At 47.9% G+C, this 130,789-nt stretch overlaps 2 protein-coding genes across 2 annotated transcripts; one reads left to right on the plus strand and one right to left on the minus strand.

Annotated features, from left to right (window-relative positions):
- The first annotated feature begins 9,767 nt into the window (after nt 1-9,767).
- LOC137471971 (serine/threonine-protein kinase PDIK1L-like) lies at nt 9,768-16,770 on the plus strand. Its single transcript, XM_068186682.1, has 3 exons — nt 9,768-10,311; nt 14,728-14,944; nt 16,535-16,770. Exons 1-3 carry the CDS (start codon nt 9,769-9,771, stop codon nt 16,768-16,770), a joined length of 996 nt encoding a protein of 331 aa, XP_068042783.1. The 5' UTR covers nt 9,768.
- Nucleotides 16,771-32,832: 16,062 nt separating this feature from the next.
- ELP3 (elongator acetyltransferase complex subunit 3) lies at nt 32,833-120,663 on the minus strand. Its single transcript, XM_068183135.1, has 15 exons — nt 120,546-120,663; nt 119,908-120,007; nt 117,655-117,793; nt 114,078-114,148; nt 112,213-112,276; nt 110,993-111,061; nt 110,138-110,292; nt 85,207-85,368; nt 79,197-79,323; nt 63,811-64,004; nt 57,172-57,262; nt 53,158-53,223; nt 48,704-48,931; nt 47,221-47,302; nt 32,833-33,000 (listed from the first exon to the last, which is right to left on the minus strand). Exons 1-15 carry the CDS (start codon nt 120,571-120,573, stop codon nt 32,924-32,926), a joined length of 1,653 nt encoding a protein of 550 aa, XP_068039236.1. The 5' UTR covers nt 120,574-120,663; the 3' UTR covers nt 32,833-32,923.
- Nucleotides 120,664-130,789: the final 10,126 nt, after the last annotated feature.

The following is a 130,789-nucleotide window of genomic DNA, read 5'->3' on the forward strand; positions in this document are numbered from 1 at the left end:
GCAGGAATTGAGGTTTAATCTCCGCCGAGTCATTAAAAGCGCTCGGGTGAGTCACAGCTCCCGGGAGAGGCCAAAACCCCCCCAAAAAACCGGGATCGGCACCGCCACCCCCCTGTCCCTGTCCCCGTGTCCCCAAGAGGCTCCGAGTCCGGGAGATCCGTGGGAAAATGGGATCGGGATCGGGGAGGGGAGGGGGGGGAAACAGGGAGCGGATCCCGCTTTGTGCAGCCCCCGCCCCAAAATTCAATCTGGAAGCTTTTAGCGGATTTTGGGGTTTTTTTTTTTGGGGTGGCAGCGGTGGGGGGGTGGTGACGCCTCCAAGCCCCTTCCTCAGTTTCCCAGCCACAAATCCATGAAAAAATAAAGGAATGCGTTTTTCCCCATTTCTCCCAATATTTGTTTTCCCTATTTTTTCCCTATTTCTCCACGTTTCTTTTTTATTCTTTCCCTTCCCCCCCCACACTTTTTTCTCTCACTCTTTCCCCTTTTCCCCACTTTTTTCCTCATTCCTTCCCTTTCCCCCCACATTTTGTCCTCATTCTTTCCCTTTTTTCCCACCCTTTTTTCTCATTCCTTCCCATTTCCCCCGCATTTTTCCTCATTCTTTCCCATTTCCTCACATTTTTTCTCTCATTCCTTCCCATTTTCTCCCACATTTCTTTTCTCTCATTCTTTCCCTTTCCCCCCACATTTTTCCTCATTCCTTCCCATTTTCCCCACATTTTTTCTCTCATTCTTTCCCTTTTCCCTCCCACATTTTTTCTCTCATTCTTTCCCTTTTCTCCCACATTTCCTTTCTCTCATTCTTTCCCTTTTCCCCCCACATTTTTTCTTTCATTCCTTCCCTTTCCCCCCACATTTTTTCTCTCATTCTTTCCCTTTTCCTCCACATTTTTTCCTTCCATTCTTTCCCATTTCCCCACATTCCCCCCCCCACCCCACCCCGCATTTAAAAAATATTTTTCCCTCTGGGAAAACCCGACCTGGGCCCTCTTTCCGAAGGATTCTCGGACCGGTCCCACTCCCCTGGAGCCTGGGGATGTCACAGCCACCCCCGCGGCTCCTCCCGGGCACAAAATCTTCCTTTTCCTCCCCAAAAACCCAACCCCGACCACCCCGCAGGGCTTCGCCAGGACGCGGCCGCCCCAGGGTAAAATCCGAGTTTTTTTCCATGCGGTTGGAATTACCCTCATTCATTTCGGAGGAGAATAATGAATAAAAAATAATAAAAAAAACAAACAAATGAGTTTGGGCTGGGGTTTTTTGTTGCTGTTGTTTTTTTAAATGGAAATCCAGCCTGCGGTCGAGCTTAGGGCGGGTTTATCCATCAGGACGAGCGGTTTTTTGTGGGATGAGGTGGGAAAATCCATTGTGGGAGCAGCGGGAATGGGAATAAACCCCGGGAGAGGAGCTGGAAGGGGCAGCAGGTGCTGCCTCGGATGGGATTTTATCCGCTCCATTTGAGGCCATTCGGCTCCCGGCCCCTCTTCCCATGGGATTATCCCGCCTTTGGGTTCGCCCCGAACACCCCAAAAGCAGCGGCGATGCCCCGGTTTGGGATCATCCCGCAGCAAAACCGTCCCAAATCCCCTTTTTCACCCTGCCCGGAGCCGAGGCCTGATCCAGAGGGTGATCCGGAGGCAGCCGGGAACGATCTCTGGGATCCGGGGAGGATGGAAAGCTTTTCCCATTAAAAAAAAAAAAATTAAAAATCAAATTATTGTCCTAGAGTGTCCCCCGGCAGCGCCGCTGAACCCCTGCCCTGCTCCCCCAAATCCTGCCTTTGTGCCGGCGGATTTCTGGGGGGGGATTTCAGGGAAATCAGAGGGATTTGGGAATGATGGAAGGGGGGTGGTGGTTACAGATCCTTGGCGGAAAAAAAAAAAATCAGCGCTGCCTTTTCGCGGTGCCCCTCAATCAGGTAATTGGCCATAATTGGCCAAAATGAGGCGCCGCGGTGTGACTGGAAAGGCAGATGGGAGCCGGGAAAAGGCTGCTTGGAGGTAAAAAAAAAAAAAATGGGGAATAACATTTTTTTCCCGCATCCCCATCTCCTCAGCCGCTCCTTCCCTGCTTTTTCGGGGGGGGTCTAAACCGAACAAAGCAGCACCAAAAAAAAAAAGAAAGAAAGAAAGAAAATCCCACGCTCGTCCTTTTTTTTTTGTGTGTGTGTGTGTGTGATTTTTAGGGTGGCTCAGCCGGGAAGATCCCGGGGAAGTCGCGACTGGAAGGGAAAGGAGTGGGAATACGGGATGGGGAAAATCGTGGCGTGGCTGCTCCCCACCAAAAAAAAAAAAAAAAAAAAAAATCCCCAAAAATGAAGACATTCCCGCTGATCCCGGAGGAAGCCGGCAGCACCCCCGGCTCCGGGCAGGCCACGCCGCCTCTTGTTGCATCCCCGCGGCTCCACTCGGCTGGATTTCGGGGCTGGAGAGCGAAACTTTTCCTCCGCCGCCGCCGGGAGAGCGGCGCCGGGAGAGCTCACCCTCCGCGGGGAGCGCGGGGCTCAGCCCCGCAGCGAGGCCGTGGATGGTGGGGGGAAAAAAGAAAAAAGCACGAAAAACAAGCGGGGAAGAGGAGAAGGAGGAGGAGAAGGAGGAGGAGAAGGAGGAGGAGAAGGAGGAATTCCTACCTGCGCTGAGCTGGCGGCTGCGAGGCTCCGAGACTTGCCCGGCTCTGGAGGAGCCGCTCGCGTTTTTATGGCCGGGATCGCACCCCCGCCCCGGCCACGTGCGCGGCTGAGCCCACCCCCGGGGCTGCCGGGGGAGCGAGCCCAGCCCGGGGCTACCGGGAGAGCGAGCCCAGCCCGGGGCTACCGGGGGAGCGAGCCCAGCCCGGGGCTACCGGGAGAGCGAGCCCACCCCCGGGACTACCGGGAGAGCGAGCCCAGCCCGGGGCTACCGGGGGAGCGAGCCCAGCCCGGGGCTGCCGGGAGAGCGAGCCCAGCCCGGGGCTACCGGGAGAGCGAGCCCAGCCCGGGGCTACCGGGAGAGCGAGCCCAGCCCGGGGCTGCCGGGAGAGCGAGCCCAGCCCGGGGCTGCCGGGGGAGCGAGCCCACCCCCGGGGCTACCGGGAGAGCGAGTCCAGCCCGGGGCTACCGGGAGAGCGAGCCCAGCCCGGGGCTACCGGGGGAGCGAGCCCAGCCCGGGGCTGCCGGGGGAGCGAGCCCACCCCCGGGGCTACCGGGAGAGCGAGCCCAGCCCCGGGGCTACCGGGGGAGCGAGCCCAGCCCGGGGCTACCGGGGGAGCGAGCCCAGCCCAGCCCCGGGGCTGCCCCGCGGCTGATCCTCGCAGCTTGCCCGCATCCCGCATCTGCCCGCATCCAGCATCTTTCCTCACATCGTGCATCTTCCCGCATCTTCCCCGCATCCCGCATCTTTTCCCACATCCCGCAGCTTCCCCCGCATCCCGCAGCTTTCCCCACATCCCGCATCTTTCCCCACATCCCGCATCTTTCCCCATACCCCTCATCCCTCATCCCGCATCCCGCATCCCGCATCCCTCATCCCTCATCCCGCACTCCTCATCCCGCATTCCTCATCCCACACCCTGCATTCCACATCTTCCCCAGGTCCCTCATCCCTCATCCCGCAGCCCGCATCTTCCTCGCACCCCGCAGCCCGCACCCTCATCACATCCCGGATCCCACGTCCCTCCTGCTTCATCCTGCATTCCGCACCTTCCCCACATCCCTCATCCCTCGTCCCCCATCCCACATCCCGAATCCAAAATCCTGGATCCTGCGCTCCACATCCTGCATCCTCCCTGCATCCCTCATCCCACACCCCGCATCCCACACCCCTCATCCCATACCCCGCATCCCTCATCCCACATCCCTCATCCTTCACCCCGCATCCCTCATCCCTCATCCCACACCCTGCATCCCACATCCCACACCCCGCATCCCTCATCCCGCATCCCTCATCCCACATCCCACACCCCTCATCCCACATCCCTCATCCCACATCCCTCATCCCACACCCCGCATCCCTCATCCCACATCCCTCATCCCATACCCCTCCTCACGCACCCCTCATCCCGCATCTTTCACCCCTCATCCCTCATCCCACACCCCTCATCCCACACCTCACATCCCTCATCCCACACCCCTCATCCCGCATCCTTCATCCCTCATCCCACACCCCTCATCCCTCATCCCACACCCCTCATCCCTCATCCCACACCCCTCATCCCGCATCCTTCATCCCTCATCCCACACCCCTCATCCCGCATCCTTCATCCCTCATCCCACACCCCTCATCCCGCATCCTTCACCCCTCATCCCACATCCCACATCCTTCTTGGCATCCCGCATCACTCATCCCACATCCCACACCTTCCCCACATTCCAAATCCGAAATCTTGCATCCTTCACCCCTCATCCCGCACCCCACATCCACCCCGCATCCTTCCCGCATCCTTCCCATACCTCACATCCCACATCCCGCACCCCTCATCCCACATCCCTCATCTTCCCCACATCCCGCATCCCAAATCCCGCATCCTGCACCCCTCATCCCACATCCCGCATCCTTCCCATTCCCCACATCCCACATCCCGCACCCCTCATCCCACATCCCTCATCTTCCCCACATCCCGCATCCCAAATCCCGCATCCCGCACCCCTCATCCCACATCCCGCATCTTCCCCACATCCCGCATCCCAAATCCCGCAACCTGCACCCCTCATCCCACATCCCGCATCTTCCCCACACCCCGCATCCCAAATCCCGCATCCTGCACCCCTCATCCCACATCCTCCCCGCATCCCACATCCCACATCCTCCCCACATCCCAAATCCCACATCCCACATCCTCCCCGCATCCCACATCCCACACCCACACCACATCCTCCCCACATCCCAAATCCCACATCCCGCATCCTCCCCGCGTCCTCCCCGCATCCCAAACCATGTGGAGCCGCTTCCCGCCGTGTCCCGGATCTGGAGCAGTTGGGATCAATCCCAAAATCTTCCCAAAGGGAATTTTCCCACCTCAGACCCCACAAACTCCTCGGCCATCCCGCTCCTGAGCGTCAGGGTGGGAATCATGGATTTGGGATTTGCTGGAGGAGCAGAAAATTCCAGCTCGGGAATTCCAGGGATGATGGAAATGCCCGACACGAGGCAGAAACCAGGATCTGCCCGCTCTGGCTCCAGGAATCAGGAACAGGGAATCAGGAATTGGGAACTGGGAATTGGGAATCGGGAATTGGGAAGTGGGAATTTGGAACAGGGAATTGGGAATCAGGAATAGGGAATCAGGAACTGGGAATTTGGGAACAGGGAATAGAGAATTGGGAACTGGGAATAGGAAATTGGGATTTGGGACTAGGGAATAAGGAACTGGGATTTGGGAATAGGGAATCAGGAAATGGGAATTGGGAATAGGGAAGAGTGAATCAGGAATTGGGAATCGGGAATTGGGAACTGGGAATGGGGAGTAAGGAATTGGGAATAGGGAATCAGGAATTGGGAATTGGGAATTGGGAACTGGGATTGGTGAGTAAGGAATTGGGAATAGGGAAGAGGGAATCGGGAATTGGGAACAGGGAATGGGGAATAGGGAATTGGGAATAAGAAAGAGGGAATAGGGAACTGGGAATAGGGAATTGGGATTTGGGAATAGGGAAGAGTGAATCGGGAATTGGGAATTGGGAACTGGGAATGGGGAGTAAGGAATTGGGAATAGGGAATCGGGAATTGGGAATTGGGAATTGGGAACTGGGATTGGTGAGTAAGGAATTGGGAATAGGGAAGAGGGAATCAGGAATTGGGAACAGGGAATGGGGAATAGGGAATTGGGAATTGGGAATAAGAAAGAGGGAATAGGGAACTGGGAATAGGGAATTGGGATTTGGGAATAGGGAATATGGAACTGGGGAATCAGGAATCGGGAATTGGGAATAGGGAACTGGGAACTGAGAATGGGGAATTGGGAATTGGGAATAGGGAATAGGGAACTGGGAATGGGGAATAAGGAATTGGGAAGAGGGAATCAGGAATTGGGAACAGGGAAGAGGGAATCGGGAATTGGGAATCAGGAATTGGGAATCGGGAATTGGGAACTGGGAATGGGGAGTAAGGAATTGGGACGAGGGAATCAGGAATCAGGAATTGGGAATAGGGAAGAGGGAATCGGGAATTGGGAATTGGGAAGTGGGAATGGGGAATTGGGAATTGGGAGTAGGAAAGAGGGAATAGGGAATTGGGATTTGGGAATAGGGAACTGGGGAATTGGGAATAGGAACTGAGAATTGGGAATTGGGAATTGGGAAGAGGGAATGGGAAATAGGGAACTGGGAATAGGGAACTGGGATTTGGAAATTGAGATTTGGGAATAGGGAATCGGAAAGAGGGAATGGGGAATAGGGAATCAGAAATAGGGAATGGGGAATAGGGAATTGGGAATTGGGATTTGGGATTTGGGAATAGGGAATGGGAAATAGGGAATAGGAAATTGGGAATAGGGAAGAGGGAATAGGGAATTGGGCTTTGGGAATAGGGAAGAGGGAATTGGGAATCGGGAATTGGGAATAGGGAAGAGGGAATAGGGAATTAATGATAGTTTCAACCCGAATTAATTATTGTTTTTTCCCAAACTGGTGATTATTTTATTCCCGGAGAGGAGGGGATCCAAGGGTGGTGTTGGATGGAGGCCCCAACAAAAAAATTCCAGGAGTGGTTGCAAATGGAATATCAGGAAATCGCTCCGACTTCTGGGACAATTGAGGCGTTAAAATTAAAACTCGGGGTTTTTATTGATTTTCGCCGGTGTGGCGGGGAGCCTCCCCCTCTCCCGGATATAAAGTTTTGGGAAATGGGGAACTGGGTGGGGGGGGCGGAAAAGAAAAATCACATTTCCACTGCCCCAAAATCCTGGGAATTAGGAGAAGAGCTGGAAATCCCCCGGGGCTGGAAATGCTGGGGGCGATCCCGAATTCTGGGGTCGTGGAAAGTGCTGGGCTTGGAATGAGATGAGCTTTCAGTCTCTCCCAACCCCAGACACGGCAGAATTCCGGGATCTGATGATTCTTTTCCAGGTGTTTGGTGTCCCCGTGCCTCAGGGGGCTGCGGGGTTATCCGCCAGAATTATATTCATTTAGAAATAGGATATTTATATTTATATTTATATTTATATTTATATTTATATTTATATTTATATTTATATTTATATTTATATTTATATTTATATTTATATTTATATTTATATTTATATTTACAGTTGTAGTTCTTTAGCGCTCCCCCCCACACCTCGCGTTTTGACGAGATTTGTCCTCAGCGCGCACCCGTCGCCGGCCGCAGAGGCTGCTGGGAGCTGTAGTTTTCACTCGGCACAACCATTGCGCACGCGCGGCACTGCCCCTCGCCGGAGCGCGGGGGAGGAGGCGTCCGCTGATTGGCTGAGAGGCGGGCGGGGGGGCGGAGCCAGAGGCCGTGGCGGGAATTGCGGCGGCCGGGGAGTTCGGCGCGCGCGGTACCGGTGAGAGGGGGCGGGGCAGCGGCTGAGGGGAACCGGGAACCGAACCGGCCCGAGGGAACCGGAGTGAGCGGAACCGAACCGGACCGGAGTGAGCGGAACCGAACCGAACCGGCCCGAGGGAACCGGAGTGAGCGGAACCGAACCGAACCGAACCGGCCCGAGGGAACCGGAGTGAGCGGAACCGAACCGAACCGGAGTGAGCGGAACCGAACCGAACCGGCCCGAGGGAACCGGAGTGAGCGGAACCGAACCGAACCGGAGTGAGCGGAACCGAACCGAACCGGCCCGAGGGAACCGGAGTGAGCGGAACCGAACCGAACCGGAGTGAGCGGAACCGAACCGAACCGGCCCGAGGGAACCGGAGTGAGCGGAACCGAACCGAACCGGCCCGAGGGAACCGGAGTGAGCGGAACCGAACCGAACCGGAGTGAGCGGAACCGAACCGAACCGGCCCGAGGGAACCGGAGTGAGCGGAACCGGCCCGGCCCGAGGGAACCGGAGTGAGCGGAACCGAACCGGCCCGAGGGAACCGGAGTGAGCGGAACCGGCCCGGCCCGAGCGGCCGCGAGTGGCGGGGCTGAGGGCATGGTGGGGCTGCGGAAGCGGCTGCGGCGGCCAAGCCGCTCCGCCTGAGGGTGTGGAGAAGGCTCTGAGGCGGGGAGCCTCAGGCAAGAAGCAGGGAAAAGCTGGGAATGGCGAAAAGGAGCCGGGGGTAGGGGTGGGAAAAGGGGCTGAGGTGGGGAAGGGGACGGGGGCTGGGCTGGGGAGGGGAAGGAGCTTTAGGCAAGGAGCAGGGAAAGGCTGGGAGTGAGGGAATGGTGAGGGTGGGAAGAGGGGCTGAGGCCGGGAAGGAGCTGGGAGTGAGGCAATGGTGAGGGTGGGAAGAGGGGCTGAGGCCGGGAAAGAGCTGGGAGTGAGGGAATGGTGAGGGTGGGAAGAGGGGCTGAGGCCGGGAAAGAGCTGGGAGTGAGGGAATGGTGAGGGTGGGAAGAGGGGCTGAGGCCGGGAAAGAGCTGGGAGTGAGGGAATGGTGAGGGTGGGAAGAGGGGCTGAGGAGGGGAAGGAGCTGGGAGTGAGGGAATGGTGAGGGTGGGAAGAGGGGCTGAGGCGGGGAAGGAGCTGGGAGTGAGGGAATGGTGAGGGTGGGAAGAGGGGCTGAGGCCGGGAAAGAGCTGGGAGTGAGGGAATGGTGAGGGTGGGAAGAGGGGCTGAGGCGGGGAAGGAGCTGGGGCTGGGGTGAGCAAGGGGCCTGAGGTGGCCAAGGGGTCTCGGGTGAGAACTGGGGAAGAGCTGGGCCTGAGGAAGGAAGGGGCCCGGAGCGGGGGAAAAGGGGCTGAGGTTGAGGTGGGTGAGGGGTCTTGAGGTGCTGGAGGAGCTGGGGCTGAGGGCAGCAGCGGGATGGGAGAGGGAAGGGGAAGGATTAAGGGGGGTGGTTTTTTATTGGCATTCAGGATTTGGAGCTGCTCTGCAAAGGAGTGAGGGGCTGAGAGCTGGGAATCAGCTGGGCTGAGTGGAAAGATGGGATTTGGGAAAGGGGCTTTGGGGAGGGAGGAGGGTTTGGGAATGGGGGCTTTGAAGGCAGCAGCAGGTGGGGTAGGAAGTTCGAAGAGGGGAGGATTGAGGGATTGGGGAAGGAATTAATGAGGTAAATAAATTTGGGATGGTGTCGAGGAGCACCGGGAGAAGGGGAATGAGAAGGAAGCAGGGAAAGAGGGACCGCAGTGGGAATTTGTACTGGATGATGGAGAGAGGAATAACCTGGAGTGGGGGCTCTGGGAGCGGGCCAGGGAGCTTGAGGTGAAGTTCGGGGTCAGCTTGTGAAGGAAGGGCTGGGGAGAGGGATGAGGAGCAGGAAATTGGTGCTGGAAGTGCAGGGACGTGATGCAGCCATTGCTGGCCAAGACAACCGAGAGCCGGGGAAGCTTCAGAGCCCGGCCAGCACCTGTGGCCAGCTTGGTTTATTGAAAAGTCAATCCCGGTGGCCCAGGAGGTCTGGCCTTCCCTCCGCCCCCCGCGCAGGGAACGTGCCCGCAGAGCCCTTCTCCTTCCTTACCCCGCTCCTCTCGCCGCGGACGGATCGATGGCGCTTCCCGGGAGGGCGGATCCCGCTGTGCCGCCGGGATTGTGCCGGAGAGCGGCCCCGAGTTACCATGGATATGGCTCCGGCTGCCTCTCCTCAGGAGGCCGTTTAGCAGGAGAGTTTGAGTTTAAAAGTTTATTTTTTTCTTGGGTCCTCTCCCAGGTTTTCCTGCCATGAACCCGAAGCAGCCCTGATTCCCGGGCGGAATGGCTGAGGAGGAAGCCAAGTACAGCGTCCTGCGGGAGGTGGGGCGGGGAAGCTACGGCGTGGTCTACGAGGCCATCGCCAACCGCACCAAGCGGCGCGTGGCCGTGAAGAGGATGCCGTGCCACGTCCCCGAGAACGTGGAGCTGGCCCTGCAGGAATTCTGGGCGCTGCAGAGCGTCCAGCGGCAGCACCGGAACGTGATCCAGCTGGAGGAGTGCATCCTGCAGCGCGGCCGCCTCTTCCAGCCCTTGGAGAAGGCGAGGTCCGGCGGCCACCTGCTGCTGGTGGAGACGTGCCTGAAGGGCCGGAGCTGCGTGGAGCCGCGCTCCGCCTGCTCGCTGTGGTTCGTGACGGAGTTCTGCGAGGGCGGCACCATGAACGAGTTCCTGCTGGCGCGCGGCCCCGACGCGCGCCTCAACGGCAGCTTCATGCGGCAGCTCAGCAGCGCCGTGGCCTTCCTGCACCGCAACCGCATCGTGCACCGCGACCTCAAGGCCGACAACATCCTGGTGGCCCACGGCCGCGCCGGCCCCGTGGTCAAGGTGGGCAGAGATGGGGGATGGGGGAGGGAGAGGGGGCGCGGAGGTTTGGTCTGAGGGGGTTGGGGGTGTCCAGTTTGGAGAAAGGAAGGATGCAGGGATTCCTCAGAGCCCTTTCCAGGAGCTGGGAATGTTCACCTGGAGAAGGGAAGGATCCAGGAACTCCTCAGAGCCCGTTCCAGGAGCTGGGGGTGTTCACCTGGAGAAGGGAAGGATCCAGGAACTCCTCAGAGCCCGTTCCAGGAGCTGGGGGTGTTCATCTGGAGAAGGGAAGGATCCAGGAACTCCTCAGAGCCCTTTCCAGGAGCTGGGGGTGTTCACCTGGAGAAGGGAAGGACCCTCAGAGCCCTTCAAAGAGCTGGGGGTGTTCATCTGGAGAAGGGAAGGATCCAGGAACTCCTCAGAGCCCTTTCCAGGAGCTGGGAGTGTTCACCTGGAGAAGGGAAGGATCCAGGAACTCCTCAGAGCCCGTTCCAGGAGCTGGGGCTGTTCACCTGGAGAAGGGAAGGATCCAGGAACTCCTCAGAGCCCTTTCCAGGAGCTGGGAATGTTCACCTGGAGAAGGGAAGGATCCAGGAACTCCTCAGAGCCCTTTCCAGGAGCTGGGAGTGTTCACCTGGAGAAGGGAAGGATCCAGGAACTCCTCAGAGCCCTTTCCAGGAGCTGGGAATGTTCACCTGGAGAAGGGAAGGATCCAGGAACTTCTCAGAGCCCATTCCAGGAGCTGGGGGTGTTCACCTGGAGAAGGGAAGGATCCAGGAACTCCTCAGAGCCCGTTCCAGGAGCTGGGGGTGTTCATCTGGAGAAGGGAAGGATCCAGGAACTCCTCAGAGCCCTTTCCAGGAGCTGGGAGTGTTCACCTGGAGAAGGGAAGGATCCAGGAACTCCTCAGAGCCCGTTCCAGGAGCTGGGGGTGTTCACCTGGAGAAGGGAAGGATCCAGGAACTCCTCAGAGCCCTTTCCAGGAGCTGGGAGTGTTCACCTGGAGAAGGGAAGGATCCAGGAACTCCTCAGAGCCCTTTCCAGGAGCTGGGGGTGTTCACCTGGAGAAGGGAAGGACCCTCAGAGCCCTTCAAAGAGCTGGGGATGTTCATCTGGAGAAGGGAAGGATCCAGGAACTCCTCAGAGCCCTTTCCAGGAGCTGGGAGTGTTCACCTGGAGAAGGGAAGGACCCTCAGAGCCCTTCGAAGAGCTGGGAAAGTTCATCTGGAAAAGGGAAGGATCCAGGAACTTCTCAGAGCCCGTTCCAGGAGCTGGGAGTGTTCACCTGGAGAAGGGAAGGACCCTCAGAGCCCTTCGAAGAGCTGGGAAAGTTCATCTGGAGAAGGGAAGGATCCAGGAACTTCTCAGAGCCCTTCCAGGAGATGGGGGTGTTCCCTGGAGAAGGGAAGGATCCAGGAACTCCTCAGAGCCCGTTCCAGGAGCTGGGGGTGTTCACCTGGAGAAGGGAAGGATCCAGGAACTTCTCAGAGCCCATTCCAGGAGCTGGGAATGTTCACCTGGAGAAGGGAAGGATCCAGGAACTCCTCAGAGCCCTTTCCAGGAGCTGGGGGTGTTCACCTGGAGAAGGGAAGGATCCAGGAACTCCTCAGAGCCCTTTCCAGGAGCTGGGGGTGTTCACCTGGAGAAGGGAAGGACCCTCAGAGCCCTTCAAAGAGCTGGGGATGTTCATCTGGAGAAGGGAAGGATCTAGGAACTCCTCAGAGCCCTTTCCAGGAGCTGGGGGTGTTCACCTGGAGAAGGGAAGGATCCTCAGAGCCCTTCCAAGAGCTGGGAAAGTTCATCTGGAGAAGGGAAGGATCCAGGAACTTCTCAGAGCCCGTTCCAGGAGCTGGGGGTGTTCACCTGGAGAAGGGAAGGATCCAGGAACTCCTCAGAGCCCTTTCCAGGAGCTGGGAGTGTTCACCTGGAGAAGGGAAGGATCTAGGAACTCCTCAGAGCCCGTTCCAGGAGCTGGGAGTGTTCACCTGGAGAAGGGAAGGATCCTCAGAGCCCTTCCAAGAGCTGGGAAAGTTCATCTGGAGAAGGGAAGGATCCAGGAGCTGGGGGTGTTCACCTGGAGAAGGGAAGGACCCTCAGAGCCCTTCCAGGGGCTAGGAATGTTCACCTGGAGAAGGGAAGGATCTAGGAACTCCTCAGAGCCCTTTCCAGGAGCTGGGGGTGTTCACCTGGAGAAGGGAAGGACCCTCAGAGCCCTTCCATGGGCTAGGAATGTTCACCTGGAGAAGGGAAGTATGCAGGGATTCTTCAGAGCCCATTCCAGGAGCTGGAGCGTTCACCTGGAGAAGAGAATGATCTAGAAACTCTTTAGAGCTCTTTCCAGGAGCTGGGAACGTTCACCTGGAGAAGGGAATGATCCAGGAACTCCCCAGAGCCCTTCCAAGAGCTGGGAGTGTTCATTTGGAGAAGAGAAGGATCCTCAGAGCCCTTTCCAGGGGCTTTGTAAGTGCAGCTTGGAGAAGAGAAGGCTCCAGAAACTCCTTGGAGCCCTTTCCAGGAGCTGGGAATGTCCAGCCTGGAGAAAAGAAGGCTCCAGAAACTCCTCAGAGCCCTTTCCAGGGTCTGGGAATTTTCTCCTGGAGAAGGGAAGGATCCAGGGACACCTTGGAGCCCCTTCCCACGCCTCGAGGGGCTCCAGGAGAGCTGGAATTTGGGAAAGGCCTGGAGGGCCAGGAGCCAAGGAATGGCTTCCCACTGGGAAAGGGGAGCTTGGGTTGGGATTTGGGAAGGAATTCCTGGCTGGGCTGGAATTCCCAGAGAATCCCTGGATCCCTGGGAGTGTCCAAGGAAAGGTTGGATCCACCTGGGACATGGCAGGGAATATTGGATGATTTTTAATATCCTTCCCAGCCCAAGCCATTCCATGATTCCGAGCTCCCACATCACAACTCTGGGAATCCAAAGAGTTCCAGCCAGCTCATTCCCAACTCAAAATCCCAAGAATTCCACCCAGATTATTCCCAACTCATGATCCCAATAATTACACCCAGATAATTCCTTAGCCAGAATCCCAAGAATTCCACCCAGGTAATTTCTAACTCGGAATCCCAGGAGCTCCACCCAGATCGTTCCCAACTCATGATCCCAAGAATTCCACCCAGCTCACTCCCAACTCATGATCCCAAGAGTTCCACCCAGCTCATTCCTTAGAATCCCGGGAATTCCGCCCATATCATTCCTCAGAATCCCAAGAATTCTACCCAGCTCATTTCCAACTCAAAATCCCAAGGGTTCCACCCAGCTCATTCCCAACTCATGATCCCAATAATTCCACCCAGCTCATTCCATAGAATCCCAAGAATTCCACCCAGCTCACTCCCAAGTCATGATCCCAATAACTCCACCCAGCTCATTCCTTAGAATTCCAAGGGTTCCACCCAGATCATTCCTCAGAATCCCAAAAATTCCACCCAGCTTATTACTTCCTAACTCATGATCCCAAGAATTCCACCCAGCTTATTCCTTCCTAACTCATGATCCCAAGAATTCCACCCAGATCATTCCTTAGAATCCAAAGAATTCCACACAGCTCATTCCTTAGCCAGAATCCAAATAATTCCACCCAGGTAACTCCTAACTCAGAATCCCAAGAATTCCACCCAACTCACGATCCCAAGAATTCTACCCAGCTCATTCCCAACTCAGAATTCCAAGAATTCCACCCAGCTCATTCCTCAGCATCCCAAGAATTCCACCCAGTTTATTCCTAACTCATGATCCCAATAATTCCACCCAGATCATTCCGTAGAATCCCAAGAATTCCACCCAACTCACAGTCCCAAGAGTTCCACCCAGATTGTTCCTTGGAATTCTACCCAGCTCATTCCCAGCTCACGATCCCAAGAGTTCCACCCAGATCATTCCCAACTCAAAATCACAAGAGTTCCACCCAGATCATTCCCAAGTCAGGATCCCAAGAACTCCACCCAGCTCATTCCGTAGGATCCCAAGAATCCCACCCAGATCATTCCTTGGAATTCCACCCAGCTCATTCCCAGCTCACGATCCCAAGAGTTCCACCCAGATTGTTCTTTGGAATTTCACCCAGCTCATTCCCAACTCATGATCCCAAGAATTCCACCAGCTCATTCTTTAGAATCCCAAGAATTCCACCCAGCTCACTCCTCAGCATCTCAAGAATTCCGCCCAGTTTATTCCTTAGAATCCCAAGAATTCCACCCAACTCACGATCCCAAGAGTTCCACCCAGATCGTTCCTTGGAATTCCATCCGGCTCATTCCCGACTCATGATCCCAAGAATCCCACCCAGCTCGTTCCCAACTCACGATCCCAAGAGTTCCCCCCTACCTCCTCCCCCGCTCTCCCCGGATTTCCGCGATGCCCGGGCGCGCGCCGCCCGTTCCGCGCGGGACCGCGCTGCCTCCAAAGCCCCCGGTTTGTTGTCCCGCCGAATTCCAGGTGGCGGATTTCGGGCTGAGCAAGGTGTGCCGAGGCGGGGGGAACGTCAACCAGCTCTGCCTCTCCTCCGCCTGCGGATCCAACTTCTACATGGCTCCCGAGGTTTGGGAAGGGCGCTACACGGCCAAGGCCGACGTCTTCGCCCTCGGCGTCATCTTCTGGGCCATGGTGGAGCGCATCACCTTCCGCGACGGCGACACCGAGAAGGAGCTGCTGGGTGAGGATTTTGGGATCCTCTCCCGGGGAGGGGGGGTTTCCAGGAGTTTCCACCCCGGGGGTTTTTCCCGGGATGTGTTGGATGGGGGGTTTTGGAGCAGCTTGGGATGGTGGAAGGTGCCCGTGGTTGAGGTTGGAAGGTCTTTAAGGTTGTTTCCGACCCACTCCGTAATTCCAATTAAAAAAGGTTTTTTAAAAACTGGGAATTCTGCTGGGTGGGGGGAGGGGTTGAGAGTTAAACACCAAATTTGCTCAGGTAAAGAATTCCCAAGGGAAGCCCGGCCCAATTTCTCCTCCGAGGCCAGGAGGAGAATTCCTTCTCAAATTTGGTCAGTCTCCTCCTGGTGGTGGCTGGAAATGATGAAGTGGCTCCCAGAGCAGCCAGGAAAATCCTGGATCCAGCGATCCAGGATCTCTGTCATTCCAGTATGCTGTGGGTGTGGCTTTTCCCAGGAACTCCCACCCAAAACAATCCCAAACTGGGGTTTTCTGGAGCTCGGATTTGGAAAAGGACTGGGAAAAATATATGCCAGTTATTCCCAGTTTGGTTTCTGCCATATCCAATTCCCAGTTCGGTTTCTGGAATATCCAATTCCCAGTTTCTGGAATATCCAGTTCCAAATTTGCTTTCTGGAATATCCAATTCCCAGTTTCTGGAATATCCAGTTCCCAGTTTGGTTTCTGGAATATCCAATTCCCAGTCTCTGGAATATCCACTTCCCAGTTTGGTTTCTGGAATATCCAATTCCCAGTCTCTGGAATATCTAATTCTCACTTTGGTTTCTGCCATATCCAGTTCCAAATTTGCTTTCTGGAATATCCAATTCCCAGTTTCTGGAATATCCACTTCCCAGTTTGGTTTCTGGAATATCCAATTCCCAGTCTCTGGAATATCCAATTCCCACTTTGGTTTCTGCCATATCCAATTCCCAGTCTCTGGAATATCTAATTCTCACTTTGGTTTCTGCCATATCCAGTTCCAAATTTGCTTTCTGGACTATCCAATTCCCAGTCTCTGGAATATCCAATTCCCAGTTTGGTTCCTGGCTCCTTGGAATTCTCCTGCAGAGCTCTGGATGATCCCCAGCCAAGCAGATCCATGAGCCCAATTCCAGGGAGGATTTGGGAACATCCAGAGCATTTCCAGTCATCTCTCCAACAGCTAAAAGATCTCTTTTTTCCCCCAATTTCTGATCAAACCCATTTTTTCTTTTCCAAATCCGAGCTCCAGAAAACCCCGGTTTGGGATTGTTTTGGGTGGGAGTTCCTGGGAAAAGCCACACCCACAGCATACTGGAATGACAGAGATCCTGGCAGGGCTGGATCCAGGATTTTCCTGGCTGCTCTGGGAGCCACTTCATCATTTCCAGCCACCACCAGGAGGGGACTGACCAAATTTGAGAAGGAATTCTCCTCCCGGCCTCGGAGGAGAAATTGGGCCGGGCTTCCCTTGGGAATTCTTTACCTGAGCAAATTTGGTGTTTAACTCTCAACCCCTCCCCCCACCCGGCAGAATTCCCAGGTTTTTTCCCCCCAAATTATTGATTTTTTTTGGGCGGATTGTCCCAGCCTGACCCCTCTCTCTGCGCAGGAACTTACATCTGCCAAGGCAAGGAGCTGATCCCGCTGGGAGAAGCTCTGCTGGAGAATCCCAACCTGAAGCTCCAGATCCCTCTGAAGAACAAGGAATCCATGCCCGAGGACCTCTGCCAGCTCCTGCACCACATGCTGGCCTCCAATCCCAGGGAAAGGCTGGACGCTTTCCAGCTGGAAGTGCGCATCCGGCGCATTTCCTACGGGAGGAAGCGGCAGCGCTCCGGCTCCTAGAGCGGGCGGGTGCGTTCCGAGCTCCCGGGGATTTTGGGAATCTCCTCCAGGGCAGAATCCCGGAGCAGCTTGGAAAATCCTGCCCTGGGAAGAACCCAAACCAGGAGAAAAGGTTTGGGCAAAAAATTCAGATGAGTTTTAAGGATTTTGGACAAAGGTTTGGTGAAGATTTAAGAGTTTTGGACAAAATTTTGGTTGAGCTTTAAGGATTTTTGACCAAAGTTTGGTCAAGATTTGAGGGTTTTGGACCAAATTTTGGTTGAGTTTTAAGGATTTTTGACCAAAGTTTGGTTGAGTTTTAAGAGTTTTGGCCAAAGTTTGTTTGAGTTTTAAGGATCTTTGGCAAAAGTTTGGTTGAGTTTTAAGAGTTTTGGACAAAATTTGGTCGAGATTTAAAGATTTTTAACCAAAGTTTGGTTGAGATTTGAAATTTTTGGACAAAATTTTGGTTGAGTTTTAAGAATTTTTGACCAGAGTTTGGTTGAGTTTTGAGGATTTTTTGACAGAAGTTTGGTTGAGTTTTAAGGATTTTTAACCAAAGTACTTTTAATGATTTTTGACAAATGTTTGGTTGAGTTTTGAGGATTTTGGACAAAACTTGGTTGAGTTTTGGGGATTTTTGACAGAATTTTGGTCAAGTTTTGAGGATTTTTGGACCAAAATATTGTTGAGTTTTGAGGATTTTTTTGCCTCCTTAATGGGTGAAGAGAAGCTGGAAGGGGAGGAAAGAATTCCTGATTATTTATGGCTGTTCACCCAAATTCTGCTGTGAGCACAACTCCGATTGATTGATTTCCTTTAACGAGCTCAATTTGATTATTTTCATTAAAACGCCCTCCGTGTTTGGAGCTTCCCTCTGGAATTCTCTACCACGGAAAGCTCTTGAAGGATGTCTTGGAAGAGGCTGGATGGGATATCCGAGTCATCCACTGAGGAAAAAACAAAGTGATCCCAATTTCTGGGGGTTTTTGCTGGGTTTTGGACCCTGCCTGGATGGGAGGTTGAAATCCCAAAATTCAGTGAAAACACAGCAGGGACTTCCCAGGGTTTTCCAGTCTTTTTGTCCTAGAATTTATTGAATTATTTAGAAATTAGGGAATTTGTCTGATCCTGCCCTTTTCCACCCCATTCCTGGTCCCTGATCTGGTGCCACCTTTGTCCTTCAGCTCCGAAATTTCTTCTCCTTCTCGGCTGTTGCCAGTTCTGAATTTTTTTCCGGAAGAAAAATCCTGATTTTCCCCAGGATTTTTTCCTCCTCTCCAGGGATTTTTGGTCGCTTCCTCCACCTCCAAAAATCCCTGTGTTTATTCCAGAGGTGTCTCTTCATCTTGGAAAGCACCAAATTCTCTGGAAAATCCCTCCTGCTTCACTCTGGGATAATTTCTGTCCCTCAATCCATCATTTCCATTCCAAAGCCTTTTTTGGAATCCAATTCATCCACGGGAATTCCGGGATGTGAAAATTCCTTCTGCTCCAGTGAGAAAAATGGGAATGATCCTGAACGTTCCCTCGTCCTTTCCCACGCCCTCCAGCTCTCATTAGCGCGCTGTTAATTGTGCTAATTAATTAAAGGAGGCGGTGCCAATCGGGACCAAACTCCTGCTTCCCAAATGATCCCCTTCTTTTTCCCCTTGGGGTGGGAATGGGATGGGATTGAGGATCCAAGGATCCAAACCATCCCGGGATTCTGGGATCCAGGACACTCAGGATCCACCCCGAGGGATTTTGATGGGATTTGGGATGGAAAAGGGAAGGGAAACCCTTCCCGGAGTCCCGAATTCCCAGGGAATTCCTGAAATTCCTTCCTGGATCCCAAAATTCTCCTCCCAGAGAGGAGTGAGGGTGGGAATGGGATGGGATTGAAGGTCCATGGATCCCATCCCAAACCATTCTGGGATTCTGGGATCAAGGATCCATCCCGAGGGATTTTGATGGGATTTGGGATGGAAAAGGGAAGGGAGACTCCTCCTGGAGTCCCAAATTCCCAGGGAGTTCCTGAAATTCCTTCCTGGATCCCAAAATTCTCCTCCCAGAGAGGAGTCAGGGTGGGAATGGGATGGGATTGAAGGTCCAGGGATCCCATCCCAAACCATTCTGGGATTCTGGGATCAAGGATCCATCCCGAGGGATTTTGATGGGATTTGGGATGGAAAAGGGAAGGGAGACTCCTCCTGGAGTCCCAAATTCCCAGGGAATTCCCCAAGTTCCTTCCCAGAGAGGAGCTGGGAGGGGGATGGATCCAATCCAGGCTGGGAGAGCTGGGAATGGAGGGAATTCCCTGGGAAAGGAATTCCTGGGGTATCCCAGTGATCCCAAAAAAAAAACCCCAATTCCCCCTCAAAAAAAAACCCAAAGACCCCTAAATCCCAAAAAAAGACCGAAACCCCCGGGAAAACCCCTCAGATGCGGGGAGGAATTCCCAGCTGGAATTCCCAGCGGATCAATCCCTGCGGCAGCCCGGCCCTGTGGGGCCGGGATGGGATTTACCATCTGCCTCCCCCAAACCATTCTGGGCCTCCGCCCGCCCTCGACGGGATTTTTCTCCGTGGATTCGAAGGCCGTCGATGTAACCCCATACGTTTTTCCCTTCAAGGCACCCCAGGGCTCGGCCGAAAAGCGGGGAGTTTCCCCGCGGAAGCTCCCCGAATTCCCCGCTGGAGAAGCGCGGGGTGAGCGCTGCCGGGATTCGGGCTTTGTGCTCGTTTTTCCTCGGCAGGGGCCCAAGCCCGGCGGGATCTGGACGTTTTGGAGGTGCCAAACGGGATTTTTCTCCGGGCGAAAATCGGGTTTTTCCAGCGGGAAATCCCGAATTCCTCTCCCGGCGCGGTCCCCGCGTTTCACGGACAAAACTCGATTTATTTGTACAGTGCCTTTGAGAGGGGAAATCCCCAAAAAATCTGATTTTATCCCAACTCTTGGCGGTTTCATGGTTCTGTTCGTTATCCCCGCAGGGAATCTGGGATTTTTCCGGGAGCAATTTCTCCATTCCTTCTTTTAAAGGATTTTTTGGTCGCCTTTCTTCCCATCCACGGCAAAAAAACCCCAGGAAAAACCCCCTGGAAATGGAATTTCCAGCCCCGGATCCTCCCTCGGAACCGCGTTTGGCTCGCCGGGGAGTTTGGGTGAAGAATCACAATTTCTGGGTCTGTAATCGGCATTTCTCCGTGTTCAGCTGGAGGATTTTGGTGTTGAATCAGCATTTTTTGGGTGATTAATTGGAGATTTTTCAGTGATTAATCGGAGATTTTTCAGTGATTAATCGGAGATTTTTCAGTGTTTAATCGGAGATTTTTCAGTGATTAATTGGAGATTTTTCAGTGATTAATCGGAGATTTTTCAGTGATTAATTGGAGATTTTTCAGTGATTAATCGGAGATTTTTCAGTGATTAATCAGAGATTTTTCAGTGATTAATTGGAGATTTTTCAGTGATTAATTGGAGATTTTTCAGTGATTAATCGGAGATTTTTCAGTGTTTAATTGGAGATTTTTCAGTGTTTAATTGGAGATTTTTCAGTGATTAATCGGAGATTTTTCAGTGATTAATTGGAGATTTTTCAGTGATTAATTGGAGATTTTTCAGTGTTTAATTGGAGATTTTTCAGTGATTAATTGGAGATTTTTCAGTGATTAATTGGAGATTTTTCAGTGTTTAATTGGAGATTTTTCAGTGATTAATCGGAGATTTTTCAGTGATTAATCAGAGATTTTTCAGTGATTAATTGGAGATTTTTCAGTGATTAATTGGAGATTTTTCAGTGATTAATCGGAGATTTTTCAGTGATTAATCGGAGATTTTTCAGTGATTAATCGGAGATTTTTCAGTGATTAATTGGAGATTTTTCAGTGTTTAATCGGAGATTTTTCAGTGATTAATTGGAGATTTTTCAGTGATTAATCGGAGATTTTTCAGTGATTAATTGGAGATTTTTCAGTGATTAATTGGATTTTTTTTGGGTGTTTAATTGGATTTTTTTTGGGTGTTTAATCAGATTTTTTTGGTGTTTTATTGGAATTTTTTTGGTGTTTAATTGGATTTTTTTTGGTGTTTTATTGGAATTTTTTTGGTGTTTTATTGGAATTTTTTTGGTTTTTAATTTGATTTTTTTGGTGTTTAATTGGAGATTTTTCAGTGTTTAATCGGATATTTTTTGGTGTTTAATCAGATTTTTTTTGGTGTTTAATCGGAGATTTTTCAGTGTTTAATTAGATTTTTTTCAGTGTTTAATTGGAGATTTTTCAGTGATTAATTGGAGATTTTTCAGTGATTAATTGGAGATTTTTCAGTGATTAATCGGAGATTTTTCACTGATTAATTGGAGATTTTTCAGTGATTAATTGGATTTTTTTGGTGTTTAATTGGATTTTTTTTTGGGTGTTTAATCAGATTTTTTTGGTGTTTTATTGGAATTTTTTTGGCGTTTAATTGGATTTTTTTGGTGTTTAATCAGATTTTTTTTGGTGTTTAATTGGATTTTTTTTGGTGTTTAATTGGAGTTTTTTTGGTGTTTAATTAGAGATTTTTCAGTGTTTAATTAGATTTTTTGGGGTGTTTAATTGGAGATTTTTCAGCGTTTAATCGGATTTTTTTTGTGTTTAATTGGATTTTTTTCAGTGTTTAATTAGAGATTTTTTGGTGTTTAATCGGATTTTATTTTTGGTGTTTAATTGGAGATTTTTGGTGTTTGATTGGAGATTTTTTGGTGTTTAATTGGAGTTTTTTGGTGTTTAATTGGATTTTTTAGTGTTTAATTGGAGTTTTGTTGGTGTTTAATTGGAGATTTTTTGATTTTTAATCGGATTTTTTTGGTGTTTAATTGGAGATTTTTCCGTGTTTAGCTGGAGATTTTAAATGGAATTTTTTGGTGTTGAATAGGAATTTTTTTTGTGTTTAATCAGATTTTTTTTTGTGTTTAATCAGAATTTTTTGGTGTTTCATTGGAATTTTTCAGTGTTTATTGGAGTTTTTTTGTGTTTAATTGGATTTTTTAGGTGTTTATTGGATTTTTTGGTGTTTAATTGGATTTTTTTTGTGTTTAATTGGATTTTTTTGTGTTTAATTGGATTTTTTTGGTGTTTTAATTGGAGTTTTTTTTGGTGTTTCATTGGATTTTTTTGTGTTTAATTGGATTTTTAGGTGTTTATTGGAGGTTTCTTAGTGTTTAATTGGATTTTTTTTTGGTGTTTAATTGGATTTTTTTGTGTTTAATTGGATTTTTTGTGTTTAATTGGATTTTTTGGTGTTTAATTGGATTTTTTAGGTGTTTATTTTTGGTTTTTTCAGTGTTTAATCGGATTTTTTTGGAGTTTAATTGGAGTTTTTTTAGTTTTTAATTGGATTTTTTGGTGTTTAATTGGATTTTTAGGTGTTTATTGGAGGTTTTTCAGTGTTTCATTGGAGTTTTTTTGGTGTTTAATTGGAGTTTTTTTTTGTGTTTAATTGGAGTTTTTTGTGTTTAATTGGATTTTTTTGTGTTGAATTGGATTTTTTAGGTGTTTATTTTTGGTTTTTCAGTGTTTAATTGGAGTTTTTTTGGTGTTTAATTGGAGTTTTTTTGGTGTTTATTGGAGTTTTTTTGGTGTTTAATCGGAGTTTTTTTGGTGTTTATTGGAGTTTTTCAGTGTTTCATTGGATTTTTTGGTGTTTAATTGGATTTTTTAGGTGTTTATTGGAGTTTTTTTGGTGTTTAATTGGAGTTTTTTTGGTGTTTAATTGGAGTTTTTTTGTGTTTAATTGGATTTTTTTGTGTTTAATTGGATTTTTTAGGTGTTTATTGGAGGTTTTTCAGTGTTTAATTGGAGTTTTTTGGTGTTTCATTGAAGATTTTTTGTGTTATTTGGAGTTTTTTTGGTGTTTCATTGAAGATTTTTGTTATTTAATTGGAATTTTCCAGTGTTTATTGCAGTTTTTGGTGTTTAATTGGATTTTTTTGGTGTTTAATTGGATTTTTTGGTGTTTAATTGGATTTTTAGGTGTTTATTGGAGTTTTTTTGGTGTTTAATTGGAGTTTTTTTTGGTGTTCAACAGCGGTTTTTTGCCGTTTATTTTTGGTTTTTATTTGGTGTTTTTTTGTGTTTAATCGGAGTATTTTTGGTGTTTAATTGGAGTTTTTTGGTGTTTTTTGGAGTTTTTTTTGGTGTTTCATTGGAGTTTTTTTTGTGTTTAATTGGATTTTCAGGTGTTTATTGGAGTTTTTTTTGGTGTTTAATTGGAGTTTTTTGTGTTTAATTGGAGTTGCAGGTGTTTATTGGAGGTTTTTCAGTGTTTAATTGGATTTTTCTGGTGTTTAATCAGAATTTTTTGGTGTTTAATTGGTTTTTTTTTTGGTGTTTCATTGAAGATTTTTTGTGTTATTTGGAGTTTTTTTGGTGTTTCATTGAAGATTTTTGTTATTTAATTGGAATTTTTCAGTGTTTATTGCAGTTTTTGGTGTTTAATTGGATTTTTAGGTGTTTATTGGAGGTTTCTCAGTGTGGAGTTTTTGGTGTTTAATTGGAGTTTTTAGGTGTTTATTTTTGGTTTTTCAGTGTTTAATCGGATTTTTTTGGAGTTGAATTGGAGTTTTTTTGTGTTTAATTGGATTTTTTTGGTGTTTAATTGGATTTTTAGGTGTTTATTTTTGGTTTTTCAGTGTTTCATTGGATTTTTTGGTGTTTAATTGGATTTTTAGGTGTTTATTGGAGTTTTTTTGGTGTTTGGAGTTTTTTTTGGTGTTCAACAGCGGTTTTTTGTTGTTTATTTTTGGTTTTTATTTGATTTTTTTGGTGTTTAATTGGAGTTTTTTTGGTATTTAATTGGATTTTTTGTGTTTAATTGGATTTTTTTGTATTTAATTGGATTTTTAGGTGTTTATTGGAGGTTTTTCAGTGTTTAATTGGAGGTTTTTGGTGTTTTATTGGAGTTTTTTTGGTGTTTACCTGGGGTTTTTTTGGTGTTTAACTGCAGATTTTTGGTGTTTAACTGGAGTTTTTTTGGTGTTAATTGGGAGATTTTTTATTTGAGTATTTTTGATGTTTAATTGGAGATTTTTTTGTTGTTTAATAGGAATTTTTGGTGTTAAATTAAATTTTTTTGTGTTTAATCGGATTTTTTTTAGTGTTTAATTGGAGTTTTGTTGGTGTTTAATTGGAGATTTTTTGGTTTTTAATCAGATTTTTTTGGTGTTTAATTGGAGATTTTTTGATTTTTAATCAGATTTTTTTTTGATTTTTAATCGGATTTTTTTGGTGTTTAATTGGAGATTTTTCAGTGTTTAACTGGAGATTTTAAATGGAATTTTTTGGTGTTGAATTGGAATTTTTTTGGGTGTTTAATCAGAATTTTTTTTGTGTTTAATCAGAATTTTTTGGTGTTTCATTGGATTTTTTGGTGTTTAATTGGATTTTTTTTGTGTTTAATTGGATTTTTTTGTGTTTAATTGGATTTTTTGTGTTTAATTGGATTTTTAGGTGTTTTATTGGATTTTTTTTGTGTTTAATTGGAGTTTTTTTTGGTGTTTATTGGATTTTTTTTGTGTTTAATTGGATTTTTTTGTGTTTAATTGGATTTTTTTTGTGTTTAATTGGATTTTTTGTGTTTAATTGGATTTTTTAGGTGTTTATTTTTGGTTTTTCAGTGTTTCATTGGATTTTTTGGTGTTTAATTGGATTTTTAGGTGTTTATTGGAGTTTTTTTGGTGTTTAATTGGAGTTTTTTTTGGTGTTCAACAGCGTTTTTTTTGCAGTTTATTTTTGGTTTTTATTTGGTGTTTTTTTTGGTGTTTTTTGGAGTTTTTTTGGTGTTTAATTGGAGTTTTTTGTGTTTAATTGGATTTTTTTGTGTTTAATTGGAGTTTCAGGTGTTTATTGGAGGTTTTTCAGTGTTTAATTGGATTTTTCTGGTGTTTAATCAGAATTTTCTGGTGTTTAATCGGTTTTTTTTGGTGTTTCATTTGAGTTTTTTTTGTGTTATTTGGAGTTTTTTTTGGTGTTTCATTGAAGATTTTTGTTATTTAATTGGAATTTTCCAGTGTTTATTGCAGTTTTTGGTGTTTAATTGGATTTTTAGGTGTTTATTTTTGGTTTCTCAGTGTTTAATTGGATTTTTTTGGTGTTTAATTGGAGTTTTTTTTGGTGTTCAACAGTGTTTTTTTCCTGTTTATTTTTGGTTTTTATTTGGTGTTTTTTTGGTGGTTTTTGGAGTTTTTTTGATGTTTAATTGGAGGATTTTTCAGTGTTTAATTGGAGTTTTTTTGGTGTTTAATTGGAGATTTTTGATGTTTAACAGCAGCTTTTTCCTGTTTATTTTCCCTCTTTTGCCGTTTATTTTTCCTGTTTATTTTCCCGCTTTTGCCATTTATTTTTCCTGTTTATTTTCCCTCTGTTACCATTTTTTCCTGTTTATTTTCTCTCTTTTGCCGTTTATTTTTCCTGTTTATTTTCACTCTTTTGCCGTTTATTTTTCCTGTTTATTTTCCCTCTTTTGCCATTTTTTTTCCTGTTTATTTGCCCTCTTTTTCCATTTTTTCCTGTTTATTTTCCCTCTTTTGCCATTTATTTTTCCTGTTTATTTTCCCTCTTTTGCCGTTTATTTTTCCTGTTTGTTTTCACTCTTTTGCTGTTTATTTTTCCTGTTTATTTTCCCTCTTTTACCATTTTTTTCTGTTTATTTTCACTTTTTTGCCGTTTATTTCCTTGTTATTTTTCACTCTTTTGCCGTTTTTTTCCTGTTTATTTTCACTCTTTTGCCGTTTTTTTCCTGTTTATTTTCACTCTTTTGCCGTTTATTTTTCCTGTTTATTTTCACTCTTTTTCCATTTTTTTCCTGTTTATTTTCACTCTTTTGCCGTTTATTTTCCCTGTTTATTTTCCCTTTTTTTGCCATTTATTTTCCCTGTTTATTTTCACTCTTTTGCCGTTCATTTTTCCTGTTTATTTTCCCTCTTTTGCCGTTTATTTCCTGTTTATTTTCACTCTTTTGCCGTTTATTTTCCCTGTTTATTTTCCCTTTTTTTGCCATTTATTTTCCCTGTTTATTTTCACTCTTTTGCCGTTCATTTTTCCTGTTTATTTTCCCTCTTTTGCCGTTTATTTCCTGTTTATTTTCACTCTTTTGCCGTTTATTTTCCCTGTTTGTTTTCCCTTTTTTTGCCATTTATTTTCTGTTTATTTTCTCTTTTTTGCCGTTCATTTTTCCTGTTTATTTTCCCTCTTTTGCCATTTATTTCCTGTTTATTTTCACTCTTTTGCCGTTTATTTTTCCTGTTTATTTTCCCTTTTTTTGCCGTTTATTTTCGCTCTTTTCCTGCAGTTTTTCTCCCATTTAATCCCACTTTTTCCCCTGTCCAGCTGCGCTTTTTCGCCCTTTAAAGCGCTTTTTTTGCCCTTTTCCAGAATTTCTCCTCCTCGCCGCGCCTCCAGCAGGACCAACCCCACATTTCCTCGGGAATCCTCTCAGCTCCACCCAAAACTTTGCCTGAAATCTGATATATCCGAGGCCGGGGCTGGAACCCTGCCAGGTAAATGGAGCCCAGTCTGGGGGGGGAAATGGATTTTTAATGGATTTTTAAAGGATTTTTATAGGATTTTTGATGGCTTTGGCTTCCCTGGAGGGAAGGATCCCACAGGGCCGAGCTCTTCTGGAGGGGAGGGAGGAGCTGCTCCCGAAAATTCCGTGTGGAGGGCAGGAATGGGGAGGATTTGGTTGGAAATTTGGGTTTTTCTCTGCTGCAGGCTCTGGTTGAAGCAGTGGGGCACAAATCCATGGAGAGGATTTTCCCCTTTCCCATTTTCCTTTCCCATTTTCCTTCTTCCCCTTTCCCTTCCTCTTTCCCCTTCCCTTCCCCTTTTTCCCCTGTTTTTCTCCTTTCCCATTTTCCTTTCCCATTTCCCTTTCCTTTCCTTTCCCATTTTCCTTTCCCATCCTTTCCCATCCTTTCCCATTTTCCTTTCCCATTTTCCTTTCCCATTTTCCTTTCCCATCCTTTCCGTTCCTTTCCCATTTTCCTTTCCCATTTTCCTTTCCCATTTTCCTTTCCCATTTTCCTTTCCTTTCCTTTCCTTTCCTTTCCTTTCCTTTCCTTTCCTTTCCTTTCCTTTCCTTTCCTTTCCTTTCCTTTCCTTTCCTTTCCTTTCCTTTCCTTTCCTTTCCTTTCCTTTCCTTTCCTTTCCTTTCCTTCTCCCTTTTTCCTTTCCCTTTTTTCTTTTCCTTTTTCCTTTCCCCTCTCCCTTTTCCCTTTTTCCCCTTTCCCTTTTCCTTTTCCCTTTTCCTTTCCCCTTTTCCTTTTCCCCTTTCCTTTCTCCTTTTTCCTTTCCCCTTTCCCTTTTCCATTTCCCTTTTCCTTTCTCCTTTCCCCTTTTCCTTTTCCATTTCCCTTTTCCTTTCTCCTTTCCCCTTTTCCTTTCTCCTTTTTCCTTTCCCCCTTTCCCTTTTCCCTTTCCCTTTTCCCTTTTTCCTTTCCCTTTCCCTTTTCCCTTTCCCTTTCCCTTTCCCCTTCCCCTTCCCCTTCCCCCTTTCCCTTTCCCCTTTCCCTTTTCCCTTTCCCTTTTCCCTTTTTCCTTTCCCTTTTCCCTTTCCCCTGTCCCTTTTCCCTTTTCCCTTTCCTTTTCCCCTTTCCCTTTTCCCCTTTCCCTTTATTTCTCCCCTGGCCCAGCCTCTGTGTCCCTGTAACTCCTGACAGGAATTGTCCCTGGCCTTTGGGAACAAAACCATCCTGGAATTCTGGGGGATCACAATAGGATCCATGGCCGGGTTCCCCCTTTGCTCTCCCACCCTGAATTAGGATTTTCCATCCTTTTCCCATCCTGAATTAAGATTTTCCCATCCTTTTTCCCTCCCTGAATTTTCTCCATCCTTTTCCCCACCCTAAATCAAGATTTTCCCCTCCTTTTCCACATCCTGTTCCCACCCCAGCCCATCCCGCTGCTATCCTGGACCTGATTCCAGCCCCATTTTTCTGGGATATTTTTAGGATTCCGCCCCTTTCCCCACAAGACAGAATTCCAGGATTCAGGAACGGCTTTTTCCTCCTTTTCCTCCTTTTTTTTTCCCTCACTGCTGCCAGATATTTTTGAACTCCCCCCATTTTTAATTCCTTGAAACTCCACAAATCCATAAAACACTGGAATTTTTTCCGGCTTTTACTGGGAAGGGCAGGAACACCGAGCATCTCCTTGGAATCGTTCCTGACGCCTTTTTTTTGTGTTTTTCCGAGTTTTTTTTTAATTTTTCCCCCCATATTTTTCACTCCGACACCTCGTGAACTGGGAAATGAAGGGATGCAATGACAGCCTGCAATTTCCAGGGAATAATTCCGAGGAAAAGAATCCCTGGAGCTCCCTGAAAACGACTCCAGGGTGGGAACTGATCCAAAGGCTGAGGAGAACGGGATGAAATGGGAGAGGAGGAGAAGAGTCCATGGAATTTTCCCTCATTCCAGAAGCTGATTGTGGCTCGTCAAGAATGATTTACTCCGAGGAAAAACAGGGAAAAATCTGACATTTTGGGAATGGGGGATGGGAAGCCTGGAAAATGAGGGGTTTTGGAGATGGTTTCGCTTCCAGCTGCTGGAAATCCCAAATCCCAAAAATCGCTGTCACAGCTGGGCCCTGGGGACTGGAGGGAGGCGTTTCCCAGCGGGAGCCGCTCCCAGAATTCCGCATTTTGGGATGAGAATGGTGCTGCAGGTGGGTGGAATTCTGTTTCTCCCGGATCCCTGCTGACTCGGGATGTGATTCCATCTTTTTATCCACAGCCTCACCTCTCCCCAAGGAAAAAGAGGGATGTGGCTCCGCGATTCCTTGAATTCTGAGGTGAAGGTGAAGCCTTTCCCTGCTTTCCTGTGAATTTTCCATTTTTCCACGGGTGTTTTCTTCCTCGGAGCGTCCCGAAACGCCGGAGCTGCCGCGGTGGTGGAACGGATTCCTTGGGATTAGGGATGCCTCATGGATGCTCACCCCGTCACTCACAGAGATCCAGGGGCTGAATTTATCCAGGGAAAGGTGAAATCCTGGCTGGAGCCGCTCCGCCGATTCCGTTTTCCTTGGGAATTCAGTGCTGCCCCCTGAGCAGATCCATGGATCAGAAATCCCAGCTCATCCCGGGCAGGAAAAGGGATTTTTCCATGTCAGCCACACCCAGCCAGCTCCTCCAGCTGCTGGAAGTGGGGGTTTTTTTTGGGAATTACATAAATTCTGGAAGGAGGAGGTTGCTGGCCCTGGTGCCACCTGTGCCAGCTGGGAATTCTTTCCCAAGATCACACCCCAAGCTCCCCTTTCCCACTGGAAAGCCATTCCCTGGGTCCTGTTCTTCTGTCCCTTTTCCCAAATCCCAGCTCTCCTGGAGCCCCTTGAGGCTTGGGAAGGCGCTCTGAAGATTCCCTGGATCCTTCTCCAGTTGGACATTCCCAGCCTGGCATTGGATCCATCCCCATCCCAACTCCTCTCCAGGAAGGAATTTTGGGATCCAGGGGCTTCACTGGGAATTGGGGACTCCAGGAAGGGTCTCCCTTCCCTTTTCCATCCCCAAATTCCATCAAAATCCCTCGGGATGGATCCTGAGCATCCTTGATCCCAGAATCCCCAACACCCCTCACTATTCCAGATTGCTCCAACTTTCCTTGGACACTGCCACGGGTCCAGGGATTCTCTGGGAATTCCAGCCAGGAATTCCTTCCCAAAACCCACCCCAAGCTCCCCTTTCCCAGTGGGAAACCATTCCCTGGTTCCTGTTTTCCCAAATTCCAGCTCTCCTGGAGCCCCTGTGGAAGATTCCCGACATTTTCCACGCCTGGAATTCCATCCGTGCCGGGATTTGTGGCTCTTCCACTCCCTGTTTTCCTTGGATAGCCTGGATTTATCCCTCCTATTCTCACTGCTCCATTAATCCCAGCCCAAATCCCTGATTCCTTAACCCTTCCCCCTCTGGAATTGTCTCCCTGTGCCAAAATTCCCGCTCCTGTGCCGACATTCCCGGTCCTCTGGGAGCTCTGGCTTCTCCCAGATCCGCGCGGAAACCTTGGGAATTCCTGGGATATCTCCTGATCCCTGTGGATCCCAAGCCCGGATCAGGGATCCAAATCCATCCTTGGGCACTCCCAGGGATCCAGGGGCAGCCACAATTTTCCCACAATTCCAAACAAACTGGGAAAAGGAGGGGAAAATTCCCAAAGCCAGGTGGCTGCTGCAGGAATTGGAAGGGACCAAATCCAAAGGAATCCCCTTTGGAAAAGGGCTGGAGGTGACTCCCAAGGGTTTCGTTGTCCCGAGCGGGAAGGAGAAATCCAGAATTCCCGCTGGGAGAAAGGGATGGATCCCTGGGAGAAGATCAAACTCCCATCACCCTGCACTTCCTTGGATACCTGACCTCACCTGAGACCCTGCTTGGAATTTCTGGGAAATTTTCCCTTACTTCTCTCTATCCCAACCTTTAGCCTGGAAATTTCGAGTCTTCCCAGCCCCAGGTTTCACTTCCAGAGGTTTGGGATTGGGCACATCCCGTGGTCCGTTGGGTTTTAGGGGCAAATTGGGGTTTTTTTTTTGTCTTTGTGGATTTTTTGCGGAGTTGCGGGAGGTCTTGTGTGAAAAAATCAACTTTTTCCATCACAAAGGGAGGAGGGGGGGCTGGAATTTGGCTGTCAGCAGCTCCAGGCTGGTATGTCTATGGATAAGGAATTCCTAAGAGTAGGAATTACTGTTCTCACGGAGCAAAAACCTTAAATGACTGCCCAAAATTCCAGAGTGCTGGGAAAAAAAAAAAAAAACAGCTGGAAAATCCCTTGGAGTCTCTCCTTGTGCAGGGTAGGAGGAAAAAGCCTCAAATGGTCCCCAGGGGAGCTTGAATTCGGAAATTTTTATTTTCCCCATTTTTTTTTTCACGGGAAAGGTTTTCCAGCTCTGCTCTCCCTGCCCTTATCCCAGTCCCGGCGCACAAAACACCGGGAACAAACATTCCTCGATATCCAGAGGAATCCACGGCACTTCCAAGCATCCCTGAGCCTGTGCAGACGAGCCCGGAGAGTTCCTGCCCAGCCGAGCCCGGAACGAGCTGGGAAGTGGGGAGCTAAAAATAAACCCAGAGGGAAAACTGCTTCATTTCTTGGAAAAGCTGCGGACAGATTGGGTTCAGACCAAATAAAAGAGGGAATGGATCCAATATTCCCCGTTTTTGCCGGAGGGCCGAGCTCCCAGACGCGGGGAAGGCGTGAGCCCGGGTGAAGCCGGGGCTGTCACGGCTCCGACATCAGCGCCATCCGTAATTGTGTCAGCCGTGACAGGACGACGAATGTTCCGGAAGATTTCACCCATTCCGAGCAGGAATTGCGTCTCCTCCCAACGCAGCCTTCGGCTTTTGCTTTTGTGGTGTCAACAGCTGAGCGTGGCCCCTTTTCCAGGGGATGGAAAAATCCCGCTCGGACAAAGCCAGGCTCGACAACGTCCGGATTGAAATCCGACACGGTTTAAACCCCCCCTGTGTGGGCTTCTCCCTCCCCACAGGGACACCAGTTTTCCTTGGATCATCACAACTTTATCCCTGGATATTTTGTTGTCTCTTGGTGCGTCAGCACGGGCACGGCCGCGACGCCGCGCTCCGGATCGCCGAGAGCCTTCCTCATGGGACTCCTCCTCCTCTTCCCGGTTTTTTCCGCGTGTCCGAGCCCTGGCTGCTGGCAAAGCTTCTGAAGGCTCCTGACAGAGTCATTTATTACAGAAATGTCACCGTCCCCGCTGGGTTTCCACCCCGCTTTTGACTGAAATCCCATAAAAAAGAGGTGGAAAAGGTCGGAGCTCCGGGCGCTCGCTCCTGGATTGAAGTCAAGCATGGGAACGTGGCTTCCGGAACTCTGGAATTGTGGAGGTCAAAGGATACCCGCACGCCCCGGGGTTCCTGGGCTGGGCAGAGGTGAGGGAGGTGCTGAGAAGTTTTAACTGGATAATTCCTGATGGGAAGGGCAATTCCACCCCAACTCCAAGGAGATCCATGAGGAGAACCTGAGGATCTCCAGGATCCGCCTTCTCCTGTGTGCTGGGAGAGACAGGGACCAAAGCCTCCGCAAAACCAGGGGTGGTTTGGGTGAACAACGGCCCTAAATCCCACCCCATCCCAATCCCACGATCCCAGCGTGCTCCAGCTTTTCCTTGGACACTTCCAGGGATTCGCTGGGAATTCTCGTCCAGGGCCTCCCCACCCTCCCGGCTGGGAATTCCTTCCCAAGACCCCACCCCAAGCTCCCTTTGCCAGGGAATTCCTCCCATTCCCAGCTCTCTCCCAGGAGAGCCCGGCATTGGATCCATCCCCATCCCGACTCCTCTCCGGGAAGGAATTTTGGGATCCAGGGCCTTCCCTGGGAATCTGGGACACCAGGAAGGGTCTCCCTTCCCTTTTCTATCCCCAGATTCCCTCAAAATCCCTTGGGATGGATCCTGAGTGTCCTGGATCCCAGAATCCTGGAATGGTTTGGGTGGGATTTATGGACCTCCAATCCCATCCCCTTGAACGGGATAATTTGGGAAGCAGGAGGCTGCAGCAGAATTTGATCCTGACTGGCACCGCCCTCCTGATCCCAGGAGGGATTGACCATGGGCAGGCGGTGCCGGAGCAGCCCCCATTCCCGCTGGGATGAGATGATGGTGGCGCCCCTGGAGATCCTCAAATCCTCCCGTCCTTCCAATCCTTGCAGCTTCCTCCTGGGAAAGGACCAAATTTGGGAATTGCCTGGGATGGACAGAGGCAGCTGAGCCCAGTGTAAATAAATAAGCCCGGAATTTATTCCCGTCCCGAGTAACAGGCCCAGTTTTAACGCAGAACCAATAGAAGCTGACAGCAGCAGGAAAACGGCATTTTTCCCACCAGGCCACCCCAAATCCTGAAATTTCATCCCTCAAATGCAACCACTGGAGCCCATCCCAAGGATGCAGCAGGATTAACCCGGGTGACGAGACACCTGGAATGTCCCCAGCCTCTCGGAGGGACGGGGATGATCCCAGGGCTGCTCTTCCCAGAGGAGATGATGCCCTACCTCCTAAAATCATGGAATTAGGAGGGATCATCAAGTCCAACTCTGGAGCTCTTTGCGGCCGTGGGCTCTGGCAGAAGCAAGTCCTGCGATGAGCGTTATTCCTGGGACGAGCGTTGTGTCCTTCCTGCTCCTCTTCCAGGATGAGGATCTCCGGGATCATCACTCCAGCCTTTTCACCATGTAGGGCCCTTCCAGCTCGTAGCCGATCTTCCTGTAGTAATTCCTGGTGCCGACACCTGCGAGGAGGAGAACAACAACGCGTCAATTCCGTGGGGACAAAGCTGGAAAAGCCCGGCCTGGGCAGGACAGGCCCTTCCATGGAGGAATGGCGCTGGAAGGAGCTCGGCCTCTCCAGGCTCGGCTGCTGTGCCGGAGCGGGGGCGTTTACTCGTTAGCAGCTGGACTAATTACGTTGCTGTTCAGGCAGGAGCTGCAGCTGCTCCCTCTGCCCTGGACCGTGCCCCACGTCCTTTGTCTCGGGAAAGGCCGTGAGCTCCAAGAGGGAGAGGAACCGGCACGGAAAAACGGGAAACGCGAACTCCGGGCACAGCAAAGCCGAAGGGCCCAGCTGCGGGATCGTCACCGGGAGCTGAAGGGCCCTACAGCCCCCGGAGCCATTCCGGGGCTCCGGGAATGAGCTCAGCTCCACTCCAGCTGCTCGAGTGGGTGCAATCCAATTTCCTCCTTGAGCAGGACGGCTCCCAACGTTCTCCGAGAGCCTCTTCCCTGCCCATCCTCTCCTTTTCCCGCAGGAAAGGCGGGACAGGCCCAGCTCCCCATCCTTCCCACCTCAGCTAATTACTCACAGGTGCACTAATTACTCGTCAGGGAGGGAGGAGGGATTCGGCATCATGGGCGGCACAGGATGGAGAGGAGTCGGCTCTCCAGCAGGAAGAGCAGCCCCTCTTTCCTGATCCCTCTCCAGCCTTCCTGGAAACACCAGGGGAACGGGCAGGGAATGACCCTGGTAACCCTTTCCTGCCCACAGTGATGCTCCATGGCTGCTTGGACAGGTTTGGTTAAAATGACCGTCAGACGTTTCCTGAACGCGCATTTCGGAGCTCCTGAGTGGTTTAAGATCCCAAAAAATTCCCACCCAGCATCCCCATGCCCCTGCCAATGGTGGGGCTTGGACCTCGAGGGTCTTTAAGGTCCCTTCCAACCCCAGCCACTCTCGGATTCATCCCACCCTTCCAAACAGGATCAATTTCAGGTGTGGAAAAGGCACCTGAACCCCAGACCTGAAATGTCCTCGTGCCCTCACTTCCAGCAGCTGGGAAGACCGTGGAAAACCACAAAGAATCCCAAACTGGGGAATAGCTGAGCAAATTCCCGTCCAAGCAGTGGCAAAGTCCCTGCGACATCACAGCAGAGCCAGGACCAAGAACGCCCCGGAGGGACCCAAATTCACCCCGCTTTTGGAGCCTGAAACAAAGGAAAAGCCCCAAAAAAGCAAACACATCCATTCCCCTCTTCCTGGAAGGGTTGGGGCCTCTGGCTTGGAGCAAACCATGACCTTAACCAACATCTTGCCCAAAAAACATCCCCTGGATTCATCAGCAGAGCAGCTGGGGTACGATACACAAATTTTGGCTCTGGAAGATCATCCACAACCCCAAACAACTTGGACAAAGGGTCAGCAGCATCTCAAGCTGAAGGACAACCCAATAATTCAACCGATGGTTAAAAACCACCTCCATCAGAGCTCTTTAACAATTCCCCTTCTTCCTTTATTCCTTGGAAAACGTGAGGGGTTTGAAGGCAGCATCTCAGGGTGCTTCCATGAATCCCAGAGCTCTTCAGAGGCAGGAGCTGGGTGCCAGGTCTTCCTCCCTGGGTCCTGGCCTTCGATGATGCCGACGTGCCCCTGTGTCCCAAGGTTCCAAGTGTCCCCATCGTCATCCCAGCCCCGCTCATGGCAGGAACTTCTTCTGCAAAATATCCCTCAGAGTCTTCCTGGAGATGCCTGAAGGAGGCCTGTGGGAAGCCCGGACTGGAGCAGGGTCCTGTGTCCCCATGGAGAGAGCAATTCCAGAGGCCAGAGCTGGAGAAGAACCTTGGAATGCCCAACACTCCCAGAAGGTCTCCAGGATCGCGCAGGATCTCTTCCCAAATCTTTGTCGTTCTGATTTACCCCAAACGCGCCCCAGAGCCGGTGGGACCTGTCCAGGCAGAACCCTTCCCACTGCTCCCAGCTGCACCTGTGTTTTCCAGGGAAAGGAAACCCTTCAAGAAATATCCCAAAAGAACTATCCGGCAGGATTGGAAGAATAAGACCAAAACCTTGGCTTTCCAAGGCAGAACTGGCTGAATTTCCCACCCTGCAGCTTTAGGAGAGGGATTTAACGTTAAATATTCCTCATCCAACAGCGGCAGAGCTCAGGCTGGGCAGGATTCATCCAGATCCAGATCCCGCAGAAGGACAGAGGCTCCGATCCCACCTGCCTGGATGGAAACCCATGGCCAGAAGCCAAGGGAGGCTTTTTGGAAGTGTCCCCTCCCCTCAGTCTTCGAGTGGCACATCCCCTGACATCAGTGAATTTAATCCCCTTTTGGGAACACCGGAATCGTGGCAGAAGCTGCTGATAAACGCCCAAAACCTGGAATTTCCATCCTGAAAATTAATGAAATACATTTTGGAAGCCTGCCTGGAGCAGGGGACAGAGGGAAGTGGCTCAAGCACCAGGAATAAACAGCCCGGAGGGACGGACATGGGCACGGGACCGTGGCAGAACCAGCCCGTAAATCCCTAAATCCATAAATCCCCGTCTCTGACTCAGCCCTGCCGCGCTGGAATGCCAACACGGCATCCGAGTATCCTCCAAGATCCCTTGGCCACGGCTCGCCGGGCTTGGAACTGAGTGGAAATGAGGCTGTTTTCGGCATCATTAACGACCTCCTAATAGTTCATAAAATTTCCGCGGCAGAGACTTGCCGAGGCACACGAGGGACTCCATCTCTGCGTCTTTGCTGGCAACCACCGGAATCTTCTCCCGGGATGCGGAGTCTGGGCACGTCCTGACTCACAGATTCCTCCCCCCTCAAAATATCGCAGGGATAACCTCAGCCTAAGCCCACGGAGGTGTCAGCTGCAGTTTTCCAGGTTTTTCTAGGAGTAACCGCCTGGATAAGGGCTTTGCCTGTGGAAAAGGGGGCCTGGACATCCTAGTGGACAACCTGGATAATCTGCAGGATTTCTGGTGAGTAAGGATGTCCTTCAAGGGTGCTGGGAAAAGGACTGGCCAACAGGACAGGAAAAGGTTTTTCCAGAGAATCTGTGGGATCCTCATTCCTGGAAATGTTCCAAGCCAGGTTGGAGCAAGCTGGGATGGTGGGAGGTGTCCCTGCCCATGGAACTGGATGGGATTTCAGGACCTTTCCCACCCAAAGCATCCTGGAATTCTATGGAAGAACAATGTGACGTTCACCAAAATGCTACGGATTTCACCCAGAATGAGCAGCGAGTCTCAAGCCGGACACAGGAATTTGGGATGGCCAAGGGGATTTGGGATGGCTACGGGAATTTGGGATGGCCAAAGCTGCTTCTCTTGGAACCAGCAAGGCCATTCCAGTGCCATACGAGGGGAATGCTCTGCTGCAGCTGAATTTCACTTTTTATGGAAAAGTCACGGAGAAGGAAGGGACCAAAGCTTCGGCTGCCACCTACGGCGTTCCAAGGACACACATGGCACCGAGCCAGGCAGGAAGCGCAGGAGCTGCTGCCGCCACAGGACAGAGCAGAAACTTCCCTTTTTTTAACCCAAAAGCTCCAGGAGAATCTCCAAGACCCAGGAGGACTCAAAGGCCATTGGTGAGAGGACACAAAAATGACATTTTCACAGAATTCACAGAATTCAGAGTCACATTTTAGTGCCACTCGAGCCCTGGCTGCGTGACTTGGAGTTTGACATCGCTGTGACTGAGGCAACACCACCCGAGGCTGTGAAAACAGAAGTTTTAGGTTTTTTTTTTTTTTTGTTTTTGCTCCTTGCTTTGATCTCCACCGAGTTCACGGTGACACTTCCCCTGCTGTTAATCCATGGACATGTAGGAAAATAGGAAGAGGGAGGAATTTTTTTCCTTGTCTGTTGTGTTCTGGATGCTGTTGGAAAATGCATGAGTTTGGGAATTGGAGCTGGGAATGTGCAGCAGCTCCATCCATGATTTTCTGTGAGTTTCCTTTAGCATTTCTACTTCCCACAAGGCTGGGATTTATCTCCAGGGAAAACACGAGGCTGTTTCATGTGAATCCAAACAAATCCCCCGCTGGGAACGGGAACAATGGGGAGCAAGCAAAGGATCAGAGATAAGCAAAAACTGCCTTTTTAGAATTGAGGAAACGGGGGAAAATCCCACTTTTTAGCAGAAAACCGGGGCACGTTGGAGCAATCCCGGAAAAGTTCTGAATTTAAGGAACCAAGGAACGATCCCTACAGCAAAGATTTTTATTTTAAATCAGAAAATTGCCAGTGCATTTTCTGGAAGTTCCTGAAGATACTGAGGAGATAAAAATCCTTGGAAAATTAGGGGATTTTGGAAATGTTCCCCAGTATCCTGGGATGGTTTGGGTTGGGAGGGACCCCAAAGCTCATCAGACACCTTCCACTATCCCAAGTTTCTCCAAGCATTGTCCAACCTGGCCTTGGACACTTCCAGGGATCCAGGGGCAGCCCCAAATTCTGGGGAACCTGTGCTAGGGCCTCATTCCCTCTGAGAAAACAGGAATCCAGTATGATTTATTTAAAAGACAATTAAAAACCCATTTAATGTCACTGAACCTGTTTTAAATCACAGCTCCGGAAGCGATTTTTGGTATTTTTTCCTAACCCATGAGCGCCAGGGTCTGAAGCTCTTCCCTGCAGAGCGATTCTCAGTGGGATCAATATTCCCAGAGGGATTGAACCCAGGGATGGGAGAGCCAAAGCAGCCACCACGAGCTAATTAGGGCTGTGATTGAGCCACGTCCTGGTGCGCTCACACTCTGCTCCCATCGGCGCCGCGGGATCACGGAATGATGAGCCCAAATTGAGAATCCTTCCTAAAACCAGCAGCAGAGTCAAACCCCAGCTGTGCCCGACCCCCGCGCGCTGCCGTCTGTTGGACCTGCGGGAGGAATCCGCCCCCAAATCCTCTGGTTTTTAATGGCAAATACAAGTTGGGATTTGTTGTTCGGTTTTTTTCCCCCCTTTTCCTGCTGGGAACGCTTCCCGGAGATTCTAAATTACTGTTTTCACAGCCCCTGTGTCTGGCAGCGAGGTTCTGTCACGGCACAGCCCCGAGCAGCCACGATCCCACAGCTGGGTAATTTGAAACCGCAGATCTGTGATGAAAAAGGAGTTTTGGAAGTCTGGGTGTCGTTCGTCAGCTCAGCAAATGCAAAACACCGGTGGCCTTGGAGATCCGAGATGGGATCGTTTGTGACCCCGATCTGTAGGCAGGAAACCTGGGATATATCCCTGGAATCGCCCTCCAGCCTCCCAGAAATCCCTGCTTCACTTAAATCCAGAGTGGATTTGATGGGAATGCAGAGAGATGCAGTACATTCCTGATGGGGCTGGATTTGATGGGAATGTGGAGATGCAGAACATTCCTGATGGGGCTGGATTTGATGGGAATGCAGAGAGATGCAGAACATTCCTGACGGGGCTGGATTTGATGGGAATGTGGAAATGCATAACATTCCTGATGGGGCTGGATTTGATGAGAATGCAGAGAGATGCAGAACATTCCTGATGGGGCTGGATTTGATGGGATTGTGGAGATGCAGAACATTCCTGATGGGGCTGGATTTGATGAGAATGCAGAGAGATGCAGAACATTCCTGATGGGGCTGGATTTGATGGGAATGCAGAGATGCAGAACATTCCTGATGGGGCTGGATTTGATGGGAATGTGGAAATGCAGAACATTCCTGATGGGGCTGGATTTGATGGGAATGCAGAGAGATGCAGAACATTCCTGATGGGGCTGATCTGACTTCTCAGCCGGAGAAATAAGAACCAGGGAAGAAACCACAGCACCCGAACGGCATTTTTGGGAAAAACCCAAGGAAATAATGGAAGGTGGAATTACAGAACCGACTTTTGGAGGCCGAGTCTGCAGGTGAGACCCATCCCAGAGATTCCAGATGGGGAGATTCCGTCTCCTTGATCCCTTTATGATGGAATCATCATTTCATTAGCAAACCCCAACTCCAGCGCCAGGAAAAGGCAGAGCTGGCGGATCTCCCGCCTCCAGTCCAAGCAAAAGGAAATATTTAGGAGATAATTCCGTAAGTTCTGCGAGGATTTAAGGAATTGCTGCTGTGGTGTGGCTATGGATCATCGGGAGAGACGGGGACATGGCAATGTGTCTGCTCCTCACCCCCAGATCTGTCCCAGTTCCAGCGAATGGGAAGTTTTGAGGCTTCTCCCGAGGTGGTGGTTGGAATCTCCAAGCTAGGAGATGGATTTGGGATGAGTCACCGAGCATGTGAGGCATCCATGATCCGTCTTTTTTCCCTGTGGGCTCCTTGATGATAAATTCAGCGATGCTGAGAGCCAGCCCATCTCCTCCAGCAGGGAATCACAGGATGGCTCGGCCTGGGAAGGACCTTGGAATGTCCTTATCCATGGGCAGGGACACCTTCACTGCCCCAGGCCCCTCCAACCTGGACTTGGACACTTCCAGGGATTGAGCAGCCCCAAATTCTCTGGGAATTCTGTGCCAGGGATGCACTTCAGGTGGCTCACAAAAATAACACTGGTGGTTAAAAAGGAGCAGAAGGACCAGGAGGGGAAAAACCCTCCACGATTTCTCTGGTTTGGCTTCGTCATCCCTATTGGCAGGGCTCCTCCCGGGACTTCCCATCCCTGGAAGTGTCCAAGGAAAGGCTGGAGCAGCCGGGGACAGTGGAACCTCATCCCGAGGGTGGGACAGGGGGCTTTCAAGTCCCTCCCAACCCAAACCGTTTGGGATCTGGTGAGCTCCGAGCCCGTGCGTTCACCCGGGGCAGCACCGAGGAGAGGGGCAGGGAGCAGCAGCTCCGCCTGGACCCCTGCAGATCCCTGGGAAGCTGCGGTGTGATGGAGCAGGAATTCAGAGAGTTAAAATAAACTAATCCCAGCTCTGGATGGGCTTTTCCCAGCTCCTGGGGTGATCCCAAGCTGGAGCTCCTGACATCACCAGGAATCCAGGGAGTTAAAACACATAAATCTCAGCTCTTCCAAATTTCTGTTCTGAGCAGAGCAGGTGGGGAGCACCCCACAGCCCTGGATGTTTTTTTTCCCAGGTCCTGGGGTAATCCCAAGATGGAGCTCCTGACACCACCAGGAATTCAGAGTTAATATAAACCAATCCCAGCTCTTCCAAATTTCTGTTCTGGCAGGGAGCACCCCAGCCCTGGGTATTTTTTTCCCAGCTCCTGGATGGTTTTTTCCCAGCTCCTGGGGTGATCCCAAGCTGGAGCTCCTGGCATGCCTGCTCCTCCCACCTCCCACTGAGGAATCCATCCCCTGCGCCTTCCCCTCTGCGCACTCGGCCGTGAAGCGTCCCTGGCCCGTGGCCACCTTAATTTTCTCCTTGACAGCCCCCGAATGGCGCCGGGGCCGGGAAAGGCCGCGATCGCCCCGAGCATGGAAATGAGCTCCAGCCTCCTCGGGAGGCAGGCCTGGCTCCAAGGGATACACCGTGCCATTCCGAGGGGAAGGCGAGGAAAGGGTGCTGCTGCCGCTGCCAGCTCTGTGGCTGAGGAGCCGCGGGAGGGGAATTCAATCTGGGCCCTTGTGCGGGAGATAAGGACACGGAGCTGTCGGAACACGCCACGGCCGGCTGCTCCCGCTGGCAGCGCAAACAGATAACGCTGACGGACGGACGTCAGCGCAGCGCCGCGGCCCCGGAGCTCTTCCCGGGATTTACAGAGCTGGGTTTTAGTGATGGAGAAGGAATTGGAAGTCTTGAGGCTGTCCCTGGCCCCTGTAGGAGCCCCAGCAGCTTCTCCTGCTGAATCCCAGTTTGGGTTTGCTGAATCCCAGTTTGGATTCGCTGAATCCCAGCTTGGATTAGCTGAACTCCAGTCTGGATTGGCTGAATCCCAGTTTGGATTAGCTGAATTCCAGTCTGGATTGGCTGAATCCCAGTTTGGATTAGCTGAATTCCAGTCTGGATTGGAATCCCAGCTTGGATTAGCTGAACTCCAGTCTGGATTTGCTGAATCCCAGTTTGGATTCGCTGAATCCCAGCTTGGATTAGCTGAACTCCAGTCTGGATTGGCTGAATCCCAGTTTGGATTAGCTGAATTCCAGTCTGGATTGGAATCCCAGTTTGGATTTGCTGAATCCCAGTCTGGATTTGCTGAATCCCAGTTTGGATTTGCTGAATCCCAGTCTGGATTTGCTGAATTCCAGTCTGGATTGGCCGAATGCCAGTTTGGATTAGCTGAATTCCAGTCTGGATTGGCTGAATCCCAGTTTGGATTAGCTGAATTCCAGTTTGGATTTCCTGAATCCCAGTTTGGGTTCACTGGATCAAGGTTGCAGAAGGGAGCCCTGGACAATGAGTGGGATAAAACCATGGAGATGGTTTGGGCTGGAAGGGACCTTTATGGCTCATCCCATTCCAACCCCGACACTTCCCACTGTCCCAGGCTGCTCCAAGCCCTGTCCAACCCAGCCTTGGACACTGCCAGGGATCCAGGGGCAGCCACAGCTTCTCTGGGCAACCTCAGGGCCTCCCCACCCTCACAGGGAACAATTCCTTCCTAATATCCCACCCAAATCCCCCCTTTTCCACTTCCACAGCCATTCCCTGTGTCCTGTCCCTCCATCCCTTGTCCCCAGTCCCTCTCCAGCTCTCCTGGAGCCCCTTTGGGCCCTGGAAGGGGCTCTGAGCTCTCCCTGGATCCATCCTGTCTCCATGTGAACATTCCCAGCTCTCCCAGCCTGGCTCCAGAGGGGCTCCAGCCCCAGGACCAGCAGGGTTTGGAGATGGGAAATCCCTGAGCGGAGCTGGCGGCGATTCCCGGGTCAGGAGGAGATCCGGAGCCTGGCACGTGGCGTCGCCCGTGGACACAGCAGAGCCCAGAGCCGGAGGTCGGCCTGGCACCATCCCGATGCTCCTGGGAGATTCCGGAGCTGGCGAAACTCGGGGCTGGGCTGGCACGCGGATGTCTGATGTTCCGTGTGTCATCCCGGTGACATCCTGGTGACATTCCCGGTGGAGGCACAGGAGCCACCAAGCCCTGGCAAGAAGGACGGACCGGCATCCCTCAAAAAAAAACCACCCCGAAGGCACCAGATTTGTCATTTCAGGGAATTCTCAAGGAATCCTGGATCTCTCCAGATCCCTGGAATTTGAGGATGACACCGGAACCGCCGGGTGCTGCTTGGGGGGAACATAAAGGATCCGGAATTTTCGGATTTGTGGGAGCGCATCCGGTCACTCAGGAGAGGCGGGAGCCAGCATTCCCAGAATTCTGAGTACATCGCTCCCGCATTTCCCACACCCACCACTGGTGCTGCTTTAAGGGAGCAGCTGGAAGCGTTTGCTCCAGGATTAGGGTCAGATGGGGGTAATTATGGGATGTCAAGCCTCAAAGTCAAAGCAAGGGCCAGAGGAGCCATCACGGAGATGACAGGAAAGGTTTTTGGGACAGAGGATTGTCCTTCGTCCACCTTCACCCAGATCCGGAGGTTATTCCACCATTCCTCCTCCCCAGCTCGCGGTACGGTGGAAAATCCGTGGGAATTTCACGGGAAGGGGTGAGGAGAACAAGATTTAAACTGTTAATTCAAGATTCCCTTGAAAGGGAAGAGCATTTCCTTCTAAATCCCTGGAAGATGTTCACAGCTCTGATCCAACTCCACTTCCAGCTGCTGGGAATTCCAGATCCCCGGGAGGAAAATCGCCTTCATTTCCTCATTAATCTGATTCCTGAATAATTCCCACCCAGTCTAGGTTCAGAAATTGTGGATTTGGGGGGAAGGGAGGGAGGCAGGAAGGGAGGCAGGAAGGAAGGAAGGAAGGAAGGAAGGAAGGAAGGAAGGAATTCTCCACATTCCTTAAGGATTCCCCACATTCCTTATATTTTCAACACCTTCTGGACACCGGAGGATCAAATTCCGAAATTGTTTCATTTAGGTTTGCTGGGGGTTTGAAATGGGCAAAAAGAGGCAAATTTGGAGCGGGTAAAACTGCAAGTCAAAAACCCCAAAAATCACCCCCCCCCCAAAAAAAACCTACAAAAGGCAGAGCAAACACCCGGCATTTCCAGCTGCTGGCAAATGGAAAAACAGGGATTTCAGAGCTCGGGATAATGGAGTGATGCCTCCAGGGTCTCCCGTTGTTCCCAGCTGGAATGCTGATCCCGAGCTCCCGCCCAGCGGCACAAAGGCACCGCTCGAGCAGAAAATTACCTGAAATGAGCAAAGAGACAAACAAAAAATCTCTGCTTCTGAGAGGGGCTTCAGCAGGGGAGGCGGCACCTCCTGCCTCCCGCTGGAACAGCTCGGAATCCTGGGAAAAGGGCCCCAGTCCCGGCTCCTTACTGGGAATGTTCATCCTCAGTGGGCCAGGGAAAGATCTGGGTGTGTTTCAGGGCAAGGAGGGACCTTGGAATCTAAAGGGGTTCAAAATATCCAGGGGAAGAAAACATCCAGGGAAAACAGGATCCAGGGATAACGGGATCCAGGGATATCAGCATCCAGGGAAATGGACAAATCCCACTGGACATTAATCCAGGAATTCTTGGATTGCAAACACAAAGGAAATTTGTGATACGGACACAATGAATGCCACACTCAGAGCTTGGAGAACAAGATTTAAAACCCTTCGTTCACGATTCCCATGGAAGGGAAGAACATTTCCTTTTAAATTCCTGAAAAGTGTTCACAGCTCTGACCCAACCCCACTTCCAGCTGCTGGGAATTCCAAATCCCTGGGAAGGAAATCACCTTCCCAGGTGATTCCTGGGATATAATTCCCACCCAATCTAAGTTCAGAAATTGTGGATTTGGAGGGAAGGGAAGGGAAGGGAAGGGAAGGGAAGGGAAGGGAAGGGAAGGGAAGGGAAGGGAAGGGAAGGGAAGGGAAGGGAAGGGAAGGAAGGAAGGAAGGAAGGAAGGAAGGAAGGAAGGAAGGAAGGAAGGAAGGAAGTAATCCCCACATTTTCAACTCCATTCCTACATTTCGTGTAGGATTTGCCTTCATAGAAATATTATTAGTATTGATATAAAAACTTCCTGCCAGGACACTTTGGAGAATCCCGACTTGTCCTTGCTTAAGGACAGCCAATATTCCCGTTCATTCCTGCCCCAAGTCCCAACTAATCCAACATCAAACCCATTTTCAGAGCTGTCAAATCACCAAAACTCCAAAATTTAAGCCCATCCTGAACCAGAGGCTCGCGCACAGCAGGAATTCCCTGCTCCAGGTTTATCCCTGTCCCTTCCCAAATCCCACCAATGAATTCCTTTTCCAAAGGCCATCAATCCAGAGCAGACAAACGTCAGAGAGCCAATTCATTACTTCCACTTATCCGGGGCCACTTCTCCCATTAACGGCCTTGAGATTGGCATTCCTAAAAACAACAATTCCGTTACGGAGCGAAAACTCCAGGGAGCCTTCCCGGAGCCCATCCATCAATCCTTGGAGTCTCCTCATCCAGGAATCCGTGTCGCGGTTTCTCCGGTGATTTGTTCCTTCCAGAGCTGTTTATGGAGGAAATGAGGCCGCTCTAGGCTGCCCTGGAGCTCTTCCTGTGATTTATGAGGAGCTTCTTCCAGCTTCTCTCCATGGAAATTCCTGGTTCTGGGTGGATTTAACACCCTGGGATGCAGCTGGAATTCCGAGCTTCCCTTCCCGCTTTCCTCCAGCACAGGAACCGGGGTGTCCCTGGAGTCAGCCACTGGAATGAGCCATTCCAGATCCCACAAAAAACACAGAATTAGTTAAAATTCTCCTCAGGATGGTGGATTCCTGCGGGAACGCCAAAGATTTGGGAGCCTGGAAAAGCCCTCCATTCCCAGCTTTTTTGGGATGGTGACATCTGTGGTTTGACATTCCCAGGAATAGCCAAGGACTTCAGAGCCTGGAAAAACCCTCCATGTCCTGGAGTTCTGGGATGTGGTGGCACCTCCTGTGGCTTCGCATTCCTGGCAACAGCCAAGGATTCAAACAGGGATTTGTGGGATTGGAAGAACCCTCCATGTCGTGGAATTTTTGGGATTGTGGCACCTCCTGTGGCTTCGCATTCCTGGCAACAGCCAAGGATTCAAACAGGGATTTGTGGGATTGGAAGAACTCTCCATGTCGTGGAATTTTTGGGATTGTGGCACGTCCCATCGCCACGGCCACCCCAGCGTGACCGCTCTGCTCCTGACCTTCACCAGGAGGCAACCAGGGATTTCTCCATTCCCTTCTCCAGGTTTGGATCCAGGGACTTCTTCATTCCCTTCTCCAGGTTTGGATCCAGGGATTTCTCCATTCCCATCTCCAGGTTTGGATCCGGGGGTTTCACGGTAGGAAGATAAAAATTCCAGAATCTCACCACCGAGGGGATGGAGAAGATTGTTCCCGAAATCCTCCGGAGCCAAAAGGAAAACCAGCGCTGGCGGCCAAGGGAGGGAGGAGATTCCAATGGGAACAGCTGGAGATGCCAGGAAATGTCAGGATTTCCTTTTCCTCCCTGTTCTTCACCCAAATTTCCCTCCCTCTGGATTGAGGAAAACGCACTTCCAAACCGGCGTCAATCCCGGGCCGTGCTGAACAATCAGCCGGAAAATCCCGGATTTCTCTGGGCTTTTCAAGCTTCCCAAATTCCTTCTCTCGAGGTGAGCAGGACCCAACCAGCTGCAGGACTTGGAGCTGGGAAAGGACTTCCAAGATCCTCTTTTCCAACCCCCTGGAATGATGATTTCACCCCCCTAAAATGATGATTTCTGCTCATTTGTAACAAAGGGATGAGCCTGAAACTTCGCTCAAACCCCTCCACGCCGTCCTGTCCCAAAATTCCGTATTTTTGGGAAAAATCATTTTCTGTTGGAAGTGCAACTTTGAACAGGCTCCCGTATTAAGAATTCCACTTCAGACCCCAAAATTCCGCCCTCTGACGGAGGAAAAGCTCCTGGCTGTGTTTTTATTCCAGGTAAAACCTCCGGCAGGACTGGAATTCAGCATCTCCAAGGAAACAGCTGGAAAACCTGCGGATCTTGGAGAAACTGCAGGATTTTGTGCTTGGCACTCTAGGGATACAAACGGAATCCAGGTGGAATTCCCAGTTCAGACTGGCACCAAGCAGCCCCAGAAAATGGGAAAATATTGGGAGATGGAATCATGGAATTCTGGAATCCAGATGGAATTCCCAGTTCAGACTGACACTAAGCAGGAATAGGGAAACCACTGGGAGACAGAATCATGGAATTCTGGAACCCAGCTGGAATTCCCAGTTCAGACCGACACCAAGCAGGAATAGGAAAACTATTGGGAGACGGAATCACAGAATTCTGGAATCCAGGTGGAATTCCCAGATCAGACTGACACCAACAGGAATAGGGAAACAACTGGGAGATGGAATCATGGAATTCCGGAATCCAGGTGGAATTTCCAGATCAGATTGACACCAAGCAGCAGCAGCAGAAACAGGGAAACGACTGGAAGATGGAATCATGGAATTCTGGAAGGGTTTGGGTGGGAAGGGACCTTAAGTCCCATCCCACTCCAACCCTGACACCTCCCACCATCCCAGGTTGTTCCAAATTTTCCCTGGACACTTCCAGGGATGGAGCATCCACAGCTGCTCTGGGAACAAGCAAACCTATCCAGAAAATCCAGAAAATTGCCTTGGAGCATCCGGCTCCTCCTGCACGTTGTTCCCACTCTCACTCCGACCCTCATCATTTCATGATCCATGAAAATCCCAGGATTTCAGATCCTGGATTTAGACAGGGAGCTGGTCAGCAGCTCGGATCCAAGCTGTGCATTTCTGATTTTTGGGTTTTTTTTGGTGGGGCAGCAGAAAACGAGGATTTTTTTTTCCAAAAAAGCCCTCTGGATCAGAGCTCCGCTGTGAAATCCCCTAAAACTCTTACGGCAACAAGAATTCCTCTGCCCGTCATTCCCCAAAATGACAATTAATATTAAATTATTGTATTCCAGAGGGTGGAACACCTCCCCAGGGAATGGCCACATTCCCAAGGCTCCAGCAGGGATTGCAGGATCCTGGATATTCCATGGTTCCATCCACCTGGAAAAGCTTCCCTGAGCTCCCAAAACCCCATCAATTCCAACCCAGAATTGCCCCTCTGCTGTCCCCAGTGTCAGGAAAAATGGGAATTTTCCCAGCTTTTTCTCCCAGCTCCTTTCTCCGGGATAATTCCGGATGCATCCTCCCTGACCCGAGGAGTGCTCCCAGCACTGGGGTTATTTTCAGATTAAGATAAAAGTATCCTAAAAAAAAATCCCCAAGGGATAAACAAAAATACCTGAAATTACGGCAATTTTCTGTGCCCCGTGCTCCTCCTTGGCGATCCTCTCCGCCTCCTCCATCAGCAACATTCCAAATCCCTGGAATGGCAGAAATAACGGGGGGGAAAAAAAAAGGGAAGTTCTGTCAAAACAGAAGCCACGAGCAAGGTCAGAATGTGAAGATGGGTTCCAAAAAAATCTGGATTTTTGGCGTGGGAATGGTCGGGAATATTGCAGGATTGAGGTCAACAATTAATCCCTCAGGGAATTTTTTTTCCTCATCGTGGAATTATTCACCGGAACTTCCAGGGTCTGATGGGTTCTCCCTGGCAGGAGCGGGATGGGGTCAAATCCCCTGATGGGACATAGTCCTGGAATTTTAAACAGGAAATTCCCAGGGCCAGAGGGCAGGGATAGGTGGGATATGGGGAAGGAATTCCTGGCTGGGCTGGAATTCTCAGAGAATCCCTGGCAGTGTCCAAGGAAAGGTTGGAAAATCCCAGAATTTTGGGGTGGAAATGGGATGGGATTGAAGATCCATGGATCCCATCCCAAACCATTCCGGGATTCTGGGATCAAGGACAATCAGGATCCATCCTGAGGAGTTTTTATGGAATTCAGGAATGGAAAAGGGAAGGGAGACCCTTCCTGGAGTCCCCAATTCCCAGGGAAGCCCCTGGATCCCAAAATTCCTTCCTGGAGAGGAGTTGGGGTGGGGATGGATCCAATGCCAGGCTGGGAGAGCTGGGAATGGAGGGAATTCCCTGGTAAAGGGGAGCTTGGAGTGGGATCTTGGGAAGAAATTCCTGGCTTAGAGGGTGGGGGAGGGGCTGGAATTCCCAGAGAATCCCTGGATGCCTGGGAGTGTCCAAGGAAAAGAATTTGGGTGTCGTAATTCCAGACTGGTTTGGGAAGGGAACTTAAACCCTGACACTTCCTACAATCCCAGGGTGCTCCAACCTTTCCTGGGACACTCCCAGGGATCCAGGGGCAGCCATGGATTCCTGGGAATTCTGATCCAGCAGGAAGAACCCATCACACAAAAGCCCCTTTGGAAGAAACCTGGGCAGCACCGAACCCGACCTCCCCTTCCCAGAGGGAATTGCTGCAGATTCCAGGAAATTCCAATGGAATTCCTCCACTGAGCAGGAATTAATTAACAAAGGAAATCCAAAGGCTCCTGAGGGCTGGGAATGAAGCAGCTCCGGGAGCATCTAGAAAGGAATTTTTTTAAATTTTAAGGAATTTTTTTATATCTCAGAACTCCTGCAATGGCTGGAACGTGATCCCATTGGGGAAAAAAGAAACCCAAAAAACTGGGAAGCAACAGAATTCCAGCAACAAGGAGCTCAAATCCCATCCTGGTTCTATCCCAACTCAGAGCAAATGAGTGATACTCATTAGAACTCCAGTTTTTTTGGGGGGGTGGGGAAAGAGATGGAACGAGGATGGAACGAGGAGGCGGGAGCAGAGGGAAATCCAGGAATGCTGGAGGAGTACCTGGTGCTGGAATTTGGAGGGATCCCGGCTGCTGACGGGCACCACGCTGCCGTAGACGTGCAATTCCCGGACGATGGAGACGCCGCCCTTGAGCTCGGGGCGGAAGGACTCCGGGGAGCATTTCCGCAGGCGCAGGAGTCCCACCAGGATGTCCTGCTCGGGATCCTCGTAGGACAGGAAGGTCTCCCAGCCCCCGTTGGCCACGTAATCCCGACGGATCAGCTCCACCTGGTCGGGGAGCGGGATGGACGAGGAGGGAAAGGAGGGAAAAAAGGAAAATGTGAGAGCGAAGCCGATTCCGTGGATCCATAAATATGAGCAAACAGGAAGGGATTCCCTAAAGCCAATTTGATTCCAGATGGGAATTTGGAATTGGCCACGTAATCCCTACGGATCAGCTCCACCTGATCCAGAAGGGGATGGATGAGGAGGAAAAGGAGGGAAAAAAGGAAAATGTGAGAGCGAAGCCGATTCCGTGGATCCATAAATATGAGCAAACAGGAAAGGATTCCCTAAAGCCAATTTGATTCCAGATGGGAATTTGGAATTGTTCACGTAATCCCTATGGATCAGCTCCATCTGGTCCAGGAGGGGATGGATGAGGAGGGAAAGGAGGGAAAAAAGGAAAATGTGAGAGCGAAGCCGATTCCGTGGATCCATAAATATGAGCAAACAGGAAGGGATTCCCTAAAGCCAATTTGATTCCAGATGGGAATTTGGAATTGGTCACGTAATCCCTATGGATCAGCTCCATCTGGTCCAGGAGGGGATGGATGAGGAGGGAAAGGAGGGAAAAAAGGAAGATGTGTGGGGAGACCGAAGCTGATCCTATGGATTCATTAACATTCTTCCCAGCAAACCGGAAGAGATTCCCTAAAGCCAATTTAATTCCAGATGGGAATCCCACAGCTGGCATCCCCCGTGGTGACCTCTGGCACAGAATCATGGAATGGTTTGAGTGGGAAGGGACCTTCAATCCCAACCCATTCCCAGAACACCTTCCGTCATTCCAGGGTGATCCAGGGATTCTCTGGGAATTCCAGCCCAGCCAGGAATTCCTTCCCAAATCCCACCCCAAGCTCCCTTTCCAGGGAATTCCCTCCATTCCCAGCTCTCCCAGCCTGGCACTGGATCCATCCCCATCCCAACTCCTTTCTGGGAAGGAATTTTGGGATCCAGGGGCTTCCCTGGGAATTGGGGACTCCAGGAAGGGTCTGAATGTCCTCGATCCCGGAATCTCATAATGGTTTGGGATGGGATCCATGGACCTTCAATCCCATCCCATTCCCACCCCGACACCTTCCCTGATCCCAGGTTGCTCCAAACCCTGTCCGGGCTGTCCCTGAACACTTCAGGGACAATTCCCTGTCCCCGATCCCTCCGTGTGCAGAGCTGTTCCCCTTCTCCCTGTGGAATCCCATTCAATGTCTGGAACTTTTCGGGACCCAACCAGCCCCAAAATGCGCTTGATTTATTCCTCATTATCCCCACGGAATCCCTCTGTTTTCCAGGAATCGGGATCCGACCCTTGTCGGATCCGTCCCTCCGACGTCTGCTCGCAGCGATAACTTAATTTTGGAGCCTTCCCAACCCCTCCCTCCGCTCCTGACGGAAAAGGCAGCTCCATAAAAACCCAGACATGGAAAATCCGCCCCAAATCGGCTCCCGAAATTCAGGATTTTGTCGCGGAACCCCGCCCCGGACAGAAAGGCGCGGTGCCGTTAATTAGAGGCGGCGATTAATTAAGCTGAGCCGTGCCAGGATCCCATCAGGGGGACGATGCTGTTTGTTTACAAAGCCCCCAAAAGCACCCATGGAAAAACGCTCCCGTTTGTTTTCCCGGGATTCCCGCTCCTGCCTGGCGCTCACTCACCCACGGGAGCCGAACAAAGGGAATTTTCCGCTTGGAAAAGCCCGGGATGAGCGGGATGAGGTTTGCTGCGGGCTCCCCCTCCCCAAATTTGCAATTTCAGTCAGATCAGGGGGAGATTCCCGATGGATTCCCGATTCCCGGGAGTCTGGGCAGCCCAGGTTCCCGGAGGAATCTGGGAAGAACGGGGCGATTTTTTGGGATTTTTGTGCATTTCTATACAAATTCACTCCTCATGGAGGAGGAAAGGAGAATAGAATTCCCTGGAATCTCTGCCTGGAGAAATCCTCCAGCTGCTGAACTCGGGGAAGATTCTCCAAACTCTGGCACCAAACTCCTTGAAGGCTGAGGAACTGGTGGAATTCCGAAGTGGGAATGAAGAGCAACTTCAGGAATTCGGGGCTCAGTTTGGGAGAGGGGTTTGGAAGTGGCTCCCTGATCCAGCTTTTTCCCAGCACCCCAACAATTCCTGCTGGAATGAAATTTATTGGAAGCAAAAGGGCAAAATCCAGAATTGCTTCAGTGCTCCCTGAACGTCAGCAAAGGAACAGGAAGAGGGAATTCCCGGGATAAGGAAATTCCCGGGATATGGAAATTCCCGGGATATGGAAACTCCCAGGACATGGATATTCCCAGGATATGGAAATTTCTGGGATATGGAAACTCCCAGGACATGGAAATTTATGGGATATAGAAATTTCCGGGATATGGAAACTCCCAGGACATGGATATTCCCAGGATATGGAAATTTCTGGGATATGGAAACTCCCAGGACATGGATATTCCCAGGATATGGCAATTTCTGGGACATGGAAATTCCAAGGACATGGATATTCCCAGGATATGGCAATTTCTGGGATATGGAAACTCCCAGGACATGGATATTCCCAGGATATGGCAATTTCTGGGATATGGCAATTCCCAGGACATGGATATTCCCAGGATATGGCAATTTCTGGGATATGGAAATTCCCAAGATATGGAAATTTCTGGGACATGGAAATTCCGGTTTGTCCCTTCCAGCCCAAAGCATTCCAGGATTCCGGAATTTCCGAAAGGCGACGCTTAAATCCCGCAGTGCGCCTCTTCCTTTCCCTCCCAGGAGCCAAACCATCTTTTTATGGATTATTTGAGGATTTTGGGGATGGGAACCACCCCAAAATGAAATATGCTAAATGAATTTAAAATACACATTTTTTTACATATATATACATATAAAATATATAATATATATATATAAATAAAAAAATATATATTATATATATTTATATATTATAAATAAATATATAAAAATACAAATATTATATATACACACACAGTATATGGATTTGTATAATATATATTTCTATAATATATATTCCATATATATTCTGTATAAATTCTGTATTTCTATAATATAAATCTCTATATAATATGTATATAATGCATAATACGTAATATATAATATGTAATATATATTATATATGTAAAATATATAATATACAATATATATTATATATATGCATTATATGTAATATATCATGTATAATATATATAGTATATAATATATAATATATAATATATGTTACATATAATATATTATATATTATATACAATATATAACATATATATTATATATCAATATTATAATATATAATTATATATTATCAATATGTAATATATAACATGAAATATATAATGTACAATATATAATATGAAATATATAATATACAATATATTATATGTAATATATTATATGTAATATATTATATGTATGATATTATACATTATATATATTCTATATTATATATTAATATTTCAATATATATTTATATATTATCAATATGTTATATATAATATGAAATATATAATATGTAATATATAATGTACAATATATTATATATTAATATTATAATATATAATTATATATTATCAATATGTTATATATAATATGAAATATATAATATACAATATATTATATGTAATATATTATACATTATATATATTATATGTAATATACATTATATATATAATATATTTATACTAATATTATGATATATTATTATATATTATCAATATGTAATATATAATATGAAATATATAATATACAATATATTATATGCAATACATTATATTATATATATAATATATATAATATACATAATGTACTGTATAAAATATAATAAATTATATTTATGTTGCAGATGATGTGTAATATATATCACGTATTATACATATAAAATAAGCACATAAAATGTGTATAACATATAAACATATACCACACATTTTATCTATATTTATGTATATTTATGTACGCATTTTAATGCACGTTTTTTCACACACAAATGCATATTCAAATATACCCCGTTCGCCTAAAAACCCCGGAAACTCACCCAAAAAAAGGCTCTGACTTCGCCGTTCTTACTCCCTGCGGACGCAGGGCGCTGCTGCTGGCTTTCCCAAATCCCGATTTTTAATGGGGACGAGAAGGGGAGCTTGGGAATTTTATGGAAGTGCAAACACCCCGCTCCCACGGCAGTGGCTGGTTTATCCAACTCTGATCCACCAATTTCCTCAGGAATTGGGAAAAAGGGGGAATTTTTACCTGGTAGGGCCTCACTTTGTGGTGGATTTCCTGAATTCCGACCTCCCTCGTCCTCACGTCGCGGCACTGGGGAAAAAGGGGACGGGAGGGGAAGGAAGGGAAGCTCTGAGCACGGAAAATTCCAGAAAATTCCGGGTTCCAAACCCCGCGGAGGAGCTGCAGGGATGAATTCCCAAGGGGGGAATCGCTCATGGGGCCGGCCCCGATCCGCCTGGGGAATGGTGAAGGGAAAACTGGGAAAAGTCAAGGCCTGGGGGAGAATTGCCAACCTGCAGGGCCTGGAGGGAAAGGAAACATCCCGGGAAAAATAACTCCGGGAAGGGGAAACGTCGGGAACACATGGATCCTTGAACAAAGAGCTTGGGATTTCACCAACCTGCGTCTTCACTGTCATGGAAAAGCAGAAATCCCAAATATCCCGTTCCAGAAATCCCAACTATCCTGTTCCAGAAATCCCAAATATCCCATTCCAGAAACCCCAAATATCCCATTCTACAAATCCGAAATATCCCGTTCCAGAAATCCCAAATATCCCATTCCAGAAACCCCAGATATCCCATTCTAGAAATCCCAAATATCCCATTCCAGAAATCCCAAATATCCTGTTCTAAAAATCCCAAATATCCCATTCTAGAAATCCCAAATATCCCGTTCCAGAAACCCCAAATATCCCCTTCTAGAAATCCCAAATATCCCGTTCCAGAAACCCCAAATATCCCCTTCTAGAAATCCCAAATATCCTATTCCAGAAATCCCAAATATCCCATTCTAGAAATCCCAAATATCCCGTTCCAGAAACCCCAAATATCCCATTCCAGAAACCCCAAATATCCCGTTCCAGAAACCCCAAATATCCCATTCTAGAAATCCCAAATATCCCATTCTAGAAATCCCAAATATTCCGTTCTAGAAATCCCAAATATCCCGTTCCAGAAACCCCAAATATCTCATTCCAGAAATCCCAACTATCCCGTTCCAGAAACACCTCCCACCATCCCAGGGTGCTCCAACCTTTCCTTGGGCACTCCCAGGGATTCTCTGGGAATTCCAGCTCAGCTGAGAATTCCTTCCCAAATTCCACCCAAATTTGAAGGGGGGTTTTGCGATTTTTGAGGAACTTTTCTGGGATTTGACGTTTTCTGCAGGATTTGGGATTTTTTTGGGGTTCGGGATTTGTATTTTTGTGGGGATTTGGGCTTTTTTTTTTTTTTCGTGGGATTTGGGGTTCTTTTTCTGGGATTTGGGGTTTTTTGGGGATAATTGCGATACCCCAGGAATTCCTTTCCAAGTCCCTCCCCTTTCCCAGGGAATTCCCTCCATTCCCAGCCTGGCATTGGATCCATCCCCATCCCAGCTCCTCTCCGGGAAGGAGTTTTGGGATCCAGGGGCTTCCCTGGGAATTTGGGACTCCAGGAAGGGTCTCCCTTCCCTTTTCCATCCACAGATCCCATAAAAATCCCTGGGGATGCATCCTGCGTGTCCTGGATCCCAGAATCCCGGAATTCCTTGGGATGGGATCCATGGACCTTCAGCCCCATCCCATTCCCACCCCGATCCCAGGAGGATCCAACTTTTCCTTGGGCACTCCCAGGGATTCTCTGGGAATTCCCAGCTGTGAATTCCTTCCCAAATTCCACCCAAATTTGAAGGGGGGTTTTGCGATTTTTGAGGAATTTTTCTGGGATTTGACGTTTTCTGCAGATTTGGGGATTTTTTTGGATGGGGATTTTGTGGGGGGGGGGGGGGAATTTGGGGGGTTTTTTTTGGGATAATTGCGATACCCCAGGAATTCCTTTCCAAGTCCTTCCCCTTTCCCAGGGAATTCCCTCCATTCCCAGCTCAGCATTGGATCCATCCCCATCCCAGCTCCTCTCTGGGAAGGAATTTTGGGAATTCCCTGGGAATTTGGGACTCCAGGAAGGGTCTCCCTTCCCTTTTCCACCCCCAAATCCCATAAAGATCCCCGGGGATGGATCCTGAGTGTCCTGGATCCCAGAATCCCGGAATTCCTTGGGATGGGATTCAGATGTGAGAGTTTCTCTCCAGCTCCTCCCTCAGGTAAGCGCGTGGCAAAGAGAAAGGCAGGAGAATTCAGAAAAATTTTAAAAGGAATTTTTTCCCCCTTTTCCCTTTGATTTCAGGGCTCCAATTCTGCTCCAAAGAATGGGAAAAATGGGGGGAAAAATGGGGGGAAATGAGGGAAAAATGGGGGGAAATGGGGGAAAAAATGGGGGGAAATGGGGGGAAAATGGGGGGAAATGAGGGAAAAATGGGGGAAAAATGGGGGGAAATGAGGGGAAAATGGGGGGAAATGAGGGGAAAATGGGGGGGGGAAATGGGGGGAAATGGGGGAAAAATGGGGGAAAATGGGGGGAAATGAGGGAAAAATGGGGGGAAAAATGGGGGGAAATGAGGGAAAAATGGGGGGAAATGGGGGAAAAATGGGGGGAAATGGGGGAAAAATGGGGAAAAATGGGGGAAAATGGGGGGAAATGAGGGAAAAATGGGGGGAAAAATGGGGGGAAATGAGGGAAAAATGGGGGGAAATGGGGAAAAAACGGCGGAAAAATGAAAAAAAATCGGAAAAAGTGGGGGAAAAGGGATTTCACCGCCCCCTTTCCAGGTGTATTCAGGAGAAGGGTGGAAGAGGGAAACTGAGATTCACCCACACAAAAGCAGCTTTTCAGCGAGGTGGTTTTCGCTCGTTAATTTGGGGTTTTGGGGTTTTTTAAAGGCTTTTGAGCCAAATCTGGTTCTTTTGGGATTTTTAAAAGCCAAGTCTGGTTCCGTTGCGGTTTTTTAAAGCCAAATCTGCTTCTTTTTGGTGTTTTGTTTTAAAGCGAAATCCGGTTCCTTTGTGTTTTTTTCAGGCCAAATCTGCTTCTTTTGGGGTTTTGTTTAAGCCAAACCTGGTTCCTTTGGGGTTTTTTTTTTAGCCAAATCTGCTTCATTTGTGTTTTTTTTAAGCCAAACCTGGTTCTTTTGGGGTTTTTTTAAGCCAAACCTGGTTCTTTTGGGGTTTTTTAAAGCCAAATCTGATTCTTTTGCGGGTTTTTTTTAGCCAAATCTGGTTCCTTTGGGGGTTTTTTTAGCCAAATCTGGTTATTTTGTGGTTTTTTAAGCCAAATCTGGTTCTTTTGGGGTTTTTCTAAAGTAAAATCTGGTTCTTTTGGTTTTATTTAAGCCAAATCTGCTTTTTTTTTTTTTTTTTTTATGCCAAATCGGGTAATTTTGGTTTTTTTTTAATCCAAATTTGCTTCTTTTGTGGTTTTTTTTTAGGCCAAATCTGTTCCTTTTGGTTTTTTTTTTTAAAGCCAAATCTGGTTCTTTTGGGCTTTTTTTAAAGCCAAATCTGCTTCATTTGGGATTTTCTTAAAGCCAAATCTGGTTCTTTTGATTTGGTTTTTATTAAACCAAATCTGATTCTTTTGGGGTTTTTTAAGCCAAATCTGGTTCTTTTGGGATTTCCTGAAAGCCAAATCTGGTTCTTTTGATTTGCTTTTTTTTTAGCCAAATCTGGTTCTTTTGGATTTTTTTTAAAGCCAAATCTGGTTCTTTTGGGTTTTTCTTAAAGCCAAATCTGGTTATTTTGGGTTTTTCTTAAAGCCAAATCTGGTTATTTTGGGTTTTTTTTAGCCAAATCTGGTTCTTTTGGGTTTTATTTTAAGCCAAATCTGGTTCTTTTGGGTTTTATTTTAAGCCAAATCTGGTTCTTTTGGATTTTTTTTAAAGCCAAATCTGGTTCTTTTGGGGTTTTTCAAGCCAAATCTGGTTCTTTTGGGTTTTTCTTAAAGCCAAATCTGGTTCTTTTGGGGTTTCATCTCCTGATTTGGGTGGAGCCATCAGCTCTCCCTCAACACAACCAGCGAGGACTTTTCTTCATTATTTATTATTTTTAAAAATAACTATTAATTATTTTACTATATTTTATTTAAATAAATAGAAATTCTAAATAAACTATTATATAACATATTTTAAATTATTTTTAGGGGTTTTTTTTTTGTTTTAATTTACCTGTGTCCCAAAGTCCTTCATCCTGGCCAGGGCGAGCTCCCTCAGGTTCCCGTGCTCCACCCCGGAGCTGACCAGAGGCATCGGGATATCCCTGCAAAAAAGAGGAAAATCCAAAATTTTAAACAGCTGAATTAGCAGGGAATTCACCAAAAAACATCCTTAGGCCAAAATCTCAAATTGCTGAATCCCAAATTCCCTGAGTTCCTTTGGTTTGAAGGCTTTGGTTGAATTGGAAATAAAATAAACAAATAAAAGCAGGAGGAAAATGAAGGGGGAAAAAAGTAAAAATGAGAAATGAAGAAAAATTAAAAAGAAGAAATCACTGATTTTATTAAGAGTAAAAAAAAACTGAATATAAATCTTCAGCAATCCTAAAAAATGGGGTTTTTCTCTCAGTTCTTCACTTGGGAATCGGGGGGAAAAAAATGGGATCATCCAGCTGTTCTTCATCATCTGCTGCTGGAGACCAGAAATTGGGAAATTCGGGGAAAATCCATCAGAATTACAACTTTTTCCTAGTGGGATTTTGGCATGTCCCTCAAAAAGCGGGAGAGTTGTGAGCAGCAAAGTCCTGCTGGGAATTCCAGGGGGCTCCCGTGGGAATGTGAATCCCGGCCTGAGGAGAGCAGGAACCCGAAGATCTCCAAGGGAATCGGGGAGCAACTCTGGCCTCTCAGGTGGCTTCCAAGGGACGAGGAAACTGGGATCCTTCTTTTTAGGGAAAGGAGGATTCCCAAGGTCCATCCCGATGCAGGAATCCTCCTCTCCCTAAAAAGAAGGGTCCCAGTGTTGGCTCATCCCACCCCACTGAGAAAATTCCACCTGTGCATCCAAAATCCCGCAGATTTCCAGGGCAATCAGGGACAGGGAATTCAGCTCTGCACCAGGCTGGTCCCAAACATTCCTGCCTGAGTTTTCCTTCCTTTTCCTCAGCTGAATATCCCAAAAGTCCCACCTGGAGCTGGGGGATGCTGAGGGAATTTGGGGCTGTATTTGATTAATTAATTGATTAATTGATCAATCCCTGCTGGTTTGCCATCCCCCTCCACCCAGCAGAGCTCTGTGGAATGAATTCCTGGTGGATTTTCCTCCCCACTCATGGAAAATTACTGGGTTTGGCAGGAACTGGGTAAATAAAAAAGGAATTAAAGGGTCCTAAACTGGGGAAAGGAAAAAAAAATTCTTTTACTTTACAGAATAAAATTAAAGGACTGGGAAGGACCTTAAATCCCATCCCGACCCCATTCCAGCATCCCAGGCTGCTCCAAGCCCCATCCAACCTCTGCTGGGACAGTTCCAGGGACGGGGAATCCCAGGCAGGAATTCCTTCCCAAAATCCCACCCATCCCATTCCCCGTGTCCTGCCCCTCCAAGCTTTCCCTGGGAAAAGGAAAAAAAAAGGATTTGGTTTTTTTCCCCTATAAATCCACAGGATCTGGGGAGGATTCCTCATGTCCTGCCCAGAACTCCAAGGAAAATTCCTTAACCAGAGAGAGCCTTTATCCAGGGATTTCTCTGAGTAAATAAAGACCCTGCAGAGGCTACAAAATTCCCTCCAAAAAGCTGCAATTTGGGGACAAAACGAGCGCTTCACGTGGTGACTGGAGGACACTCGGCTCCACAGGGATAATCCAAGGAATAACCACCATGGAACAGCTCCAAAAACGCCAGGCTGGCTGGATTTTCCCTCCAGGAACACATAAAATAATCCTGATGCGCTCCTGGCCCGGGTTTTTAGCTAAAATCCAGGGAATTGTAACCAAAATCCCACAAATAAAAGGTGGATTACAACCCAGAGCCGCTCATCCGCCTGCTGGGGGGCCAAGGAAATTAAAATATGGGGAGGAAAAAGCAGATTTTGAAGGAAGAAAAAAGCAAGGAATGGGTTTTCCATGCCCACTTGGGATCGCCAGGAGCATCCAGAGCAACTGCAGCCACCGGGACTCGTTAAAATCCAAATAAATCCACGATACAGGGGGATAAATGCTGATCTTATTAAAACTAAGGAGCAATTTGCCAGGAGATTAATTAATTCTCCTGTTTTCCCAGCATTGCATTTCCCTGGGTTTCTTGTGGAGCAGCTGATTGGAACTTCCAGGGAAATTCCGCATCTGGCTCTCAGCTCTGCCCCACTCCCAGGAAAAGATTTTATTTCCTCGTTTTTCCACCTCCCCATCATCAGAGTGAGAGGGAAATCCATAAAAACCACCGAAATCCGAGGAAAAATAAAACCCCTGGAGGTGGGCAATGCCCCTCCCGTCAGTTTCCACCTCCACAGCGCCGTGGGGATGATGAGGATCCCAAATATTCGGGATAAATGTGGGATTCAGGATCCACCTGAGAGATGCCTTCTCCTCCAAGCACTCGTTAGCAGCAGCTCATTATTAAAAAAAAAAAAAAACAAAAAAACAATTTCACGGAATTGTGGAATTTTTAAGGTTGGAAAAGACCTTTAAGATCATCAACACGGGCATCCACAGGATTTTAAACAACTCCAGGGACGGTGATGCCACCTTTCCCACGCCATTCCGCCGGATTTCCTGGAGCAGGGAGATTTTCAGGTGGTGGTGTTTTATCAGTGGGGCCTCCCCCACTCAATAAAAACCTGATTATTCCGGGCTTGGGATGGACACAAACACGGGGAGCTCCTGGATTTTCCTCAAAATCCGGCGCCAGGGAACAAGGATCACCAAGAGCGGCTCTCAGAGCATGGGATCATGGAATCCTGGAATGGTTTGGGTGGGAAGGGACCTTAAATCCCATCCCAGGGTGCTCCAAACACCATCCAAGCTTTCCCTGGATACTTCCAGTGACGGAGCAGCCTCAGTTTCCCCGGGAATTCCAGCCCAGCCCCTCCCCAACCCCCCAGGGAGGAATTCCTTCCCAATATTTAATGCCAGGTTTTGATCTAAACCTGCTCTCAATTCAAAGCCACTCCCAAATCCATGCTGGGAGCAGCCCATGGATGATTTAGGATGGAATATTGGGATAGCTGGGATTCCATGATTTGGGAATCATCTTGGTTTTGTCCTTTGTTCTGCTCCTAACTCCCACAACGCCACCAAAAGCGATTTAGAGCTGAGTAAGAATTCCAGGACTTTGCACTGGAGGGGTAAAAATCCGAGATTTCCATGAAAAAGTTCCAGGCAGCAGGAAAACGGGAATGTCACAACTGGATGGAGGCAAATCAGCACCAGCAAAGCCTTTTCCAGGCCTGAACTCCTTTGGGAAAGACCTGCTGGGCTGGGAATTCCTGCCACCCTGAAGAAAAAAATCTAAAATCCTGCTGGACTTAGATCCTGACGGTGCCGTGAAAAAAATGGGACATGGCGAGGACAGTGGGAAAGCTGCTCTGGAATCCCAGTCCTGACCAAAAATTCCCAAATTTCCTGCCCCATCCCATGCAAGGCTGCTCCTCGTTTTCTTGGTTTCTGATCAATTTTCTGATTTTCCAAGCAATGCTCCCGTTCCTTAAAAGGTTCAGGGGTGGAATTAAATGAGCTTTAAGGTCCTTTCCAGCCCGAAGCATTCCATGATCCCACGATCCTGGGATTTTCCTTCCCTCCCAGATCCACGCTTATGCCCACATTTGTCCCTCCAAGAAAGAGACTGATGCTGCCCCGCAGGTAATTCCAAGTTATTTTCCTGAAAACAGGGATTATTCCGGGATTTACCAGGCTGCATCACCAACGCTTCCAGCTCTAAAAGGAGTTATCCTGAATAAAATGCTTTTCCGGGATGCATTCATGTTCCAGACCAAGACACTTGGGACTTTTTCACATCTCCTGATTTACAGAAAAATCCCTGTGAAGTTGATGCCAAACGTCCCTGGATTCCCTCTCCTTCCAGATGTCAAAATTCCCTGAATTCCCTCTCATCCCATCTCTCATTCCAGATGCCAAACTTCCCTGGATTCCCTCTCCTTCCAGATGTCAAACTTCCCTGGATTCCCTCTCCTTCCAGATGTCAAAATTCCCTGGATTCTCTCTTATTCCAGATGTCCAAATTCCCTGGATTCCCTCTCATTCCAGATGCCAAACTTCCCTGAATTCCCTCTCATTCCAGATGTCAAATTCCCCTGGATTCCCTCTCCTTCCAGATGTCAAAATTCCCTGGATTCTCTCTCCTTCCAGATGTCAAATTTCCTGGAATTCCCCCTCATTCCGGATTTCAAACTTCCCGGAATTCCCTGTCATTCCAGATTTCAAACTTCCCTGAGCTCCCTCTCATCCCATCTCCCATTCCCGCTTCCTGCTGGTGCCTCCTCTTTCCCAGTGATGCTTCCCAGCCCTTTCACTTTAATTTTTAAAAAAATTAATTTGAGCAAAAATAATTTTTAAATAGCTCAGAAACTCCACTTTTATCCCCAAATCCTGATTTTCTTTCCCGAAGCTTCCCGGAGTTTCTCGCCTTCAGCCACTTCCTCCTCTGCGAATTCCCTCTGCTCATCCCCACCCTGCCACAATTCCAGGGAAAAATCAAGGAAAAGAGTCCAGGCAGGTAAGGAATCCTGCAGGAGGATTCCTGGGAGAGGATCATGGGATCCATGCATTATCCATCACAGAATCCACCCAATTAATAATTACCCATCACAGGATCCACCCAATTAATTATCCATCACGGGATCCATCCCATTAATTATCCATCACGGGATCCGTCCAATAATTATCCATCATGGGATCCGTCCAATTAATTATCCATCACAGGATCCACCCAATTAATTATCCATCACGGGATCCATCCCATTAATTATCCATCACGGGATCCGTCCAATAATTATCCATCATGGGATCAGTCCAATTAATTATCCATCACGGGATCCACCCAATGCATTATGCATCATGGGATCCATCCAATTAATTATCCATCATGGAATCCACCCAATTAATTATCCATCACGGGATCCACCCAATTAATTATCCATCACAGGATCCACCCAATTAATTATCCATCACGGGATCCATCCCATTAATTATCCATCACGGGATCCGTCCAATAATTATCCATCATGGGATCCGTCCAATTAATTATCCATCACGGGATCCACCCAATGCATTATCCATCATGGGATCCATCCAATTAATTATCCATCATGGGATCCACCCATTATCCATCACGGGATCCACTCAATTAATTATCCATCACAGGATACACCATGGAATCCACGCAATCCATTATCCATCAGAGGATCCACCCAATTAATTATCCATCATGGGATCCATTCCAACAATTATCCATCATGGGATCCATCCCATTATCCATAACTGAATCTATCCAATTAACTATCCACCACGGGATCCACCCAATTAATGATCCATCATGGGATCCACCCAATTATCCATCATGGGATCCACCCAATTATCCATCATGGGATCCATTCTATTAGTTATCCATCAGAGCATCCATCCAATTAATTATCCATCATGGGATCCGCCCACTATCTATCATGGGATCCATCCAATTATCCATCATGGGATCCATCCAATTAATTATCCATCCTGGGATCCATCCAATTATCCATCATGGATCCATCCAATTGATCATGCATCATGGGATCCACCCATTATCCATGACGGGACTAATCCAATTAATTATCCATCATCATGGGATCCACCCCACAACTATCACGACATCCATCCCATTATCCACCATGGGATCCACCCAATTATCCATCACAGGATCCACCATGGGATCCATCCAATTATACATCATGGGATCCATCCAACTAATTATCTATAATGGGATCCACCCATTATCCTCATGGGATCCACCCCATTATCCATCATGGGATCCACCCAATTAATTATCCATCATGGAATCCATCCCATTATCCATCATGGGATCCATCCCATTATCCAATACAGGATCCACCCAATTAATTATCCATCATGGGATCTATCCAATTAACTATCCATCACGGGATCCACCCAATTAATGATTCATCATGGGATCCACCCAATTATCCATCATGGGACCCATCCCATTATCCATCATAGGATCCACCCAACTATGCATCAAGGAATCCATCCCATTATCCACCGCAGGATCCACCTAATTAACTATCCATCATGGGATCCATCCCATTATACATCATGGGATCCATGCAATTAACTATCCATCATGGGATCCACCTAATTAACTATCCATCGTGGGATCCATCCCATTATCCATCATGGGATCCATCCCATTATCCATCATAGGACCCACCCAACTATGCATCAAGGAATCCATCCCATATCCACCACAGGATCCACCTAATTAACTATCCATCATGGGATCCATCCCATTATCCATCATGGGATCCACCCAATTAACTATCCATCACGGGATCCATCCCATTAATTACGCACCACGGGATCCACCCATTATCCCTAAGGATCCTCCCAGCCCTGGGAGCTGTCCTCGGCCGGGGGCGGAAGCGGTGCCTCCGGAATTTTCCGTGCGTTTCCCCATTTCCCACCTCCCCATCCCACTTGGCCTTTCCCGCCCACACAGAGAGGGAGCAGCTCTAAGAGCTTTCCTTAATTACTGATTAAGGCTGGGAGATAACGAAGGCCAAGTCAGGCCGAGCTGTAATTAAAGAATTGACGCCGGAATCGCCCCAAGAGCAGCGAGGAGATAATTCCAGGCGGGAATTACCTCTGGACGCGGTACACGCGCGTCCAGGGCGGCACCAGGGCCAGGATCCTGGCCACCAGGTCCACCAGGGTGCTGGGGGGGTAACTCCGGTATCTCCCGGTTTTCCAGAGCTCGTAGAGCCCGGTGCCGCGGATCACCAGCGTGGGGTAGAGCTTCATCCCGTCGGGGCGGAACGCGGGGTTCTCAAAAAACTCCTGGAAAAAACGAACAAACAAAAAAGATTCAAGTCAAAAAGAGCCAAAAAAAGGTCAAAAAAAAAAAGGGCAAAGCAAACGTTTGCTGGGATTGGGAGCTTTGGCTGAACTCGTTTCCAGAGGGGTTCTGCCGCTGTAAATATGGGAATTACGGAGAATTCCTGGCTTAGGGCGAGCTGCGAGTATTTATGGGTTTGCGGCAGTTTAGGAAATGAAAAGTCTGTTCTAGATTTGAAGAGGAGGCCACACAACACCAGAACGAGTCAAATCTGTGCTTTCCTTGTATTTTACAGCATGAATTCCATGGATATTGCACCATTTATTGTCCCAGACTCCGGAATTAGAACAATAGGGATGAGCGTGCTGATCTTCCATCTCGGCACGCCGCGTCCCAAGATTAATCAACGTGTCTGGGACACAGCATTGGAATAGCAATGGAGAAAACCAGATTTGTTCTGATTTCCTGTGTTTTTCTCCACTCTGAGCGAGCCCAGTGAACGGCAGGATGAAGCGCAGCTCGGATTTCCCTGCCTGAATCCCACATGGAGCAACCAGGTCGGGTTTTTCCAGATTAAATTTCGGGATTGACGATTCAAATTAAATCATTCCGACAAAGGAAAAGTGAAATCAGGAGCCAGACAGGGCACCCAGGGCCAAGCAAGGATTGAACGGATTTAAAGGAAAAATGAAATCAGGAGCCAGGCAGGGCACCCAGAACCAAGCAAGGATTGAACGGATTTAAAGGAAAAGTGAAATCAGGAGCCAGACAGGGCACCCAGGGCCAAGCAAGGATTGAACGGATTTAAAGGAAAAGTGAAACCAGGAGCCAGGCAGGGCACCCAGGGCCAAGCAAGGATTGAACGGATTTAAAGGAAAAGTGAAATCAGGGGCCAGGCAGGGCACCCAGGGCCAAGCAAGGATTGAACGGATTTAAAGGAAAAGTGAAATCAGGAGCCAGGCAGGGCACCCAGGGCCAAGCAAGGATTGAATGGATTTAAAGGAAAAGTGAAATCAGGAGCCAGGCAGGGCACCCAGGGCCAAGCAAGGATTGAATGGATTTAAAGGAAAAGTGAAATCAGGGGCCAGGCAGGGCACCCAGGATTGAATGGATTTAGGCGAAGACACGGCCTCGCTACACCAGATCTGATCCTTGGTTATAGCCCGGATTTATTCCTGGTTGCTCACTTGATCCCTCTCCAGCGGGGTATTCCCTCAGGAATAGGAATTCCCAGTTGGATTAGGTAGTCAATGGCTGCTGTGGCCCCAGCAGCTGCTGCCCCAAGGCTGTGCAGGGACAAATTGTCACACGTTGCCATGGAATCATGGAATTATGGAACGCTTTGGGTGGGAAGGGACCTCAAATCCCATCCCATTCCAGCCCCAACACCTCCCACTATCCCAGTGTGCTCCAACCTTTCCTTGGACACTCCCAGGGATTCTCTGGGAATTTCAGCCCAGCCGGGAATTCCTTCCCGAATTCCTCCCCTTTCCAGGGAATTTCCTCCATTCCCAGCTCTCTCAGCTCGGCATTGGATCCATCCCCATCCCAACTCTTCTCCGGGAAGGAATTTCGGGATCAAGAGGCTTCACTGGGAATTTGGAACTCCAGGAAGGGTCTCCCTTCCCTTTTCCATCCACAAATTCCATCAAAATCCCTCAGGATGGATTCTGAGTGTCCTAGATCCCAGAATTCCAGAATGGTTTGGGATGGGATCCATGGACTTTCAATCCCATCCCATTCCAACCCTGACATCTTCCCCGATCCCAGGCTGCTCCTGTCTTTCCTGGGACACTCCCAGGGATCCAAAGATTCTCTGGGAATTCCAGCCCAGCCCCTCCCAGCCAGGAATTCCTTGGCCAGATCCCACCCCAAGCTCCCCTTTCCTAGTGGGAAGCCATTCCCTGTGTCCTGTCCCTCCCTCCCTTGTCCCAAGTCCCTCTCCAGCTCTCCTGGAGCCCCTTTAGCCTCGGGAGGGGGCTCCAAGATCTCCCTGGATCCTTCCTTTCTCCAGCTGAACATTCCCATCTCTCCCAGCAGCTCTGTGGCTCCCCGTGCTTCCCAAACCCAAACCTCTCCAGGATAAAACCCCCAAAATGGATCAGCTCAGCTCCAAGGCACACTAGATCCAGTACCAGGATGGGAGGAAGGTTGGGGATTGCAATAATCCAGGTTTTTCCCGGCTGATTCCCTGCCCAAACCAGGGCTGGATCCAGCCTGGAGCATCCAGGCTCCTGCACAGCTCCAGGGAAACAGAGGTGGAAAATGGAACCGGTTTTCCAGGCAGCTCCGCCTCTGGAGTCACTCAGACACAGCCTGGGACATCTGGAGCAAGGACAATCAGTGGGATCGGAGTGGCTGGGGTGAGAAGGGATCTCAAAGCTCATCCCATTCCAACCCCAACACCTCCCACCATCCCAGGCTGCTCCGAGCCCCGTCCAGCCTGGCCTTGGACACTTCCAGGGATCCAGGGGCAGCTCCAAGGCTTCTGCTGGATTTATGGATCAATTCAATTCCTTCTGAGCAAGCTCTGGATGCCAAGAGAGGAAAACCCAACTCCCAGAGCGCCAGGAAAACGATGCTGGCTGTCCTCAGCCAGCCCCAAACAGGCAGAATTCCACCTTCTGTGGGCGGTCGATGGAAAATGCGGAGAAGGAACGAGGGGATGTGAGCGGGCTGAGCGTCCTGGCACCGAGGCAGGGGAGGATGGAGGAGTTCAGGTGAGGATGGGGTCAATGAGCCACTCCAGGCAGGGCCTGGGTTAATATTCCCTGTCATCCCAAAGCAGGAATGATTCACCAACATTCCCGTTTCTGCGAATTCTGTCCCTTCGCTCCTCTGCACCGCTGACGTCCGAGCACGAACCCAGCTGATAATTCTGCTCCCCAGTGGCCTTTAAAAACCCACAGATTTCCCTATTAATGCCTCAAAACCCTCCTGAGCTGATTCCCCAAGTAATTAATTTCAAACGAGATAAGGGAGCCGCGTCGCCGTTCTTCCCCAGCCCCTTTTCCCAACAGTCCCTGTAAATCCCAATATTTAAAGGCTTAACCCTTCCCCATTCACAAACAGCTTTTGATTAAGTTTCTCCGGAAACAAAGGAAGCAGAAAATGCCCAACACGTGCCAAGCTGTAGGAGGAATTGTAGCCTTTTCTTGTGTTTGTTTTTTATTTTAATTAGACACCTTAAAAGGTGTCTCGGGCTGATAAAAACCCTCCCGAGCCGTTTCCTGCCAAGACAAATTGAATTCCGAAAATATTTGTTCCAGAGGCCACCATCCATGGCAGCTCTGGAGGTTTTCCATCAGCTCCAGGCTGAGTCAGGGCTAATCCACATCTGCTCCAGAGGGAGAGGTTAAAGATGACCCGGGGAGGGCAGATCCCAAATTTCTGAATCCCAGAGGAGGGAGAATATTCCAAATGGAAGCACCACCGACTTCAAAGCTGCTAAATCAATCCTCCTTGAAGTTTTCTCGAGGCATTTAACAGGTTTTGGATAATTAAGATGGATGCTGAAGGAAAATGTAAATTTGGGGGTGTGGCCTTGCAGCAATTTCATTAAAGTAAAAATTTAAATTTAAATTTAGATTTAATTAAAGTAAAAAAAGGTCAGCTCAGATCAGCCGCAACTCAGCCCTGGGGGTTCATACGGACTCCCCCACACCTTAAAATATAATTTCCCTGTAACATTCCTCAATTTATGGGATATTAGAGAAAACCTGAGGATTTTTTTCACAGTAATAATAACCGTGGAATTATTTTTTTCCAACTGCCACCAGAAGCTTTCAGTGACATTGCAATTGTTGTCCAGGAAAACTGGGATTACAGGAAACCAAAAATCAAGCTCTGTTAGAGCAGAATACAACCGCACAATCGTGGAGCAGTTTGATTTGGGAAAGATCCTCTCATTCCAAGGAGGTAACAGCAGATGGAATCAGGAGGTGACGCCCTGAATTTCAGCATTTTCCCATTCCTGTGCTCCTGCAAAAACCATTTAAATCAGAAAACCCCTGAGTGACCCATGGGAAAGGTCTGAGGATTTGGGACCCCCACGGCCCCATCCCCAAATTCAGCATCAGCCCATATTCAAAGATTCCACCTGGAGGTTTTAATCGGATTTTCCTGACCATGCTCGGGCACGCAATGAATGAGAAACCTGCCTCAAAAAAAAAAAAAAAAAAAAAAAAAAACAACAAACAACCAAAAAGCTGCAGCTCTCCAAAAGGAGAAAACCAAGGTGGTTTCATGGGATTCCGCTTGAACATTTCACAGCCCCAAGATTCATTCGCCACCTTTAATCTCCTCGCTCTCCAGGTGCCCAACTGCTGGAGGAGATACCGGTTAGGGGATAAAAGCAGCAATTTTTGAAAGCAATTTACGAAAACGCCGGGATTTGTTCACAGTAAAGGTCACCAAAAACTTATTTTTGAATGACCAGCACGGCCATCGCCATCGGAGATGGACTGTGCCCCTCAACCTGATCCTTGAATCGGCTCCTCCGCTGCAGCCCCCGCCTGAAAAGAGATGATTAAATTCAAATTGTGAATAAGACGAGCATTATCTGAGCTCTCCATGCTCCATCCCTTATCTCCATCAGCGGGATTATTTATAGCACTTGAAAGCTCCTGCCTTGAGTGACACTTCCAGCTCCGCGGGGAAGGAACAATCACTTAGTGCTTTAATTACGTGCATTAACAGCAGCTCGTGCCTCCAAAACGCGGCTCCATTTTCCCTGCCCGATTTGCATTTCCCCGTCAATGCCGGGCTAATTAAAACCCCAACGATAGGATCTGCATTCAGCGGCGCAGACAATGGCCCAGTGACCGAGAAACGCGGATTCCAGGGTGCCTTTGCCGTGCCTTTGGAGCAGCCTGGGAACACCCACGGCCTGGGGCAGCGCTCGGCACCTGCCAGGCTGGAAATGGCCATTTTAAAGTCACCCGGCTCCAGGATCTCTCACGGATGCGACCTCGGACTCGGTGTTCTCAGAACAGAACGCAGGGGATTTATCTGGCGGGTTTATGTGAAGGTGGGAAGTTGGTTTTGTAACATTTTATCTCTATTTCCATCCTCAAACAGCAACGCTTCCTTGTCCATTCCAATGTTTCTGCTAAGATTCCCTCCAGGAGTGCGACACAAGAGGGGAAAAAGCCTCGAGCTTCACATGGGAAGGTTCAGGTTGGGATACTGGGAATAATTCCTGCTCCGAAAGGGTTTTCCAGCCCTGGGTAGTAGTGAGTCCCCTTCCCTGGAGGGATTTCAATCCATGTGGTTTTGGGGGGATGTGGATCTGTGGTGGAGTCCCCATCCCTGGAGGGATTTCAATCCATGTGGATTTGGGGGCCCATGGATCCAGGATTTAAATCCATGGGGATTCGGGGGGATGTGGATCTGTGGTGGAGTCCCCAACCCTGGAAGATTGAAAACTGACATGGATTTGAATGAATGTGTGTGGAGTCCCCATCCCTGGAGGGATTTCAATCCATGGAGATTTGGGGGGATGTGGATCCGTGGTGGAGTCCCCATCCCTGGAGGGATTCAAAATCCATGTGGATTTGGAGGGACATGGATCCGGGATTTCAATCCACGTGGATTTGGGGGGACATGGATCCAGGATTTCAATCCATGTGGATTTGGGGGGATGTGGATGCATGGTGGAGTCCCCATCCCTGGAGGGATTTCAGTCCATGGATCCGTGGTGGCCTTGGCAGTGCTGGGAATGGTTGGATTCGAGGATCTCCAGGGGTTTTTCCAACCTGAACAATCCCAAATCACTTCCTCTCAATGTCTGCACTCACGGCAAAACCTCCCACGGATGGGACCGAGGGGAGAAACTCCTAAAGATCCAAAAATTTCCATCTCCTCTGACCTATTCCGTGACCAAGGGAGGGAGGACAATATTCCAGGGAATTCCTGCAGCTTTCCTGGCCATCCACAGCCACACAACAAAACCCTTTCAGTCCCTGGCACGGTCAAGCTGCCAAATTTCCCGTTACGGACACCACCAAGCCAAGGCAAAAGTGACAGAAGAGGCTCAGTTCTCTGAGGGTCACCAACACCTGAAACACCTCAGATTGTTCTGGAATTTCGCGTATTTTGAAATATTTCAGGTAAGAAATGCGGATTCCCTGCTGCGTGAAGGACCTGGGAGCTGCAAGAAGCTTCTCCATCTCCTCCCTTCCCCAGCAGCCCCAAAACCCTCAAACCCACAGGTCAAAGGGAGCTTTTCCAAGCTCCAAGGTGAATCCTCACCAGCTCCAGCTCCAGCAGGAACATTTTCCACACTAAACCCAGGAATCTCCCCACAGACCAGGAAACTGCCAGGAGAGACGCTCCTGCCTCCCACCCCAGCCCTGCCATGGTTGGTTCCCCCCTGGAATATCGGGATCCAACACTGCTGGGGAGTTCTCCTCTCCAAAACCAGGAGATCCTGGCCCTGCTGAGACACAACCCAGGAGAGCTGGAGAGAAAATAATCAGGAGAGACACGGAGAACTTGGAAAAGTCCTGGAGCAGGAGCAGGCTGACCTTGGAGCCCCAGACAGACCTGTCCAGATTGCGCTCGGCGCCGCGAGCAGCCCCATCTGTCCGGCGGTGCAGGTGCTCCGAGCCAGCCTCCATCCATCCCGGAAAAACCCGGGAGAATTCCTCCATCAATCTGCTCTGAAGTTCCACCTTTGCTTTTCCTGAGCGCACGACTCCTGGTTTTTTCCCCTTTCCGGGAGGGTCAGCGCTCCCCTCGGGCTCAGCGTGGGAAATAAAAGCATTTCTCATTGTCTCAAGCATGCCATTTCTGCAGCCTGGATCCCTCAAAAGTCTCCTCTCACAAAAAAAAAACCACAAAAAAACCAAAACCACCACAACAACTCCATCCTGGTTTTGATAAAAACAACCCCCATCTCATTCAGTCCCCTCAAATGCTCACAGCAAAACCAGGCTGCTTCTTGAATTAAAAAATAAAAACACAAACCCACACAAAACCAACAATTAAGGCCGCAAAAACCTAATTTGGCCCTCGTGGTTTCTCCACACGGTAGCTGATGGCGATCTGCACTAAAATAGGTATTTTACTGAGTGATGCTGTCTTTGCCTAAATGCCTGGGAAATTTGCACTCTCCAGCCCTTTATTCCTTTATTTTTGGCTGCCTGTTCCCAGCCATATGTTCATTATTGACTTCAGCAGCAAGGGGCCTCAGTGGAAAAAAAAAAAACCAAAAAAAAACCAAAACAAAAAACCTCGGAAAACAATTTGTGAATGGTAAAAAAAAAAAAAAATCTGCCTTTTTCTGGTGTAAAAAGCTCCAGAACAGAGAGTGGCTGAATGAGCCTGAGCAACCCACGGGGCCTGGGGGCTGCAAAGTGCAGAAATCATCCCTGGTTCAGGTGGAAAAAGGGTCTGAACTGCTCCTTTTCACTGAGCAGGAGCTTTTTGTGAATGGGAGGCTGCTGGCAGGCAGTGATTGGCATTATCCTAACTCTGATGGTTCATGAGGGGGAAAAAAAATCCTGATTTTTAGGGACAAAGGCAGCAATCCGAGAGCAGAATAAAGGCAGATTTTCCCACGAAGCCATGGAGTTTTTCATACCGTGGAATGGTGGAATGGTTTGGGCGGGAAGGGATTTTCAAGATGATCCCACTCCAACCCCAACAGCTCGCCCAGGCAGCTCCAGCCTGGCCTTGGACACTCCCAGGGATCCAGGGGCAGCCACAGCTTCTCTGGGAGTTCCTACCCAATCCCTCCCAGGGAAGAATTCCTCCTCAATATCCCACCCAAATTTCCCCTTCGAAGGCACTCCCTGGCTCCTCCAGCCCTTTCTCAAATTCCAGCTCTCCTGGAGCCCCCTGAGGAGGCTCTGGAAGCAGCTCCAAGGATTCCCTGGATCCTCCCCTTCTCCAGGCGAACATTCCCAGCTCTCCCAGCCTGTTCTCCCCACAACATCCCAAATTCTTCTGCTTCTGTGCAACATAAAGAGATCTTTCTGCTACCAAACACCCAACCTTGGCCTTTCCTGATTTAAAATCGACCCCAGACGTTTCTGAGCCCACAATTCTGCAGAAGTGGGCACAGACTGGGGCGTTCTGTGGGTGATTTACCCACAGAAATATGAGAGCAATTAGATGTGAAAAGAGTTTCCAGAAATAGCTTGTTCCTTACTACCACCACCCTCATTAACATAAAAATTACCCCAGCTTTGGTCATAGCTCACAGAACCATAACTGTCTCTGAATTGAGGCAGCTTTTGAGCAGGAATATTTCCTGAGATTCCAGGAGAAACCTGAGGAACTGCAGGACCGAGCATTAAACAAGCTCTGATGGATGCGCCCACCAAAAAAAAAAAAAAAAAAAAGGAAAAAGCCACATTTTCAGACATAAAACCACCTGCAAATCACAGCTTTTCAGTGAGATGTTTAGAAGGAACTGAAAGGAAAATCGTTTACCCCACTAAACACTTCAGAGCTATATTTAAAAACACAGGGAACTGTCTTCCCAGAGGAGCAAAAATCAATGCAGATCAGCACTTTAACTGTCTTTTATTACAGTTATTAAAAGCTCCTGATAGAGGTGCAATATTTTAGTTTCATTATGGATTTCATCTCCTTGAGAAAAGCCAGAGCCCTCAGGAAAAGCGAGGCCTTATTTACAGCTGGGAATGTTTGAAGATCTGAGGTAACGTCACCCACTTTGTAAAAAGAAAGGACACTCAGATTATTTCACCTCCCTTTTCCTCCTCATATTACTGCATCCTCATTTTCCCCTCAGATCATTCCACTCTCATTTTCCCTATGATTATTTCCCCCTCAGATAATTTCACCCTCAGTTACCCCTCAGATCATTTCACCATAATTATTCCCTCAGATTATTTCACCTTCAGATTACTTCACCCTCAGTTTCCCATCGGATCATTTCACTCTCATTTCCCCTCAGATGATTTCATCCTCATTTTTCCCCCAGATCATTTCACCATAATAATTCCCTCAGATTATTTCACCTTCATTTTCCCCTCAGATAATTTCAGCCTCACTTTCCCCCTCAGATTATTTTACCCTCATTTTCCCCTCAGATTATTTCACCATTTTTTCTCCTCAGATTATTACATCCTCATTTCCCTGCAGATTATTTAACCCTCATTTTCCCCTCAGATTATTTCACCATTTTTTCTCCTCAGTTTATTACATCCTCATTTCCCTGCAGATTATTTAACCCTCATTTTCCCCTCAGATTATTTCCCCATTTTTTCTCCTCAGTTTATTACATCCTCATTTCCCTGCAGATTATTTCACCCTCATTTTCCCTCTCCCATTATTTTCCCCTCATTTTCCCCTCAGATTATTTCACCATTTTTTCTCCTCAGTTTATTACATCCTCATTTCCCTGCAGATTATTTCACCCTCATTTTCTCTCTCCCATTATTTTCCCCTCATTTTCCCCTCAGATTATTTACCCTCAGATCATTTCACCCTCAGTTTCCCTCATATAATTCCACTCCCATTGCTCCCCTCAGATCATCTCACCATAATTATTCCCTCAGATTATTTCACCCTCATTTTCCCCCTCAGATCCTTTCACCCTCAGATCATTTCCCTCTCATTTTCCCCTCAAATCATTTCACCATAATTATTCCCTCAGATCACTTCACCCTCATTTTCCTCTCAGATTACTTCACCCTCAGATAATTTCATTCTCATCTTCCCCCTCAGATTATTTCACCCTCATTTTCCCTTCGATTATTTAATCCTCATGTTTGCCCTCAGATCCTTTCACCATAATTATTCTCTCAGATTATTTCACCCTCATTTTCCTCTCAGATTATTCCAGCCTCATTTCCCCTTCAGATCATTTCACCCTCATTTTCCGCTCAGAATTTTCCCCCCCTCAGATTATTTAATCCTCTTTTTCCTCAGATTATTTCACCCTCATTTTCCCCTCAGATTATTCCACCATCATTTTTGTCAGCAAATAATTTCACTCTCATCTTCCCCCTCAGATTATTTCATCCTCATCTTCCCCCTCATTTTATTTCACCTTCATTTTTCTCCTCAATTTATTTCACCTTCATTTTCCCCTCAAATTTGTCCCCCGCAGATTCTTTAATCTTCATTTTCCCTCAAATAATTTCCCCCTTCATTTTCTCCTCAGACTATTCCGGCTTCATTTTCCCTCAGATTATTTATTCCTCATTTACCCCTCAGATCATTTCCCCCTCATTTTCCTCTCAGATGATTTCACCCAATTTTTTCTCCTCAGATCGTTTCCCCCTCCTTTTCCTCTCAGATTATTTCACCCAATTTTTTCTCCTCAGATCGTTTCCCCCTCATTTTCCCCTCAGATTATTTCACCCAATTTTTCCTCCTCAGATCGTTTCCCCCTCATTTTCCCCTCAGATTATTTCACCCAATTTTTCCTCCTCAGATCACTTCCCCCTCCTTTTCCCCCTCAGGTTCAACACAAGGAGGTCTCTGCATCACTCAGATCCCAGATGCATCAGGCCTGGCACTAAAATTAGCTCATTTCTGGGAAATTGCTTATTTTGCAATTCCTCCAGAAAAAAAATAAATAAAAATCCCATCTTGACATATGACTAAGAGAAGGAATTTTCAGGCTGAACTCATTCAGTGATTGTGTTTTATTTAAAGAACACCAGGAGCGGCTCGGCAGATGGGAATCAAAAAATCTCCTTAGCCAAATACTTGTCCCCATGAAATGGCCCTGCCTGTGTTTTTGCCCTCATAATTTTATTTATTTTATTTTTATTTTATATTTGACTATTTATTTCAATATTTATTTATATTATAAATATGATTTATTTATGTGAGACTTTAGATGGACACACGGGATTTCCTCAAGGGGAAAAAAGAACTTTTTCCATCTGATGGCTCTGGGCAGCACCCACCAGATTCCAGAGCCACAGCAGCACCTGGGGCACTTCAGACTCCCAATTTTCTGCCTCTCCTCCCTGTTTTTCCATTTTCCCAGATTTATTTCAGCTCTGTGGGGTCTGTTTGACGTGAGCTCAGAGCCAGGAGGAAGAGCACCAAGAAACCACGCTCAAGCAAATCCCATAAAAATAAAATAAAGGCAGACACAGCAGTATTCTCCCGATTAGTAAATCTGTTATTTATCATGTATAAATATGTATAATAAATAACAGATTCTTTTTTTTCAAGCATTATTAGGAATATTCACCCCAGAGCAGCCAAATCTGTGGTTCTCCTATTTCCACCGAGCGAGGAATTAACACTTTGGGAATTCTCCAGCCTCCCAAAATTTTGGTTTGGTTTTTTTTGGTTTTTGTTTTGTTTTTTTTTTTTGCTCCAATCCAAAGTTCTGCTTGCCAAATGTGATTCATGGATCCTCCCAAGCATTTCATCCTCCCCAGAGCAGCCTCATCCCTCTCCGGGGCAGCGTCGGAGCCGAGTGTTCGTCGCGATCCGCGGGATGAGGTGCCCGCTCCGCTAACAATTCCATTATTCCCGCTGAGTCCTTGATTTATCCTGCTCGTTATTCTCATTATTTTCTCCGACCACCTGCCTGGTGAGGCTCTGCCTGGTTTTGGCAGGGGTTGTTTTGGGTTTTTTTTGAGTGTTTGTGGTCATTGAGGCTTTCTGGAGCACGTTCCCTGCTGCCCCGTGGCGTTTTTCCCGTGTGTGGGATGGGGTGGGAAAGACCTGGAGGAGGAAGGAAATCCTCCGAGGATACAAAAAGAATCAGAGGTGGGGGAAGTGGGAAGAAAAAAGCAAAGTGGAAGTGGGACACAGGATCAGAGTGAGAAAGGGAACCGAAATTTCACAGTGGAGGCGGGGAAAAAGGCATTTTCTGGGGAAAAATGTGGATTTGGAGAATCCCTGAATTATTTGGGTTGGAAGGGACCTTAAAGCTCATCCCATTCCCACGGGCAGGGACATCTTCCCCTACCCCAGCTTGCTCCAAGCCCTGTCCAGCCGGGGATGTTCCATTCCAGGGATGGAATCCACAGGGGATGGAATCCACAGGGGATGGGATCCACAGGGATGGAACCCACAACCTCTCCGTGCAAAAATAATTAAATAAAATAACCAGGAAAAAAAAAACCCCACAGACAACACATTCGCCCTCACCCATCACAATGTTATGAATGACTGTGAATAAAACCAGCTGCTGCTCACTCGCAGGGCTCGGAGAAGCCTGCCAGAGCCGCTGCTGGGAGGTGGGAGCAGCAGGAAAAGCCGGGGAATCGATCGGCCGGGGGGACAGAGGGGACGTTCCTCGCCGAGCCGTAATTACCTGCCCGGCTTGAAGAAGCACCCGGCGCTCTTCTGGCCAAGGTCAGCCCCATCAGCAGTTATTCCCCTCCCTGGAGAAGCCCCTGGATTTATTGCTATCATTCCAACTGGTGCTGAAGGTGCTCAGAACTTCTAAAGTCAAGCGGGCTCCTTTGAGCCCGACCTTTCCCTGAGCTGGCAAGGGGCTGGAGAGGGGGAGGGCTCGCAAAAAATGAAGTTGTTTTGCCCAAAGTTAATTAGAACTACCTCAAAAATCAGAGATTTATAAAGATCCCTGGAAAGCCATGGGTTTGTTGTCCCAAAAAGACAAAGAATTGGAGAGCTGGGGGTGCTCACCTGGAGAAGGGAAGGATCCAGGGAGAGCTGAGAGCCCCTTCCAGGGCCTAAAGGGGCTCCAGGAGAGCTGCAGAGGGACTGGGGATAAGGGATGGAGGGACAGGACACAGGGAATGGCTGTGGAAGTGGAAAAGGAGGGATTTGAGTGGGATATCGGGAAGGAATTCCTGGCTGGGAGGGTGGCGAGGGGCTGGGCTGGAATTCCCAGAGAATCCCTGGGAGTGTTCAAGGAAAGGCTGGAGCAGCCTGGGATGGAGGGAGGGAGGGTCGAGGTTGGAATGGGATGGGATTGAAAGTCCATGGATCCCATCCCAAACCATTCTGGAATTCTGGGATCCAGGACACTCAGGATGCATCCCAAGGGATTTGTATGGGATTTGGGGATGGAAAAGGGAAGGGAGACCCTTCCTGGAGTCCCAAACTCCCAGTGAAGCCTCTTGATCCTGAAATTCCTTCCCAGAGAGGACGTGGGATGGGGATGGATCCAATGCCGGGCTGGAGAGCTGGGAATGGAGGGAATTCTGAGAGCTGGCAAAGGGCAGGAATTCGGGAAGGAATTCCCGGCTGGGCTGGAATTCCCAGAGAATCCCTGGGAGTGTCCAAGGAAAGGCTGGAGCAGCCTGGGATGGGGGAAGGGTCGGGGTGGGAATGGGATGGGACTGAAGGTCCAAGAATCCCATCCCAAACCGTCCCAGGATTCTGGGATTGTAAGGGGAATGCCCCCAACTTGGTTCCCCCTTGGTAAATTTGATGCAGCAGAAATGTTTAAACACTCACCAGCCTGGACCAACATTTGCACAGCCCAACAGGTAATTAAATTGTTTTATCAACTCAAAACGAGGATATAAAATTTTGAGGCAGGAAACAGAGACTGAATCCTCGGGAATGAAGGAATTTCAGGAACTGATCCGGATTATTTCTGTTACGTTCACCAGGGCTCTGGGAAGCAAATCAATGAATCTGGTTTGGTATTTTGTTCTCTGGCACTTAAAGGGGTATTTTAAAAAATGAGTTTTTAAATGAGGATGAGAAAGGGGTAATGGCCTTTTTTCCTCCTGTTCCTTTTCTATCCTCAACTCTTCTCCCCACCTTTATTTTAATTCCTCCTCTCCCAATTCCAAAAACTTCGCCTCCCGCCCCTCCAATTTTTGGTAAAATTGTCATTGGTGCATGGATGGAACCCTGGATGGCACCACCCTTTCCCTCACAGCCCAGAAATTCAACCTTCCCAACAGACTCCCAGATTTCCTGCAGCGAATCAGGAGCAATTCCAGACCCAACAGCAGAAATTCTTTAAAAACTCATCACCAATAAGCAGCAAAGGAAAATTATTATTAAATTAACTAGGAACAATTGAAGTATTCCCTCCCTCCTCAGTTTTCCACCTCGCATTTTGGTCTCCTCTTTCTTTGAACCTGCCCAGGGTTAGCCTTTTCCATTTTTTGGGTCACTATTCCCATTTTTCCCCCACAAATTCCAGCCCAATCCCACAGAACTGCAGCTGCAATTCCATGAGATGTTGAGGGATGAAGGATCCAAGGTTTTGCTGGGCTCTGCATCACAAAGAATTCCATGAAAATTCTGTGTCATGGCCACACTCCACCTCCCAGAGCATGCTAAAAAAAAATAACCCAGGAACAGGATAATTATTATAAATAACATAAATAATAAATAATTCCTGGAGCAGGAATTCGGAATTTTCGTGCTCATCACTTCCAGTCTCTCACCTTGGTCAAGAACATTTTATTTAGGAAAAATTCAAGGAATTCTGCAGAAAATCCCTCAGAAAAAGGTTCCTACCCCAGGTTTCAGGATTCCCCTCCTGCCCTGTACAGCTGCTTTTTCCAGGCTTTTTTTCCACAAGTGCCTTTTTGCCTTCTGCCTGTATTTTTCATCAATATATTTCATTACACTGATATTTTTTAGCACCCAGCCCAACCTTCCCCTGGGATTCCTCCATCACGACTCCAATTTCTGCACTATTTAAAAAAAAAAAACAAAAAAACCAAAAAACCAACACCCAATTTTGACTCGGGGAAAAAAAAAAGAAACAACAAACCAAAACTACAAAACCTGAAAATCTACCAAAGTGGTTAAATCACTGCACTGCTCACCATTTGCTCTTTATTCCTCTCATTCCAATTTTCCCCAGGAATAATTTTATATTTCCTTCGACATCATCGACAAAAGAAATTGAACAGCGCTGAGCCAAAATGCATCATAACACACACTCTAATTTTGCAATTAATTTGCAATTAATTACCTTCCTTTTCAACTTGGAATTGTGTCCTACGCTAAATCCAGGGGGGAAAACCACCTTGGAAAAAAAGCAGGAGCCCCAGTAAATATGGGAAGAGCTGTTTTCCACAGGGACCCCAGTGACTCAGGCTTGCATGAGACAGGGATATAATTTTCTGGATGAAGTAGTTCAACAAATCTCTTTTTTTTTTTCACCTTCTTTTTAAAAAAATAAAAATAAAAAAAGAGTTTTAAGTTGTTTGTCCTTTAGAAACAAATCTGGTAACCGAGCAGGAAGTTTTCCATGGTGGGTGGGGGAAAAGTGGGAATTGACTTTTTTTTTTCAAAGGAATACTCACAAAAAACTGGTCCATGTCCCTGTCCAGCCCCATGTTGGGCAAGTCTGGCATCATGTGGGCCACCACCTTGAAGCCAGCGTCCTTGGCCAGGTGGAAGGACTCGCACACGGCCTTCACCGTGTGACCCCTGGGAAGAGAGGGAAAAAGGGTCAGGAAAAGGCAGGAAAAGCAGGAAAAGCCATTCTTGGGTTCAGCTGGGATTATCCCCCTCAGGAGGCTGAGCTTGGGGCGTGGCTGGAGGTAAAACTGAGCCTAAGCGGGGTTTGTTGAGTGTGGGAATTGTTAATTCTGTGAAAAAGGAGCTGCTCTGGGCTTCCCAGGCACACAGAGAAATTTGGGAGAGAGGCTGGAATCCAGTCTGGAAATCCTCAGAAAAAAGGGGAATAAAACAGCAGGAAAGGAGAAGGGATGGGAACGAGGAAAAGCCTGAAAATCACCCAAAAATCCATTCTGGAGAAACGTGAACTTCCCAAATTCTGAGATTCCGGGAGGATTCCGTGTTCTGCCACACTGACACCAACCCAAGCCCCAGATCTGCAGGAGCCTGGGGGGATTTGGAGCCCAAAAGGGTTTGTTGAGTGTTGGAATTGTTAATTCTGTGAAAAAGGAGCTGCTCTGGGCTTCCCAGGCACAGAGAGAAATTTGGGAGAGCTGCTGGAATCCAGTCTGGACATCCAGGTCGGTGTCCCTCAGAAAAAAAGGGGAATAAAAACAGCAGGAAAGAAGGGATGGGAACGAGGAAAAGCCTGAAAATCACCCAAAAATCCCTTCCTGAGAAACGTGAACTTCCCAAATTTTTGGGCTGGGCTGGAATTCCAGGAGGATTCCGTGTTCTGCCACACTGATGCCAACCCAAACCCCGGATCTGCAGGAGCCTGGGGGGGTTTGGAGCCCAAAAAAGGCCGAATTTCCCACATTTCTGGAGAAAATCCCTTTTTCCTTCCACCTCCAGGGCCCCAGTCAGAGGATTCCCACCACAGGAGAAATTCCTTCCCACATTTCTGGAGAAAATCCCTTTTTCCTTCCACCTCCAGGGCCCCAGTCAAGAGGATTCCCACCACAGGAGAAAATCCTTCCCACATTTCTGGAGAAAATCCCTTTTTCCTTCCACCTCCAGGGCCCCAGTCAGAGGATTCCCACCACAGGAGAAAATCCTTCCCACACAATCCTGCCCCTCTCCCACATTCCTGGACATGCCAGGGCACTTCCATCCCCTCCCATCCCTGTTTTCCTCCCAGCTCCTGGAATTCCTGGCACCCAGATGAGCTCTGCAGGTGATTTTTTTTTTCCCCTCTCCTCCAAATCCCTCTGGATAAAAAAAAAAAAAAATCCAACTCCCTTTGGGTATCCTCGTGTTCGTTTACCCTGAATTAATTAATTTATTCTTAATTTTTTAAGGATCTTTTCCTCCCTCTCTGCCAGAAGATCCAACCCCTCCGTGCAGCTTTAAACCCACTTTTATTTGAGATTTTGAGATTTTTTTTTTCTTCTTTTTCAGGAGTATTACGGTGGTTTTTTTGGTTTGTTTTTTTTTTTTTTCCCTGAGACTGTTCAAGGACAGCATCACTCACAGACCTTGAGTAGCCTGAGGGGAGCAAACGGGAGCTTTGCTTCATAAATAAAAATTATTTTCTTATTAGAAGTGGAATTCGAGCTGCATCAATAACTTGATTATTTGATGCCGAGCTCTGTTCTTGAATATTTTTCTGCCTCAGAGCCACTGAAAGCGCTCAGAAACCTCACTAATGACTTATGGAACATAATAGAAAGTAATTTCCAAACTGTTTCCCTAATTGGTTGTAATCTGACATTTTGCTACCAGGGAAATATTAAAAAGTTTCGAGCCCAAAACACATCCCCACCCCCGCCACACACACATACACAAAAAAAAAAAAAAAAAAAAAAAAGCAGAAAAGAAGCAAAATGAGGTCGTTTAAAAAGAGGAAAAAAAACAAAAAACCATGAATCACCTCTTTTCTTCAAGCGGGTTTCAAGTCACTGCTCCAAAAATCGGGAGGAGTTGAGGAATTCCTTTTAGGAATTCTGCAAGGAGCTCTGGGAAGAGCCTTTAAAAATCAAATTTGAGGCGGGGGAAAAAATGGATTTAAGATTTTAAGATTGAAAAATGGATTTTTTGGGGGGAAAATGGATTTTAAGATTGAAAAATGGATATTTGGGGGAAAATGGATTTTAAGATTTAAAAATGGATATTTGGGGGGAAATGGATTTTAAGATTGAAAAATTGATATTTGGGGAGAAAATAGATGTTAAGATTTAAAAATTGATATTGGGGGTAAAATGGATTTTAAGATTGAAATTTTTTTTTTTTTGGGAAAAAAAAAGGATTTTAAGAGCTGATGAGGAATTAATTGTTAAAGTGACAACTGTAATAATTCAGACTGAAAGTGAGACCCTGCCACACCCAGAGGGGGGGAACCACCTCGAAACCGGAGTTTTAAATCCTCAATAAATGGATTTTCTTGGCTTTTGGGACCACAGCAGTGACATCCAGACCCCAATTCCTTTGGGATTCCTGCCTGGAGTCTCTGAGCAGGAAATGGCCAAAGTTTTCAGCTCTGGTTTGGTGCCTTTGAGGTGGGAACGAACAGAAAAGTGCTTTGCCTGCGGAGCCAGGAGTTTAAAACATCCCTGGGAGGCAGCTGGAATGGGGAACTGGAAGGAACAGCTTCAGCCAGTGCCAGGACTGGAAAAACAAGGGGGGAAAAAAGCTTTTTTTTCTTTTTTTAATTTTAGAATTATCAGGCTTGAAATAAATAAATAAATGAGTAGAGATTGGTTTGTCTGGGGGGGTGGGGTGAAGAAAATATCTCACATTCTCCTACAGAGCACAACGGTTCTCTGGGCCAAAATGACAAGGAATGAATTATATTTCCTCCTGGAAATGTGCTTTTTGCAATCCCTAAGGAATCTGTGCGCCTGGAATGACTTTGGGGAATCTCTCAACGGGCATTCCTGGCCAGTGTCACCTCTCCTGTCCCAAAAAGGCACCTGGAGGAGGGGAAAAGGTGGAAAACACCCAAAAAATCACACAGCGAACTGTGATTTGTGTGGGACAGGAACTGCCCTCCCTGGGCCATGGTCTGCCTCCCAAAATTGAGTTTGTTATAACAAAAGGAAGTGGACAATGCAGGGAAAGAATGGAGACAATAAAATAAAGAGAGTAAAACAGAGGGAAAGAAAGAATAAATAAAAAAAGGAAGTGGACAATGCAGGGGAAGAATGGAGACAATAAAATAAAGAGAGTAAAACAGAGGGAAAGGATGAATAAATTAAAAAAGGAAGTGGACAATGCAGGGGAAGAATGGAGACAATAAAAAAAAGAGAGTAAAACCGAGGGAAAGGATGAATAAATAAAAAAAGGAAGTGGACAATGCAGGGGAAGAATGGAGGCAATAAAATAAAGAGAGTAAAACAGAGGGAAAGGGTGAATAAATAAAAACAAAAAGAAGTGGACAATGCAGGGAAAGAATGGAGACAATAAAATAAAGAGAGTAAAACAGAGGGAAAGGATGAATAAATAAAAAAAGGAAGTGGACAATGCAGGGGAAGAATGGAGGCAATAAAATAAAGAGAGTAAAACAGAGGGAAAGGATGAATAAATAAAAACAAAAAGAAGTGGACAATGCAGGGAAAGAATGGAGGCAATAAAATAAAGAGAGTAAAACAGAGGGAAAGAAAAAGTAAATTAAAAAAGGAAGTGGACAATGCAGGGGAAGAATGGAGGCAATAAAATAAAGAGAGTAAAACAGAGGGAAAGGATGAATAAATAAAAAAAGGAAGTGGACAATGCAGGGAAAGAATGGAGACAATAAAATAAAGAGAGTAAAACAGAGGGAAAGGATGAATAAATAAAAAAGGAAGTGGACAATGCAAGGAAAGAATGGAGGCAATAAAATAAAGAGAGTAAAACAGAGGGAAAGAAAAAATAAATTAAAAAAGGAAGTGGACAATGCAGGGGAAGAATGGAGGCAATAAAGAGAGTAAAACAGAGGGAAAGAAAAAATAAATTAAAAAAAGGAAGTGGATAATGCAGGGGAAGAATGGAGGCAATAAAGAGAGTAAAACAGAGGGAAAGAAAGAATAAATTAAAAAAGGAAGTGGACAATGCAGGGGAAGAATGGAGACAATAAAATAAAGAGTGTAAAACAGAGGGAAAGGATGAATGCATTTAAAATGAAGAGCATAAATGGGAAAGAAGAGATAATTAAAAAAAAAGAGATGGACAATACAGGAAAAAAACCGAACACACTAAAACCACCAAATGTACAACACAAGGAAAGGATCTGAGTCCCAGCTAAAACATCACAATTCCATTTTCTCCTGCTGAGGAATGGAATCCCACAAAACTCCATTTTGCCCACAGAAGGGCAGGAAGGAGGCTGGGAAGCCGCTGGGGTTTGTGAATTTATTCTGACAAGGAAACAAACGAAATGTTCCAGTATTCGCTGTGCAGCGGGAATTAGCCAAGGAAACAGGAGCTGGAGGATTCCAGAAGTTCCAGGGAATCCTTGGAGCCCCTTCCCGAGCCTCGAGGGGCTCCAGGAGAGCTGGAATTTGGGAAAAGGCTGGAGGGACAGGAGGCAGGGAATGGATTCCCTCTGGGAAAGAGGAGCTTGGGCTGGGAGTTGAGAAAGAATTCCTGGCTGGGATGGAATTCCCAGAGATCCTTGGATCCCTGGCAGTGTCCCAGGGTGGATTTGGATCACCCTGGGATCGTGGGAAGTGTCCCTGGGATGAGACTGAAGGTCCATGGATCCCATCCCAAACCATTCTGGGATTCTGGGATCCAGGACACTCAGGATCCATCCAAAGGGATTTTTATGGAATTTGAGGGTGGAAAAGGGAAGGGAGACCTTTCCTGGAGTCCCAAATTCCCAGGGAATTCCCAAAATTCCTCCCAGAGAGGAGCTGGGATGGGGATGGAGCCAATGCCAGGCTGGGAGAGATGGGGATGTCTACCTGGAGAAGGGAAGGATCCTGGGAATCCTTGGAGCCTTTTCCAGAGGGAAAGGAGAGCTGGAATTTGGGAAAGGGCTGGAGGGCCAGGAGCCAGGGAATGGCTTCCCACTGGGAAGAGGAAGATTGGGGTGGGATTTGAGAAGGAATTCCTGTCTGGACTGGAATTCCCAGAGAATCCCTGCGAGTGTCCAAGGAAAGTCTGGACAGGACTTGGATCAACCTCTGAGATGGAAGGGGCTGGGATTGAGGTCCATCCCAGCCAGACCAGCTGGGATTCCCTGGAATTGTGTCCCTGACCTGGAATGGTGTCCCTGACCTGGAATGGTGTCCCTGGCCAGCCGGATTCCCTGGAATGGTGTCCCTGACCTGGAATGGTGTCCCTGACCTGGAATGGTGTCCCTGGCCAGCTGGGGTTCCCGGGAATGGTGTCCCTGACCTGGAATGGTGTCCCTGACCTGTTGGTGTCCCTTGGCCAGCTGGGATTCCCTGGAATGGTATCCCCGACCTGGAATGGTGTCCCTGGCCAGCTGGGGTTCCCTGGAATGGTGTCCCTGACCTGGAATGGTGTCCCTGACCTGGAATGGTGTCCCTGGCCAGCTGGGGTTCCCTGGAATGGTGTCCCTGACCTGTTGGTGTCCCTGGCCAGCTGGGGTTCCCTGGAATGGTGTCCCTGACCTGGAATGGTGTCCCTGGCCAGCTGGGGTTCCCTGGAATGGTGTCCCTGACCTGATGGTGTCCCTGGCCAGCTGGGGTTCCCTGGAATGGTCTCCCTGACCTGGAATGGTGTCCCTGACCTGTTGGTGTCCCTGACCTGATGGTGTCCCTGGCCAGCCGGGATTCCCTGGAATGGTGTCCCTGACCTGGCATGGTGTCCCTGACCTGGAATGGTGTCCCTGGCCAGCTGGGGTTCCCTGGAATGGTGTCCCTGACCTGTTGGTGTCCCTGGCCAGCTGGGATTCCCTGGAATGGTCTCCCTGACCTGGAATGGTGTCCCTGGCCAGCTGGGGTTCCCTGGAATGGTGTCCCTGACCTGTTGGTGTCCCTGGCCACGTCCTCGTAGACGCTCTGCACGCCGATCTCCAGGCGGGTGCAGCCGTAGGCCAGCATGGCGCTGAGGTGGGGCCGCAGGCAATAGTCCGGCCGCGTCTCGATGGTGATCCCCACGCACTTGGTCAGGCTCCTCTCCGAGTACCTGCAGGGAAAAATCCCATTTCTGGTTAAAACCCACCGGTTTTGGGCTTCAAGGGAACTGGGCAAGAGATTCTGGTGTCTTCCAGGTGAGGGTTTTTATGGATTAAAGGGTAAAATTTAACCTTTCCTCCTCTCCTGCAGGGAAAAATCCCATTTCTGGTTAAAATCCACGAGTTTTGGGTTTTAAGGGAACTTGGGAGGAGTTTCTGGCGTCTTCCAGGTGAGGGTTTTTATGGATTAAAGGGTAAAATTTAACCTTTACTCCTCTCCTGCAGGGAAAAATCCCATCCTTGGTTGAAATCCACGAGTTCTGGGTTTTAACTGAATTGGGGAAGGGTTTCTGGCGTCTTCCAGGTGAGGATTTTTAGGGATTAAAGGTTACATTTCCCGCGGTATTTTGGCGATCGCGGGTGAAACGATGCACAGAAATACACATTAATACAATCTGCGTTGTGTTAATTAATTGGGGTTGTAATTAATACAGTCTGGGGGTTGTTTTGGGTCACGAAGAACTGTGGCAGCCTGGAGGGGATTCACAAGGCTATCCATGAAAAAATCCCACAAATCCCTTTGGGACCGAGCAGTTCCCAAGCCCACTGAAGGAATCTGACAAAACCAAAATTTTTGTCTGGAATTTTTTCTCCTTTTGTGTCCTTTATCACTGGAGGTCTAACGAAGACTAATTACTCCAGCTGGTAAAAAAAAAAAAACCCACTCCTGATGACAAATGGGAAGTCATTGACCTGTGAGAGAGGGGAAAAAAGGGGGGGAAAAACCCAAACTGAAATTCACAAAAGGAAATCATCGATCCCCACCATCACCAGCAGAAAATTCCTTTCCATGGGGGAAATCAACTCCCTGCAGCTTTTTTCCTGAACTTTGAGGTGGTTTTGTAGCAAAACCGCAGCCCAGGAGCACAAATTTACAGCAGGAAGAGGAGAAACTTCTTTTGGAACCGCAGAGGAAAGCTGGATAAGTCCCAGAGCAGGATATTTATGGGGATATCAGTCTCTTTAATGATGATTTTTGGGTGTTAACAGGAAATGCTGCTGGAAAAGGGGACACCTTGAGGAAGAGAGGGATTTTATTCCCATACCTGCACGCCCAAATTGAAAGGATGACTAAGTTCAGCTCTTCATTAAAAAAGATTAAAAGTCTGTAAAGATTCATCAACCCACTGCTGGAAATTTCTGAATGGAAACAAAGCTCTCAGAGCAGCACAAAACACAATTTCCCCCCCGCCAAAAAAAAAAAAAAAAACTCCCCATCAAAATCCTTCAAACCTCAAAAAAAAAAAAAAAAAAACAAACAGCAAAAAAAATTCCCCAAGTGGGCTCAGACTCATTAAAAAAATATTAACACCCTTCAAACCGTTCAGATCTATATAAATACCGAGATATTTGGGGGACAGGCTGTCAAAAGAAGCATTAAGAAAAAAAAATAAATAAAAAAACAACAATAAAAACTACGTGAAACATTTCCAAGTTTGTGGCTCACTAATCTGACAGCCCAACAGCACCAATTGTTTATCACGTCAGGGAAAACACTGCCAAAGTGTGATTCATTAACAGCAGACTCCCAAACACCCACTTTGAGAGACGTGCTCTGCAAAAATTAAGAGAGAAACAGGAGAGAAAGAGGGCAAAAAAACCCCAAAAAAAGTCTTCAGATACCTTGGGACAAAGGGTACCCGCTCCTATTAACCAAAAAATCAGGGTGGAAATGCAGAGGGGAGATAAAAATAATCAAATCTCCGTCATTTCCAGAAGAAAGGAAGAGAAATTTGGTGGGTTTTTTTGGGTGTTTTTTTCTCCGCTCTTGAACTCAAAAGGTTCGCTTGGATATTCAACATTTTCTCCCATTTGCAAAAGGAAAGTCTGCTTCATTCAAAACCTGATACCAAAGGCCGGGATTTTATTGGTTTAGAAGCCAAACACAAGAAATATCGGAAGTGGACAGGAATTAAAAGCTTTAGTGGATTTACATAACCTGCCATTTTCTGGAGGGAATTATCACGGAGTGCCCACAAAAGCTGAACTGGGTATTATTACCCAGCACAAAGCTGCATTATACAACTAAATTATATTTGGTATTTTATTTAAAAAAAAAAAAAGAGAGAGAGAAAAACCCAATCTGACGCTGTTTTGTATCCAATTTCCACACTTTGCAGTGCTGGGGGAGAGCTGCGAAACAGAGCTCGGGGAGCTGGGGAGAGCAGCATCTCCTGGACCAGGGGCACCTCCCGAATCCGGATTTACATCAGGGATTTACGGGGTCTTTCAACCAAATTGTGAGGATCTCTCAGTTGAGAGCACCGTCAGATCAGAGACAGGGATTTTCCTGTCAACAGAGGAAAGAAAAAAAAATAGGAAAACTGGAGTAACACCTTCATCAGTGGGAAAAGCTTTCGAATCCCAAAATTCCAGAATGGTTTGGGTTGGAAGGGACCTTCAAGGTCGTTTCAGGCACCTCCCACCCTCCCAGGTGGCTCCAGCCCGGCCTTGGACACTCCCAGGGATCTGGGGGCAGCCACGAATTCCCTGAGAATTCCATTCCAGGGCGTCCCCACCCTCACAGGGAGGAATTTTTTCCTGTTTTCCTGAGGGTTTTTGGATGGGGATTTGGAGGTGTTTTTTTGGGATTTGGAGCTTTTTTGGGGGATGTGGGGTTTTTTTGGGATCACTGGGATACCCTGGGATACCCCAGGAATTCCCTCCCAAATTCCTTCCCCTTCCCAGGGAATTTCCTCCATTCCCAGCTCTTCCAGCCTGGCATTGGATCCACCCCCATCCTAACTCCTCTCTGGAAAAGAATTTTGGGATCCAGGGGGGCTTCACTGGGAATTTGGGACTCCAGGAAGGGTCTCCCTTCCCTTTCCAGGGAATTCCCTCCATTCCCAGCTCTCCCAGCCTAGCATTCGATCCATTCCCATCCCAACTCCTCTCTTGGAAGGAATTTTGCGATCCAGGGGCTTCCTTGGGAATTCGGGACTCCAGGAAGGGTCTCCCTTCCCTTTTCCACCCCCAAATTCCACAAAAATCCCTCGGGATGGATCCTGAGTGTCCTTGATCCCAGAATGGTTTGGGATGGGGTCCATGGACCTTCAATCCCATCCCATTCCAATCCCACCATCCCAGGCTGCTCCAACCTTTCCTTGGACACTCCCAGGGATTCTCTGGGAATTCCAGCCCAGCCAGGAATTCCTTCCCAAGATCCCACCCAAATCTCCCCTTTCCCAGTGGGAAGCCATGTCCCCCTTGTCCCTCTCCATCTCTCTGCCAAGAATCCAGCAAAATTCCCTCCAGGAATCTCCTAAATTTTAGTTTGTGCTGCCACTGAGGAATCAGGGAGTCAGACCCCAGGAGTTTTGCCTCCTGTCCATTAATTACTCCCAAAATCCCAGGATGGTTCGGGTTGGAAGGGCCCTCAAAGCTCATCCCTTTCCAATCCCACATCCCTGCTCCCAAATCGGAATTCTTGCATCATCCCCACCCCTATTCTCAGCTTTTTGTGGCCTCTTGCTACCAAAAAAAGCCGCCCAGCTCCGCAGCCGCGCCGCAGCCGCATCCAGCTGGGACATGATTTGCCTATTCCCATCCAATTTCCCACTATTTATGCAGTCAGGGGTAATTTGGCCGCTGAATCACGCAGAAAGCTCATGATTCTGTGACTTCAACCCGAATTTTTTTTTTTCTTTTTTTCCAGAGATTTCGGTGCCGCTCAGAATAGCATCCTGCCCCGTTCCTAGAAAAACTGCTGGACCTTTTTTCCATCCTGTTGCGGCTTACCACAGGACGTGGATTTATAGGGATAAATCCCAGCTCTGGGATGGATGGCTGCTGCCAGCCCTGAGAAAATGAGGATTTGAACACAATTTTAAACACAAGCCCAGGGGCAGGAACAGCAGAATCCCATTAGAAACCACCGGGGTCAGTGACAATCTTTTTCCGCTTTGGAAATCCGTGGAATGGGTGAAACGTTGTCCTGGGCTCTTTTTTGGTGTCTGACATCTGCTCGGAGTCAGATCTCCTGCAGGATTTATGGGATATTCCGTATTTCTGTGAGCCCAGGAACAGCATCCGGGGGATTTGTGGTGGCAGTGGACACGACGGATTTGCAGGAATCCCGTGGTGATGGGAAGGGGGAATCGCCTCCTTCCAAGCAGGAAAATCTGGGAAGCGAACACGGAGAGCTCTGAAGGGAGAGATTTCAGGATACCCACACGCGAAAGGTCCAGACCTGGTGAAGAATTTCTGATTGAACTTTGCTGATTGGACAGAGAAAACCCTGAGAGAGTCGGTGGAGCGGAGCTCAGAGCCCCACCCATGACCATGGGATTCCAGAATCCTGGAATGCTCTGGCTGGGATCCATGGACCGCAAATCCCATCCCATTCCAACCCCAGCACCTCCCACGATGCCAGGGTGCTCCAACCTTTCCTTGGACACTGCCAGGGATCCAGGGATTCTCTGGGAATTCCAGCCCAGACAGGAATTCCCACCCCAAGCTCCCTTTTCCCAGCTATGCTGGAATTTACCCCAAAATTTGGGGAGGAGCTTTTCTCTGTGCAAATCCCACTTTTCCCTCCTTGCTTCATCCCTGTGCTGGGAAAAGGTCTTCCCTCCCCTCCTTCAGGGACCTTCAAGCTCCTCCCGTCCCAGCCCCTTCCATGGACATGGAATTTTTCTGCTATCCCAAACTGTAGGATCCAACTTGATGGAAAAGCAATTCCTGCAGCCTGGAGTTCCATCTTCCCTGCTGGCTTCCCATCCCATGCAATCCTGGAATTCCAGCCTGGGTTGGGTGGGAAGGGACCTTAAATCCCATCCCATTCCCACCATTCCCACCTCCACACCTCCTGCTATCCCAGGGTGGTCCAGCCTTTCCTTGGACACCCCCAGGGATCCAGGGGCAGCCACAGCTTCCCTGGGAATTCCAGCCCAGCCAGGAATTCCTTCCCAAATCCCACTCCAATCTCCCTTTTCCCAGTGGGAAGCCATTCCCTGGCTCCTGTCCCTCCAGGCCTTTCCCAAATTCCAGCTCTCCTGGATCCTCTTTGGGATCGGGAAGGGGCTCTGAGGATTCCCTGGATCCTTTTCCATGTGAACACTCCCAGCTCTCCCAGCCTGGCTCCACAGGAGATGAATTTTACCTTCTCAGGCACTAAGAAACCTCTTGGAATATTCCCCCTCCTTCCCTGGAATACAGAATTATTTGGTGTTTGTACCGCGGCACTGCTGAGGATCCCCCGCATCATCCCAGGAATAATCAGGAATCGAGACAAGAGAACAGCACGAGATGAGAGAGGGGCAATTTTAATAATAGGCTGACCACAGAGGTTCATTATGCAAATGAGGCAGCTGCCAAGTCATGCAAATTAAGATCCACAGAAGCCTTAAAAAGATTTGTGCAGACAGATTTTGTGAAGTCAGTGATTACAGCGCTGTCTGAACTAGGGAGAAATAAAGGTGAGATAATTAATTTTAATCACTGGCAAATCTTTTGAGTGAATTTGCAGAGAACGCCGCTGCACTGAACAGACCTTTAAATCAGAGCCTGCCTCTTAAATAAACTCCTTCTTCTTGGATCTACAAGGCAGCTACTCCTCCACCAGACACGGGGTGTCCAACACTTTCTCCCTCAGAGGAAAAACAGCGCGGCTCTGGCAGGCAACAGCTCCCTCAACAAAGCCTCTACATTAAACTCTGCTCTCCAGACAAAAGCCTCGTCAGCTGAGAGTCCTGAAGATCAAAGGCTCAGTTATTCACAGCCAGGCGGGGCAGCTTCCCAAATCCCAAATCCCAAATCCCCAGCCGGGATGGGGATGGCCGGGAGCCAGGCGGCGCCGGAGGAGCGCAGAGAGCTCCGGCTCCGCAGCAACGCAGGTGGGCTCACACGGACAACATCACACCTTTAACCTCCTCGGTGGTTTGCTGATTTTTGGAGAAGCAAAGAACAGAAAAAAGCCAAAAAAAGGAGCAGGAGGAGGTGCAGGAAGCAGCAGAAGCTGCAAGAAGAGGCTCAAAGGCAGAAGCAAAGCGATCACCAAAAAATGTTTAGGAAAGAAGGATCTAAAACAACACATCCACCCCAAAAAAACTGGAAAGAAGGATATAAAACAACCCATCCACCTCAAAAAACTGGAAAGAAGGATCTAAACCAACTCAGCCACACTAAAAAACTGGAAAGAAGGATCTATAGCAACCCATCCACCTCACAAAACTGGAAGGAAGTATCTAAACCAAACCATCCACCCCAAAAAACTGGAAGGAAGTATCTAAACCAAACCATCCACCCCAAAAAACTGGAAAGAAGGATCTAAACCAACCCATCCACCCCAAAAAACTGGAAAGAAGGATCTAAACCAACTCAGCCACACTAAAATACTGGAAAGAAGGATCTAAAGCAACCCATCCACCCCAAAAAACTTGAAAGAAGGATCTAAAACAACCCATCCACCTCAAAAAACGGGAAAGAAGGATCTAAACCAACTCAGCCACACTAAAAAACTGGAAAGAAGGATCTAAACCAACTCAGCCACCCCAAAAAACTGGAAAGAATGATTTAAACCAAACCATCCACCCCAAAAAACTGGAAAGAAGGATCTAAACCAACTCAGCCACACTAAAATACTGGAAAGAAGGATCTAAAGCAACCCATCCACCCCAAAAAACGGGAAAGAAGGATCTAAAACAACCCATCCACCTCAAAAAACTGGAAAGAAGGATCTAAACCAACTCAGCCACACTAAAAAACTGGGAAGAAGGATCTAAACCAACTCAGCCACCCCAAAAAACTGGAAAGAAGGATCTAAACCAACTCAGCCACCCCAAAAAAACTGGAAAGAAGGGTCTAAACCAAACCATCCACCCCAAAAAAACTGGAAAGAAGATCTAAAGCAACCCATCCACCCCAAAAAACGGGAAAGAAGGATCTAAAACAAACCATCCACCTCAAAAAACTGGAAAGAAGGATCTAAACCAACTCAGCCACACTAAAAAACTGGAAAGAAGGATCTAAACCAACTCAGCCACCCCAAAAAACTGGAAAGAAGGATCTAAACCAACTCAGCCACCCCAAAAAAACTGGAAAGAAGGGTCTAAACCAAACCATCCACCCCAAAAAAACTGGAAAGAAGATCTAAACCAACTCAGCCACCCCAAAAGATTGCCTGCAGGACACTGCAGCACTACTCCATCCCTGGAAGTGTCCAAGGCCAGGTTGGGCTTCCACCTGGTCCAGTGGAAGGTGTCCCTGGCCATGGCAGGGGGTGGAACAGGGTGGGCTTTAAGGCCCTTTCCTGCCCAAGCCGTTCCAGGATTCTGTGTTTCCTGAAGGCAAAGCTGGAATACATTATGGGGATGTTCATATTACTGTTGTGGGTAACGGATTGGATTCCAATTCCCATAAAAAGTGGTGCTCCAAACCCAAATCCAAAAAAAAACCAAAAAAACAAAAACCCACACCACAAAAAAACCCCAGACAAAATCAAACCAGCAAACATTTGCAAACTTAATTATTTCAGTTTGAAAAGAGCTCCAGGATCATGGAGTCCAACCATCTCCCCAGCACTGCCAAGGCCACCACTGATCCGTGTCCCCAAGTGCCACATCCACAGGGATTTTAAATCCCTCCGGGGAAGGGGACTCCACCACTGGGCAGCTGTGCCATGGCTGGAATTGGTCCCAATATCCAGCCCGAACCTCTCCTCTCACCCTGTCCCTGTTCCCTGGGAGAAATCCCGATCCCACCTGGCTGTCCCCTCCTGTCAGGGAATTCCAGAGAGGAAATTTCCCTCTGAAGCCTCCTTTTCTCCAGGCTGAGCTCCTTTCCCAGCTCCCTCAGCCACTCCTGGGGCTCCAAACCCTTCCCTGGAGCCTTCAGCCCCTCCATGTCCTTCTTGGAGGACAGAAATGTCCTTAGAAAAGACCCTCAGAGTCCTGTGGAAAGACTGGAATGTCTGGAGGGTTGGGTGAGAAAAATAAAGAATTTTAATCAGGGACCGAAGGAGTCCTGGGACAGGAAAGCTCCTGGTCTTAACCTGGGGAAGAGCAAGGATTGGGAACATCCAGCACCTCCAACAGATTTAACAGATCATAAATAAAGCCCTTCTGGTGCCCTTGAGCAGCAGCAGCAGCACAGGCCGGGGTGTCACACAGTAACACCGCTCGGTGACATCCACTAATGTAGAATTAAGCCCAGAAATGACCCCACAGGTTCCCGAAGAGGAAACTGTCACTATAACCCACGAGGATCTCATGTAACACAGCCTCACCCATTACTTAAATTACCTCCTTGATCTTGATCTTTAACCACTCTGCTTTATCACAGGGCAGCCTGTGAAACACAGCCAGCAAGAATTCATTCAGCAGCCACAATTCCCTGCGAATAAACCCAGAATCAGGGAATATTCTGACAAAGCAGGTGGCATCTTACTCAGCTGACATGTTTCAAAAGCTGCAGGTTTGATGATTGCCCAGAGCAGGCATTTCTGAAAGCTCAAATGCCAATTATTTGACTTTATGCTGCTCCCTTTTTATTACAACATTTTTATTACAACATTTCAGTGCTTTCTTTATCACCAGCACCGGGACTACGACAGAGCAGTTTGGTTTCTTAGCAGCCAAGGTTCAAGCTTTCAAATCCTGAAAAAAGTTACTAAAAATACAGCCATTTATTGACTAAAATGCCATTTTCCGCTTTTGATAAGGCAACAGTATCTATGCCTGCTAAAAGATAAGGGAGAACAACTTTTTTCTTCCATGAGATGCCACCAACAGGTAATTCTGTTCCCTCCTGCTGTGTCACTTGGTTCAAAAATCCACAATGGGATCCTTTCTGAAGGAAAAACCCTAAAACACACCCATTTCCTTCTCTTTCTCAATGTTTTAACCACATTTTAACCCCGAGGAATGGCTCTGCCACCAAAAAACCCTCCAAAAAAAGGCAAAACATGAGTGGAAGTGGCTCGGTTCAGACACGCTTCAGGCCTAATCCGCTCTGAGGTAAAAAACCTAAACCACAACAGTTATTTTCTCTTTCTCAAAAATTTTACCTCATTTTAACCCCGAGAAATGGCTCTGCCACCCAAAATCCTTCCCAAGGAGGAAAGGCACAGGATGAGCAGGAATGGCTCGATAAAAGACACTTCAAGCCTGATCCATTCTGAGACACCTCAGGCCCAATCCACTCTGAGGTAAAAACCCTAAAACACTTCAATTTCCTTCTTCTTCCTTCTCTTTCTCAGGATTTTTACCACGTTTTAACCCCAAGGAACGGCTCAACCACCCAAAAACCCTTGGAAAAAAGGCTCAGTATGAGCAGAATTTGCTCAGTTCAGACACACTTCAGACCTAATCCACTCTGAGGTAAAAACCCTAAAACAGATCCATTTCCTTCTTCTTCCTTCTCTTTCTCAGGATTTTTACCACGTTTTAACCCCAAGGAATGGCTCTGCCACCCAAAAACCCATGGAAAAAAGGCTCAGTATGAGCAGAATTTGCTCAGTTCAGACACACTTCAGACCTAATCCACTCTGAGGTAAAAACCCTAAAACACATCCATTTCCTTCTTCTTCCTTCTCTTTCTCAGGATTTTTACCACATTTTAACCCCAAGGAATGGCTCTGCCACCCAAGATCCCGCACAAGAAGAAAAGACCCAACACGAGCACAAGTGGCTCAGTTCAGACACACTTCAGGCCCAATCTGCTCTGAGGTAAAGAAACCCTAAAACACATTTGTTTTCTTTCTCAGTATTTTTACCATGCTTTAACCCCAAGGAATGGCTCTGCCACCCAAAAAACCTCTGAAAAAAAGGCACACCTCGAGCACAAGCAGCTGAGTTCAGACACACTTCAGACCTAATCCACTCTGAGGCAAAAACCCTAAAACACATCCATTTCCTTCTTCTTCATTCTCTTTATCAGTATTTTTACCACGTTTTAGCCCCAAGGAATGGCTCTGCCACGGAAAACCCTTGGAAAAAAGGCTCAGCATGAGCAGAATTTGCTCAGTTCAGAGACACTTCAGGCCTAATCCACTCTGAGGTAAAAACCCTAAAACACATCCATTTCCTTCTTTTTCCTTCTCTTTCTCAGGATTTTTACCATATTTAAACGCCAAGGAATGGCTCAACCACCCAAAAACCCTTGGAAAAAAGGCTCAGTATGAGCAGAATTTGCTCAGTTCAGACACACTTCAGACCTAATCCACTCTGAGGTAAAAACCCTAAAACACATCCATTTCCTTCTTCTTCCTTCTCTTTCTCAGGATTTTTACCATGTTTCAACCCCAAGGAATGGCTCTGCCACCCAAAAACCCTTGGAAAAAAGGCCCAGTATGAGCAGAATTTGCTCAGTTCAGACACACTTCAGGCCTAATCCACTCTGAGGTAAAACCCTAAAACACATCCATTTCCTTCTTCTTCCTTCTCTTTCTCAGGATTTTTACCACATTTTAACCCCAAGGAATGGCTCTGCCACCCAAGATCCCGCACAAGAAGATAAGACCCAACACGAGCACAAGTGGCTCAGTTCAGACACACTTCAGGCCCAATCTGCTCTGAGGTAAAGAAACCCTAAAACACATTTGTTTTCTTCTCTTTCTCAGTATTTTTACCATGCTTTAACCCCAAGGAATGGCTCTGCCACCCAAAAAACCTCTGAAAAAAAGGCACACCTCGAGCACAAGCAGCTGAGTTCAGACACACTTCAGACCTAATCCACTCTGAGGTAAAAACCCTAAAACACATCCATTTCCTTCTTTTTCCTTCTCTTTCTCAGGATTTTTACCATATTTAAACGCCAAGGAATGGCTCAACCACCCAAAAACCCTTGGAAAAAAGGCTCAGTATGAGCAGAATTTGCTCAGTTCAGACACACTTCAGGCCTAATCCATTCTGAGGTAAAAACCCTAAAACACATCCATTTCCTTCTTTTTCCTTCTCTTTCTCAGGATTTTTACCACGTTTTAACTTCAAGGAATGGCTCTGCCACCCAAAACCCCTTGGAGAAAAGGCCCAGCACGAGCACAAGTGGCTCAGCTCAGACACACTTCAGGCCTGATCCATGCTGAGGTAAAGAAACACTAAACCAGATCCATCTCCTTCTCTTTCTCAGGATTTTTACCACGTTTTAACCCCAAGGAATGGCTCTGCCACTGAAAACCCTTGGAAAAAAGGTTCAGTATGAGCAGAATTTGCTCAGTTCAGACACACTTCAGGCCTGATCCATGCTGAGGTAAAGAAACACTAAACCAGATCCATCTCCTTCTCTTTCTCAGGATTTTTACCACGTTTTAACACCAAGGAATGGCTCAACCACCCAAAACCCTTGGAAAAAAGGCTCAGCATGAGCAGAATTTGCTCAGTTCAGACACACTTCAGACCTAATCCACTCTGAGGTAAAAACCCTAAAACACATCCATTTCCTTCTTTTTCCTTCTCTTTCTTGGGATTTTTATCACGTTTTAACCCCAAGGAATGGCTCTGCCACCCAAAAACCCTTGAAGAAAAGGCTCAGTATGGGCAGAATTTGCTCAGTTCAGACACACTTCAGGCCTGATCCATGCTGAGGTAAAGAAACATTAAACCAGATCCATTTCCTTCTCTTTCTCAGGATTTTTACCACGTTTTAACCCCAAGGAATGGCTCTAGCACTGAAAGCCCTTGGAGAAGAGGCCCAGCACGAGCACAAGTGGCTCAGCTCAGACACACCTCAGGCCTGATCCAAGCAGGATGTTTGTATGGACTAATTAACCGCCTGGCTGTAACGAAGAGCAGGAATAGCGGCTGCTGGAGAGGGAAGAGTGGTTTGGTTTATTTTTATTTCCCTCACAGCTTCCATCAAGGACCTCTGGGCAAGGTCTGGAGGGATCCTGCCAGTCCTGACAAGCCGGCCGGAGCCACGCTCCGCTCCTGCCATGCTGGGCTGATGAATGCGTAATTATCCCAAAAGCCATAATCACTGCCTGCTCTCAGACACATCCAAGCAGGTCCTGTCTTAGCTCAGGAAGCAAAACAAAACAAAACAACAACAACAACAACAACAACAACAACAACAAAAGGGGCATCGAACAGAAAAAACCCTGACAAGACCTTCTCACACTGCTGGGTTTATTGAGCCTGCGGTGTTTTCTGAGCTCCCATCCATCAAGTTCACGGCAACAGCAATTTAGAGAAGTTTTTTTTTTTTCCTGCAGCAACAAATTATTAGCCAGCTGTAACTGCAAACACCAGGATTAATTAGCATATGCTGGAGTGAAATATTTCCAACAAGGAAAATGCGTGGCTGGAACAGGAGCTGAGTTGCGACCTCTTTTTTTTTTTTTTTTTTACCCACCCCCATAAAATGATAAATGTTTAGAGGGGAGAAAAAAAACCCAAAACAAGGCTAATTTAGGCAAGGCAGTGCTTATCTCCTCCTCCCTTATGTGAGCTCTCTGCTTTTCCCAGTGAGCAGAGCCAATTTACAGTTTGGAAATTACGGCTTCACGTTTTTCCCAGCAGCAACACGAGGTCCCAGATTCCTCACACCGAAATTTAGGGAGACCTGAGTCTGGAAGTGGACTCCCTGACGTTTTTAGTGGTTGCGGTGTCTTTCAGGATCAGGCAGCTCCCAGTGGACATTTTTCCCAAGAATTGTGTTTGGTCACTCTCAGCCTGAACATGGAAATTATTCCTTTGGATTGAATTCCCTCTTCACCAGACACCCCCAGCTCTTGTTGTGTCAGAGAAAAATCAACATTTATCCTTCTTTTCTCTTCTCTGTGCCACTCAGGACCTCATAAATCTCTATTATATCTCTCTGAAATATCTTTTCCCTACTTCCACAGCATCGTTTTCCTCCTCCCTGGTTTTTAAAGGGAAGAAATGAGCAAGGTTCAAGCTGTGAACGAGGCAGCTCCTCGACACCATTTCCCAGTTCCCTCTCTATTCCCATCACTGTAATTCCTCACACTGAGCTGGCTTTTTAACTAATACCAAGCACCAGGGCTGTGTTTCCCACAGTTATCAACTAAAACTTTAAAATCTTATTCCTGAGTGGCATCAGCCAACCTGGAGGTCGTTGTTCTGTAGGAAAAAAAACAGGAAAAATCTCTTTCATAAACAATGCTTCGTATCTGAACTGATTTTCTCCTGCTCTTTCACAACAGGTCAAAACAACCTGTTCCAGCACAGGCATGCCACTAATGACCTCCCTCTGCTGTGCTAATTGCTCATTTAATCCATCTCTTAATATCTTCCAGTAATTTCTGCATGCAAAACCTCCGCTCTTATCCCTATAATCCGGTGAAGGGTTTTTAGCAATCCAGGCAAAGTCACTGAGATTTGTCAAATGCTTCGGAGAAAGCTACAACCCGAATGTGTTGTTGAAAGCATTTCTGGTAGCCAGAGGGCAGGAATTCATCTGCCACAGGACGGGAACAAGAACCTCTCTGTACTCCATCTACGTAAAGAGGGAGGTGCTCTGGGGTTTCAGCAGCTGAAGAAAACAAAATCTTGTCCTGATAAATACAACTGAGCCCTGACACATCAGCTAAACACATTCTGCAATACGTCTGGAAGAGGAAAATACACAGAGGGCTTGTAAAATGTCCCATATTCAATTTATCAGGTGAGGAGGGCTCACGCTTTGCTTCACCACGAGCCAGGGAGTTCAAATCTCAGATCAATATGTGAATGTCAGTAAAAAAACACAACAATTCGTCTTAGATATGGGAAATCCAGCACACCACTGATCATCCCAGCAGGGACAAAGAGATCATGGGATGGTTTCAACCAGACTGGTTGCATCCCAAAGCTCCTGCCCTTGCTCCCAGGGTGCTCCCACAGATTTCCCATCTCCTTTAACTCCCACTAACAGCACCTGGTAATGACACCCAAAGAAAAGAAGCCAAGAAGCCATCCTGAAAGATGAGACAAAGCCACGACAAAAGGAAGGAATGGTTCAGAGGACCAGAAGTTTGAGAGCCCTGTGAAGATCTGGGCCTGCTACAGGCGAGGTTGAGGTTTCCCATGCCAACCTGCAGCTCCTCCCCGAGCCAGAACGACAGAATTGTGAATTCATGAAGCTTGGAAAAGCCCTTTAAGCCCAACCAGCACTGCCAAGCCCAGCACGCACCCCTGTCCCAAGCACTTCTAAACTGTTTTCTTTTCAAAAGTAATGACCAACCCTGCCAGGCTACCAAACCCGGGCTGAACTGGGGAAAATCCCATTTGTGAGGGATAACAACCCCAGCCAGGATGATTTTCCAAACCAGTTTCTGGCTCGTGATGCAGAAGGAAAGCTCTGAACAAAGCGATGCTCAGCACAAAGACAGAAAATTGGAGATGCTTGGAGCCCTGGTGTTTCAGAGAGAACCAAATGCCTTTCTCAGGAACAATTTGGGGATTTCACAGAATCACACAATCACGGAGCAGTCTGGGTTGGAAGGGACCTTAAAGATCATCCTGTCCCCATCCCCTGCCATGGGCAGGGTCACCTTCCACCGACCCAGCTTGCTCCAAGTCCTGCCCAGCCTGGCCTCGAACACTTTTAGGGATGAGGCAGCCACAGCTTCTCTGGGAAAACTGTGCCAGGCCCTCCCCTCTGTCAGGGAAGAGCAATCCAAGGAGTAATTTCTGTGCAGTAATCCAGGATGAACACTCACAAGTGTCTCTTTGCTTTAAGCATCTCCTTTCAGGGAGTGAAAGGCAGGAGGTCTGGGCAGCATTAAGTCAATATTTCATTTTGGTCTCCTTCCCCTCAGCTTTGCCAGCTCTTCACCACAGTGACACTCTCAGCCTGCACAGCCTGGTGGAAAGCTTCCATGAGGAGATGCCCAAGATTTGTTCTTGATTTTTCTCATCTTTGCCGTGCAATTACTTCAGGAAAAACTTGGGGAAAAAAAAAAAAAAAACAAAAAAAAAATTCCGCCGCCTGTTGCCAAATCAATACAATCAACATTAGGTCATAACGGTAAGGACAAGTTTCCCAGGGAATAGTCAATACCGAGTTGCAGGCGTGGGCTAACAAAGGATGCAGGAAGAAAAAAAAAAAAGAAGAAAAGAAAAGAAAAAAACCCCTTGCATCTAAAATTACGGAAGAAACGACAAGACAACCTCTTTTATTAAATCCACCCTGAAATTTGAGATTTTTCTTTGAGTTTGAGACGGCGCTGGGTGAGACTGACACGGGCTCTCAAGACACCCAGCTCCAGTTTCAGCTCGGGTATCACTCACTGCCGCCTAAGGAAAGTTGCATATTCCCAGGAACAACCACTTCTCAGCTATTCCTGAGGAAAAACACCACAGACTCGATGCCCCAAAAGTGCTGCTGCACAAATTAAAGTGTCCAGCCCAGCCCCTTTGCTTTTGAGTTTCTTTATCCACCTCTACAATGAGATCGAGCTCGTCCCCATCTGACTCCGCCAGAGAAAACATTTAGCTCGAGGAAGGAAAACAGCTTGATTGCTGCTTTGAGGAAACGAAGGAGTTGTATCCATAAAATTATAAAGAGAGCTAATAAAAAGCAGCCATCAGCCAGAACTGCCAGTGGAGAGCCGTGGTTTAGCTCATCTCCATCTCTTGCCAAAGCAAGTCCCTCACCGATAAAGCTGCGACAGGATCGCGCTCCAGAAAGTGAAAAATGTGCAAATCCTCGTTTCCCCCACAAAAACGCTCCGGGCTTTGCTGCAGCAGCTCCAGGAACTCCTGGTGCCTCTGCCCCAGCTCCTCCTGCTCCCTCCTGCAGAGCTCCAAGGTGCCCACAGCTCCTCCTCCACGGCACGGGGCTGGAACGAGATGAGCTTTAAGGGCCTGGCCAAGCCGATTTTATGGTTTTACTCAACTTTTAATGGTGGTTGAGTCATTGTTTGGAAAATGATTTCAGCTTTTGGCTGCTGCAGTCGCTGAGAACTGCATCATCCTCGGGCACAGCCATCCCTCACAGCTCCAGGGACGATGTGCTGTCCCCAGGAGCAACTTCCTGGGATGGGCTGAGGTGAAATATTCCCTGTCCTGGCTAAAACCCCCTCAAATGGCACAACCTGGCTTTCAGTCAGAAATACAGGGAGAGGAGACAGCCAAAGATCACCTTTGTCTTCCCAGAGGTGGGGAAAAGCAGAGATTGTGGGTGTTGGCCTCTCCTCCCGAGGAACAAGTGACAGGACGACAGGGAACGGCCCCAAGTTGTGCCAGGGGTGGTTCAGATTGGATGTTAGGAATAATTCCATCCCTAGAAAAAGTCACCATGCCTGGAAGTGCTCAAAAACATGGATGTGGCACTTGGGGATGTGGTTTAGTGCTGCTGGACTTGATGACCTTAAAGGTCCTTCCTAAACTTAATTATTCCACGATTCCGTGATCTGGAAAAGAGAAAGGAACCAAGCTCTGGAAGACACAGGAGCATCTTCCACACAGCAAGGACTGGCAGAAGCTCAAGGAGCCAGAAATGGGAGGTGGAAACTGCTCCTGTCCCACCCTCAGGGGAGCCAAGGCTCGGGGTGGGATCCTCTCGCCTCGCGTGGCAGCCAGAGCAGGACGACTGCACCTCCTGTAAGGGCTCACCAGGAACACGTGAGCAGAGCTCTGAACCCGCCAGCTGAACCCACACCTGCCCCCAGAGCTGCCAGAGAAAAAAGGGGAGGTTTTTCCTACCCAAGGAACAAATTCCCGCAGATTTCCGAATTTTCAGAGCAGCGCACAAACTGTCTCTGGAGACGAAGCAGGCAAAGGCTGTGCAGAGAGAGTCAAAAAACGAGGTCGTGGCACAACCCAAGGCCCAGACAGAGGGTGAGCAATCCAAGGCTGCACAAACACGCCCCCAGCTGCATCTCCAGCTTTGGAGCATCCAACTTCCCAAACTTTCTGAGCCATGAAAAGCGCGGACTCCCGGGGCTGCCACGCGCATTTCAAACCTAACAGCCCCTGCTCTGCCTGGCACAGCGCTCCCCAAAGCTGCAGCAAAACCCCTGCTCGACACCCCCCTGGAAAAGTATGAAAATTAAACCTCCTTTTTTTCTTCTGTTCCGCGCCGATTGCACCCACCATGTCACCAGAAAATGAGTTTTCTTTCAAATTAATTTAGCGCCGTTGAAAGGCGGCGGCTCCGGGTTTACAGCGTCAATGAGGCGAGCAGAGCACAGCTGAGGGAACCATAAACCACATCTCCCTATTTCACCAGCTCATTTCCATCCGGGCTGCAAAGCAATCTCTGCTGGAAGAGGGGAGAGCGGGTCCCCTGTCAGCGCTGCAGGGCATGGGATGATCGGTTTGGATCGCTCGCATCCTCCTGCGGCTCGGGGAAATCGGTAATGTTTGAGTTTGTGCCTGCTTGGAAAATCAGAATGCAGCAGCCACCGCTCCTGCAAGCTGCAGGGTGGTGTAAATGAGGAGGGGATTAATCCGAGGATGGCGTAAGTAAAGAGGGAATTAACCCAAAAATGTTATTCATGCACGGCACCCCGTTCTCTCTGTGACATTACCTCTGGATCACCGGCACCACTGGAATTAAAACCGTATAATCACCAGGCCAGGTTCAAACTCACACAGGTGGCCAAGCCCTGAAAAAAGCTCCATCTCCAGGCACCAAGCCCAGCTGGCCGCTCGGATCCCATCCCACCATTAACGTTTTAGTGCAGGTCACCGGAGAACTTGTTGTGCTTTGCCAAATTACACAGGCGCAGCAGCGGGGCAGCAAGAACGAGCAAAGTATTCCCTCTGGCAGGTGTTCAGCAGTAATTTGCTGAAAACGTACAGGAAGAAGCAGGGAAATTCATTATTTAGCTCTGACAATGTCATGACCGCTAAGGCTGAGGCTGTTTCCAGCAGCACGGGATGAAAGGCGGATTTACAAACATCGCTGATTTTGGGGTGGCTCCAATTCCTGAGGAAACACCTCAGAATCCTTGGAGGAAGGTGGGTTTGGTTCCAGCATCCCCCCTTGGGAAACCCAAAACCACACAGGGCCAAAAACGTGCGGGTTTGGCTTCCTCATGTGTTCCATTCCAAATTGGAATATCTCCCACGCAGGAGGAGCAGCAATAGGGCAGGTAACGGGATAAGCAATCCCATTCCTTGGCTGAGGAAGGAAAGAAGATGGAAAGCTCCCTGCCACGAGATTAGGATCTGATGAAATGACTTTTTTGCTTAGAGAGCTTCCAAATAACATCGACTCCAGCAGCTAAAAGTTGGAAAATGCAGCAGGAAATGAGAAGCACCCGGGATGGCAACAAAGGCCAGACAGCTTTGGGGTAAAATTCCTTAAATTCTGCAAGACTTATGAAGGCATTTAGGGATAAACACTCAGTGACAAATAGTTTTTAATGGTAAATACAGAATGGTTTGGGTGGGAAGGGACCTTAAAGCTCATCCCATTCCAACCTCAACACCTTCCAGTACCCCAGGTTGCTCTGAGCTGGCCTTGGACACTTCCAGGGATGAGGAATCACCACCTCCCTGGGAAATCTGTGCCAGCGCCTCACCACATCCAAAGCTGGAAACAAAGAAAAATCTGCCTGTTTCTCCAGAATTATTAGGAGCTGGGCTGCAAATCTCTGGGAACAAAAGGGAATTTAGGCAGATTTTCTGCTGTAAACGATCTGGCACTAAAACAACAGCCACTTATCTCCTGCCTGGCCCGCTCGGATGTCCGGAGGGATTTGACAGACAAGCTCGGATGGATCCAGCCACGGCAATTTCCAACGCTGCTGCCTCCTGCTATTCCCCTCCTCCTGCCAGGAGCCAGGCACGGGAGGGGACACGGGGCCGGTGAGTCCCCACATCCCAAAATTGCTGCTGGAATCGGAGCTGAACCCGGCAATTTGGAGCTTCAAGAGCCTCCCTGTCACTGCACCCACTCATTATGGCAGGGTGAGGGGTGGGAGCTGACTGTCAAACACCGGCAATTTTTAATTTCCCGCTCCCCCCGGGCAGAGCTCCTTAAATCACCCTCCTCCCCAGAATTCCATGGATTTGCCCCGGGGTGAGCTGTGGCAGAAGAAGGGTGAGGAGCTGCCTGCTCTGGAAGCATCACCTGGAGCAGAGGGTCAAGGTAGATAAGAGGAGAACAGCAACCACCCGATGGCCCCAGCATGAATCACTGCAGAGTGACTCAAAGCCTGCCTTGTTTTTTGCTGGAGTCACAATTAGCACTCGGGAAGCTCAATTAAGAGACATTAGTGGAACGAGCTCTGGAATTGCAGGGCGGCTTCTCGCTGCCAGCAGGAGCCACGAGGTGAAATGGGTTTGCTCTGACCTCTGGCCGGGAGGATGTCTCACTCTGGGGTCAGTGGAATACAGGCACAGGCTCAACCTGCTCCTTTGTTACCCCACAGATTTCACAGTGTCCTAAAAGCCGAGCAAAAAGGCTGAATTTTGGTTAAAATACGGCACCAGCTAGCCCAGACTGCCCTGCAGGAGCCAGTCTCCCAGAAAAGGTCCAGAAGTCTTATTTGGGTAGTTTAGAACAGACTTCAACTTTATAAAGCACCGTTTTTTAAAAGCAGGTTTGCTCCTCGATATTGAAAAGCGAATTCAGGCGTTGCTGAACGTTCACAATCACAGAATTCCAGACTGGTTTGGGTGGGAAGGGTCCCTAAAGCTCATCCACTTCCAACCCCATCACCTTCCCCTGTCCCAGGTTGTCCCAACCTGCCCTTGGACGCTTCCAGGGATCCAGGAGCACCCACAAATTCTCTGGGAATTCTGTGCCAGGGCCACCCCACCCTCACAGCCAAGAATTCCTTCCCAATATCCCACCTAGCCCTGCCCTCTGCCCGCAGCCCACCAGGATTCCTTGGAGCAACTGCAGCTTCCATCAGAAGAACGGCTGAAATATCCAAAATTAACATGGGAATGTGAGAATGGCTGGGGCTGGAGAGGCCTCTGGAGACCACCCAGCCTCGATCAAGTGGCACAGGATCACATCCAGGTGGGATTTGAGGATCTCCAGCCTCCACAACCTCTCTGTTCTGTCACCCTCCAAGTTTTTCCTTTCCTACGCAACGATCTTTCCACAAACCCCGTCCTCTGCTAATCACACCAAGCACATTCTGGCACCTCTTGCTGCGATCCGGCCTCTTCAGGACACATTTCCAGCCGGGATTTAAAAAGGAATCTGGAGCTCCACATCCCAAACCAAGCACTGCAGGAACTGCCAGGGCTTGTTTTTTTTTTTTTTCCCTCAATGGATTAAGAGGTCCTAAACTCTGATTATTTACAACCTCTGTGTCTTCTCTTTCAGCAGAGCTCGGATTTGTCCTCTTCCCCAAAAAAAATCAATCCGGCTTCTGGGATACCTGGAGGAAACTTCCCTCCCCACCAGGATAATTGTGGATAACTGCTGCCTGCTCCCCAGCTCCAGGGAGGATACAGATAATGCTGGAACACAAAAGGACTCCTGGAGCAGGCGATCGAAGGAGATCCAAGGAAAAGGTGGAGTCGGGAAGCTGCTCCACCAGGAATCAAAGGCAGCAATCGACCCCTCCGAGTTCTGAGATTCCATATGGAAAAGATCGAAGGAGATCCAAGGAAAAGGTGGAGTCGGGAGCTGCTCCACCAGGAATCAAAGGCAGCAATCAACCCCTCCGAGTTCTGGGATTCCATATGGAAAATGAGCTTTCTAAGGGGCTGATGCCCCAGTTTTGGATCTGTTGTGGGAATAATTGTGTCTGCTCTGCACCTGGATGTTGTGTCAGGAATATCAGGTACAGGAGAGACTTGAACTGCAGAGCGTGGGCTATCTCCTCACTCTGTCACAGGCAGCCTTATCAAACACCAGGCTCTTGAAGCCAAAAGTTAAAAATTATAAATTATTTCCCCGTCTCTCAAGATACTGAAATCACAGAAATTGTGAAAATCATGGATGATTTGGGTTTTGAGTGGTTTGGGTGGGAGGGGACCTTCAAGGTGATCCAATTCCAACCAGCTGCAGGCACCTTCCATTCCATCAGGCTGCTCCAGCCTGGCCTTGGACACTTCAGGGACCCAGGGGCAGCCACAGCTTCTCTGGGAATGCTATTCAAGAGCTACAGACAGGAACTGCTCCCCAGATCCCATCTGTCCCTGCTCTCTGGCAGTTTAAAGCCACTCCCTGTGTCCTTTCCCTCCATCCCTTGTCCCAGCCCCAGTCCTTTTAGGCTCCGGAAGGGGCTCTGAGCTCTCCCTGGATCCTTCCCTTCCCCAGGTGACCCCCCCAGCTCTCCCAGCCCAGCTCAGGAGGAGAAGCCAGAGCTGCTGGTGCAGCCCCAGGAGCTGCAGGGATGCAGATCCCTGATTTCCCTGCTCTTCCCAAAGCTCTCCTCGGGCCCGTTGCCTCATTAGGAGTCAGCTCCCGGCTGCTGCGGTGACTCACGGTGGCAGCTCAATAAGCCCAGCACCCCTCATGACTCACGGGTCAGGTGAGAGGAGCAGCAATTCTCATTTGCATGTGCATTTTACACCTTCTCCGGCTCTGATTGTCCTCAGCCAAGAGCAAAAGCAGCCGCAATCAACTCAACACTCGGGCCTTGATGGGAGCAGCTCCCAGGCAAAGAGATGAGTTTCTCCAGGGGGAGAAAAATCCCTCCCGAAGCGATTCTTTGGCGATTGTGAAATCCCTTAATAATTGCAAACCTGCTCCGAAGGAAGGGGAGCTTATCAGCGAGCCCACAGCCCGGCTTGACAGGCACCCAGAAGGGCCCAGAAATTCTGAAGTGGTGCTCTCAGTGAGAAAAATTGAAACTTCTCAGTCCTCTCGCACACAAAAACAATGATCCCCCCTGGCTCTGCAATTCTTTACCCACTCCTCGGCCAACCTATTTCTCAAGCAAACCCAAGCACCTCGAGCAAAGATTTCTGTCTGAACGGTGTAAAAAAGCGTTTATTACCCCAAAAGGGAGGTGCTGCAGAAATATTGAAACCCAGGGAATTCATTTCCTTCCTCCGCTCTCAACAGAGCCAATGTGAAAAGCCTGGAAGTTTCTCTGTTTATCTCTGCAAGAACCACACTTTTGGTCAATGAGTTCATGCATTTATCTGCAAGAAAACCAGAATTTCAGGGGAGTTCAGGTGAAATCCAAGCTGGTTTGAGGGATAATTTCTTTATCCAGGCTCACAGTGCCCATCCCCAGTGAGGGACAGGATCCACCTCCACGGCAGGCCCTGGCACACAGAATCACATCCTTTTTATCAGATTAGCTGGCACCAGGAGCCTCAGAGGGCTGATGGAGATGAAGCATCACAAGAAGAAAATTGAAAATTACGTCGGCAGGAAGGTGCCAGATTGATGATCCCTCAGGTCGGGTCGGCGCGTCGCTGTCAGCACAGCAGAGCACGGGTGTGGGACAAAAAACCAGAAATTGCTGGATAAAAAGGGGGAAAATTGGGGTTTGGAGCAAGCTGGAGGAGTGGAAGGTGTCTCCATCTGTGGCAGGGATGAATTAAGGTCCCTTCCAACCCAAACCACAAAAGGATTCTGTGATTCTCTCCTGCCTGAAGGTCCTTTCCCATATGAAGGAAAGTATGTACAAAATCTAAACTTAAGTAATGATTTGCCCAAGAAATAAATCCTCCAGAATCCCATTCAGATCCCAGGGAACTGCTGAGTGCAATGCCCACTGCACACAGCAGGGAGAACGTTCTCAGAACTCCCCAGTCCTGAGAGTGGTGCCAAAAATCCTCACAACAGCCCCTGGACCTGGAGATTTTCCAAGAAAGTTCCTGACCATCCCACAGATCCCCAGAGCAGGTCGTGTGGCCATTGCCAGCAGCTCCCTTCAGTTTCATCTGTAATTTAGTGGGGTTTTTTCCTTGCTGCCTGCTCTCTGCTCCTCCACAGTCCTGTTTTTCCATCCAGGCGGGTTCGTGACCCGCCAGAATCCAGGGATTGACCAGGATGCCACCAGGGAGGAGATCTGGGAGCTGGTGGCACCAGCAAGGCCCTGGCAAACAGCACCAACCTGGCTGAAGGGCCTTTCCCACCTGAAGCAGTCTCTGTACGAAACCTAAACTTAGATAATCGCTTGCCCAAGAAATAAATCCTCCAGAATCCCATTCAGATCCCAGGGAACTGCTGAGTGCAGTGCCCACAGCACACAGCAGGGAAAACGCTCTCAGAACTCCTCTCAGCCTCTGCTGGAAGTGCTGAAGGAGCTGAATCCTCGCCACAAAAAGAAATAAATTCAACCTTGACTGTTGAGCTCAAGTGCCACCGACCATCCCAACCAAGGCTGCGGTGACACAGTGAAACAACCCAGCTTGGAAATTTGCATTCTTTTTTCTTAGCTGGGGCAGTTGTGTCAGTGTTGCAGTCACTGGACTAAACAGCATATTTTACTTACGTTAGCAAGCTTAAAGAGGCACATTTCACCTAAATCTAAATGGATTTCTACTCTGTTACATTTTTACTCTGTCTCAAGCTCCAGAAGCACAAAAAGCAAAAGCTCTGATTCATCTCCAGCCCCATTTTCTCCACCTCTCCAACATGTAGGAAATGCAACCTGAGTAACTCCCACAGAACTCCATTTACCCAGCACTTAGCATGAGTTTTATGTTAAAAATATAAACCTTCATTTATCTGCTGAGGAGCCCACATGCTGCCAGGGCAGGATTTTTGTCACCCTGCTCGATCTGTGCTGCTCTGACTCCACGGAGTCACTTTGCCTTTAAAATTGCTGTGGCAGAAATAGTTCCCTTATTATCTGCAGAGCAAAGGCCAGGCAGCTTGAAAAATTATTTTAGGCCCAATAAAATCAGCTAAGACACCTGCAGCAGGAAAAAAAAAAAAATATGGACTTCCCACACTGTGAATCACAGCAGTAATTGGAAAGGACAACCTGCAACCGCCACCCTCCTTCCCCGAGGAGCTGTGCCCTTCAGAAACTCTTTGCCCAACTTGTTTGCTATTTTATCTCGATAAAACCCACTTGGAAAGAGCAGCAGGGTGCTTTTTGTTTGGTGTTTGAGCGACACGAGAGGTGGGAGGAAAAAAAAAGAAAAAGAAGCAAAGAAAAGCAGCAGAAGCGTTTGGTGCCCTCCAGAGGAAAAACCGAATTAAGTCGCACCTTTGAGACGCAAAGGACTGGTTCTAAAAATCACTTCTGTTGGAGATTACGGTTCTAAAATCACTTCTGTTGGAGGTGACAGCTCTAAAATCACTTCTCTTAGAGGTGACAACTCTAAAATAACTTCTCTTGGGGCTGGATAATGTCACAAATAAAAACCCACGACGACGCGGCGCCAAACCCAACCCACCCAAGGGATGCTCACTCACTTAACAACTCCAAAACATCCAGCCTCTATTTTTTTTTTTTTTTTGTCCACCAGCACTGAAAATTCAGTGTTTCCTGCCCCTGGATCGATCAGGCTGTGGTTTCTGAGCCGTTCAAATGAGAATGTGACACCCAAGGAGCTGGTTTGGGGCTGGAAGGGGCCGGGAGCGCTGACGCTCTCGGGGCTGAGTCATTCCTGACGTCCCAGCAGGAGCAGCTCCCCCTCCCCAGCTGCAGGCAGTAAATAAAGAATAAATCCCGTGGCCAGTGGCATTCGTCACAACTCCAAATCAGGGTGATGAGGCGTGACAGAGCTGGCTGGAATGCCAAAAAATCGGGGGAAAAGTTTGGCTTTTCCTGCGATTCCGGAGGTCTGCCCGGTGCTGCTCTGCAGAGCTGTACGTGCTCAGTGCCCAAAAACTGAACAGAGCTGTAAACATTCAGTGCCCAAAAACACATCCCTTCCAAAACAAAACAAAAAACCAATATTCTCCTCATTGTTTTCAAAGGATAAACAGTTCAAACTGGAAATAATTCCTCACCTGACGGCCTCTGCCACGTTGTTGGAAGTGTGACCCGACAAGGCGTCGTGCAGGTTCCTGATGAAATAATCTCTGTAATCCTCAGGTAAAGCCATGAAAGTCCCACCCATCACGATAAATTCCACTTTGTCCACGCTGTGGCCCAGCTGCTTCAGCTGAAAAAGTAAAAATATCACGGGGAAAACCATCAGTCGGGGATTTATCCAAAAGATTTCTCTGTAATCCTTGATTTTCTTAGGCTGCGTTTCCTTTTTTAGTCGTTTTATGAGTGAGAAATTACTGGTCTCGTATGGGTTTTTTATAATCACTTTCCTTTGCAAAAAAAACCCTCAAAAGTATAAAAGTATTTATTTTTTTTACTGTAAGAACTCAGTGCGGGTATTGTAGAGGGTCTTCCTGAAAAATCAGAATTATTTGAGTTACAGGTTCCAGTTTGAAACGACCTAAACTGGGCCAAGAAGGCAAAAAAAGTTTTTTGAATCTCCTTTAATCCACGTAGAACAAACTCTCCTCAAAATCTTGAGGGAGAAAATACTGAATTCGTGGGGAATTTTCCAACGGATTGGGAGACAGAGAGGGAACTGATCGAAGCAGAACAGGACCGAGAAACTTTTCACACCCAACTCTCCAACCAAACACCCAAACAAAGCAATTTTGGAACGATTGTTAAAAAATCAGGTATTGCACAGCAGAGGCCTCAGGAGAGGTTCAAAACTCTCCAAATCAGAGCTGGACAATTGAAAATGCAGGAATTTAATTTTTGCAGTCCCCACCAGTCCAAGAAATTGAAATAATTCCAAAGGATTCCCTTTTTTTTTTTTTTTTTTTGCATGCCTGTCCCAAGGAGAAAGGTACCTGCTCCACTCTGTGCCTCGTCTGGAGGTAGGGATCGTACCGAGCCCGGATGGCCCTCATGGATGTTGGCTGAAAAAACACCAAAAAATTCATTTCAGCAACTTTTTCCCCCCAACAAAAGAAGAAAACCCAACTTTTAGCATGCTGAGAACTTCAAATCCTGATTGAGCCAAAGCCTCCAAACCCACAAACCAAGACTCTGGAAAATTGTGAACACGAACTTGGCTCCTGAAATTATTTACAAAAGACAACATTTTTACCCTGAGATGGCAACAGGACCGAAAACCACCAAAATTACTCCATTTTTAGTGTTCTCCAACAGCTAAAAAAACCTCTGCAGTGAGTCACAAACGTGCTACAAAAACCACAAAGTGTTTTTACAAATTACTCAGGCACCATCCTCTAGACTCAGTCTGGGCTTCAAATATTCTCAAAATTAAACTTATTCCTTCAATTAAAATCCCTAAAAACTCTTTTTTTTTTTTTTTTAATCACCAGCTGATGGAAGCCTATTAATAATATTTTAAGGGGATTTTCCAGCACCTTTTTTACCCTGGATTCACTTGGTATTTCCCATTTTTTCCTATTTCCTTCATGGGACAAGACTAAAATCACTGAGGTAGAACAGAAAAAATTCCTGCTTAAAAGGAATTTTCACCAAACGAATCCAGCTGATTTTTACCTCATTTTCCTACTTCACATCCCAACCACAGCTTTGAGCTTTTTGATCAAAACCAGTCACAATAATTCAGTCACAAACTGCTGTTAAACTTTTTCCAGACAACAGGGAGGAAACAGCTTGGAAACATAAAAATTTTAATTTATCACGGCAGGTAAAAGGGAATTAATTTCATTTCAGAGGCATTAACAGCTAAAAAAATGAGGATTTTTTTACCAAAATTTTTACTTTTTTTAATCCTGTAGGAACCTCTCCACATCTCTACTCCAGTGTTTCAATTCCATTCTTAGACAATTTTTAAAATTTTTAACTCATCATTAATTAATGTAATTAAGAATTTCACTCCAAGACTTTGAGCTGCTTCAAAACCTGAAGTATATGAAAATTGATTTTGGTTTTATTGGTTTGATTTTTGTATTTATTTTTGGCTTTATTCTTGCAACACGAGTGAGCTGCAGAAATAAAGCCCAGCCTAACCCAAAGCCAGGCTTAAGGAAGGTTGGAATAACAAAAAAATAGGGAAAAGCAGGGAAATCAGTACCTCATACCCTGTGTAGGACTGGGTGGAATATTCAAAATCAGAGTCAGGCCCCCCTGGGCAGTACCTGCAGGGTGAAAAATAGAGAAAACTGGAATTAAACTCAACATTCCAATAATTTCTGTGGTGCCCAGGAATGCTGGGGGGAGCTGAGCCCACCTGTGTTTACAAACAGCAAATGGCCAGTGCAAGAAAATTAAAATTTAATTACTTTAAATTAATTTCAATGAGAATGGGATGTCCAAAACCAGCTCAGACCAGAAACAACCCGGTGAGACTTTCTGGAAGCAAAATCCGTGGCAATACTTGTGGGATGCTCCGTTATTTTAGGGAGCAGCCATAAAGTTTTGGGGCAACAGTTACACGCAGATTAATTTTAGATTTTTTAAAAAAATAATTTCACAATTTGAATGTTTTCCACGATTCTCTCAAGGGCATCACTTCATTCCATGCAGAACATGGTTTTTTTTTGTCATGGAGAGATGTAAAATTGGGATATCACCCATCAAGTTTTCCAGAAATTTAGGGAATTTTAACGTTTTGATGGTGAGAAAACTCAGCTGTATTTTTTTTCCTGAGCTTAGGGATGTGTTGTTTGATGAACAAAATATTCCAAAGATGAATTCAGACTCCTCCAGCTCCAGCAGGAAGGGGGAGGGAGCATCCAGGGGATTTTCCAGCTGTTTGGGATAACTGCTATTTTATTCCTTGGATAATTGATTTATTTCCTCACTGCCAGCTCACCCCGAGTCATCCACCATCGCTATAAAATTAATTATAAATTAATCATTAAAGCACCGTGCCCACGTTAATTTGCTGGCAAAGGGTTTGTGCAGTCCAAGCTGTTTTAGACACGGAAAATTCATGGATTTGTGGCAGGGAATGTTTGGAAACAAATGAAGAGATGGGAAAAGCATCACCAAAATCAGATTTCAAGGGAATGGAGTCAAAGTAAGGAAGAGAATTCAAGCTAAGCCAAGCTCGTGTTCTTTAATTTGAATAAAACTGAGCTGATTCCAGGGGATTTTGGCAGCTGAAGGCCAAAAAAACCAAAATAATTGATAAATTAATAATACATTAATTAAGAAATGAATACTAAATTAATGACCACGGAGGTGGGAACCTAATATGGAATGGTGAGTTTGGCTCATGAAAGGAGGAGGTTTCCTCCCTCAAGGAAAAGGTGAAAAAAAGCAGGTTTTGGTGTGGTGTGGCTGCTCCTGCAGCGCTGGGGTTGTCCAGGAATGCTGGAAAAAGGAACTTTTGGGTCCTGGAACCCCAGAAAGGATGGAAAAGACCTCTGAGAGCATCCAGTGCAACCATCCCCAGCACTGACCCGTGTCCCCACGTGCCACGTCCACAGGGATTTGGAATCCCTGCAGGGATGGGGACTCCAGCACTGCCCAGGGATGGAAAACCCTTTCCAGGCAGGAACTGTTCCCCAGATCCAACCTGAACCTCCCCTGGTGCAACCTGAGGCCGCTGCCTCTCATCGTTTTTGTAACCACAGTAACTCAGTCACAAACTGCTGCTCGACTTTCTCCAGACAACAGGGAGGAAAGAGTTTGGAAATACAAAAAAGAATTAGGGAGATATCACTGCAAACAAAAGGGAATCAGTGAAATTCCAGAGGCATTACCAGCCAGGCACTGGGGAGAGGCTGTTCCCTCTCATGTCCCGTGGCCCCTGGGAGAAACCCCAATCCCACCTGGGGATTCCAGACAGGAAAAATTCCCTCTGGAGCCTCGTCTTCTCCAGGCTGAGCCCCTGGTGCTCCAAACCCTTCCCAGCCCCTCGGAGGTGTCCCCAAGCCTGCAGCTGTGCCAGCCCCGGGGCACATCTGGCACATCTGGGCCCTGCATACTCACACACAGATGTTGCCCGTGAAGTTGATGTGGGGGCACCGGTGGGGTTTGCACATCACGGCCACCACGGCGATCTGCCAGGGAAATTGCAGGAATTAGCCCAGCAATTACCAAAATTCAAGGGTTCCCTGCAGGGCTGGGGGGTGCTGGGGGCTTCTGGGGGGTTTTTTTAAGGATGTTCCCTGCTGAAACAGCTGTGGGTTAAAGCCCTGAAGGGGGAAACAAAGCCAGGGAGAAAGAGGAATCCTTAACGAGCCCTGTTAAATGTTATTGAATGTCCTCAGGTGTCAGAATATTAAAAAAGTAGTAAATTAATACATAAATCATTCATTTAGGGGGTCGGTTATGAAGAATCAGGCAGTTTGCAGTAAACTGGGGTCTGATATGGAGATTTAGGTGGTTTCAGTCTAAACTGGGGTCTGAAACAAAGAATTAGGTCTGATATTAAAAACTGGGTGGTTTCAGCATAAACTGGGGTCTGATACAAAGAATTAGGTCTGATATTAAAAACTGGGTGGTTTCAGCATAAACTGGGGTCTGATACAAAGTATTAGGTCTGATATTAAAAACTGGGTGGTTTCAGCATAAACTGGGGTCTGATACAAAGAATTAGGTCTGATACTAAAAATTGGGTGGTTTCAGCATAAACTGGGGTGTGATACAAAGAATTAGGTCTGAAATTAAAAATTGGGTGGTTTCAGCATAAACTGGGGTCTGATATGAAGAATTAGGTCTGATATTAAAAATTGGGTGGTTTCAGTACAAATTGGGGTGTGATATAAAAAATTGGGTGGTTTCAGTAAAAACTGGGGTCTGATATAGAGATTTAGGTGGTCTCAGTACAAATTGGGGTGTGATATAAAAAATTGGGTGGTTTCAGAATAAACTGGGGTGTGATATAAAAAATTGGGTGGTTTCAGAATAAATTGGGGTCTGATATGAAGAATTAGGTGGTTTCAGTATAAATTGGGGTCTGATATGAAGAATTAGGTCTGATATAAAAAATTGGGTGGTTTCAGTATAAATGTGGGTCTGATACGGATATTTAGGTGGTTTCAGAATAAACTGGGGTGTGATATAAAAAATTGGGTGGTTTCAGAATAAATTGGGATCTGATAGGAATTATTAGGTGGTTTCAGTATAAATTTGGGTCTGATATGAAGAATTAGGTGGTTTCAGTATAAATTGGGGTCTGATATGAAGAATTAGGTCTGATATAAAAAACTGGGTGGTTTCAGTAAAAATGTGGGTCTGATATGGATATTTAGGTGGTCTCAGTATAAATTGGGGTCTGATATGGAGATTTAGGTGGTCTCAGTATAAAGTGGGGTCTGATATAAAAATTAGATGGTTTCAGAATAAATTGGGGTCTGATATGGAGATTTAGGGGGTCTCAGAATAAATTTGGGTCAGAGAGGAAATATTAGATGATTTCAGTATAAATTGGAATCCGATATAAATAATTAGGTGTGATATAAATGACTGGGTGGTGTCAGTATAAATTGAGGTCTGATATGGAGATTTAGTCAGAATAAATTTGGGTCAGAGAGGAAATATTAGATGATTTCAGTATAAATTGGAATCCGATATAAATAATTAGGTGTGATATAAATGACTGGGTGGTGTCAGTATAAATTGAGGTCTGATATGGAGATTTAGGTGGTTTCAGTCTAAACTGGGGTCTGATACAAAGAATCAGGTGGTTTCAGTATAAATTCGGGTCTGATATGAAGAATTAGGTGGTTTCAGTATAAATTTGGGTCCGATATGAAGAATGAGGTCTGATATAAAAAATTGGGTGGTTTCAGTAAAAATGTGGGTCTGATACAGATATTTAGGTGGTTTCAGAATAAACTGTGGTCTGATATGGAGATTTAGGTGGTCTCAGTATAAAGTGGGGTCTGATATAAAAATTAGATGGTTTCAGAATAAACTGGGGTCTGATATGGAGATTTAGGGGGTCTCAGAATAAATTTGGGTCAGAGAGGAAATATTAGATGGTTTCAGTATAAATTGGAATCCGATATAAATAATTAGGTCTGATATAAATGACTGGGTGGTTTCAGTATAAATTGAGGTCTGATATGGAGATTTAGGTGGTTTCAGTCTAAACTGGGGTCTGATACAAAGAATCAGGTGGTTTCAGTATAAATTTGGGTCCCATATGAAGAATGAGGTCTGATATAAAAAATTGGGTGGTTTCAGTAAAAATGTGGGTCTGATACAGATATTTAGGTGGTTTCAGAATAAACTGTGGTCTGATATGGAGATTTAGGTGGTCTCAGAATAAATTGGGGGCAGATATGAAGAATTAGGTGGTTTCAGTATAAATTGGAGTCTCATATGAAGAATTAGGTCTGATACAAAAATTTGGGTGGTTTCAGTACAAATTGGGGTCTGATATGGAGATTTAGGTGGTTTCAGTATAAATTTGGGTCTGATATGGAGATTTAGGTGGTTTCACTCTAAACTGGGGTCTTAAATAAAGAATTAGGTCTGATATAAAAAATCAGGTGGTTTCAGTACAAACTGGGGTGTGATATGGAGATTTAGATGGTATCAGTATAAATTGAGGTCTGATATAAAAAATCAGGTGGCTTCAGTATAAATTGGGGTGTGATATGCACAATAAATGGTTTCAGTATAACCTGAGGTCTGATATGGAGATTTAGGTGGTTTCAGTATAAATTGGGGTCTGATATGGAGATTTAGGTGGTTTCAGTATAAATTTGAATCTGATATGGAGATTTAGGTGGTTTCAGTATAAATTGGGGTCTGATGTGGAGATTTAGGTGGTTTCAGTACAAATTTGGGTCTGGTATGGAGATTTAGGTGGTTTCAGTACAAATTTGGGTCTGGTATGGAGATTTAGGTGGTTTCAGTTCAAATTTGGGTCTGATCTGGAGATTTAGGTGGTTTCAGTACAAATTGGGGGCTGATATGGAGATTTAGGTGGTTTCAGTTCAAATTTGGGTCTGATATGGAGATTTAGGTGGTTTCAGTATAAATTTGGGTCTGATATGGAGATTTAGGTGGTGTCAGTATAAATTTGGGTCTGATATGGAGATTTAGGTGGTTTCAGTATAAATTGAGGTCTGATATGGAGATTTAGGTGGTTTCAGTATAAATTGGGGTCTGATATGGAGATTTAGGTGGTTTCAGTACCAATTGGGGTCTGATATGGACAATAACTGGTTTCAGTGTGAACTGTGGTGTGATACAGAGATTTAGGTGATTTACAGTAAATTGAATTAACTGCTCTGCTGAGAAGATCCACAGTGACTTGGACACAATCCCCCTTTCTCCTCAGGGAATCTCAGGATATTTTGGGTTGGAAGGACATTAAATCCCAATCCCAACACCTCCCACTACCCAGCCTTTCCTTGGACACTTCCAGGGATGCAGCAACCACAGGAGAACCTGCAAGGAAGGGACCTTCCCCCCAAACATTTCCCTGTGGAAAAGGCAACCAACGCCACCGGGCATTCCCCATCCTGGTTTTGGGTGGGGATTAAACCCAGATTTTGGGCTGGGAGCATGCAGGGTGTGGGGGAAGGAGGGAAAATCCCTTTTCTCTCACCCCACTGGCCGTCCTGATGGGCTTGGCCTTGAGCTTTGGCAGCAGAACCTTCCGGAACTGCGGCGGCACGGCCGCGATGATGTCGACGAGCCGCGGCTGCGCCGCCAGCCCGTACCTGGCCGAGGTTTTGGTCTTCAGCCTGCAACCAGAAACACCCAAAGTCACCAAAAATCCACCCAAGATCACCTGAAAAACCACCCCAAATGACCAACACCAGCCCTGGTTTCCACCTGTGCCGCACAGACGCAGGCGGGCTCCCCCAGCTCCGCTCCCCAGGCAGAAATATTAAACACAAACACCAAAAATCACCTCACAGCTGCCACTGGGTTTGATTTCCCGAGTTTTCCCCCTAAATTTGCTTTTATCCTGGCTTTGTGCAGGCAGGCAAGGCTCCTGCTGGTCCACCTTCAGGGGTAATTCCTGACTGATGTTTAATTCCTGGTGGTGATTAATTCAAGTGTTTGACCCCACACACCCAGCCTGGGGCTGAGTTCACCTCCAAGGCAATTCCTGGCAGAAATTTCCAGGAAAAAGTCCATAATTGTGTCAATAAAGAGGAAAAAGTGGGGGAAATTCAGGTTTTCTCGCTCTGTATAAATAAATAAAGGAGGAAGAAATTTCTGTAAACAACAAATTCAGGTTTTCTTATTCCACATAAATAAAAGAGGAAAGAATTTCTGTAAATAAAAAATCCATGTTTTTCTATTCCACATAAATAAAGGAGGAAAAGAATTCTTGCAAACAACAAATTCATGTTTTCTTCCTCCACATAAATAGAGGAGAAAGAAATTCGTGTAAACAACAAATTCAGGTTTTCTTATTCCATATAAATATAGCAGAAAGAAATTCTTATAAACAACAAATTCAGGTTTTTTTATTCCACATAAATAAAGAAGGAAAAAATTCTTGCAAACAACAAATCCAGGGCTTTTTATTCCACATAAATATAGGAGAAAGAAATTCTTATAAACAACAAATTCAGGTTTTTTTTATTCCACATATATAAATAAAGGAAAAAAGAATTTCTGTAAACAGGAAATTAATCTTTTTTTACTCCACATAAATAGGAGTAAGAAATTTCTGTAAACAACAAATTCATCTTTTCTTATACGCCATAAAAATAAAGGAGAAAGAAATTCTTATAAACAACAAATTCAGGTTTCACTACTCCACATAAAAACAGGAGAAAGAAATTCCTGTAAACGTCAAATTCAGTTTTATTACTCCAAATAAATAAAGGAAGAAGGAGTTTCTATAAAGAACAAATTCAGGATTTCTTACTCCACGTAAATAAATAAAGGAGGAAGAAATTTCTGTAAACAAAAAAATTCAGATTTTATTAATCCAAGTAAATAAAGGAAGAAGAAATTTCTATAAAGAATAAATTCAGAATTTCTCGCTCCACGTAAATAAAAAAGGAAAAAGTTTCTGAAAACAACAAATTCAGGATTTCTTATTCCACATAAACAAAGGAGAAAGAAATTTTTACAATCAACAAATTCAGGATTTCTTACTCCATATAAATACAGGAGTAAAAAAATTCTGAAAACAACAAATTCAGGATTTCTTACTCCACATAAATAAAGGGGGAATAAATTGCTGTAAACAACAAATTCAGCTTTGTTTACTCCACATAAATTATAAATAAAGGAGTAAGAAATTCCTGTAAACATCAAATTCAGGATTTCTTCCTCCACATAAATAAAGGGGGAATAAATTCCTGTGAAGATCAAATTCAGGATTTCTTCCTCCACATAAATAAAGGAGGAAGGGATTTCTGTGAGCAACAAATTCAGGTTTTCTTCCTCCACATAAATAAGGGAGGAAGGGATTTCTGTGAGCAACAAATTCAGGTTTTCTTCCTCCACATAAATAAGGGAGGAAGGGATTTCTGTGAGCAACAAATTCAGGTTTTCTTACCACACAAATAAGAAGAACTAAGAAGTTTCTGTAAACAAGTTTGGGTGTGACACGTTGCTAAAAAAAAAAATCTGATTTCATATTATTTCTATATTAAGATTTCCTCTCCCTGGTGGAGTTGGGACTAGTGAGGGATGGACAGGGGTGTTAAAAAAAAAAAAAAGGCAGTGAGAGTTTCTTGGAGTTTTTCACAAAACCCCTCCCACTGGAGACCCGGTAGGAAATCGGCCCAGAATTTACCGATTTCGGTGGGTTTGTGCTCAGAAAATGGTGCGGAAATGAGGGCGGGACGGCCGGGCTGTGCCCGGCTCGGGGGGCGCCCCGAGCACTCACCTGTTGAGATCCACGTCCCTTCCCTGCTCGTGAGCCTCCAGGAGCCGCTGGATGATGTCCGCGATGGTCATCACCATCAGCTCGGCCTGCCTCGGCTCCCCTGCGGCGAAAACGGGACGAAACAGCGCCAAAATGGGCAAAAGCGGGGGCAAATCGGAGGTTTTCCCGCTCGTCACAACCCAGCCCGGAATTCCTGCTCGCGGAAGCGTGGAACGGCTGCGTGGGGATCGTCCGGGCTGGCAAAGCGCTCCGGGAGCAGAGGCCGGCCATTCCCAGCAATCCCACGGCCACCCTCGTCCCCAGGCGCCACATCCACGGGGATTTTAAATCCCTCCGGGAGCGGGGGCTCCGCCGCTGCCCTGGGCAGCTCTGCCGGGGCTGGACAGGCCCTAACGGGAAGGAATCGCTCCCGTTATCCACCCTGAGCCTCTCCCGGCACAATTTGAAGCCGTTTCCCCTCATCCCGTCCCTGCTTCCCCCCGGCTGTCCCCTCCTCTCAGGGACCTCCGCAAGGTCCCCCCTCAGCCTCCATTTCTCCAGGCTGAGCCCTCGCAGCCCCCTCAGCCGCCCGTGCCCCGGCTCCACTCCCTCCCCCGGACACGCTCCAGCCCCTCAGGTCTCTTTAATTTTTTTTTTACCTTTCCCGTTTTTCTTTTTCTGCTTCATCCCGGCGGATCCCGCGGCCTAGCCCGCCGCGCTGCCGTAAAGCGGCACCGCGCCGCGCCGTCGCGAAAGCGGCGTAAAGCGTTGTGCAGCCACCACCAGGGGGCGCCGGGAGCGCACCGAGCGGGGGCGCCGGGACCGCCTCCGGTTTTTTGGGGGAAAATCCCGGGTTTTTGGGGTTCTGGGGGCCCCCCTGGGTTTTGGGGGGTTCTGGGGGGGGTCCCATGGTCCCCCTGGCTGTGTGGCCCCCGTTGAGATGCTCGGTTGGATGGTGTCTGTGGAAAGCTGAGGGGTCAGGTGAATGCGGAGTCATGCGGATCAAGGAATCGATTAAAGGAATCAATCAAAGAATCAATTAAGGAATCAATCAAGGAATCATGGAATTAGGGAGTCAAGGAATCAGGGAATCGCAGAATCACTAAATAACAGTGTCGGAGAGTCACGGAGTCTCAGAGGTGCAGAATGATGGAATTGTGGAATCACGGGATCACGGAATCGGAGAGTCACAGTCAGAATCACAAAATCATGGAATCCCAGAAGTGTAGAGTGATGGAATCACGGAATCTCAGAGTCACGGAACCTCAGAGTCACAGAATCACAAAATCCTGGGATCGCAGACTCAGAGAATCCCAGAAGTGTAGAGTGACGGAATCATGGAATCTCAGAGTCATGGAATCTCGGAATCACAAAATCATGGAATCGCAGACTCAGAGAATCCCAGAAGTGTAGAGCGATGGAATCATGGAATCTCAGAGTCACGGAATCTCAGAGTCACAAAATCATGGAACCGCAGACTCAGAGAATCCCAGAAGTGTAGAGCGATGGAATGATGGAATCACGGAATCTCAGAGTCACAGAATCACAGAGTCAGAATCACGAAATCATGGAATCACAGACTCCCAGAATCCCAGGAGTGTAGAGTGATAGAATCATGGAATCTCAGAGTCACAGAATCTCAGAGTCACAAAACCATGGAATCACAGACTCAGAGAATCCCAGAAGTGTAGGGTGATGGAATCACGAAATCTCAGAGTCACAAAATCTCAGAATCACAAAACCATGGAATCACAGACTCCCAGAATCCCAGGAGTGTAGAGTGATGGAATCATAGAATCTCAGAGTCACAGAATCTGAGAATCACAGTCAGAATCACAAAATCATGGAATCAGAGGCTCAGAGAATCCCAGAAGTGTAGAGTGGTGGAATCACGGAATTACAGAGCCTCAGCCTCAATCACGGAATCCCGTAATCATGGAATCACAAAGTCATGGATTCACAGACTCCCAGAACCTCAGAATCACAGAATATCAGACACACAGAACCACAGAATCGGTCACAGACTCACGGAATCACAAACTCACGGAATGACAGAACCATGGAATTACAGATTCACAGAATCATGGACTCTCAGTCTCATGGAATTACAGAACCATGGAATTACAGATTCACAGAATCATGGACTCACAGAGTCACAGAATTACAGAATCATGGAATTACAGATTCACAGAGTCATGGACTCAGGTTCTCACAGGATTACAGAATCATGGAATCAGAGACTCATAGAATCACAGAATCATGGAATTACAACAGACTTAGAGAATCATGGAATTACAGATTCATAGAATCACAGATTCGTGGAATCGCAGTCTCGCAGAATCATGAATCACAGACTCACGGAATTACAGAATCATGGGATTACAGACTCACAGAATTACAGAATCATGGGATTACAGACTCACAGAATTACAGAACCACGGAATTACAGATTCACAGAATCATGGACTCACAAAGTCACAGAATAATGGAATTACAGATTCACAGAATCATGGACTCAGGTTCTCACAGGATTACAGAATCATGGAATCAGAGACTCATAGAATCACAGAATCATGGAATTACAACAGACTTAGAGAATCGTGGAATTACAGATTCACAGAATCACAGATTCATGGAATCGCAGTCTTGCAGAATCATGAATCACAGACTCACGGAATTACAGAATCATGGGATTACAGACTCACAGAATTACAGAATTGTGGAATTACAGATTCACAGAACCACGGACTCACAGTTCACAGAAGCACAGAATCATGGACTCACAGTCTCACAGAATTGCAGAATTACGGGATTACAGATTCACAGAATTACAGAATCATGGAATCACAGTCTCACAGAATCACGGAATCACAAAACTACAGAATCAGAGAATCGTGGCATTACAGAATCACAGAATCAAGGAATGACAGACTCATAAAATCACAAAGTCACGGACTCGGGTGACCACAGGATCTCACACCCCCACAGAATCCCAGATCTGCAGATTCTCAGAGCCCCAGGATGGGTCGGGCTGGACGGGACCACAGAGGGTCACTGGTGCCACCTCCCTGCTCCAGCAGGGCCACCCCAGAGCGCAGGGCACGGGATTGTGTCCAGAGGGCTCTGGAATATCCCAGACAGGAGACTCCACAGCCCAGGGAAGAAGTTCTTCCTCGTGTTCAGGTGGAATTTCTGGGGTCATTCCCTGCCCCTGGCTCTGGTGCCATTGCTGGGCCTGGAGCAGAGCCTGGCCCTGCTCTGCCCCTCCCTGCACCCAGGGACACCCAGGGACACCCAGGGATGAGGTTCCCTCTCATTTATCTCCTCTCGAGGCTGAACAGCCCCAGCTCCCTCAGCCTTTCATGGCCAGGGAGATGCTCCAGGCCCTTCCTCATCTTTAGTGGAGCTGCTCCAGGAGCTCCATGTTCCTCCTGTCCCAGGACCTGGACACAGCGTTCCCAGGGTATAAAAACATCCTTGTGGCTGCTCTTACAGCTGATGATTAAAAAGGGGCAATTTCTGGAGTTCTCAATAATGGGATCGTGCTATTTCCCCGTTAAAATCCGATTTTTCCCGGGGTCTCGTTCCCAAATTCCCGCCGGTGCTGGGATCCGCCCTGAGGGGAACCAGGCGGGCCTGAGGAGGCCGCGCCCCATCAGCGCTAGGTGGTAGAAAACATCGACTCCAGGAGGGAAAAACCGACTAAAAAGGGACAATTTCTGGAGTTCTCAATAATGGGATCGTGCTATTTCCCCGTTAAAATCCAGTTTTTCCCGGGGTCTCGTTCCCAAATTCCCGCCGGTGCTGGGATCCATCCTGAGGGAGGAACCAGGCGGGCCTGAGGAGGCCGCGCCCCATCAGCGCTGGGTGGTAGAAAACATCGACTCCAGGAGGGAAAAACCGACTAAAAAGGGGCAATTTCTGGAGTTCTCAATAATGGGATCGTGCTATTTCCCCGTTAAAATCCAGTTTTTCCCGGGGTCTCGTTCCCAAATTCCCGCCGGTGCTGGGATCCGTCCTGAGGGGAACCAGGCGGGCCTGAGGAGGCAGCGCCCCCTCAGCGCTATGTGGTAGAAAACATCGACTCCAGGAGGGAAAAACCGACTAAAAAGGGACAATTTCTGAAATTCCGAGCAGTGGGATTTCCCCGTTAAAATCCAGTTTTTCCCGGGGTCTCGTTCCCAAATTCCCGCCCGTGCTGGGATCCATCCTGAGGGGGGAACCAGGCAGGCCTGAGGAGGCCGCGCCCCATCAGCGCTAGGTGGTAGAAAACATCGACTCCAGGAGGGAAAAACCGACTAAAAAGGGGCAATTTCTGGAGTTCTCAATAATGGGATCGTGCTATTTCCCCGTTAAAATCCAGTTTTTCCCGGGGTCTCGTTCCCAAATTCCCGTCGGTGCTGGGATCCATCCTGAGGGAGGAACCAGGCGGGCCTGAGGAGGCCGCGCCCCATCAGCGCTAGGTGGTAGAAAACATCGACTCCAGGAGGGAAAAACCGACTAAAAAGGGGCAATTTCTGGAGTTCTCAATAATGGGATCGTGCTATTTCCCCGTTAAAATCCAGTTTTTCCCGGGGTCTCGTTCCCAAATTCCCGCCGGTGCTGGGATCCGTCCTGAGGGGAACCAGGCGGGCCTGAGGAGGCAGCGCCCCCTCAGCGCTATGTGGTAGAAAACATCGACTCCAGGAGGGAAAAACCGACTAAAAAGGGACAATTTCTGAAATTCCGAGCAGTGGGATTTCCCCGTTAAAATCCAGTTTTTCCCGGGGTCTCGTTCCCAAATTCCCGCCCGTGCTGGGATCCATCCTGAGGGGGGAACCAGGCAGGCCTGAGGAGGCCGCGCCCCATCAGCGCTAGGTGGTAGAAAACATCGACTCCAGGAGGGAAAAACCGACTAAAAAGGGGCAATTTCTGGAGTTCTCAATAATGGGATCGTGCTATTTCCCCGTTAAAATCCAGTTTTTCCCGGGGTCTCGTTCCCAAATTCCCGCCGGTGCTGGGATCCATCCTGAGGGAGGAACCAGGCGGGCCTGAGGAGGCCGCGCCCCATCAGCGCTGGGTGGTAGAAAACATCGACTCCAGGAGGGAAAAACCGACTAAAAAGGGGCAATTTCTGGAGTTCTCAATAATGGGATCGTGCTATTTCCCCGTTAAAATCCAGTTTTTCCCGGGGTCTCGTTCCCAAATTCCCGCCGGTGCTGGGATCCGCCCTGAGGGGAACCAGGCGGGCCTGAGGAGGCCGCGCCCCATCAGCGCTAGGTGGTAGAAAACATCGACTCCAGGAGGGAAAAACCGACTAAAAAGGGACAATTTCTGGAGTTCTCAATAATGGGATCGTGCTATTTCCCCGTTAAAATCCAGTTTTTCCCGGGGTCTCGTTCCCAAATTCCCGCCGGTGCTGGGATCCATCCTGAGGGAGGAACCAGGCGGGCCTGAGGAGGCCGCGCCCCATCAGCGCTGGGTGGTAGAAAACATCGACTCCAGGAGGGAAAAACCGACTAAAAAGGGACAATTTCTGAAATTCCGAGCAGTGGGATTTCCCCGTTAAAATCCAGTTTTTCCCGGGGTCTCGTTCCCAAATTCCCGCCCGTGCTGGGATCCATCCTGAGGGGGGAACCAGGCAGGCCTGAGGAGGCCGCGCCCCATCAGCGCTAGGTGGTAGAAAACATCGACTCCAGGAGGGAAAAACCGACTAAAAAGGGGCAATTTCTGGAGTTCTCAATAATGGGATCGTGCTATTTCCCCGTTAAAATCCAGTTTTTCCCGGGGTCTCGTTCCCAAATTCCCGTCGGTGCTGGGATCCATCCTGAGGGAGGAACCAGGCGGGCCTGAGGAGGCCGCGCCCCATCAGCGCTAGGTGGTAGAAAACATCGACTCCAGGAGGGAAAAACCGACTAAAAAGGGGCAATTTCTGGAGTTCTCAATAATGGGATCGTGCTATTTCCCCGTTAAAATCCAGTTTTTCCCGGGGTCTCGTTCCCAAATTCCCGCCGGTGCTGGGATCCGTCCTGAGGGGAACCAGGCGGGCCTGAGGAGGCAGCGCCCCCTCAGCGCTATGTGGTAGAAAACATCGACTCCAGGAGGGAAAAACCGACTAAAAAGGGACAATTTCTGAAATTCCGAGCAGTGGGATTTCCCCGTTAAAATCCAGTTTTTCCCGGGGTCTCGTTCCCAAATTCCCGCCCGTGCTGGGATCCATCCTGAGGGGGGAACCAGGCAGGCCTGAGGAGGCCGCGCCCCATCAGCGCTAGGTGGTAGAAAACATCGACTCCAGGAGGGAAAAACCGACTAAAAAGGGGCAATTTCTGGAGTTCTCAATAATGGGATCGTGCTATTTCCCCGTTAAAATCCAGTTTTTCCCGGGGTCTCGTTCCCAAATTCCCGCCGGTGCTGGGATCCATCCTGAGGGAGGAACCAGGCGGGCCTGAGGAGGCCGCGCCCCATCAGCGCTGGGTGGTAGAAAACATCGACTCCAGGAGGGAAAAACCGACTAAAAAGGGGCAATTTCTGGAGTTCTCAATAATGGGATCGTGCTATTTCCCCGTTAAAATCCAGTTTTTCCCGGGGTCTCGTTCCCAAATTCCCGCCGGTGCTGGGATCCGCCCTGAGGGGAACCAGGCGGGCCTGAGGAGGCCGCGCCCCATCAGCGCTAGGTGGTAGAAAACATCGACTCCAGGAGGGAAAAACCGACTAAAAAGGGACAATTTCTGGAGTTCTCAATAATGGGATCGTGCTATTTCCCCGTTAAAATCCAGTTTTTCCCGGGGTCTCGTTCCCAAATTTCCTCCGGTGCTGGGATCCGTCCTGAGGGGAACCAGGCGGGCCTGAGGAGGCCGCGCCCCATCAGCGCTAGGTGGTAGAAAACATCGACTCTAGGAGGGAAAAACCGATTAAAAAGGGGCAATTTCGGAAGTTCTCAATAATGGGATCGTGCTATTTCCCCGTTAAAATCCAGTTTTTCCCGGGGTCTCGTTCCCAAATTCCCACCGGTGCTGGGATCCATCCTGAGGGGGGAACCAGGCAGGCCTGAGGAGGCCGCGCCCCATCAGCGCTAGGTGGTAGCAAAACCTCGGCTCCAGGAGGGAAAAACCGACTGGGTTTTCCTGACAAAAGGATAAAAACCCCTCCTGGAGACCCGCGGGTTCCCGGGGAGTGCACGGAGGAGGGAGCAGGCAAGGGGAATGGGGTGTTTGAAGGGGGGAAGCAAACCCAGCCCAGCCGAGGGGAGGCTGGATATTGGGAAAAGCTTTATTGGGGAAAGGTTTATTGGGAAAAGGTTCTTCCCTAGTGGGTCGGGCATTGAACAGGATTCCCAGGGAAGGGTGACATTCCCAAGGCTCCAGGACAACGCTGTCAGGGAGGGATTTTTGGGATGTCTGTGCAGGGCCAGGAGTTGGGTTTGATGATCCGTGCAGCTCAGGATTTTCCATGATTCCCCAAGTGTCACAATGTCCCACACAGTAGTTGTGCCTTCTCCTCTTTGGGAGGATTTGGAAGCCCTAAAGCCCTCAGCAGCCAGGGATGATCCCAGATCTGACCCTGCTTAAAGCAAGAGGCTGGACCAGAGGTCTCCCGGGGTCTCTTGCATCCCTAATTCTGCACCAATCCTCTAAAAATAGCTTGGAATTCTCGTGTGAACATCCAGCGACTTCTAAAAGTCACATGAGCTTCAGGAGACAGGGATTTCCTCAGCTCTTGTTTTGGGAATTGGCAACTGTTTGGTCGGTGCTGTTTGCCAGGGCCTTGCTGGTGCCACCAGCTCCCAAATCTCCTCCCTGCTGGCATCCTGGTCAATCCCTGGATTCTGGCAGGTCACGAACCCACCTGTGAGCAGAGGGGAACTGCTGCCTGTGTGAAAAACCATGAAACTCACACCAGGTGAGTTCTGTGGGAGTTACTCGGGTTGCATTTCCTACATGTTGGAGAGGTGGAGAAAATGGGGCTGGAGATGAATCAGAGCTTTTGTTTTTTGTGCTTCTGGAGCTTGAGACAGAGTAAAAATGTAACAGAGTAGAAATCCATTTAGATTTAAGTGAAATGTGCCTCTTTAAGCTTGCTAACGTAAGTAAAATATGCTGTTTAGTCCAGTAACTGCAACACTGACACAACTGCCCCAGCTAAGAAAAAAGAATGCAAATTTCCAAGCTGGGTTGTTTCACTGTGTCACCGCAGCCTTGGTTGGGATGGTCGGTGGCACTTGAGCTCAACAGTCAAGGTTGAATTTATTTCTTTTTGTGGCGAGGATTCAGCTCCTTCAGCACTTCCAGCAAAGGCTGAGAGGAGTTCTGAGAGCGTTTTCCCTGCTGTGTGCTGTGGGCACTGCACTCAGCAGTTCCCTGGGATCTGAATGGGATTCTGGAGGATTTATTTCTTGGGCAAGTGATTATCTAGGTTTAGGTTTCGTACAGAGACTGCTTCAGGTGGGAAAGGCCCTTCAGCCAGGTTGGTGCTGTTTGCCAGGGCCTTGCTGGTGCCACCAGCTCCCAGATCTCCTCCCTGGTGGCATCCTGGTCAATCCCTGGATTCTGGCGGGTCACGAACCCGCCTGGATGGAAAAACAGGACTGTGGAGGAGCAGAGAGCAGGCAGCAAGGAAAAAACCCCACTAAATTACAGATGAAACTGAAGGGAGCTGCTGGCAATGGCCACACGACCTGCTCTGGGGATCTGTGGGATGGTCAGGAACTTTCTTGGAAAATCTCCAGGTCCAGGGGCTGTTGTGAGGATTTTTGGCACCACTCTCAGGACTGGGGGCTGCAGGGTCGGCAGGGCTTGCAGGGAGGGAAAAGGGCACGAGGAAGGAGCTCTTCCCACGGGGTGGGATGTTTTAAAAGGCCTGCTCTGTGCCTGAGGTTGGCACAAGGGAGCTTGGAAATCAGATCCCGGGGTGGAACAGGTTGAAATAGGGTTTAAATCATCCTCCAGCAGGCACAAGGTGACGGATTTCAAATATTCCCATATCCTTGTGCCTCCCTAAAAGCAGCTCCTCACTCAGCCCTGGAGCTGAGCTGTGCTCCCTGCTCGTTATCAGCTTCATCCACTGATTACAGCAACTTTTTATCTGGCGTTTATTTCCTCTCGCTGGCTGCTCTCCCTTTGCCACAAGGTCTCCACGCTCTTCCAGAACCTTGCATTAACCCTTCGTCCCCCAGTGCCGCTGCTGAGACTTCGCTCTCCTCCTGCTCTCACTTCCCTGGCAGCAGCTCATCTCCCACCTCTCCGCACGAGCCGGGCATTCCCAAAAATCCTCCCACCTGCTGCCCCCATCCACATAAGCCACACATTTTTTTCTTCCTCCAGATTTCTGCTCCTTTAGCTCGGAATCATCAGGAAAGTTTCATTTTGGCTCCCAAGCACCAAACTCTGCCGTTCCTCCGGGGCAAGGAACACCAGGGAAGTGAGGTGGAGTTTTGGGACGGAGGCAGAGGGAGCCCGGCGTGTTTGGCTTTGTTGCCCACATCTGAGCGGGGCTGTAGCCCAGGGCTGGCATTCTGATCTCCGGAATTCGCTGCCGCTGATTCAGTGGCCCCTGGGCTTTGAGAGGTGCCTTTAATCACAGGCGGGGGCCGATTCCAGTCGGGCAGGGCCTGGAAACGCCGAGCAGGGCAGGGAAATGCGCATCTCCAAAGGCACAGCGTCCCTGCTCTGCAGTTTGGCAATTTCTTATCTGGGAACTCGCTCTGCACTGGGCAGGGACCATCTGCAGCCCTAGGCACTGAGGGCGATGTGTTTTGCCCCAGGCAGCTGATGGAGATTTTTTTTCCCCTCTCCATTTCAAATTCCAGCCCATTTCCTGACCTCAGGAATGATGTAAAATATGTTTACAGACAGCATAAGTACACCTGACTTTATTCTGATTAATTTCTGTAGGTCTGCTGGTATTCCAAGGATAATTGACTTGGCTCACCATGCTCCTGGACAGTTCTGTTTATTATTTTACAGCATCATTTTAAAGCTTAAACCTTCTCTTAATAACTTTTTTTTTTAACAAAATACAAAAATAAATACAAACAAAAGTTATAAAGCAGAGAAGGTTTAAAGCTTTAAAATGTGCAGTGAGCACTTAGGATGCAGTGAAGGCACAGAGCCTGTCCGAGACCACTCAGATGCTGGGAATTGTACAATTCCAGGGAATATTGAGGGGAAAAGATAAACCACTGACATAATTTCCATGCTTGGAACGCGGAACTGACCCTCAACTGCTGCCTAATGGGGGAAAAAAAAAAAAAAAAAGCTTGGATTTAGGAAGCCAAGGAAGCACCCCTGGAGCAATTGGTTTAACTTGGTTTCCTATGTAAAAAAATAAGGCTGGTGAGGAGAGGTTTGCAGTTCCAGGGAATGCTGCTGGTGAATGCTTTGGTTTGTTCCACCTCACTTTAAATTCTCAACATTTCACTTTCTTCATCAAAATCCATCAGTCTGCCCTCCTGCATAATTAACAGATCTGAAGATACAGGAGATAATTCCCATCTGCAAGTTCCTGGCTGATTTTTTGGGAGGTGGCAGCTCAGATTTGTTGGGATTTAGGCCTTTGTGTTGGTTGGGATGAACTCATCCTTCCAAGCACCCAGGAAAGCCAGAAGAAAAACCCCAAAGTCTGGGAGAGGGAACTGAGTTGTAAAATCAATGATTTGGATGCTCTCAGTCCGTGGAATGCCGTGGTGTTCCCAAAATCTGTGAAACCCTAAAGTGACACAGATTAATCTGCTCACACAGCAGAAGTTTGCTCCTAATCCACATTGAAACGTCCTTGAGTTGCACCACGGGAGGATTAGGTTGGATATTGGGAGCAATTTCTTCATGGAAAGAATGGAATCTTCATCCCACTGAATGGAATCCCCATTCCTGGGAGTGTCTGGAAAACCTGTGGATGTGGCACCTGTGGACATGGTTTAAGGAAGATG

Source organism: Anomalospiza imberbis, chromosome 3 (assembly GCF_031753505.1).
Source record: "Anomalospiza imberbis isolate Cuckoo-Finch-1a 21T00152 chromosome 3, ASM3175350v1, whole genome shotgun sequence".
NCBI lineage: Eukaryota > Metazoa > Chordata > Aves > Passeriformes > Viduidae > Anomalospiza > Anomalospiza imberbis.

Excerpts from the sequence above, each read along its gene's own strand:
- LOC137471971 (XM_068186682.1), top strand. The coding sequence starts at position 9,769 with ATGGCTGAGGAGGAAGCCAAGTACAGCGTCCTGCGGGAGGTGGGGCGG. Across the intron at positions 10,312-14,727 it reads GCGCCGGCCCCGTGGTCAAG|GTGGCGGATTTCGGGCTGAG; the intron begins GTGGGCAGAGAT and ends GCCGAATTCCAG. Across the intron at positions 14,945-16,534 it reads CACCGAGAAGGAGCTGCTGG|GAACTTACATCTGCCAAGGC; the intron begins GTGAGGATTTTG and ends CTCTCTGCGCAG.
- ELP3 (XM_068183135.1), bottom strand. The coding sequence starts at position 120,573 with ATGAAGCAGAAAAAGAAAAACGGGAAAG. Across the intron at positions 120,008-120,545 it reads GAAAAAGAAAAACGGGAAAG|GGGAGCCGAGGCAGGCCGAG; the intron begins GTAAAAAAAAAA and ends TTTTCGCCGCAG. Across the intron at positions 114,149-117,654 it reads CCATCAGGACGGCCAGTGGG|ATCGCCGTGGTGGCCGTGAT; the intron begins GTGAGAGAAAAG and ends TTTCCCTGGCAG.